The sequence below is a fragment of the Meriones unguiculatus genome, chromosome 9 (assembly GCF_030254825.1).
Source record: "Meriones unguiculatus strain TT.TT164.6M chromosome 9, Bangor_MerUng_6.1, whole genome shotgun sequence".
NCBI classification, from domain to species: Eukaryota; Metazoa; Chordata; class Mammalia; order Rodentia; family Muridae; genus Meriones; species Meriones unguiculatus.
The window spans coordinates 33427-177605 of record NC_083357.1 but is presented as its reverse complement, the minus strand read 5'-3'; the positions used below and the strand labels follow the sequence as shown (position 1 = coordinate 177605).

The 144179-nt window shown below is 43.0% G+C and overlaps 2 protein-coding genes, 1 long non-coding RNA gene and 2 pseudogenes across 4 annotated transcripts; 1 reads left to right on the top strand and 4 right to left on the bottom strand.

Annotated features, from left to right (window-relative positions):
* Positions 1-53236: 53236 nt before the first annotated feature.
* On the bottom strand, positions 53237-54115 carry LOC132656548 (small ribosomal subunit protein uS2-like; annotated as a pseudogene).
* A 22614-nt stretch (positions 54116-76729) lies between these two features.
* Ptger2 (prostaglandin E receptor 2) lies at positions 76730-90186 on the bottom strand. 2 transcript variants are annotated; one of them, XM_021661217.2, is made up of 2 exons: positions 89344-90186; positions 76730-77867 (listed from the first exon to the last, which is right to left on the bottom strand). In XM_021661217.2, the coding sequence occupies exons 1-2, from the start codon at positions 90184-90186 to the stop codon at positions 77622-77624; spliced, it is 1089 nt and encodes a 362-aa protein (XP_021516892.1). In that variant the 3' UTR covers positions 76730-77621. The 2 variants fall into 2 exon arrangements, with proteins under 2 accessions (XP_021516892.1, XP_060246647.1); XM_060390664.1 differs by having other exon boundaries at positions 76730-77754.
* Positions 90066-105372, top strand: LOC132656398 (uncharacterized). The gene is made up of 3 exons (XR_009594129.1): positions 90066-90202; positions 90841-95984; positions 105319-105372. It is a non-coding gene; the product is annotated as an uncharacterized LOC132656398 (long non-coding RNA).
* Positions 104991-114342, bottom strand: Ptgdr (prostaglandin D2 receptor). Its single transcript, XM_021661222.2, has 2 exons — positions 113330-114342; positions 104991-107161 (listed from the first exon to the last, which is right to left on the bottom strand). Exons 1-2 carry the CDS (start codon positions 114167-114169, stop codon positions 106931-106933), a joined length of 1071 nt encoding a protein of 356 aa, XP_021516897.1. The 5' UTR covers positions 114170-114342; the 3' UTR covers positions 104991-106930.
* Positions 114343-138984: 24642 nt separating this feature from the next.
* LOC110563961 (large ribosomal subunit protein eL31-like) lies at positions 138985-139397 on the bottom strand (annotated as a pseudogene).
* Positions 139398-144179: the final 4782 nt, after the last annotated feature.

Below are 144179 nucleotides of genomic sequence, written 5' to 3'. Positions count from 1 at the left end.
CAGAGTCTTCCCTGATCAGAGCTCTGCAAAACCAAAAAGCCTTGAAGACCTCAGCACTGGCCATTCATCTTATGCATTCAGCCCAGATGATCGCATCAGCGATGCCATCTCTAAGACAGATCATGGGGGCAGCAGCCTCCTTGCCAGTGGGGTAGTGCCTGGGCAATAGTCATCAGCAGCATCTTGCTTCCTTCTGGGGAAGAGCTGGTGCTAAGTGCCTGTGAGAGCTTCATCAAAGACCACGGTTCTTACTCTGTAGCACTGCCCTGGACACGTGCTCGCCAGTGCCCGTCTCATCAAAGAAGGTGCTGAAAAGTCCTCTATTCCCAGCGGCCTTTGACATCTGGCCATTCAGCTAAATAGCATGTCCTAGGCTATAGCAGTCCCAGAAGGCATTGCCAGTCTGGGCAACAGCCTGGCCAATGTGAGTGGAGATGTGTGCACACATGGTAGCTACAGGATAGGAGGTGAAGCTTGACACAAGGTCCCACATACTGAGAATCAGGGCGACTAATGCACTGGTTCTAATGCTTTTCAACTAATACTTTTCCTTCCATCTCTATTCTTACAGTCACCTAAACCTTACAAGAGATGAAAGTAATCTTTTTTTAAAAGATTTATTATTTATTGTGTATATAATGTGTATTTGCATGTACACCTGCATGCCAGAAGAAGGCACCAGATTTCATTTTAGATGGTTGTAAGCCACCATGTGGGTGCTGGGAATTGAACTCAGGACCTCTGGAAGAACAGCCAGTGCTCTTAGCCTCTGAGCCATCTCTCCAGCCAGACAAAAGTAATCTTAACAATATTTATTTAAGAGACAGGATCTTACCATGTTTTCCAGGCTAGTCTCAAAATCCTCTGTTTGAGCTGTACTTGTGCCTCACCCTCCCAGATAGCTGGGGCCATAAGCTCCTAACAGCTGCATTACTGACCTGTGCCTCACCCAGTGCAGGCTCTCTGTAGGTGCTGGCTCCTCACGGCCCTGTGAGGAAATGTTAGGGTGCCAGCAGAGGAGAGACCAAATCTCAAGGCTAATGCAGCACCACAGAAGTACTACAGTTTGTCAAGATGCAGAACCAGTATTTGGGGTGATCTCATTCCCTGAAAAAAATGTGTTTTGAGTTAGAAGCACATGCCTCATTGTGTATCCCAGGCCTGAACTGAGTTCTGTGGCCTCAGTGTGTGGCGCCATAGCCAGTAGTCGCATTTCTGTCAGCCATGCACTGCCCTGTCAGTTCCTTACCCTAGTATGTTGCTTAATTTTAACGCATCTCACCTTGCCTCTCCTGCCAGCTGGTAACCTGTGTGAAATCAGGTATTGTGATTCATTCCTCATGACATTTTCTAAACACACAGTAGACTGTAGCCTCAAAATAAAAATCCACTTGAATTTAAATTTTTCTTCAAACTCACATATCTTTTATTTGCCCTCTTTTGGGGGTTGGGGACATGCTACTTTAACAAAGGACTGAGGAAGAATGGTTGGTTCCTTATTTCTTAGAGTTTTCAAAAAAGCAGCCTTCTTTCTGCCTAGAATGACCTAAATATACATTTATTCGATACTAAACACATGAATACCATTGTATCATGTGCCTGCTACTAATTACTAATCATTTACTTGCTCATCTCCAAATATCTATCTGAACATTGATCATTTGCTATGTGTAATTTAAATAATTTATATCTTGTTTTATTTCTCATTGGAGAGTTCTAAAAACCATATCTAGCCCTTAATCTTCTTCTTGTTTTGGGTTTTGGCTTCAGAAGAAAAGTGCACGATGCCATAGGTTAGTTTGGTGTGTTCCTTTCTCTGACTGCATCATGTGGTTTTATCACATGTCTAAACCAAAGGTCAAAAGACGTTAACTGGTACAAAGTGGCCTGGAATAAAAAAAAAAAAAGGTAAATATGTTATTACTTGACATTTTAAATGTAGTTGATTTAATGAATAGGTAAGTGGCCAATGAAGTAATAAAGTATATTATAAAATGCATATACAACTAGTACTGACTGCTTATTAAATTAAAATTTATTATTAAAATAGTATAGCCTTCTTAGACAGTGACAAAATAGCAATATTTATGACACTGTGAGATATTAAGAGGGTAAAAAATTAATCCATCTGTGGTATTTAGAGATGATGGTAATAATGTGTTTTATGCTTAAAATTCTAAGAAAGCAGGTCTTAAATGTTCTTACCATCTCCTCCTGTGGGAGGTGACTGGAATTAGAGGAGGCCATCAGATTGAAGTCTCCATGATTTAATCCTGATGGCTTTATATGAAGAAGAGACCATACAATACATGTGTACAAGCTTGCTCCCAGTCTCTCACTACACACTCTGCTCTGTCAGCAAGTTCCCAGTGATTAATCGCCAGCATGGCCCTTGATCATGGACTTCTAGAATCCTGAACCAAAATTAACTTCTTTTTTAACAACAATAAAAACTAGCAAGTCTGTAGTATAATTTCAAGAAGCAGAAAATTGACCTGAAAACTGAAGACTGGATGGGGGCCAGGCAATAGGTGTGTATGTACATCTGCCGAAGGGAAGGAAGCTGGGAACATAAGGGTAATAAAGTTAATAAAGAATCTGGGAGGTTAAAGTAGTGGGAGAAATTCAGCATAACTGCAAGGTCAGTGATTTAGAGACATGGTAGGAGGTGAGGCTGGCAAAATGGGCAGGATGGGGATGGCAGAGGCCAGTTCGTCACTGAAAATGCCTTTGGGTTTTATAGTAAATTGCATGGAAAGCCATCAAGGGTGTCAAGGGCTAATGTGGCAAGACCTGGTTTGCTGAGTAAGGACAGTCTCATCATAGTGAGGAAAACAATTCCATCGAGGAACAGAGAGAGAAGCCGGGAGATGTGGGAATCTGGGAACCCGCAGCGGTTTTCCAGGTAAAGAACAAGAGCAGTTTGGACCAGGCTGATGGGAAGACAAAAAGAAAAGTACTCCCGATCCCACCCTCCCTCCCCTTTCTGCATACATGCCACTCCCCAAGTCCAGGGGAGGAGGGAGGGGCTTATGGGGGGGGATACAAAATGAATAAAGTGTAATTAATAAAAAATTAAAAAAAAGAAAATATAGATCTAAAGATGTACATCTTCAAAAAAAAAAAAAAGAAAAGTACTAGTAGAACTGACGTGTAAGTTGAAAAAGGAGAAGAATGAAGGTTAACTCAGCTTTTTAAAAAATGTTTTTCTTTTAAATTATGTGCTTGTATGTCTGTCTGTGTGTGTGTGTGTGTGTGTGTGTGTGTGTGTGTGTGTGTGTTGCACATTTGCATGCAGTGTCAGTGGAGGCCAAAAGAGAGTCTGTTCCCTGGGAGCTGGAGTTAGAGGCAGTTGTGAGCTGTCCAATATGGGAGTTGGGAAGCAAGAAGGCCATCTCTCAGTCCCAACCTCGGCTCTGTGTGTGTGTGTGTGTGTGTGTGTAACATTCGAAATGTAGAATAAGGTATAAATGACTAATTATTAGATATTGATTTATTTAGTGATTTACTTAAAACTCGTACTGCCCATTTGCCAAGCATGACTTCACTTGCCACCTGGAGCAGAGTGACCCGGAGAAACAGCTGAAGCAGTGGGCTGTTGCCCCTAACAACCTGCTGACTGCCACATAGGCTTCTCGAAAGTCCAGCTTGCCCACCCACCTTGTGGTTTTAGAGTATGGAATGAGAATACACACTAACCCCCACGTCAAAGCCTTTTGGGAGCTATCCTGTCTTCAGTCTTCTGATGATATTTCCTGTTTTCACCCTTATAGGTGTCAGAGTGCTTATTCCAGAAATATTCCTGCAACATATATGTGTGCTTGTATGTACGTGGCTGTGCATTTGTGAAGTCCAGAGGCCAATGTCAGTGTCTTTTTCAACTGTTCTCCTACCTATTTTATTAATTTATGTAATTATTTATTTTTGTATGTATGGGAGTTGGTTTTGTATATAAGTCTGTGTACCACATATGTGCCCTGTGCCCGTGGAGGCCAGAAGACAGTGTCAGGTTCTCTGGGTGTTGTGTGACAGACATTTCCTGGAGCGAAGTAACACACACATCGACTCCACCAGATAGGGAGCCCATGACAGACCAAAGTACGGACACCAGTAAAGTTCAACGTGGTGAACCAATGAGTTTTATTGGGGTTATTTACTGGAATGTGGGGAAAGAGTTACCCAACTCAAAGACAGCTGCATCACCAAACCATGGGTGACAGCTGGAGCATATTGCCCAGCCTGCATCCTGTCAGAGAGCATCCTTTCCAGGGGCCTTAGTTGGTGTAAACCTCTTCCAGGCAGCTCAGCTGTTTCTGTTTGTCTGGTGTCAGGGTCCTTTTGCAGTGTGGCTTTCTTGAGAGTGACTCTCAGCAATCTACAGTTTTCACTTCAGCATGAATCTGATCAGTTTCAGGGACTTCCTGAAGGTATTTTGAGTTGTTAACTTTCTGTCTTATGGAGCTTCCCTTTTAGATGGAATGTTTCAGTCTTAGAGGAAACTGCTTCACAACATGAATGGAGTTTCAAACATCTGTGAGCATCATGTCAGTGCTGTGAATCAAACCTAAGTCCTCTAGAAGAGCAGCCAGTGCTCTTAATCCCTGAGCCATTTTCTCCAGTTTCAAGTTCTCCACCTTAGTTTTTAGTTAGGATCTCTCTTTGAACTGGAAGGTCACTGATTCATGTAGGCTCAACAGCCAGAGAATTCTAGAGGGCTGCCTCTGCCTCCCTGATGCTGGTTTTCCAGATGGGCACCTCTGCACTCAGCTTATGTCTAGCTCAGCTATTAGTTCATTTCTCTGACAAGTCTTTATGTACATTATTGTGGCATAAATGTTCACTATTTGCTGAATGAGTAAATGGATTAGAGAATGCGCAAGAATGTTTAGTGAAGAAATGATCTAACATATACTTCATCAGAGCTCTGGAAATATCATATTGATTTCATCAACTCACCTCTTTCTGTCAAACCTCCAAACCAGTTGCCTTTCTTGACTTCTCTATCTAAGCTCTTGGTTCTACCATGTACCCATGCGTAAAACCTGAGAATTATTTATTTATGGTTTAATTGATTCATTTGTATTTGATCCATTCTACTTTCTCATCTATCTTGGGCTCTTTTTGACATTTTGTTTTCTCCTTCACTCAGTCAGCAAATGTGATTGTCCTGGTTAGTATTTTGTCAACTTGACATAAGCTTGAGTCATTTGACAAGATAGAACCTTAATTGAGAAAATTCACCTATGAGATTGCTTGAGAGCAAGCCTGTGGATAATTTTCTTGATTAATGATTGATACGTGAGGGCACAGCTCACTGACGGTGGTGCCACTCCTCAGCAGTTTTGGGAACTGTAAGAAGGCAAGATAAGCAAACCACAGAGAACAAGGCAGCAAGCATACCTCTGTTTCAATCCCTACCTCCAGGTTCTTGCCCTGGATTCCTTGGATAGTGGGCTGTCATTTTTGAAGTAGCAGAGAAAGAAAACCTTTCCTTCCCTGTTGCTTTGGTTAGGGTGTGTTTTCTCTAGAAACCTAAGACAACCTGAGTGTTTGCCATGTGCCACATATGGGGCCAGATATCCCAAACACAGGTTTTCATTAGTATTATACAGTATCAGAGTTCTTGGCATTCTTCCTTAATGATGCCTTGTAAGTTTCTCTCCTATCTTCTCTTCTTCCATCAGCCTTATGATTTCTCAAGGCTTCTGCAGAGTCTGTGTCCACTCACTTGGCCACACTTCTTTACTAAAGCACGATGGTAAGAATAAACAAATACATCTACAATTTGCTTTTGTTCACATTTGTTTCCTCTACCTACAATGTCTTCTTTCCCTCTGTGAAATCCTGAAGCTTTGTTTATTTTGGCCACATTTTTAATAGGACTCTTTCCAGGAACCTTTGACCCCTGCCTTTCTCCCTCCTGGCTCTCCCTGATCACAACCGTCTTCTATTTCCACTAGATGAGCTTTGTGTCATAATCAACAGTTCTTCACCACTAGATCTTGAGCCAAGACAATGACTGCACATTATCACAGATTCATAAGCTTCAGATTCTGTGTTTGAATCTTGGGTTTAGAGTCCTGGGGTTTTATACAAGTGGTTTAATCTTACAATATCCTTATCTGGAAAATGGGGTTCATGATATTAACTACTCAATAGGGTTATGAGGTTATGGTGGGGGCTTAGTGAGTGAAACACAGGGGCTAGCATGCAGGAAGTACTTGATAGTATTGGTTGAACTTTTGCACATACAGACGGCTGACAAATTGCTAGCACTTCCACTCCATTTCCCAAGTAATTCATCAGTTAGAAGGAATGTGGTTGTCTTAAGAGTGTTTTTTAGTAGAAGTTTAGGATCAGGTTACCTAATGTGTTGTATTTTGGCTTTACCATGTGGGACATTATGGGAGCAAAATTGCAACCTGCAGAACTTCTCACTTCTGCATCATATGTGGGCAAGCCCCACACCTCAATGATAAACTCCTTGACCCTAAGCTTACAAGGTACTTGGAGGGTAGGCCAGTAGTTTCTTTCTATTACAGGAAATTTCTGTAGTAATCAGCAGGACCTTCGCCATTCCAGGACAATCTGTGACCTGATCCCCAGTCACCTGCTCTACTGCTTTGACCTAAATCTTGGTATGTAAATCTCCAAAGTGGCAGAGGAGATAGAAATGTGTTATAAGATTTAAACAAGGACATCACCACAGGGCTGGCTAGGAGTTGTCAGAAGAAAAAGAATTCACATCCTGTCAACCGTCATTATCTTAGGAGCAGAAATGGAAACATAGTGGTTTGAATTCTTCGCTTCAGGAAAACCGCAAATGGCAGATGTAAATTCTGTGTGGTTTTGCTTGCGGAGGGAGCAGAGAAGTCCTGGAACTCAAGAAGAGGTGGGATGCTTACAAACCCTGTTTGACCTCTGTACTCTACTTTTCTTTAAAATTTTTAGTGTGTGTGTGTGTGTGTGTGTGTGTGTGTGTGTACTCACGCACTCATGGAGGCCAGAGATCAGCCTCAGGTGCCTAACCCTGTATTGCTCTCCACCTTATTGTTTGAGTCTATTTTCCACTGACCCTGGAGCTTGCTGTGTTGGCTAAATTGACTGGCCGGTAAGCCTCAGGGATATTCCTGTCTCTGCCTGCCGTGTGCCGTGAATACATGCCACCTTGCTAAGCTTTTACGTGGTGCTGGGGATGCAAACTCAGTTCCTCCTGCTTCCACAGCAAGTAGTTTGTACCCTGAGCCATCTCCTTAGCCCTGCACTCTTCTTTAAAACAGAGAAATGACCATGTTATTCTCCTATTAAAAAATGCGAAAGGTTCTCCACAGCATTAGCTTAGAAATGTTTGTTCCCTCCCCCCACCTTTGAGTCACATCACAAGCTGCACTTCTGAGTTTATACACCACACACTTAATTATTTTAATCTAAATAAGTACCCATATTCCTTAAGTCTTGCCTTAGCCATGCTAAGATACAATCTTCATGAGTACAATCATAATACTCTACTTCTCAATTCATGGAGTGGATGGGTCCTACCTCAGATAGATAGATAGATAGATAGATAGATAGATAGATAGATAGATAGACATGATATAGATAGATATGATATAGATATATATGATATATATACATGACATAGATAGATACATATATATCTATCTATATCATGTATATAGATATATACATGAGCTCATTTTAACATTCGTAGCCTCATCATCAGCACCACTACCAATTTTAACAGTGTAGAAATTCATCAGGGATATTGTCTAAGATCCTACGGTTTAACTGTAACGGGCTGACTTTGTAGCCAGTATAATACACTTAAAAGGCTTGCTGTCTACAGAGGGATTGCTTGGCTGACATTTCAGTTCCAGAAACGATTGCCACTTCCTCTGGCTTCTGCCAGCTTTACAGGGTGTAGCTAATAAAAGTTGAGGCTTCTGAGAAGAGATTGGACAGTCTTCCTTTAAGCAGGTATACTCTGAAACTTCATACTCTCTCCACTTTCCTTACATGGACCAAGGGGGGTGGCAGTGTTCCCTGTATCATCTCCTTTGCCGAGAGGCCCTACTGAGTTCCAAGGCTGTAGAGTGATGTTTATGTGAGCTGTATAATTTAACTCGGCTTTCCACGTGGTTGCACGGAAGCTTTGTGTTAATGGGTAACAGCTGGAGCAGTATCATAGCTAGGCGGCATACCAGGAGTGCCTTCCTCCTCTGCGGGGGTAGGGGATGGAGGGGGGGCAGGGGGATGGGGAGGGCTGCCCTGCAGTGCTTTCCCTCGGCTGCTGCTTCTCAGGGTCCCAGAGTTTCTGAGGTTTGCATGGTAACCCTCCCTAAAGCAGTTAAGATTTTGATTTGTATGGAAGTGGGGAGTGGGCAGGCACTGGCAATTAAAAAAACAAAACAAAACAAAACAAAACAAAACAAAACAAAAAAAAAAAACATGATTAGGGATTTTAGCGCTCCGTGAGACTTAAGAAACCATACAGTGGAAAAAAGATAGCATCTTCACAAAGTGGTGCTGGTCCAACTGGATGTCTACATGTAGAAAAATGAAAATAGATTCATACTTACCACCCTGCACAAAACTGAAGTCCAAGTGGATCAAAGACCTCAACATAAAACTAAACACATTAAATCGGCTAGAAAAAAAGTGGGGAATACCCTAGAACTCATTGGCACAGGGGACAACTTCCTGAACAGAACACCAACAGCACAGGCTCTAAGAGCAACAATCAATAAATGGGACCTCATAAAACTGAAAAGCTTCTGTAAATCAAAGGACACCGTCATCAAAACAAAACGACTGCCTACAGATTGGGAAAGAATCTTCACTAACCCTTTATCTGACAGAGGGCTAATATCCAGCATATATAAAGAACTAAAGAAGCTGAAAAGTAGCAAACCAAGTAACCCACTTAAAAAATGGGGAACAGAGCTAAACAGAGAATTCTCCATAGAGGAATTTAGAATGGCAGAGAAACACTTGAAGAAATGCTCAACCTCATTAGCCATTAGGGAAATGCAAATCAAAACAACCCTGAGATTTCACCTTACACCCATCAGAATGGCCAAGATGAAAAACTCAAGTGACAATACATGTTGGAGAGATTGTGGAGAAAGGGGAACCCTTCTCCACTGCTGGTGGGAATGTAAACTTGTACAACCACTCTGGAAATCAATCTGGCGCTTTCTCAGACAACTAGGAATAGTGCTTCCTCAAGATCCAGCTATACCACTCCTAGGCATATATCCAAAAGAGGCTCAAGTACACAATAAGGACATTTGCTCAACCATGTTTGGTTTGTAGCAGCCTTATTTGTAATAGCCAGAAGCTGGAAACAGCCCAGATGCCCCTCAACTGAAGAATGGATGAAGAAATTGTGGTACATCTACACAATGGAGACTTACTCTGCAATGAAAAATAAGGAAATCATGAAATTTGCAGGTAAATGGTGGGAACTGAGTGAGTTGTCCCAGAAGCAGAAAGACACACACGGTATATACTCACTCATATAGACTTATAGGATAAACCTAAAATCTGTCCATCTAAAGAAACTAATCGAGAGAGAGGACTCTGACTAAAACGCTCAATCCCCATCCCGAAAGGCAAAGAGGATGGACATCAGAAGAAGAACAAGAAAGCAGGAAACAACCTAGGAACCTGTCACAGAGGGCCTCTGAAAGGCTCTGCCCTGCAGACTATCAAAGCAGACACTGAGACTTTATGGCCAACTGTTGGGCAGAGTGCATGGAATCTTATGTAAGAAGTGGGAAATAGTAGGTTATGGAGAGGACAGGAACCCACAAGGAGAGCAACAGAACTAGAAGATTTGAACACAGGGGTCTTCCCAGAGACCCATACTCCAACCAAGTACCAGGCATGGGGATAACCTAGAACCCCTGTGCAGATGTAATCCATGGCAGTTTAGTGTCTAAGTGGGTTACATAGTAATGGGAAGAGGGACTGCCTCCAACACAATCTGATAGGCCTGCTCTTTGATCACCTCCCCCTGAGGGGAGAGCAGTCTTACCAGGCCACAGAAGATGACAATGCAGCCACTCCAGATGTGATCTGATAGACTAAGATAGGAAGGAAGGAGAGGAGGACCTCCCCTATCAGTGGACTTGGGGAGGGGCATGCATGAAGAAGGGGGAGGGAGGGTAGGATTGGGAGGGGAGGAGGGAGGGGCTTATGGGGGATACAAAGTGAATAAAGTGAAAAAAAATAATAATAAAAAAAGAAAAAAATATGAATGAGAGTAAGTTCAAAAAAAAAAAAAAAAAAAAAAAAGAAGAAGCTCTGGGCTAGAGCAAAGCCATCCGTGCTCACATGTTTATGGTGATCCACCCTCACTAGCAGTGACTCCAGGCCCAGGGAACTTCAGTCTTGAACAGTGTTAGCTTTCTGTCACGCTGAGAAAATCAAAGGAGAGGATTCAGCTGGCAGTGTTGAGCCTGGTTGCTTTAAGGCTTGAGGTAAAGTAGAACATCACGGCCAAGGTGCTTGCTGCTCGCCTCACAGCAGCCACAGAGCAAAGGGAGAGAGGAGAGAAGAGGGAGGAGAAAGGAAGGATCCTAACAAACTCTTCAATGGCATGTCCCTACTTCTTAATACTTTGAATCCCATAAAATGGAAATTTCTTCTTTGAACTGTATGGATGAATGCAAGTCTTGGATAACACATATTTGGTTTCCACATAAATTTTTAACAGGCCACTTCTTTTTGATCTGAAGAAATGCATAGCCTGTATCTCTCCCTGCCTGAAATGATCTCACTTGTAGGACTGACTTAGATTGTGGACTTGATAAAGCCATCTCTTTGTGATTTAACTACTAAAGCAGAGATCAGGTTGGAGTCCCGCCACAGGTGAGTGCTGACTTGAATCCAGAAGTCCCTATTGCCTTCCTGTTGGTGATGTCTTTCTTTTTGGTGGGACTTCCTGTCGCATAATGACACGTTATTTCTGCCCCATCAGTTGTGCTGAGTGCCTTGCCCTGCACTAGGGCATTTAAAAATAATTTCTGGAAACTTTAAAAGTGCTTCTATCAATTCCCCGGTCTTATAACTGAGTAAGGGTCTCCCGAAGTGTGCAGAAGCTCAGTGTTGAATAGTCTCCCTCTCACTGGCTGGCATCACTGTATCCTGGAAACAGTGCACAAAGAAAGTTCTAGATGTTGCTCGGAGGGTGGAGGAAAAATATAGTTAGAAGCCAAAACACCACCCTGCAAACTCTTTTCTTGTTAAATATACATTTATTTTAGATCCAGCATGCTCTTCAATTTCTACTTATAGGAGGCAGAATATTCAATTATATAAACATTTCTGGAATTCTCTGTACAAAAATAGAAAAGCTTCCTACAGCCCATGACCCATTATCATTACTTACCATTAATTACCACAATTAGCTGTGGCCAGTTACCACAAACTTGTGGCTAAAACAGCACAAAGCTCCGAATCCAGTCCTGCTGGGCTAACCTAGAAGTGCAGACCCGTGTTCTTTCAGGAGAATCTGGAGGAGACTCGGTTCCCTTGCCTCTTATAGAGTCAAGGCATTGCCTCCATCCCCTACCTTGCGGTCCCTCCTCCCTCTTCAAAAGGAGCAAAGTGATGCCTCCCTTCCCTCTGCTTTCATCTTGGTGGCTCCTCTCTCTTTGACTCTACTTACCTGTCTGTCTCTCTTAAGAACCTAGTCCACCCAAAAGATTCAGGCTTATCCTATATCATGGTCTTCAACTCAATCCCATCTACAAGACACTTTTCACCCTGTGGGGTTTGTGAGGGTGTGAGCACGTTGGTGGGACAAGATGGAGCTATGATAAAGGGTTGTAAAATTTTCCGAGATAACAATTTATGTTTTCCCTCAAAAACCTTTTTTTGTCTCTCATTTAGGCAGAGAACCACACTCTGCCCTTGCTTCAGAGGGACAGAAAGCAGAAGTTTCTGGTAGACCACTTCCCCCTGTGTGTTATGAGCGCATAAGGAGGTTGCACATGGATGGACATGGGAGATGAAGATGGTGGGCTCCCCTAGCCTTGGGGTATGGGGAGGGGTGCTCCTGGTGGGGCTTAGAACAGAGAAAGCATCACCCCACTTTACCACCACCCCAGAGCCCCCAGGCACCAATAACACCAAACCATACGGACCTCCCAAGGGAAACTGAAATACCCTGTGAGGTGGAGTTCAAAGTAAAAATGAATTGGTAGAAGGAAAAAAAAAAAAGCATCAGTATTTCTTACACATCTACTCAAGCTTAAACATAAAAAAGACTAAAGTCTAACCTAACTACAGGTCAGAACACTTGATGTGGGAACTGCTGAAAAGACTGAGTGACTGAGAAAATAGCGAGAGGAAGGGAGGTTTGGGTGAAGAACTTCCGCTTAGGAATGACAGCTCTAGCTTGAAATTCAGCCTGTGTTCTGGCAGAGCTGAGAACCCTGACCTGTGATGCTCCTTCCAGTCCCCTACAGAAAGGCTGGTCACCTGTCATGTGCTGAGGTGTGAGTGTTTCCCTCACCCCACAAAGAGCCATGTGTTAAAGGCTTGGCTTCAAGGTGTCACTATTGGGCAGTGGAAGAACCTTTAAGAGACGGAGCTGCTGCATTGATAGTCTGCAGGGCAGAGCCTTTCAGAGGTCCTCTGTGTCAGGCTCCTGACTTGTTCCCTCTTTTCTCCTTCTTCTGATGTCCATCCTCTTTGCCTTTCTGGATAGGAATTGAGCATTTTAGCAAGAGTCCTCCCTCTTGATTAGTTTCTTTAGGTGTACAGATTTTAGTAGGTTTATCCTATATTATATGTCTATATGAGTGAGTATATACCATGTGCATCTTTCTGCTTCTGGGATAGCTCACTCAGGATGATCTTTTCCAGATTCCACCATTTACCTGCAAATTGCATGATTTCCTTGTTTTTTATTGCTGGGTAATATTCCATTGTGTAAATGTACCACAATTTCTGTATCCATTCCTCCACTGAGGGGCATCTGGGCTGTTTCCAGCTTCTGGCTATTACAAATAAGGCTGCTACAAACATGGTTGAGCAAATGTCCTTATTGTGTACTTGAGCCTCTTTTGGGTATATGCCTAAGAGTGATATAGCTGAATCTTGAGGAAGCACTATTCCTAGTTGTCTGAGAAAGCACCAGATTGCTTTCCAGAGTGGTTGTACAAGTTTACATTTCCACCAGCAGTGGAGGAGAGTTCCCCTTTCTCCACAACCTCTCCAGCATGTGTTGTCTCTTGAGTTTTTGATCTTAGCCATTCTGATGGGTGTAAGGTGAAATCTTAGGATCGTTTTGATTTGCATTTCCCTTATGACTAAGGACACTGAACATTTCTTTAAGTGTTTTTCTGCCATTTGGTATTCCTTTATCGAGAATTCTGTTTAGCTCTGTACTCCATTTTTTAAATTAATTAGTTTATTATTTATATAGTATTATGCCTGCTTCTATGCCTGAACCCCAGAAGAGGGCACCAGATCTCATTATAGATGGTTGTGAGCCACCATGTGGTTGCTGGAATTGAACTCAGGACCTCTGGAAGAGCAGCCAGTGCTCTTAACCTCTGAGCCATCTCTCCAGCCCCCTGTACTCCATTTTTAAATTGGATTACTTGATTTGTTGCTGTTTAACTTCTTGAGTTCTTTATATATACTGGATATTAGTCCTCTGTCAGATATAGGGTTGGTGAAGACCCTTTCCCAATCTGTAAGCAGTCATTTTGTTCTGACTACAGTGAATGCAGATGCTGAGACTTATGGGCAACCTTTGGGCAGAGTGCAGGGAATCTTAGGAAAGAAGTAGGAAACAGTAAGATCTGGAGAGGACAGGAACTCTACAAGGAGAGCAACAGAACCAAAAAATCTGAGCACAGGGGTCTTTCCTGAGATTGATACTCCAACCTAGGACTATGCATCGAGATAACCTAAGACCCCTGCACAGATGTAGCCCATAGCAGTTCAGTATCCAAGTGGGTTCCATTGTAATGGGAACAGGGACTGTCTCTGACATGAACTGATTGGCTGCTCTTTGATCACCTCCCCCTGAGGGGGAAGCAGCCTTACCAGGCCACAGAGGAAGACAATGCAGCCACTCCTGATGAGACCTAATTGACTAGGATCAGAAGGAAGGAAAGGAAGACCTCCCCTATCGTGGACTTGGGGAGGGACATGCGTGCAGAAGGTGGAAGAAGGGAGGGATTGGGACAGGAGGAGGGAGGCAACCACAGGGGGGATACAAAGTGAATAAAGTGTAATTAATAAAGAATTTTTAAAAAAGAAAAAAAAACATAGTATATATAAAAAAAAAGAGGCGGAGCCTCGTGGGAGGTCTGTAGTTCAATAAAGGGGGTTGCAGAGCATTAGCCCCTTCTTTTTCCCTGGCTTGTAAGGTGATTGACAGGTTCCCTGGCCATAGGTCCAAGTAAGCAGGGCCAACCAATCAGACTAGGTGAGCCAAAATAAAACTCTTTGCCCTGGTCCTGGGCTGGTATGAAGGGAGATGCAGATCCCATGGGCAACTTAACTTGTTGAGGTGGGAAACCTAGACTACACTTGCTGAGATGCACTACACCTTGGTGTGTGTGTGTGTGTGTGTGTGTGTGTGTGTGTAACTCAGAGCTGATGTCCCACTAGGTGTAGTTTTGCATTATGTGCATAGAGGTTTGAGTTATAGTAAATTAACTTGTGGTGGTTTGAATGAGAATGTCCCTTTGGGCTCGTAAATTTGAATGCTTAATCCCAAGTTGGTGGAGCTGTTTGAAAGGAGTAGATGTGGCTGTTAGAGGAGGTGTGTCACTGGCAGCAGTTCTGAGGTTTCAGACGTCCATGCCATTTGCATTTAGCTCTTGCGCTCTGCGTTGTGGGTGTAGCTCTCAGGTCAGCTCTCAGCTCCTGCTCCAGTTCCTGCCTGCCTGCTGTCATGCTCCCCTTGCCATGGACTCACTCTCTGGAACATAAGGCTCCAACAAACTCTTTCCTCTACAAGTTGCCTTGGTCATGGTGTCTTCACAGCCATAGAAGAGCAACCAAGACAGGCTCAAGGAGAACAAGCAGAGAGGAGCGAGAAGGAGGTGGAGACCTTGGGTTTGACTGTAGGTTAGAAATCAGTTGTGCTCTCACACAGCAAATGTTTCTTCTTCCTCTTCTTTTTCTTCTTCTTTTTTTTTTTGTTATTTTTTTAGTTTTTTGAGACAGAGTTTCTCTGTGTAGCCTTGGCTGTCCTGCACTTGCTTTGTAGACCAGGCTGGCCCTGAACACACAGAGGTCCACCTGCCTCTGGCAAGTGTTTCTTCTAATCAAGAGTTGTTTTCATTTTCTAGACCAATCTTCAGTGTCTTTTAATATGTCCAAACCATAAAATTGTGCCAAAGCCTGAGAGAAATCAATCACTCCCCACTATTTTCTATTTGTTCCAGATGCCAAGTGGATACTCCAAATACTTATTTTCTTACAATCTCAGGAACAAAATTGTTCCTCCTACCTTCCTCTCACTCCTAGCCCCTCGCTTACACTGGCCTGACATTCCCGCATCCTCTGGTGAAAATGGCAGGATGGAGCATGGGGCTTCCTAGTAGGGGTTGGGCAGGAAGAGAGGGAGGTAAGGGGATGGGAGCAGGGGCCAGGGACTCCAGGAAGCATCTGTGGAACTGATGGGAAGGAAGAGAGAGCAGAGCTCTGGTGGCCTCAGGTCAGCACAGGGGAGGACACTGACAAGTGTTTCTTGAGGACAGGCCGGTGCAGGGCATAGAAGAGAGAGACTAGAAGAGAGAGGAGGCAGGGAACATGTAGCCAGGTGGCTGGCACATTAAGGTGTGCAATGAATAGTACTGGGGAATGGAGAATCCTAGGGCACTCTGGGTGGGGGATTAGTGAGAGTACCAGCTGCTGCATGTGAGCTGTCTTAGAAATCACTGTGTGATGGCTAAAGAAACTCCATTTTCTGCTAGGCATCTACCTTGGTGGACCCACTAGTCATTTTTCCCTGACTCTAGTCCGTGAAAGATAAGCTCCTAGTAACTCTGATTCACTCTGACCCCCACCTAGAAATGCACAGCTGGGACCATCTACAACTAACTGCCTTTTGGCTTCTGTAACCTGCTTATGACATTCAGGGACTATTTTGAGGTTGCCTTGACTATGTAATTTTGACAGAAAGAACAGCCTTGACTGGCTTGCAGAGATACTTAAGGTCTTTTCCTGGTCTTTAAAAATCCTTCCCTCAGCCCCCTACCTAAGGCAGTCTCAAGTGTGGCTCAGAGATTGCTGTTCTGATAGCAGTAGCAATAAATTTAACTAATTCTAATCTGGATTTTGTTTGTGGTCTTTCCCCAGGGGTCATGAAGTTCATAACAACTGTCCATGTTATTAAGAGCAAGAGATGGTAGCAGACAGCGTGGAAGTACTGCTCTGTGTGTAAGCTCCTGCACTTAATCTTCATATCTTCCCTAATCTTCATATCATACCTGTGGGAAAGTCTCTGAAGGTATTTTCAGAGAGGTTTAACTGAGGAGGAAAGACTGAAAGTGGTTGGCTAAAGTAACAGATTGGATGGGGGGCTTCATTTCTTTCTTCTTCCTAGCTGATGACACAGTGTGAGCAGCAGCTTCCCGCTCAGCTGCTGTGCCTTCCCTGAAACAAGCTATAGCCCCTTAAACTCCCTTAAACTATGAGCCAAAATGAACCCTCCTTTCCTGGTATTGCTTTTGTCGGGTTTTTTTTGAAATATTTTTTTCTACACAATATATTCTGATCACAGTTCACCTCCCTCATCTCCTCCTAGATCCTCCCAGCCTCCCCACCCCTCTGATTCCACACCTTCTTCCTCTCTCTCTTTAGAAACAAACAGGTGAATGAAAAATTTAAGAAAAAACACAATATACACACAAAGAAAAGATAAAACCTGAACAAACGAACCAAAAAAACCAAGCAGAAACTATAATATAGAAGTAAAAGACTGGTAAAGTAAGAAATACCCCCCCAAAGTAACTTCTCTCTCTCTCTCTCTCTCTCTCTCTCTCTCTCTCACACACACACACACACACACACACACACACACACAGGGAGAGAGAGGGGAGAAAGAGAAAGAGAATTTCCAAAAAAAGCATTTTGTGTTGACCATCTACTCCTGGGTATGGGGCCTGTCCTTACGTGCCATTTGTAAACTCAGTGAGACTTTGTTTAAGAAAACTGTCTTTTTCCTTTGTAAGCCAGTGTCTATTAGAGATTTGTCAGCTCTTAGAAACAACAAGAAAAATAACTATGACAGGTGCCCACACCTTTGCTGTAAGGGTTCTCTATGGAATGTCTACCTAGCATTGGTTCAAGGAGGAAAGACATCCAGGATAAGACTGGATTTTATTCTGTGAATTATCCTTTTTAGTCTATCATTTATGGCATATATATTTAAAAATAAAATATAATAAAAGATGATAACAGCCTCTGACTGCAAAATTCTAAAACAAACATTTGAAATGTTTGATAGAAGTTATTTAAATATCTGTTGACTTGATCATCAATTACATTTGCTGAGTTATTGTTTCAAAGTACTAGGAGAAAGTGTCATAAAACACACAAAGAAATAGAAAATGTTTTATTTTTTGCTTATAGCTTAAAACCAAGTTGTAAGACAGAATTCAAATTCATATACAAAAGCTGGATAATTTTACAAAATTGTACTATGAGAATTCATCAACATTAAGAAACTCTATGATCAGTGTTTCAAAGATCTGGGATACCAGCGCACTCTTGTCGTGTATGGAATTCTGGGAGTCATGTGCTATGAATTCTAAGGTGATTCTGGCCTGAAAGTCTTCAGATTGCCTTGTAAAAACTGACATTTGCCTGTCAATGCTCATATCAAACACTGAATAGTAACACAGAAAATAGGCCTTATTATTATCCAATTGCAGCTGGAAACTGTTTCATTTGCCCTGGGCTCATGCATCAGGAGCACATTTGGGAAGCCAGGCTTACTGCTTACAGAACGTAATGCAGTAAAATGAACACAGACGTTGGCCTTTCACCTAGACTTTTTCTTCTAATATGTGGCTGTTTCCACTTCAGATGAAGATTTAGCTGCCAGTCGTAGGAAGTCACATGAGAGTAAAGTTGGCCCCAAAGGATGCTTGGAGAATAGGAATCTGTGATCAAAGTTCAGCTGAAATATGTCATCGTGAGTTGCCAATAATAATGTTATAATGAATGTTTTCTGGAAGAAAATGATTGCTTTTTTTTTGTTTGATTGTTTTTGCTTTTGTTTTTGGTCTGCATGAAATAACTCAAACCATACTTAGTAAACAGAAAGTCTACAAACAGTCTCAAACAGTGCCTCTCCCGAGAATGCCACCTGCAAATATACAATTAAAGATTAAGGCCTCACTCATGCAAGGGCCTCTTAGAAGTTTCCCTGCAATGATGGGATTTGAGTCAACAGGTGCTCAGTGAATGCCCAAGATATGGTTAACTTCCTGAGGGACCATTGCAGACAGAAAGTGGAACTATTGAAGCACCCCTAACACATGGCCCCGGGCCACTGGAAATCTCTGTGGTGGAGGGACAGGCAGGAAGCACACCGAATATCTGAGAGTCTAGGTAACAATCTCAAGCAGTGTGAGGTTAAGCAGGTCAGTGAGTAGTGGGGTGGTGGGCTGTGGGTAGCCAGGGAAAGTAAACCCGTTGAGGACTGGAAGGGACTTCCTGGGCAGACAAAGTGGACAGAGGGAAAATAGAAAGGGCATTCCAGGACATGGTTGGGCAGAAGCAGGAAGGAAGCATGTTGGAGGGGGAGGAGGGGAGCAGGACTACTTTCTAGCGAAGAGAAAGCATCTTCATTTCCTAGCCTTTTACCTACTTTGCTGTCCTTCCCTCCTGTTTCAGTCATATCTGTTCCGCTTCAGAACACTTCGCATTTTCTTTGCATTGGTATTTTTTTTCTCTCACTTAGTCTTAGCCAAAGGATTGAGAAGAGATTGTGCCCCTCTTGTCATCCCCATGGAGTGGGGAACTGTGTCTTCAGTTCACACTAGGCACCTCTGAGATACACTCGCAAATACACCCTGACTTTTTATAAAATACAGGGAGAGCTTGACAGCCTGGGTTGAATTCTGGCTCGTTCACTTAGCTTTCTCATCTTTAAGGAGCAATCATGCCTATGAGGACCTAAAGGCAGTGATTTCATAGCAACGTGTTAAGAAATGCTGACCTTGACCAGTGTTGATGCTCTAGATTAAAAAATCATTCTGAGGACCCATGGTGACATCTAAGAGGCACTAATAATAATCCAGTGTTTGGAAAAGAGAGTCAGAGGGTAAACCATGGACAAGGCAGCCGAGCTGCAATGTCATTCCTTACCCAGTCTGTGACAGCACAGCCGCCCATTTAGGGCCTGGCCTCATTCTGGTCCTCAACAACCTCTAGGAAGAACCCTTGAGCTTATGTGACAGCTGAAGTGGGGGCCCAGGAGGTTGGCTTTGTTTCTGGGCAAAGACGGTGTATGAATGAGGACATCACCTGAAATAGCTTAAGCAACTGATTCTTTAGATAGAAGTGATGAGGTTGGGAACCAGGCAGGCAAATCCATGAGTATGGAGCTTAATGTGCCACATACGCATGGACCCAAATGCTCATGTGTACACTTGGCTTAGAGGACAGCTTTGTAGAGTCAGTTTTCTCCTTCCACCTTTACATGGGTTCTTGGGACTGGACTTAGGTTTCTGGGCTTGCCCAGCAAACACCTTTACCTACTGAGCCATCTTGCTGGCACAAATCCTATTTCAATGGATAGTCATCCCATTGATTCTGTTTCTCTAGAGCAGTGGTTCTCAACCTGTGGGTCATGACTGCATTGGGGGTTGCATACCAGGTATCTTGCATATCAGGTATTTATATTATGATTTGTATCAGTAGCAAAATTACAGTCATGAAGTAGCAAAGATAATAACTTTATGGTTGGATGTCACCACAACATAAAGAACTGTATTAAAGGGCTGCAGCTTTAGGAGAGTTGATGACCACTCATTGCTCTAAAGAATCCTGATGGGAAATTACTATGGGAATTCAGTGGTGTTGGGGCCTTTATATGGAGACATAGAGCTTATTACCAAAAGGAAACTAGAATCACAGTTGGGAAGCAGTCTGGAACCCCAGCAATTCTCCTTCTGCAGCCTCCTCCTTCATTCTCTCTGCAACGTGAATTACCTGTTTTACACTCATAAACACAGAGAGTATGTCTACTCCCAACTCCTCAACTGAAGGGCAACAGGGAAATCTGTGTGTTCCATGCAATCTTAATGTTGTGACCTATAGTCAGGAGAGTAAAGTCTCAAATAGCTTACAAGAGGAAAGTGCAGAAGTTCCCAGGTAAAGTCCCATGGCTTGAAAGCTGCCTGGTGCTCCCTAAAGGCTGTACAAGAAAAGCAGTAGAACATGCTATGTGGTTTTGGAAGGGCAGTTAAGGAAGAACAATGAAACCCCTTGGGGAACACGCTACTAATCTTCACTGTCAACACACTGGGCCTAGTTTACCTAAGGGATAGACACACCTCTGATGTGTCTACAAGCATTCCAGAAAGAACTAACTGAGGGGAACCTGAATGCAGGTGGCTGGGGGCTTGGATGGAGACACTGACTACTGACAGTGTCTTTCCCTGTTCCCAGGCCTTCTATGAAGTGAACTGAACTACTCTGCTGTGTCCAAAATGGACCAAACCCTTAAAATCAAGAGCCAAAATAAACTCTTCCTCCTTTAAGGAGGAAAGTGTTTTTGTTAGAACAGAGATAAAAGTAGCTAATACTGGGAATCATTGAGAAACATAGAGATAGAAATACTGTCTGGACTGACAATATCGGGTATGATAAAGTACAAAATTCCTTTTACTCTCAGGTTTGAACTGAACATGCAATTTAGGAGGCAGAAAGAATCAAAGATCAGGAAAGCAAAGTTCCTACCTGCTACAGGGCATGGCTGCCACACCCTGCCCTCTACCTAGGGGCAGGGCTACTCTCCCAGAGGTCCTTCACTATGTAACCAGACATCTTCTCTGCCCTTTCTCCCCTTCCTGCCCCCTCCTCCCAGTGTGAGCTCCCTTTCCCCCTCCCTTGCTGTTCCAAATAAACATGCCCTTTTTATACTTTTAATCTGGCTTGGATTGGCTTATTTTGTTGGTGGAGACAACCCATCACAAAGGTGGAGGAGGCAAACTGGGTTCAATGTGTTTAGGGAAGAACAAGAAGGAAAGTATTAAGTAAGAGGGATTTTCATTTGTTGATTTTTCTGAACCTGAGTCTCCCCCAATATTTTTTTCTCAAACCCTTCAGTTTGTGTTACTCTGTCAGAGGAGGTTTTGTGGCTCTAATCAGGGTTATTAGCCACTCTCCTGCCCATTCACCACCTCTCAGAATGGAGACCTGCTGGGTGATCCTCAGCCCCAGTTCAGAAAGTGTTCACCACTTCCCATTCTTTAGGCCACTCCTCTGTTCTCTTCTGCTCTCTGCAGAAAGGGCAGTTTTGTGTGCAGCCATGAGGGTCTGAGGTTGTATCTATATATTTTAAGTTCTTTGCATTTTAAAATAGTATGTCTTGAGTTTAGTTGGTAGGATTTGTTTCCTTTCTTCAGCCTTCGTTTCCATTTCAAATGTAGTAGGATGATGTGTATCTGAATCATGATAGTGCCCCAAGCAAGTTACTTGACCCTCTGTTCCAAGCTTTTCATCCAGGAAATTGCCAATTAATTTTTAATAACATATCTCAGAATTATTCTGCAAAACAAACTACCCTGAGCACTTCTAAATCTATTTAATACTCTCTGTCTTCCCTGATGCATCATCATTCTCTCTCTAACTCTTCTGTGTTTCCTCAAAGCAGCCACACCCCAGGCAGGGCTCAAGCAGTGCCTCTCTGCAATCTCCTCTGGTTTGTGTTCTCTAGTGTCCTCCACCCAAGTTCATATGCTGAAGTCTAGCATACAGACAGGAAGGAACAGGTGATGGGGTTAGATGAGGTCATGGCAGGGGTCCTCAAGGTGGGCTTCCTACCACCATGAGAAGAGACAGTTTCTCCCAGGAGCACAGAGAAGAGGCCAGCTGAACATACAGTGGGATGGCAGCCATCTGCCAGCCAGGAGGGGGCAGGGTCCTCTCCAAGCGAACATCTTAACATTTGACGATAGACTTTGAAGCATCCACAGCTGGGAGAAATCTATGTTTGTTCAAACTTTTAATTATTAATCTCCTCTCAAGATTTTTCTTCTCTGTTCAGGTTTCATCTGACCTTCATTCTAGATCCTTCATTGCTTCCATTCAGGTTTTGTACTATCAGCTGAAGTTGGACATGTCCAGATTCAACATGCCTACGCTGCCAGTCACAGAGACTCTTGGACTTTCTATGTTTCTTCATTGTCATGTACGTTAATGAAACCACCCATGATTCTACCCACTTCTAATGGTAGCTGTCATTTTTCTGTCTCTTACACAGTCCTTTTTAGAGTATTAGCTATAAGTTTACTTTTTGTTTCTTTTTTTAAGACAGGGTCTGACTGTGTAGACCCAATTGGGCTAGAATTTGTGATGTATCACATGACCTGCCTGTCTCTGCTCCTGGGTTCTGGGAGCAAAAGTGTTTGCCCTCAGGCCTAGCTGGTTGCAAGCTTTAGGAGATATGTTGTTTCTTGTCTTTAGAACTTTTAAATTCTGTATCTTTATAAAAATAGCAGATATACAATAAATATTTGAGTTTTTCACTTGAGTTTCAAAGTGCATGTTCCACACTCTGAAAATATATAGAACCTTGAATTAATGTTATCTGGAATTCCTTATTTCTTAAAAGAGCGTTAATTATTATTACTAATCCTTAAAATATGCATTTTAAAATGCAAGTCTATCCAGACTTACTCAGGCTGAGGGTGTATGGTTCAAAGCTTCACTTTGCATCTTCCTAAAAAAACGTCCATGAAACAAAACCTGAAAGATGTTATGTTATTCACCCATGAAAATACAGAAATAAAATAAACATGGATAAAACTGCTACCTGTAAAACACACATTCATACACATATGTATTTACATATATAGACAATTATTTAAAAGCTGTAAGAAAATAAAGGTGAACATTTTTTTCATTAATGTGGGGGAACTTTATAAGAATTCTAGGCAGTGAAAAGATCATAAAATTTTGGCATATTTGATTATAGATGTTTAACAGTGTTAAGTATTTTAATAGAGCACAAAAAAATCATAAAATTAATTCAAACACAAAAAGCTAGAAATCAGTGAGGAAAATATTTGTCATGTATATATATGACAGATAAAGAATTAATATCTCACTTCATAAAGAGCTAAACAGAAGCTGACCAACCAAAACTGAAAGGGTCAGGAGATACGAGTGAGTCACGACCAGAGAGATACCAATGCTCCATAAAACCCAGGGAAAACTCAAGCCATTTCATTTAGTGAAATGCAAATTAATATGAAGGATTTGAGGAGAGGGTGGAGGTAATAGGCACTCTGAAGCTGTGTGGAAGGGGTGTCAAATCCAGGTCACCCTACTCTTGAAGGAATTTGTAAGAAAACATTTAGAGAAGTATGCAAAAGTAAATGCCTAAGACTATTTACTGTGATGTTGTTTATAATAGTAAAGCCACAGAAAGAACTGGGCATCAGCCGGGTTAACTCTTTGCCCTTTGTTTTTCCATATTCTAAACTCAGCATGTTTTTATTTTATTAGAAATAAGTGACTTTGATGCAATTGTTTTCAAAGGCAGTCACTTTGTATATTCTGTAACATGCAAGCTTCTGAATGAGCAAAAGGAGTTTCCGGTTATATGTTATTGATTTTGCATCTTAGTTTTCCTTTTAATTTGCATTTTCTTCCCTTTCTCCTTTTATCTCTTCCTTCCTCTTTTCCACTTTTCTTCTGTGTGTTTGTGGTTGTACATGTACATGTTCATGTGTGTGGACTGGTGCATGCTGCTGGTGGACAGTCTCCTGTGTGCATGTGGGTGTCAGAGGTTGATGTTGGGGGTCTTCAGTCATGCTCCACCTTATTTTTGAGGCAGGGTCTCTTACTTAACCTGGTGCTCACTGACTGGCTAGACTGGCTGGCCAATAAGCCAGGCATCCCTATTTCTGCCTCCCCAGAATTGGGTTTGCAGGTGTGTGTTGTTCTTGGTGTTTTTATGGATGCTGGGGATCCAAACCCAGGTCTTCACACTTGCATGGAAGCACTTTGCCAACCGAGCCATCTCTCCAGCCCCCACATCCTTATCTAGCACCACTGTCCTCTCCCCAGCTCAGCCCTGTGTCCAGGCACTGAGCACTCAGGCACTGAGTCTTGGCCACTTGACTCCTCCTCCTTCAAATACTTTGCTGACCCTTGCTAGAACATCTTCCTTAGGTGCTACTTGGATCAAGCCATGAATTACTTAGAGGTCTAAGACAGGTCCTGGCAAGTCCAGAGCTTCTAGCCTAATGTTCAAGTTTGTCTCATCTGGCTCTCATCTACCTTTCAACCTCTATATCCTATTTTGTCACATATTTATAATTTGGTGATATTTGGCTATTTTACAGCCCCATCTACAGCCATTCTAGCTTGCTGTCTCTCTACTTTGGCAAAGCCTCCTTCTTCTGTCTTTCTTTTTCTGGGCCCAAGTGCTATCTCCTTTGGTTGCTATAGCCCAGTTCTCAGTGAGGAGTTTGGGCTCCTCATACAGATTTACCTTTTAATGTTTTGCTCATGCCCAATCTCTCCAAAGGGTTAAATAATTTGCCTCATAAAATCTTATAGACTCCACACCTCCCAGCACATAGATACCTAAGATATACTTGCTTGATGAGGGGATGAATAAAGGCTTAGATCAAGTAGCAAGCTTATTGCTCAACCTTCCCATTCAGCGCAGGAATTGCTTAGGGGTGGCCAACTGGCTGTACCATCAAAGTAACCCTGTTTTGGCAAAGAGATTCCCACATATTGTTAACATTATTCATGTAGCCTTTTTTTGTCTAATAAAAGAAGCACACTCTTTTTCTCTTTTATCCCAGAGAACTTGAAAGAAAACATACTTTCAATTTATCATTTGAGAATTTCACACATGTGCACAATATATTTTTATTATACCCACCCTCACGCCCCCTCCCAACTCCTCCAAGATTTTCCCTACATCTCTCTTCCACCTCCATGGCCTCCTTTTTATCCCTACTGAGTCCAATTGGAGCCGCTCATATGTGCATGGTGGAGAGCAATCACTGAAGGAATATGGACAACCAATATGGGACATATCCCTGAAGAAAACCAACTCTCCGACCCACAAACCCTAGCAGCCATTGACTGCCACTGGTGCTCAGCTTGAGGTGGGGCCTCCTGATCTTCTCCCCCATCCATGCCAGAAGTTTAACTGGCTTAATCATGTGCAGGCAGTTTTAACTTGAGGGGAAAATTGTCATGGGGCAACAACAGGCCAAGTTTCCTCTTGGTGCTGGTTATTCCCATTGTTTGCGCGGCACACCCACCCACATTCTCCCGGTAATAGACTTGCATGACTTGTCAGGCTTTCTCTGTCCCTCCAGCCCTGATCCACCAGAATGTGCGCCACAGGTTTGGCTCAGACTTGAGAGTCCATGTGCGACACAAAGACCCCAATGCTGGGTAGGGGCCCAAGTCTAACAACTGGGTCCTTCCTGAAGGTCTCTGTTTGGGTTGATAGGGAAGTGGCTCCAGAATGACTGTGGAACATTCAGCCGGTGCGTGTAACTTCCTCCTCCTACCAAACAAAACGGCCCATAGTATTTAGTGATCCATCCTGGGCATCTGCAGCATTATACATCCCAAATGGAACTCTTCGTCCTTCTGATCTAGTTCTCCATTCCTCCACAGCAAAATAAATAGCCTCATTTCCCACCGCTGTGTACTCATCAGACATCTTTGGTTCCTTTTTCCCTCCTTGGTGTATGTATGTGTGTTTATGTTTTTGAGTGTGTGAGGGCTTGCTGGTGCAACATCATGCCAGCCTCAGGTGCCCTCCGCCTTATTTGAGACAAGGTCTCTTTGTGCAGGGCACCTCCCATGTTGCACTAGGGGCTCCTGTGTCTGGCTTCACCTGGGTTGTAAGGACTGAGCCCAAGTCCTCATGCTTCTGCATGGAGTACTTTTCCCACTGAGAGATCTCCCTAGCATAGCTTCATACACTAATACACATAGTATCTTCATAGATAATACACATCAGCAAATTCTACTGCTTCTAATTCAGAGCTGACTCCTTCCTTACCTCTCTTGTTACCAACCATATCAATGACATGTCGCCTTTCTTCATGCAGAGATAATACACAGGGGATCAACTTATAACAATCTGTTCTCTTAGCACCTGATCTAGTTCCATGAGAGAGAGCACTCCCTTATCAACCAGAGATGCTAATAATCTGTGAGGATGACTCAAACTCCTCCCATCTCCCAACACTGCTACACTGAGGAACTGAGTGTTAGCAGGAATTTTGGTGAGACATAGCACACCCAGGCCACAGCACCTGTTCTCGCTTGTTCTTTCAACTTGGAACTCTCCCCGAGTGGAAATAGTGATGATGGCTTACTATATTCAGGTCTCAATGCCCTCACTTAAGAAGTCGCAGCTGGTAGGTTCACCTAAGTCCTCTCCCCTTCCTTTGCTTCCTTTATTGTATGACAAATTGTTCTAGAAAAACAACTTAAAAGAAGAAAGATATATTTTGGCTCATGGCTTCAGAAAGATACCAGTCTATGACCAGGGCTTTGTCTCTGGGCTATGGTGAAGCAGAACATCATGGCAAAGACTATACAGTAGAGCAGAGCTCCCTTCTTCATGACAGATGGGAGACAGCAGGATAGGTTGGCATGCTCTCAGTGCCCTACTCCTCCTCCTGGGCCTCCCCTCCTAGTTTCAACAACTTTTAGGAGTATCATTAGAACTTGAGTTCATCATTGGATTAATCCATCATTGATTGGGCCAGAGCCTTCAGGGTTCAGTAATTTCTCCAAAGCCCTACATCTGAATACTGGGGACCAGGACTTCGGCACCTGAGCTATGGAGGATGTTTCATATCCAAAGACAGCATTGTCATTGCTCCGTTCTATTTGTTTATACATGATACTTGTGACAATTGGTAATTGCTTCTGTCTTAGTCAGTGTTCTATTGCTGTGAAGAGGCACCATGACCATGGCAATTTTTATGAAAGAAAGCATTCAGTTGGAGTCTTGCATACAGTTTCAGAGGTTTAGTCCATTTTCATTGTGGCAGGAAGCATGGTGTCATGCAGGCAGAGATGATGCTAGAAAGGTAGCTGAGAGTGCTACACCTGGATCCACAGCCAGCAGGAGTGAGCCACTGGGCCTGATTTGGGCTTTTGAAACCTCAAATTCCACCCCCAGTGACACACTTCCTCCAACAAGGCCATATCTCCCAAACCTTCTAAATAGTACCATTCCCTGATGATAAAGCATTCAAACATAGGAGCCTATTGGGGCCATTATTCAAACCACCACAATTTCTTTGTTGACCTTTGCTTCCCTTTACTGGAATAAGTGCTCTGTCCAGGTTGACTTACTTTCTGGCACTCAGCTGATTCTTCATGCTTAGCAGGTTCAAGGCATGCATGCTTATGGAGTAATTATAACATACTGAACTCCTCTGCCATGCAGCATTCTCTGTTGAAATGTCTTCTTTCTTCCCCTGGGTTGTCTTGCACTGTCCCCCTTTTATCCTTTAAGAGTCTGTTCTCCAAAGTTCTTTGTTCTACGATCTAGAAAACAAATTGCACGCAGGCAGTGCTGCTGTCACCATTGCATCTTGGTGCCTGAACAGAACTGGCTCAATGGCATTCATCGACACATTGTTATTTCCCCTGGTCTGCTCAAGGTTTTCTCCATGCTGTGCCATGCTCATTTTTTTACTCAGTCATGACTATTTTTTTCTTCCCATTTTTGCCCACTTCTTGGTAGATGCTTGCTCCTGGATGCCAAAGTTGACATACTCAACATGGAACTCATGAGGTTTCACCCTCCTCATGCTTCGTCCCTTTCAGAGTTCCATGTTCACTTTTACTGGTAATACATACTATCATCTTTCTAGTCACCCATTTAAACGTGTTTATTCCTCATTGCTTATTTTTCCCGTTTGTTCTCTACATTTATGTTTGCCAAACCTAGTTGCACCCTTCTCCCCACTCCAGTCCCTTCTCCCTATCCTCTTTCCTTCTCCCCACCTTCTATCTTCCTCTCTACCTTCTTCCTGGTTCAATGGTTCACCTCCTTCAAAGCTCTTAGCTCCCTTTGCTTCCAGGCCCTCTGCTCACACTGCCTGTTCTACACTTACCCTCTTCAAAGCATCCTCTGCTAAAGCACCTGCTGCCTTCAAATGAATGCAGTTAAATTCAGACTGGATGTTCACAATCCTCCATCACAACTGCCCCCTCCCTGCCTTTTTAGAGTCATCCTCTCCAGCAGTCCTGAATCACTACCCCTGCGGCACTTACATTAACATTGCTTGCTTGGTTTTCAACTGCACTAGACATTTTAATTGACTGTAGCACTTAACTCTGCCTTGTATTACAACTATTTGACTGGATCCAAATCATTTATTAAGTAAAAATTCCTTAAGCATAGAGACAATGTCCAATTCATGTTTTTTTTTTTTACATTTATATGATATGTATCACTTTCTTTTTTTAATTTTAATTTTATTTTTTGGGGAGTGTTACATTTATTTTTAAAAATTTATTCACTTTACATTCTGATCATAGCACCCTTCCATATCTTATCCCTGTCCCACCCTCCCTTCTTTCCCTTCCATTCCCCTCCCCTAGGTTTCAGAAAAGAGGAGCCCTCCTCTACTACCAACTGACCCCAGTCTATCAAGTCTCATCAGGACTTGCTGCATCCTTTTCCTCTGCAGCCTGGCAAAGCTGCCCGGCAGGGAGAAGTGATCCAAGGACAGGCAACAGAGTCCATGTCAGAGACGGCCCCTGCTACCCTTACTAGGGAACCCACAAGGAGACTGAGCTGCCTATGGGCTACTGAGCAGGGGGCATATGTCCTCTCCATGCATGGTCTTCAGTCTGCAGAGGACCCCTGGGCCCAGATTTGTTGGCTCTGTTGTTTTTCTTGTGGAGTTACTGCTGGAATCTTTCAAAGGACACCTATGGTAGGCTGACTTCCTGTTCCCTCTCTCCAACCACTTCCAGTGTCTATTCTGTTGGTCCTTCTGATTGAGAATTAAGCATCCTCCCTAGGGTGCTCCTCTGTTACTTAGCTTTTTTATGCCTGTGATTTGGACTATGGTTGTCCTGTATTATATTGCTAATGTCCGCTTATAAGTGAGTATATTCCATGCTTTTCTTTCTGGGTCTGGGTTGCCTCATTCAGGATGATCTTTTCCTAATCCATCCGTTTGCCTGCAAACCTCATGATGTCCTGTTTTTAAGAGCTGAATAGTATTCCATTTGTGTAGATGTACCACAGTTTCTTTATCCATTATTTGGTTGAGGGTCATCTGGGCTGTTTCCAGTTTCTGACTATTACAAATAAAGCCACTATGAACGTAGTTGAGTACATGTCCTTATTGTAAGGTGGAGCATCTTTTGGGTATATGCCCAGGAATGGTATAGCTGGACCTTTTATTCAACAGATAATTTTATATATTTATTTATGTTTTTTATTTTTAATTAATTTTTTCTGGAACATCTGACTCTACTGTTGAGTATGTTGCTTATGTCAACTCTCTTCTTGATTTTTTATTTTAACTTTTTGTTGTTGTTGTTTTGTTTTTTTTTAATTTTTTCTATTAATTACACTTTATTCACTTTGTATCCCCCATAAGTCCCTCCCTCCTCCCCTCCAAACCTACCCTCTCTCCCCCTTCTTCATGCATACCCCTCCCAAGTCTGCTGATAGGGGAGGTCCTCCTCTCCTTCCTTCTGATCATAGTCTATCAGATCTCATCAGGAGTGGCTGCATTGTCATCTTCTGTGGCCTGGTAAGGCTGCTCCCCACTCAGGAGGAGGTGATCAAAGAGCAGGCCAATCAGATTATGTCAGAGGCAGTCTCTCTTTGCATTACTATGTCCCAAAATGGACACTAAACTGCCATGGGCTACATCTGTGCAGGGGTTCTAGGTTATCTCCATGTATGGTACTTGGTTGGATTATGAGTCTCTGGGAAGACCCCTGTGTTCAAATTTCTGGTTCTGTTGCTCTCCTTGTGGAATTCCTGTCCTCTCCAGATCTTACTATTTCCCACTTCTTACATAAGATTCCATGCACACTGCCCAACAGTTGGCCATGGGTCTCAGAGTCTGCTTTGATAGTCTGCAGGGCAGAGCCTTTCAGAGGCCCTCTGTGACAGGTTCCTAGGTTGTTTCCCGCTTTCTTCTTCTTCTGATATCTATCCTCTTTGCCTTTCGGGATGGGGACTGAGTGTTTTAGTCAGAGTCCTCTCTCTTGATTAGTTTCTTTAGATGGACAGATTTTAGGTTTATCCTGTAAGTCTATATGAGTGAGTATATACCGTGTGTGTCTTTCTGCTTCTGGGACAGCTCACTCAGGATGATCCTTTCCAGGTCCCACCATTTACCTGCAAATTGCATGATTTCCTTATTTTTCATTGCAGAGTAATACTTCATTGTGTAGACGTACCACAATTTCTGCATCCACTCTTCAGTTGAGGGGCATCTGGGCTGTTTCCAGAGTGGTTGTACAAGTTTACATTCCCACCAGCAGTGGAGGAGGGTTCCCCTTTCTCCACAGCCTCTCCAGCATGTGTTGTCACTTGAGTTTTTCATCTTGGCCATTCTGATGGGTGTAAGGTGAAATCTCAGGGTTGTTTTAATTTGCATTTCCCTAATGGCTAATGAGGTTGAGCATTTCTTTAAGTGTTTCTGTCCCATTTGATATTCCTCTACAGAGAATTCTCTGTTTAGCTCTGTTCCCCATTTTTTAAAATTTTTTTTAAATTTTATTTTATTATTTTATTATTAGTTACATTTTATTAACCTGTATCCCACTCCCTTATTCCCTCCCAATCCCACCCTCCCTCCCTCATCTCCTCCCTGCCCCTTTTCAAGTCCACTGATTGGGGAGGACCTCCTTCCCTTTCATCTGACCCTGTTTTATCAGGTATCTTCAGGACTGGCTGCAAAGTCCTCCTCTGTAGCCTAGCAGGACTGCCCCTCCCTTGGGGGGTGGGGCGGTCAAAGAGGCTGCCATTGAGTTCCTGTCAGAAATAGTCCCTGTTCCACTTACTATGGGAAACCAATTGGTTACTGAGCTACTACAGGCTACATCAAAGCAGAGGTTCTAGGTTATATCCATACATGGTCCTTGGTGGAGTGTCAGTCTCGGAAAAGACCCCTGTCCCCAGATATATTTGGTCCTTGTGGAGCTCCTATCCTTTCACATCATATTAACTCCCCTTCTTTCATATGATTCCCTGCACTCTGCCGAAGGTTTGGTTATGAGTCTTAGTATCTGCTTTGAAACACAGATGCCCTCTTCAGTAGACTCCTGTCATACATCCAATGCACATCCCATTTGTCTTTCTAAGTGAGGATTGATCATCTTACCCCATGTCCAATTTCTTGTTTATCTTCTTTAGGTAGATAGATTTCATTATGTTTATCATATCTTCTAGGTCTATATAAGCGAGTATATACCATGTTTATCTTTCTACTGAGATACTTCACTCAGAATGATCCTTTCCAGGTCCCACCATTTACCTGCAAATTGCATGATTTCCTTATTTTTCATTGCAGAGTAATACTTCATTGTGTAGACGTACCACAATTTCTGTATCCATTCCTCTGTTGATAGACATCTGGGTTGTTTCCAGGTTCTGGTTATTACAAACAAAGCTGCTACAAACATGGTTGAGCAAATGTCCTTGTTGTGTTCTTGAGCAAATTTTGGGTATACCTAGCAGTGGTATAGCTGGGTCTGGAGGAAGCACTATTCCTATTTGTCTGAGAAAACGCCAGATTGACTTCCAAAGTGGTTGCACCAGTTCACATTCCCACCAGCAATGGAAGAGGGTTCCCCTTTCTCCACAACCTCTCCAGCATGTGTTATCACTTGGGTTTTTGATCTTGGCCATTCTGATGGATGTAAAGTGAAATCTCAGGGCCTTTTTGATTTGTATTTCCCTGATGGCTAATGACATTGAGCATTTCTTTAAGTGTTTCTCTGCCATTCAATATTCCTCTATCGAGAATTCTCTGTTTAGCTCTCTTCCCCATTTTTTAATTGGATTACTTGGTTTGTTGCTTTTCAGCTTCTTTAGTTCTTCATATATACTGGATATTAGCCCTCTGTCAGATAAAGGGTTGGTGAAGATTCTTTCCCAGTCTGTACACATTCGTTTTGTTTTGATGATGGTGTTCTTTGCTTTACAGAAGCTTTTCAGTTTCACAAGGTCCCATTTATTGATTGTTGCTCTTAGAGCCTGTGCTGTTGGTGTTCTGTTCAGGGAGTTTTCTCCTGTACCAATGAGTTCTAGGCTGTTCCCATCTTTTTCTTCTAACCGATTTAGAGTATCTGGTTTTATGTTGAGGTCTTTGATCCACTTGGACTTTAGTTTTGTGCAGGGTGATAAGTATGGATCTATTTGCATTTTTCTACATGTAAACATCCAGTTAGACCAGCACCATTTGTTGAAGATGCTATCTTTTTTCCATTGTATGGTTTTGGCATCTTTGTCAAAGATCAGGTGTCCATAAGTGTGTGGGTTTGTTTCTGGGTCTTCTGTTCGGTCCATTGATCCACCGTTCTGTTTCTATGCCAGTACTATGCAGTTTTTATAACTGCTGCTCTATAGTACAGCTTGAGATCAGGGATGGAGATACCTCCAGAAGATCTTTTATTGTAGAGGATTGTTTTAGCGATTCTGGTTTTCTTGTTATTCCATATGAGAATTTTTCTTTCCAGGTCTGTAAAGAATTGTGTTGGTAATTTGAATCTGTAGATTGCTTTTGGTAAGATGGCCATTTTTACTATGTTAATCCTGCCAAGCCATGAGCATGGGAGATCTTTCCGTCTTCTGATATCTTCTTCTAATTCTTTCTTCAGAGACTTGAAATTTTTTTCATATAAGTCTTTGACTTGCTTGGTTAGGGTTACACCAAGGTACTTTATGTCATTTGTGGCTATTGTGAAGGGTGTTGTTTCCCTAATTTCTTTCTCAGCCCTTTTGTCTTTTGTATACAGGAGTGCTACTGATTTTTTTTTTTGAGTTAATTTTTTATCCAGCCACTTTGATGAAGGTGTTTATCAGCTGTAGGAGTTCCCTGGTAGAATTTTTGAGGTCACTCAGGTATACTATCATATCATCTGCAAATAGTGATACTTTGACTTCTTCCTTTCAGATTTGTAGCCCCTTGATCTCGTTTAGTTGTCTTATTACTCTAGTAAGGACTTCCAGCACTATGTTGAAGAGATATGGAGAGAGTGGGCAGCCTTGCCTTGTCCCTGATTTCAGTGGGATTGCTTTAAGTTTCTCTCCGTTCAGTTTGATGTTGGCTATAGGCTTGCTGTATATTGCCTTTACTATGTTTAGATATGTGCCTTGTATCCCTGATTTCCAATACTTTAAACGTGAATGGATGTTGGATTTTGTCAAATGCTTTTCAGCATCTAAGGATATTATGTGGGTTTTTTTTCTTTCAGTTTGTTAATATGGTGGATCACATTGATGGATTTCTGTATATTGAACCACCCCTGCATACCTGGGATGAAGCCTACTTGGTCATAGTGGATGATATCTTTGATGTGTTCTTGTATTCTGTTTGCAAGTATTTTGTTGAGTATTTTTGCATCAATGTTCATAAGGGAGATTAGCCTGAAATTCTCTTTTTTTGTTGGGTCTTTGTGAGGTTTAGGTACTAAGGTGACTGTGGCTTCATAGAATGAGTTTGGTAATGTTCCTTCTGTTTCTATTTTGTGGAATAGTTTGAAGAGAGTTGGAGTTAGCTCTTCTTTGAAGGTCTGGTAGAATTCTGCGCTGAAGCCATCTGGTCCTGGGCTTTTTTTGGATGGGAGACTTTTGATGACCACTTTTATTTCCTTAGGGGATATAAGACTATTTAATTGATTTACCTTGTCTTGATTCAGGTTTAGTAAGTGGAATCAATCCAGAAAATTGTCCATTTCATTTAGATTTCCAAATTTTGTGGCATATAGACTTTTTTTAAAAAATATAATTTATTTTATTTATTGGTGTTTTGAGTGCATGTATACCTGTTTGAGAATGCCAGATTCCCTAGAACTGGAGTTGCAGACAGTTGTGAGCGGCCATGTGGGAATTGAACTCAGGTCCTCTGGAAGAGCAGTTAATACTCTTAACCACTGAGCCATCTCTCCAGCTCCTGCATATAGACTTTTGAAATAAGTCCTAATGATTGTTTGGATTTCCTCAGTGTCTGTTGTTATGTTCCCCTTTTCATTTCAATTTTGTTGATTTGGATAGTGTCTCTTTGCCGTTCAGTTACTTTGGCTAAGGGTTTGTCTATCTTGTTGATTTTCTTAAAGAACCAGCTCTTGGTTTTATTGATTTTTTGAATAGTTTTGTTTCTAGTTGATTGATTTCAGCCCAGAGTTTGATTATTTCCAGCCGTCTACTCCTCTTTGGTGTGTCTGCTTCTTTTTTTTCTAGGGCTTTTAGGTGAGCCATTCAGTTGCCGGCATGAGATTTTTTGAATTTCTTCTTGTAGGCACTTAGTGCTATGAACTTTCCTCTTAGCACTGCTTTTATTGTGTCCCATAAGTTTGGGTATGTTGTGCCTTCATTTTCATTGAATTCTATGAATACTTTGATTTCTTTCTTTATTTCTTCCCTGACCCAACTGTCATTGAGTAACAAGTTGTTCGGTTTCCATGTATGTGTAGGCTTTTTATTTCTGTTGTCATTGAGATCCAGCTTTAGTCCATGGTGGTCAGACAGGATACATGGGATTTTTTCAATCTTCTTGTATCTGTTGAGGCTTGCTTTGTGACCAACTATATGGTCTATTTTGGAGAAGGTTCCATGAGGTGCTGAGAAGAAGGTAAATTCTTTTGTGTTTGGGTGAAAGGTTCTGTAGACATCTTGTTAGGTCCATTTGATTCATGACCTCTGTTAGAGTCATTGTTTCTTTGTTTAATTTTTGGTTTGTTGACCTGTTCTTTGTTGAGAGTGGGGTGTTGAAGTCTCCCACTATTAATGTGTGGGGATCTATGTGTGGTTTCAGTTTTATTAATGTTTCTTTTACAAATGTGGGTGCTCTTGTGTTTGGGGCATAGATGTTCAGGATTGTGGTGTCTTCCTGGTGGAATTTTCCTTTGAAGAGTATGAAATGACCTTCCCCATCTCTTTTGATTAATTTTAGTTGAAAGTCTATTTTATTATATATTAGCATGGCTATTCTTGCTTGCTTCTTGGGTCCATTTGCTTGGAAAACTGTCTTCCAGCCCTTTACTCTCAGGTAATGTCTATCTTTGTGACTTAAGTGTGTTTCTTGTATGCAACAGATTGTTGGGTCTTGTTTACGTATCTATTCTGTTAGTCTGTGTCTTTTTATCGGAGAGTTGAGTCCATTGATGTTAAGGGAGATTAATGACTAGTGGCCTTTAGATGCTTTGATTTTGCTGTTGACTATAGTAGTGTGTTTGCTTGCTTGACTACTTTTGGTTTTGCTGTAGTGAGGTTATTTATGTCCTGTTTTTCCTGAATGTAGTTAGTTTTCCTGGGTTCTATTTTTCCTTCTAGTATCTTCTGTAATGTTGGATTTGTGGGTAGGTATTGTTTGAATTTGTTTTTGTCATTGAATATCTTGTTTTCTCCATCTATGATGACTGAGAGTTTTGCTGGATATATTAGCCTGGGCTGACATCTGTGCTCTCTTAGGGTCTGCACTATATCAGTCCAGGCCCCTCTTGCTTTCATAGTCTCTGTTGAGATGTCTGGTGTGATTCTGATGGGTTTGCCATTATATGTTACTTGGCCTTTTTCCCTTGCAGATTTCAGTATTTTTTGTTTGTTCTGTATACTTACTGTTTTGATTATTATGTGGCGGGAGGATTTTCTTTTCTGGTCTAATTTATTAGGTGTTCTATAGGCCTCTTGTAATCTTATAGGCCTCTCCTTTAAGTTGGAGAAATTTTCTTCTATGATTTTGTTGAAGATATTTTCTGGGCCTTGGAGGAGGAAATCTTCTTTTTCCTCTATGCCTATTATTCTTAGGTTTTGTCTTTTCACATTGTCTTGGATTTCTTGGATGGTTTGTGTCAGGAATTTTTTTGGATTTAACATTTTTTTTGACAGATACATCGATTTCTTCCGTTGTATCTTCTACACCTGAGATTCTTTCTTCCATCTCTTGTAGTCTATTGGTTATGCTTACCTCTGTAGTTCTTGTTTTCTTCCCTAAATTCTTCCTCTCCATGATTTCCATTTGTGTTTTTTTTAATTTTTTCAATTCTATCTTCAGATCTTGTGTTGTTTTGTTTATTTCCTTCACCTGTCTGATTGTATTTTCCTGTTTTTCTTTTAGTTCCTTCCACTGTTTGTTTGAACATTCCTCTGTTTCTTTTATTTCTTTCAGTGATTTAATTATTTCTTCTCTGAAGGCCACAAACTGTTTGGCTGCATCTTCCCGTATTTCTTCACGGATGGCCATAATCTGTTTGATTTTATCTTCCTCTAATTCTTCACGTATTTTGTTTGTTTCCTCTATTATCCTTTTCATCAGCATAGATGTAAGGTCATCTTCTTGAATTTCATTTATGCTGGGGTGTCCTGGGCTGCTCGCCCCTGGATGGCTAGGTTCTGAAGATACCATATTTCTCTGTCTTTTGTTGGTTGAGCTTTTAGGCTGACCTCTACCCATTGGGCTGTTTTAGGTGTTGGCTGTTAGTTTCTGGTGCTTCCTGGAATCCTGGGGTAGGGAGAGTCCCCTTGGCAGGAAGATGATTTTTCCTGAAGGAGGCCTCCTCCGCTTTTTGAGTATGGTCACTGTGTGGCCAGTGTTTCTCAGGAATTGCCACTGCTCACCTCAGGCATATAAACCTGAGTAGTAGCTGTGGTCTTTGTTAGTAAGGGGGGCTCTCCTCTCACCCATAGAAGTCTTGAGACAGCTGCCCTGTTGCTGGGTTTCTTGTTCTGAATTTAGTGAGCTGCTGCTGTTGTTACACTGTTTTCCAGGTACAGCCCTCTTGAAGAACCTGCTGATTCCCTAGCTGTGGGGTTTTCTTCCAACAAGGAAACTCAGTCTGGTACCCTGGGGCACACCATTCTGTCTGGGAAGGTGAGAGGAGCGCCCAGCAAGTCTCTGGGCCAAAGGCTGAGCGCTCTGCTCTAGGCCGGGAGACTGTGCACCCAAGTTTGAGATGGTGGCTGTGGGCGCCAATCTGGTCCAGAGGCTGTGCACTTCTCTCTAGACTGGCAACTGAGGGCTCTGCTCTGGTCTGGTGGCTGGGCGCCTCACTCTGGGCCAGAAGCTATGTGTCTTGGTCTGGGATGGAGGCTGGGGGCACTGCTCTGGTCCGGAGGCTGTGCACCTCAGTCTGGGACAGCAGCTGGAGGCGCCGCTCTGGTCTGGAGGCTGTGCACCCCGGTCTGGGATGGTGGCTGGGGGTGCCACTCTGGTCCGGAGGCTCTGCGCTCCGATCTGGGCTGGCAGTGTGTGTCCCCTTCTGGGCCAGAGGCTGTGCACGTCTCTCTGGGCTGGCAACTAAGGGCTCTGCTCTGGGTTGGAGGCTTGGCGCCTCACTCTGGGCTAGAGGCTGTGCCCTCTGGTCTGAGATGGTGGCTGGGGTCGCCGATGTGGGCTGGCAGCTGTGCACCCAGCTTTGGGCCAGAGGCTGTGCACTCTGCTCTGGGCCGGCAATTGAGGTCTCTGCTCTGGTCCAGAGGCTGAGTGCCTCACTCTGGGCCAGAGGCTGTGTGTCCCTGGATGGCGGCTGGGGGTGCTGCAGGAGGCTGTGTGCTCCAATCTGGGGCGGCAGATGCGCTGGCCAGTCCCCAGGACCCTTTCCAGGTATTGACTGGGTGACCTGAGGTCGGTCCCAATTAATTTCCACACCATAGGCTTTCCTCTCACCTGGCAATCACAAACGCTGCTGTTTTAGTTCCTAGAATTCAGTCTCCTGGTCGCTGTGCCAACACTGCTGTCCTGCTCCTCAGACACAGTGTCCTCCCGGCACCGCCATCTTGTCGACTCCAATTCATGTTTTTAAACTGTGTTTGTATGTATGTGTCCCAAGTGGTACTTTTCCCATAGTAGGTCCTCAGCACCTGGCTGAAAAAAGCAGAGGTATACTGTGAGGGATTGTTTCTGAGGAAGAAGACTCGGATCCAAATTCCAGCTAGTTTGAGCTAATAGTGCCCTTCTCTAAGCGTTGGTTTCCTACAAAGCTGCAATCTGGGGGCATGTGCCTTGTAAGGGTTGTGGGCACCCGGTGCCTGAGAACTCCTAGCAAGTGTTACTGTACCATGAAGATCAGCTTACTTCATGAAAGTGGGGTCACCTGGAAGAATAAAATGTGAAATACCCACTAAGCCTGAGAAGGTGCCCTCTGATCCCCTACATGTTCTCCACACGGCAAGGAGGGATCACCGTCATTATCCTTTCCTTACACCTGATTGCCATCTCATCTTCAGATCACAGACGTGTGTAAGTTGCCAGTGTTTGTTGTATGTGCACCATTGATGTCTAACATTTATGGAGCCTGGAAACAGCTGAATGGGGCTATGCTGCAGGCTGCTGCTATGGCTCTTTCACACCCTTGCTGCTTTCGTGTGCAGAACTAAATGGGAAGAGAACATCAGCTGTCAGTCCGTTCCTGCCCTTGCTAGTTGTATGTCAACTTGACACAAGCTGGAGTAATTTGAAAGGAGGGAAAAGCAATTGAGAAAATACCTCCATAAGATTAAGATGTGGGGCACTTTCTTAACTGGTGATCGATCAGGGAAGGCCCAGCCCATTGTAGGTGATGCCATCCCTGGGCTGGTGGGCATGAGAGAGTAAGCTGAGCAAGCCAGGGGGTAGACACCCCTCCATGGCCTCTGCGGTAGCTCCTGCCTCAAGGATCCTGCCCTGCTGAGTTCCTGTCCTGACTTCCTTCAGTGATTAACAGCAAAATAAACCCCTTCCTCTCCAACTTGCTTTTTGTTCATGGTTTCTTCTTGCAGCAATAGTAACCCTAACTAAGACAGTTCCTGACTCCCAGATTTTGCTTGAGGTGCCTTTGCCTGCTGAACCAGTTAATGTTATGAATCCATAAGCCAGTTATTAATGACTTCATTTTCTTGACAGCAGCCTAGATTTTCCCCATGCCTGTAGTACAGGAAATTCCAGCCTTCAAACTCTAGAGAATGAATCCCAAGCCAAACCCACAGGAATAGGAAACCACTATGGCTGGGTCAGCCCAACTCTTTACAGCAGTTCCTTTAATGGAATTGTTGGTGCCCCTTGAGACATGCATAAAAGCATAAGAGAGAAGCAGAAGTTTAATTTCACAGTGTTCCCCACATTATCTCAAGATCAAAAAGAGCAAAGACCAAAAAGGAGGCCAATTGGGTTAGAAATTAGGAGTTAATGGATGTGATGGAAAACAGTAGTGGAGTTCTCTGTCACATTATAAGAGCTGAGACAAGCTTCTTTTCATGTCAGCTGGCCAGAAAATATTCACTGAACAGCACCGCTAGGCTATCCATATACTAGGGCTGGAGGGTGGTAGAGGGCAAGCTAATTTCAATATTAGACCTCTTGAGCACTGGCCCCAAAGGCATGAGAGCAGGAGAGCCATCCCTGCCTCTCAATGGCTGCAGCCCTTGGGATAGCAGTTAGTACCTGGCCTGGGAAGCACAGTAGAGCTGGCCCTGGTGGTGGGTGTAAGCACAGGAGAGCTGGTCTTGCTCCCCACCTGGGCAGTGCTGGAGAACTGGCCTTGATGGAGTGAGCATGGGGATCTAGTGTGCTGACCAACTCAGCTACCACCCAGGCCCAGATCCCCGACATCTACCCCATCTATGAACTGTTGGAGAACATGAAGGGGCCATCTCTGTAGCTCCAAAGCTGCACGGTATCCAATGACACAGGGCAACAACAGGATATTCAAGAGGGGCATTGGTGAGGATCCAGTGTTGATAATGTAGCAGAAGCCAGAACCTTGAACCAGACCCATGACTCACTGCAATGAATGTGTGGGCAAAGGGGTTTATTGTGTGACACTCTGCAGCTTCAATAGCAAGGTGGTGGTGTTCTTTGTTTTCTTTTTGAGAAAAGGTGACACGGGCAGAGAGCAGATATGGAGGGATGGGAAGATGTGTAGAATCGGGGAGCATGCTGTGAAATTAAAAAAGAATCAATAAAAAGTAAAAAAACAAAAAACCTCCCCCTCCCCACAAGAGATACAGGAACTGGCAGTTACAGGCCCTTAAAAACTTGTTATTTCTTTGAGGAATTAGGCTAAATACATGTTAAAAGCACAATATGAATTATGCAACTCTACATAGTTGCTTGTCTGTGTGTGCGTGTGTGTGTGTGTGTGTGTTGCTGGGAATTGAACCTAGCCCCCCCCCCCCCAATGTTGAGTGAGCTCTTCACTCCTGGGCTATATTCCCAGACTTCAGTTCCAATTTTATATTAGTCTATTGCATATTTGTAAACTTTTGTAACTTAAAAAAAGGTTATGAGGTCAGGCACTTTTAATGCCAGCACCCAGAAGACAAAGACAGATGGATCTCTGTGAGTTCCAGGCCAGCCTGGTGGTCTACATAACAAGTTCCTAGCCAGTGAAAGTTTAGTAGTAAGAATCTGTCTCAAAACAAAACAAAATAACAAACAACAAAAAGAAGTTTATAACACTTTTAAAAATCTCCTTATTCGTAGAAGCTAAAGACTTAGAAATGAAGAGAGCCGCTGAGTTTACATAAGCACCCCTGTTTACAGCATACCCATTTCACTTGGGTAGCAGCAATGGATCCCTGCCATTATAATCTAGGGTGTAGTTTTCATGTATGTATTGTGAAAACCACAACTTAGACACATAGTTCTCTTCACTATCCTTGTGGGTATCACACCAACTGGCAACAACTATAAAATTGTCCCAATTCTCACTTTTTCCCAATACTGGAAAAGGAAATAATGCCTCCAAGCAAGTGCCCTCTCCTAGGGAATGTTTTGCTTTAATTAAGGTGGATGTCTTTTTTAAATTAATTAATTAATTTTTAATTAATTACACTTTATTCAGATGTCTTTTTAAATTTTTTTTTTCTTCACAGTTTATTCATTATAAATCCTGATTGAAGCCCCCTCCCTCAACTACCCTGGTCCCACCCACCCTCCTTCTTCCCCTCATCCCCTTCCCCCCATCCCCTCTCCCTAGTCCACTGAAAGGGGGACTTCTCTACTATTGCCATCTGCCCATAGCTTGTTAAAGTCTCATCAGGACTGCCTGGATCCTCTTCTTCCATCGCCTGGCAAGGCTGCATCATCAGGAGTGAGTGATCAAAGAGCAGGCAACCGAGATGATGATGGAGGCAGCCCCTGCTCAGCTCACTCAGAGATCCACGTGGAGACTGAGCTGCCAATCGGCCACATCTGAGCAGGGGGTCTAGGTCCTCTCCATGCATGGTCCTCCGTTGGTGCATCAGTCTCTGCAGGACCCCCTGGACTCAGATCTTTTAATTTTGTTGGTCTCCTTGTGGGGCTCCTGTCCCTTCCATGTCCCTCTAATCTCACCCCTGTCTTCCTCCATAAGACTCCCTGTGTTCTGCCCAAAGTTTGGCTCTGAGACTGAGCATCTGCTTCAATCCCCCACCGTTCAATAAGGACATTTGCTCAACTATGTTCATAGCAGCTCTATTTGTAATAGCCAGAATCTGGAAACAACTTGATGTTCCTCAATGGAGGAATGGATACAGAAATCTACACAATGGAATACTACTCAGCTATTAAAAACAAGGAAATCATGAAATCTGCAGGCAAATGGATGGAACTAGAAGAGATCATCCTGAGTGAGGTAACCCAGAAACAAAAAGACAGGCATGATATACACTCACTAATAAGCAGACATTAACCATATAATATAGGACAGCCGTCTACAGACCTGGTGCAGACAACCTCAGGTGCCATGAATTCATGAGTGCAGCAAACCTGTCAGCACGGAAGACACAGTTTTTGCTCTGATACTCTCCAACCTCTGGCTCTTGCCGTTTTTTCTGAGATAGCCCCTGAGCCTTAGGGTGTGTGTGCATGTGTGATATAGAGGTCCCGTTATGGCTGGTGGCTCCACTGACACTTCCTCTTTCCATTTGACCAGTTGTGCATTTCTGTGTGAGTCATGTTTACTGCACACACACACACTTCTCTGATGAGGTGTGTGAGCCGCGCTAACCTATGGTAGAAAGAGACATTTGAAGCGCAATTCAAACTATGCCCATTTAGCAGAATAATAGCGAGTAACAGGCTCACCCCCAGGGCCTATGAGCTTCCCAACCATGGGTTTTTGGCCAGATTGCAGTACTAGGTTTGCATTTCTTCTTGCAGAGTAGACCTTAAATCCAAATGGAAAGTAGGTGGTTACTCTTATACCATCCTCTCCACCAGTGCAGATAGGTATATCTTGCTCTGCTGATCATTACCTGTAGTTCATGGGGCTGGCAGAAGGATATGGCTGTCGATGACTTTATTCCTCCAGCACCCTGTACGGCACTATAAAATGTAGCACTGGGAGGGGGATCACTAGTTAGTACCATTTTTATTTCTCCATGTCCCACGACCAATTTGTGTGATGTCTTTAGCAAAAGGGTTTTACTATCAAGCTCTGGTGGGCAACTAAGAGCAAGGTAGGAGCTTGAATTGTTTTGGTGGTCTCCATGAACCCTTTGGCCCACAACTTTAAGGGGCAGTACCCACACTTGGCTTCAGGCATTTAATGTAGGGAATATATATACCACAGACCTGTACAATATTATATGTATTTATACGAAGCTTATAAAACAGTAGGTTTCCATGTGACTTCTCCAAGCATCCCTAGTATCATCCCTCTCCCATTCCCCTCCTGTTTCTCACCCTCTCATCACCCCTCTTAGTTAAGACTCTCTTTTTGGGGGAGGTGGGAAGGGTTAGGGCTGCCTCAGAGAAGGGTGAGCCCCACTCCTGATATTCTTTATATTGTTCTTTGTATTTTGACTCTGACATCATGGCGCCAATCCTGAAGTAGCCGAAGAAGAGATACAGTCTCCTTGAGCTAACACATGGGTAGCTGGCTCAGGAGTGACATGAAGTGCAGGCTCAGATCTAGTGCACACTAGCGGATCTTACAGACCTTCACTGTAATTCCGCTTTCCTCACCTGTGAAGTGAAGGCTAATGACAGATTTGCCATTGTGAAGTTGTAGGGCATAGCTGACCGGGCACATGGAATAGCACACTGTAGTCCCTGGCACCCAATAAGTTCTAAAAGCCCCCGCCTGAACCTGAGTCCAGACCTTCATCTCTAAGGCTTCCCCATAAACAGAATTCACCCAAGTCAGTGGCTTTTAACTGAAAGATTCAGCTGAAATACAAATTAGCAATACAATTTTATTCTATCTATAATTTTGATCCTGAAAAACCCATGACACATAAATATCTTTAGAGAATCTGTGAAAAAGATACATTGTGGGATCTTCCCAGAAAAGAAACAATGAATTTTGATTGAGATTGACAACATAAACACCCAGTTTATAGATGTTTCAGGAGCTGAATCTTTGTGTCTTTAAAACACCCAGGAAATACACATCATCTGTACAGAAACTAAAATTATCTAGGTAATGGATGAGCAATTTTGATGTCATCCCACTCTGCCCGCAGAACGTGGTTATTCAGTTTGTAGTTACTGGCCAGAATACACAAATGGTGGGTTGCTAGCTTTGGATGTAGCTTACGCAGAACACCTTCAAGTGGCAGCAAGAGGTTGGAAATGCAGGTTTTCTGGCATGTTCAGGATGATGCCAGGTCATTTAGGGCTGCTTGTGGGGTCAGAGATGGAAAACAGACTCCACTTATTCAGGCTGCCTTTTTTGGGGAGATAATATAATCCAGTGGCGGTCTCAGTCAAGATAACCTGATTTGTCTTGACTAACTGAATTAGATCAATTCAATAAAACTGACATTTTAATGAGTTGACTAAAGCAACATTCCAGCTTTCTCATCTGCCCCATGAAGAAGATGGAAAGAATCTGCTACTACTGCAATTGCATCCTTTGTGCATGGAAAATAAGACAGTGACAAATGGGAGAAGGGCCATCACTGGAGAGTGTCATGAATTCATAATTTGCTCTGGTCTTCAATTTCTTTTTGTTCCTTGCATTTTATTCTTTCCTGTCATGTCTTTCTAGGTGATAATTTGCATGTATGCATGTTAGGACCAACGCACCAATGTTAGGAAACGTAGGAATGTTGGGAAACGTGCGTCTGTGGAGGTTACACGCGGGTTCACAAATCACACCACGAGATCAGTTCCACGTGGGAGGCTTATTAAGGGAAGAGGAAAAGGGAAAGGGGGGGCGCCCTAGAGAGAGAGAGAGAGAGAGAGAGAGAGAGAGAGAGAAAGTAAGGGAGTAAAAGAGAGAGAGGACAAGAGAGTAAGAGAGGGACCTTAAGGGTGGGCCCTTTAAGTTGGAAGGTAACCATGCCTTCCAGGTGTGGTCACCTGACTGGCTGAGGACACATGATAGGTTGCTGGGCAACCCAGAAGCAGCTTGTATTCCAAAATACTAACAATGCATACTTGAAATGAAACATTTGAATATGCTAACAGTGAAAATCATGTTTGTTAATTTTGAGGTTTACATTTTACAGGTGAGCTCAGCTGTACTCTGGACTAAAGACACCCTTGGAATGACTGCCATGGAGAAACTACAGAACAGCTTACGTACTACGCTACAGCTGACATTATGTGAGCCACATGGTAACTCTGGCTACCTCGTGAAGATCCAAAACATGGAATGAGCACTTCTTATTATAAAGTGAGAAAATTCATTCATGTATATACAGCTTGATAGAGAAGTGAAAAATTGGAGAAGTTGCAGTTCTAGGAGTTTTCAAGAAGACCTGAACGTTATCTAACTAGATATACAAGGATGATGGGAGAACATTCTAGCAAAATAAAAACTTGTAAACTTACATGTTGTTGGTTACTAATATTTACTATTGGCTTCTCTTTTAGTTAAGCAGCGGTTATTCCTAAACAACTGTATAACCAAATCACCACACAGAGACTAGGATTTATTTAATTAACCTAGAGCACAACGCTGGGCAATGATTACTCCATCCTAACCCTCCAAGCCGGCATAGTTTCCTACCATTCAGATTTTACCCATTATACTTGCCTTTAGTCATATCTTAGGTCCAGTTCATTTCTCCACGTGGTTTCAAGACCTCTCCTGCAGATTCCCGCTTCTCCTCCATCCTTCCTTCTTCTTCCTCTCTAGATCAGGATGTCCTACCATATCCTCTCCATAGCTCAGTTTTGGGTTGGTTGTTTTACTGACAACACAGAGAACAAATGGCGGCATGTTTACACAAACTTGAGACAGGTGATGCTTAGAATAAGCATCACAATACAATGTCCAGATTGAAAGCAGATAATGGGGGAGAGAAATCACCATTTGAATGAACAAGGGTAAATCGTATACATTCCAAAAGAACATTATACCAACACTTACACATGCTGTAAATTCAGGTAGGTAATTTATAGCTCAAAACTTAAGTTAGTAGTCACTAACTGATGGGCAAAATTATAAGATGAAAGGACACATAAATTAATGAATTATTCAATCCACAAAGCATTGCTTCCCATAACTGATTTGCTGTTTTTGTCTGTCACATCCAAGATCAGAGCATTTGAAGACAGGCCGTGCTTCAGGATGATGGAGCAGTAGGTGGATGCAAAGGTTGATATGTAGACCTTCCACTTCACATACATCTTGAGAAAGTCTTGCTCACATTCAGAGTTCTCACTGCAGCAGCAAAGGGGGCAATGCCTGCATGTTAACATTTGAAATAGCTGCTAGGAGGAGAAATAAATAAACGGTGGTTCTTCTCAATATAGTCAATACTTAAAATGAATAAATTAGATCTGCATTTATGGACCTTGAAAAATACTTATGAAGTAACAGACACTTTGAAAGTTGATACTTGGAAGATGGTGATATGTGGGTACTTTATTGTAAAAATAGTTTAAAAGTTCATACAACCATTCTTTCTTTTTATGCACCATATTCACATACAAAAGAGACTAAAACCTACTGCTATGTTTTATTGTTAAATAAGCATATCAATCATGTCCAAATGTTTATATGTTAGGTTCTGTATTGCTCAATGTCCTTAAGGCCCTTCAAGGTTTAAGTAATAGTACAGTGTCTTGTACTCTTAACCACACTTGTTCCATCTATAAAGGGTAAAATGTAAAAAGCCAGGTTGTGCCTTGACTATTCCAAGGACGATAAGGGACAACGTACTATCTCCTCTTAAATAGAAAGAGAGGAGGATGTCTTAGCGGTGCTCCTGGAGAGGCCATGTTGCTCGAGGACTCATGGTTAAAACTTCCTATCCCTTCCCCTTAGCATTGCTTTGGGGAATTCAAGCAATGTACTATTGTTTGTAAACAGACTTCAGCCTGACCTTTCCTCCAAGTTTGTGTGTGCTTGGGTGAGCCCTGCCTAACTCCTCCAGGCCTCATGTTCCCCAGCTTTTCCCAGCTGGCTCTTCAGCTTTCTCTGTCCCCCCTGTAGGAGCACCGCAGAGATCAAGGGATCAGCCCCACTGGGAGCATTGCAGTATCTTCCCAATTTGTCCTTTGCCTTTTGCCATCTGAAAATGTTTTTCTTTTGTTGTTCCTGGATATTAAGTCAGAGAAAGGAAGGTACTTCCCAGACTTTTAGGTTTTAAATGACTTTACCCATCTATCAATATGTATACTTGCACATATATATTAAAGCTAATATGGGTACATTCTGAACATTTAGAATCCTGATTACTTTGGGATGTATCTGGGATTGTATTATGAAATATGAACCCATTTTTATTTTTCCTTATTTGGCTACCTATTTTTAAAATTCTAAGTTAATATTTTTTTTAGCCACAAAAATGAAGCTTTATTTTTTTTTTCCAAATGAAATGAATTACAGAGGCTGGAGAGATGGCTCAGCAGTTAAGAGCACTGGCTGCTCTTCCAGAGGACCTGAGTTCAATTCCTAGCACCCACATGGCAGCTTACAACTGTCTGTAATGCCTGTTTCAGGGTATCTTACATCCTCTCAAAGACATACATGCAGTCAAAATACCAATGCGCATAAAATAAAAATAAATAAAATTAAAAAAAGAAATGAGTTACAAAGAGTTTCTTAAAATCTATTCCTTGGCCAGAGACACAGTTCTTAAGAGCACCGGCCCCTCTTCCAGAAGACCCAGGTGGTGGCTCACAACTGTCTGTAACTCTAATCCTGGGGGAATCTCACATCTTCTCCTGACTTCTAGGGGCACAAGGCACACACATGGTTTCCCATACCTACATTAAGAAAAACCAACAACAAAACCTGTTCTATGATTTGATAGTATCTATACCATTTACATTTCTGCTTGGTCCATCTGTTTTGTTCTATTGTTCCATCAACCTATTCTTAGTTATCTTGCCCATCTCCTGAGACCCAGCACCACACTGCTAAACTTCAGAAATTCCATCATGTCTTCTAACAAAGCAGAAGTACATAACCTGTTCTAATTACTGAATGTATGTTAATAATTTTGGTTATATTTTTCCCCTAATGAATATTTCAGATATGAAAATTACGTGAGTGAAAGTTGGCAATCCTGGGTCTTAAGCAGCATGCAGTTTGGCCTGGATTTGGCCTGAGATTTCAGTCCCCCAGGGCTAGGTTCCCATACCCCTTTGCTCCTTACACAGTCAGCCCTGTAGTTCCAAGGCTAGAGATGTTGCTCAGTGGTAGAGTGCCTGCCTTGAGTTCTCGGGGTTTAACCCCAAATACCGTTAGAGAACACAAACGTCCATGGCTGACAAGACTTTGCAGGTGTGTAGATCGCTTGTTCCTGCAGTCTTGTGGCCTCTACACATGTCAGCTGCCATAAACGGTGTACTCAGGAAGGCCTGGACTGCCCAAGTCCACTCAGTTTCAAGCTTTCCAAGACCAGTGGTGCTTAGCAGGACAAGTTACTGTGTGGACACAGCAGCCATTGTGGAGTTCGGGGATATCAGATGCATGAGTTAGTTCTTATTGAGCTGTCTGAACTGAGGCTCTTTCCAAAGATAGAAGGAACCTGTTACTAAAGGTGGAGAGAAGTAGTTCATTATTCAAAAGCTGCTGTGATTCTGTAAATAACATGAATTCCTTGAATAGAAACCTAGGCTTAAAGGGAGAAGTTGGAAGCAAGGGAAAGTTGAAGAATGAAGGAGGTGTCAAATTTGGTGTCTGTATGCCATTTAGTGTCTAGGATTGGTTCTGATGGGTCTAGGTTTTAAGAATTGTTGACCAACTTGAGAAATGAAGAGAAGCAGAGGCTGTGGGAGCTGCACAAGGTGATTACATATAACCTATTGGGCTCCAGGGAAATTATTTTAGAATCCCAAATATGTGCTTTGGAAATGTGCCTGCTTCTAGAGTTTAGATGTCTTGTAATTATTTTTTATATTCTCTCTTATTTAGTTAACATTTTAAAGGTCAGCGAGAAGCTACAAAAAATCAAAAAGAACATAAAGTTATTAACAAAACGTCTATAAAAGAAAATATTAAGTTTATTTCAACTGGGTCAAAGGGAACTAGGGAATGGGGTGGTGGACATGGTGTGGATGTGTGTCTGTTTGTGTGTCATAGTGCAGTGGGAATCAGCATGAAGAAAATCTACATGGACTTCCAGAGCAAATTTCTGGGGACTCTACTTTCTGCTGAGGGCTTGGCAGATCTGAGTTTTTATAGAGGAAATTTGTTTCCTGTTGCATTGTTCTTTGTTTTTGCTTACCTATATAGTTCTAAAACTGTCTTTCTAACTTGCTTAGAATAATAAAAAAACTGGACACTTTAAAACATTTGATATTATCAAAGAAGCACTTTGTAGATTACTTTAATATAAATCCACGTTTGGACAAATTCAGTTCGCTAAAGGAGGGAGAAGGTGAATTGTTCCTGGGTGGCTTGTTGCCTGGGCATCTAGTGGGAGATTTCATATTGTTTCCACTGTGTTTTTTCTCCTTCCTGGAAGGATCTTGGCTTGCCTCATTTACTGGGAGAAACTCTGGTCTGTGTAAGTACTCATCAGGTAATGAAATGAGCAGAGCCATGGCAGGGAAACAGCTTGATAATAATGCTAATGTAGTAAAAACATTGCCTAGAGAATGTCTGAATTAAAGAGTAGTTTATAAACAAAGCAAATCTACTACATGCAGCCTTTTTAGAATGTTAATAGTGACCTGTACCGAAAATCTCATCACTCAAAAGGCTGAAGCAAGTTCAAGGCTAGCTTGGGCTACAAAAATAAATATGCAACAATATTTCCAAATGGTTTTCTCTAGTAATTATTTTGAAAGAGATATCTTCAGTCTTTCTACTTTACTCCAACCCCCAAAATCTCAAGTAGGAGCTTCACTGAAAGAAGGTTTATAGCAATGGTTATCATTTAGATGAAGCTTTTCAAAAAGTACCCAGACTGATTCATTTTAAAAATAGCACCAAATATGAGGGCCTGAGTTCATATTCCTAGAACCAACACACACAGACACACACACAGACATATACACAGACACATATACAGACACACACAGACATACACAGACACACACACAGACATACACACAGACACACATACTGACACACACAGACACACATGTAGACACATACAGACACACACACAGACACACACACTGACATACATATAGACACACACAGACACACACACTGACATACATATAGACACACACAGACACACACAGACACACACACACTGACATACACATAGACACACACAGACACACACACACAGACACACACACAGTGACATACACATAGACACACAGACACACACAGACACACACACAGACACACACTCACACACAGACACACACACAGACACACACACACACACACACACACACAAGGGGGACAGGGAGCAGACACATCGGCGGGTGAATGTCTCTCTCAGCTCTGGGTACTTTTTGAAAACCCAAGGTTTCTGGAGCTTGCCGACCAGCCAGTCTAAGATGAAATGGAGATCTTCAGATTCAGCCAGAGACTGTCTCAAAAGAAGCAAAGAAACAAATAAAGAAGGTGGAGAACGGTTTACAAAGACACTAGATGTCAGCCTCTGGTTGATGGACACATGCATACAAATGTACGCTCCCCAGCCTAATACATACATACACAGACACGAACCCTGCCACCACCACACACACACAAACGCTAAATAAGGAGAAGTGCGTACAGGGTTTGCATTTGCTTTTGTAGCAGAGGGATAGAAGAGGAAAAGAAAGGGCCCTTGGCGCTTGGATCCTCGTTCTTGTGTTTGTCTAGACTCCTAAGGGATGGCAGTCATGTCTGACTAATGCTTTTATGTACCTCCTTTCCAGGAATATGGGATCCAAATGGAAAGTACAATCGGAACACAAATAACCATAGTTCTAAACAAATGGGTACTTGAGTAACTTAAAAACTTTTACGAGCTATTTTTAAAAGAAATACAGCCGTGCTATTATCAAGTACATAGAGTAAATTGAATTAGCTGCCAACAAGAATTATCAAATTTTATTTGCTGATGACGTGAGTTTTTGCTGAAATTTTAGGCGTGTCCTGACCTTTCAATCACGTAAAAAGTTCTACCCAGTTTAAGTTATTTTTATCTAAATTACTTTTAGCATTCTGATGATTATTTGATCTGGAGTGCACGTCGCAGGGTAAGGAAGAACAGAGACAAGAGCTTCTGCCCAGAATCAGGTTCTTCTTTTTCCTGGACTGATGTGTATTCAGGAACATATAGATGGTTAAGGGTAAAATAATTTATTTATTTATCTGCCTGCTTAATTATTTTGTGTACATGCTTGTGTGTGTTCTCATGCAGATGTGTATGTATTTGTGTGTGAGTGTCTGTCTACACACACACACACACACACACACACACACACACACACACACGTTCTTTTGGAGGCCAGAGGTTCATGTTTTCATGTTGGGTTTTTTTTAAATCAGTTTCATTTTATTTCTCTCTCTCTATCTCTCTCCCTCTTTCTGAACTCTTTGGAAAATTTATTTTTGATCATATTCTCCCCAATTGGCTTCACTGCATTTTTTTTTGAGACAGAATCTTACTGGACCTAGAGAAGCAGGTAGAAATGCACCACTGCTCAGCTACACTGTCTGCCCACAGACTCCAGGGGATCGTCCCTGTCATCTCCTCCACCCCTAAGCACACAATCTTGAAAGCTCCCCAGGGCCCCAAGTGCAGCCCAAGTTGATTCAGTGACTGTAAACCTCAGAAATCTCCGGCTAGCCAATCATCCATCATCTATCAGCTCTCAGTTTACTGGCATTTTTATCCCACTGAGAGAGCTGAAGAAAATCAGATCAAGTCTTAAAGTAGTGAAAAGAATGACACAACTAACACTGAACATCTTTCTTAAAAACTGGTCATTACTGGAAGGAAAAACAGCAGATCGCTGAGGGGGGAAAGCCTTAGGGCCAGTGATGACAGCCCTGTGGCCCCGTGTGTGTGAAGCTGTATAGAGTTGGCTGTGAGCATCCATCCCACAGGCCCTCTGAACCAGGCTACCTCAGGGAGGAAGTCCATTCAGGGAAGACAGATATTTTGTAATAAGTGAGAGCAGCTGGCTGAATGGAAAGATTACTTTTATCTTTGCTACTGAGCCTCTGCGTTCTGCCAAGTGTATTTATGTTCCTTGGCAAATATCAGATTTTAATTTCTTGGCAAAACATGCATACAGACTTTCTACAGTACCTAGTAAAAGATTCAATTTTGTACACATTCATTTCACTGGGTCTTAAAAGATACCGTGGGGATTTAAAGATATACTTCCTAAATCTCCAGAGAGGAGAGTTCTTCACAGAAGACGAGGGTGGGCAGTTAACAGGAAGAGGCCTCTTCTGCGGAGAGGCTCAGCCTGGGACTGCTCCTAGCATTCTTCTTGATTCAGAGACACAGACTGAGTCATGATTCCACATAAAACTGTGTGATACTCTCTACCCTGCCTTTTGGTTCTTCATAAATTTGGGCTCATGATGGGCTCCTCTTATCTTTGTTTCTGTCTGGGGCAAAGGTGGCAGTGTCATTTCAGCCCCGTGAAGTCCCAGAGAACACACGGGTGAGTGATTAGGGGTGTTGTTAAGAGTCACTCAGGCAGAATTCCCTACAAAATCCAGGCCAGAAACCCAGGCATAAGTGCGCCCCTGGCACACAGCACCAAACAAAACAGACAGAAATAAAATTCTGGTTCCTGAAACCGCTGGCTTTCTCTCCTGAGAATGTGCTGCAACATGGAAAAACGTTTCACACTGTCAAACATGTCCCCTCAGACTACTTAGGAAGGGGCAGGCACTGTGACGTCCAGACCGTAAATCTGCTGTCAGAGGCTCTGGACACAACTGTTCTGTTTGTGAAGGGAGAGGGGAGAAGGGAGAAGCAGGTAGAAATGCACCACCCTAAGACCTGTTACATGTGACAGGCCTACTCCCAAGGGCATAAACATCCCATCAGTAAGATTCTGCTGTTGTTAACATGGGTTTAAGTTCTCACTTTCATGGGATAAAAAGATTCTGGCCAGACTAATTGTGCTCCCCTGAAGTAGAACAAGAGTAGTAAATTTGTGACACATGCTACTCTCCTGCCTAGTTCCCAGGGAAGATTTGGTTTATTGGCTTTGTCTTTCCTATAAGCTCTCAGGGTCCTAGAGAGATGGCTCAGCAGTTGAGAACACCTGGTGCTCTCGAAGAGGCTCTGAGCTCAGTTCCCAGCACTCACTTCAGGCAGCTTGTAGCTGCTTGTAACTGCTGCTCCAGAAGGTTGCCATGCCCTCTTCTGGCCTTCACAGGCATCCCTCTCCACATGTGCGCACACAAACGATAACGGTGAAGGTGATGATGATACTGATAATAAATTCTATAAGCTTTTAGAATTCTTTTTTTCCCCAGCTTTTAGGAACTTATTTTCTGTCCACCTTTTTTCTCTTTGCTCAGGTGTCTGCAGAGCTCAGGGCCACTCAGTGGTGGCTCCAACCCACTTGGTGGCACTGTAGGAGCTGCTGACCAGTCCTCAGGGGCTGGCTGGGCGCTCCAGTCTTCAGTAGGGAACTGCTGGACGGGCACAGAGGGCCCCTGCACACCCTCAGACCAGTCTGCCACCTCTGCTGAGCGGCCGTGCACTCAGGAGCTGGTGCGGTCCATTCACCCTGGAATTCCTCCTTGGTCAAGGCCTTCTCAGCAGCAGCCTGCTCCTCTTTCTCAATCTCCTCTGGGTTTCTGTAGAAGTAAAGATGAGACATACCTTCCCAAAGGTGCTCACAGGAGATAGCACCACACATGTGGAGTACTCGCCAGGCCAGCACCCACCAATCAGACCTACTGAGTGAGCTCCCTTGTTGCATGGTATGGCAATGTCCACATAGCGCAGAGGGGAATCTGTGTAGCACAGAGCGATGGTGGGTAGGCTGATGTAAGAGGCCTCTGTGAGGGGCTGATGGTCAGCCCTGGGATCAGTCACCACTAGAAGCCGTGGCTCCCTGAAAGCTGCTTGGATCTGATTAGTGAAGGTCCCAGGTGTGAAGCGGCCAGCAATTGGAGTGGCTCCAGTGGCAACGACAAACTTCAGCACAGCTCGCTGGCCAGTGTTCCTGGAGGAGATGAAGTTGACATCAGCAGGGTTCTCAATGGCAACAATAGCCCAGGCTGCACGCAACAGCTTCTCCCAGGTCCTCTTCAGATTTATGATGTAGACACCATCACTCTTCCTTTTGTAGATGTGCTGCTCCATCTGAAAGTCAAGGTTGGTGCCACCTAAGTGGGTTCCTGTGGCAAGGACTTTGAGGACATCCTCCTCCTTCATCTGCAGGACATCAAGGGCTCTGGACATTATGTAAGCTTCCCTTTAAGTTACTATGGGAATCAAGAACAATGCTGTATGGTCCTGTCCTTGGGCAGCACAGAAAGGTTAGAATTCTTAATAGAGTATTCTAGGTAGCTGTTGACCAGAAGGCGTCATAAAGACATGAAGGTGTACCCTGACACCGAAGAGTTCAAATGCAGGAAGCAAAGGGCTTGTAGGAACCTTTCCTTCACCTTTGTACCTCCTTGGATATTTTCATAGGCAGAAGCAACACCCCTTACCCCCATTGATGTCCCATTGCCTGGAATTTGTGAAAAAAAAAATCTGTCATTTTAGGTGGCAAATCAGATGTTGTAGATGTGATTAAATTAAACATTTACTGGAGAGGCTCTCCTGAATCATCAAGTGGGTCCAGTGTGACTGCAAGAGTCTGTAGGAGCCGGAGACTGGAGAGAGGCAACAGGGGTGAACGGGTGATGTGTCTGTGATTCCAGGGTTCAGGCAGCCTCTAGGTGGAGGAAGCAAGGCAGTGCTCCCCTGCAGCATGCAGGAGCACTCTCCTGCCAGCCCATGTTAGACTTCTGCCTTACCGCTCTAGACAATCTACTTGGCTATTTTAAGCTTCTAAGCTTGTGGTAATTTTTTTTTTTCACAGCAGTAACAGGAAACTGATATAATATTTACCTCATTGCTCTCTCTATCACCACTGGCTGGCAAGTTTTTTGCTCTTCAGTTTTCAGGGGGAAATATAACCTCCACAGAGCACCTAGCGTGACTTGTTGCTAGTAAATTTGAAGTCAGCTCCATAGGCTCCGGCTCAAAATTTCAGATAACTATTCTGACCAGGTCATCTTAGGTCAGGGTTTTCCCCATGTGCAGGAAAAGAGGAAAAGAAAAAAACCAAACAGGATGCCAGGTCTCATGACAGCATGTTTCCTGGCTTGCGTGTGTGTGTGTGTGTGTGTGTGTGTATGTGTGTGTGTGTGTGTGTGTGTGTGTGTGTATCTACATATCAACATTAGAATCTTTTTTGGTCCTTGTCCTTCAGTATAAAGAGTAGCTCCCTGGAAGTTAGTGGGTGATTGACCGTGTGCTTGTAGTCATTACAAACGTTAGTGTGAGATCTGTGCCTTTTTCTAGAATAAGGACAACTGAGCTGCAGTTTGTCATCTTGAGCCGCCTGTTAAAGGCTTGACCTCTCACTGCAGCTGCTGAGACGATGGAGCCCGATGGGAGGAAGTTGGAACACTGCAGGTGTGCTCCTCGAGTGGTCATTGGGATGCCAGCTCTTTTCTGTCTCTTCCACCACTGTGCCATCAGAGGTCGAAGTGACCACGGACAAGGTCTCCATGGACGAGGTCTCCGACATCTTTCCTCATTTGAAGTCGTTTAGTCCTGGTGACAGGTCACTGGGTCACACTGTACTTGTGATTTCTTCATATTTAAAGATGTTTTCCTGCCTCAGAATGATCAGAATGCTAATATTTTTATTTTGTTTCTGATTAACCCTTCTAAGAGCAGTAAGTAGGGCATGCATCTTGTTTGTTGATGAGCCAGTGCAATCCAGGACCTGTGGAGTTAGCTGGAGTTTGCCCCGTTTATAACAGGTCCCACCCAGGTGCCAGGCCCTATGCTAACAAAGTGGGACAGAGTCCCTGCCCACAAGAAATTTGTATTTTAACAAAAGAAGCTATGCCCTGAAAATTCCAGGTAATGAGAATTTGGTACTAACTTTTTCCGTGTTTTCTGCCTAAGAGGCAATTGTTCTCTCTAGTCAAAAACAGCAGTTCCCAGAGAGATTCTTAAAGCCACATTTACTGTTGTGCAGTATTTATAAACTCACAGTGGTTCTTAGGAACAGACATCTCTGCTTTATCTCCTGGGTAAGGTTCAAGAGACCTAAGAGCACCAGCCCAGGGCTTCTTCCAGCAAGCCTGCATTAGGAAAAAATGTTTACTAATTGGGGAAAGTAGTCTGTAAATGGCACATTCCTATGTGCTGAGCAGGCAGGCGTTTTCCACACATCACACTTCGGAAGAGATCTGGACTGTGGGGCTGCAGAGCCTTGTAGCCAGTTTTGTCAGTTAATTCTCCTTTTTGTATAGCAGCTTGGTTATTAGAACTTAAAGCCTAGGAAATCGATAGGAATTCACTTGTAAAATCAGCAAGTGGTAAGTTTCCATTTGTTATCCTTCAGGAGACACAGATGGTACCAGAAAAGGGCCTCTGCTTAGAGGTGATTTTTCTCCACCAGCTGCTAGTGTAATAGCAGAGATAATCTGAAAAACTGTATTTAATACAATCTGCAGCACTGTGGCTTGCATCTGATTTAAGTCGACAAGCAAATGAGTGAACTTTAGGTCAAGGGAAAATATGGAACTAGTTAGGGGTGGGTAGCAGATTCTGCTCTTAACTCTGATGTCTGGCTGGCTTCTTCAGAACAGGAAGTGTCTTTTTTCAGTTGCAGCACATGCTGTCCTGGCAAACATAAGAGGCTCTGCGCTGCCCAGGATCTCCGATTAAGGGTCTTGCAGAAGCCGTTACTGTGTGACCTCTTCTTCAGGGATGCTCAGCTGAGCAGTGTTGAACAACACCTGGAACTTTTCTGTTTGTCTGTCTCTCTGCCTCCTCTCTCTCTCACACATACACAGTCAATTTTCTCACCATAACAAAATGTATGTAGTCTTTGCATGTATCTTGTTTACTAATAAGAAACCACTAATAAACTATTGGCTATTTAATTCTGAAAGTGCCACTCAGATAAAAGCCCAAAAGATATATAACAAAGACATTGGCACCAACTGCTCAGAACTGACAAACAGCAATAATTGTGCTTTGTTGGCCTCAGGTTTCTTCTAAGAAATGAAAATGATAGATAATGTTCCTCGTTATCGGCATCAAGAAGTTGCTGTGCTCATTTCCTTACATGTTTCTGCCTTCTATGATGTCTCTCACAGTTAATGTGCTAAGAATGTACACGAGTGTCAGCTTATTCTATAAATCCATCTGGAACTTGCCTTTTCTATCCAACACTCTTGGGGGATATTTCCATAGTAAGGAACTATATTTACTTCATCATTTTCACTGGTGTTAGATCAGTGTCTGATAGAATACAAAATGTGTATCACAATAAGGCTGAGCCTGACTTTGGACTTCTTCCTTTTGGCTTGGTTGTTTGGTGTCACACTCTTCTGCAGAGTCTCTGGTTGGTCCTCAGACTGTTTTCCCTTTGTGTCATTTGTATTTTCACACAGATTTAAGGATATTCTTTTTATGATTTTTGGTACTCGGCTTTCTTTGGCTACATGGATGACAAGCATCTTTTTTTTTTAAATGTATCTTAACATTTTTAATTGAATCTTTAGGTATTTTATATCATGTAACCCAATCTCACTCATTGGCTAGTCCTTATATATCTGCCCTCTATCCTTGTAACCTCCCCACAAAAGATAATAAAAATATAATGACAAAATAAAAATTAGAAAAGAAAACAGAAAACAAACAAAGAAAAAATCTTGCTGACCCCTTTGGGCAATGACCTGCTTCTCTATCAAAGCAGCATTCTGAGCATGTTCTATTGCTCTTTCATCATTTCTGTCTCTCCATCACTCAAGATGTCCTTTTGCCTTTTGCCCAAACAGCTTTATTTGTAAATGCTCACTCTAATGAGTCATTAGGGATGACAAGCATCTTAAAAATAATTAATAGTTTATTTTTTAATGGTTCTTATGGTGCTGTCTACTGTGTAGAAGCGTGGCATTTTGACGCAGGCAGCATATGACTCATTTTATGTAGTAAAGTGTACATATCATAACGTTCACCACTGTGACTCATTTCATGTAGTAAAGTGTACATATCATAACGTTCACCACTAGTGAAATCCAGTTTTCACAATGTTGTGCAACTACCCTTTGTCTAGTCACACAACATTTCATCACTCGGAAAAGGAACACATAAGCATTAAGCAAATTTTCCCTCTCTTCCCCGCCAGGCAAAACACGGATCCTCTTAATTTGCTGGTTCTCAGTGTTTTATACAAATGGAATCACGTGACATTCAACTTTCTTGGTGTTTCACATAAATGGAATCATGTGGCATGTGACGTTTTGTGTCCAATTCCTTTCCTTTGACATGTTTACTGTGTTCATTAAATGGTACCATTCATTAGACTTCATTTCCTTTATGTTTTCTTTGTTAAAGGGGAAGGGTTTATTTATTATAGTTTCTGACGTTTCTCTCGACTGTCAGAGGTCTTCTTGCTTAGGGACTGTGGTAAGGCATGGTGTGGCAAAGCTACTCACTTCACAAAAGCTGGGAAGCAGAGACACAGCATGAAGATGCCAGAGCCTGGATGTTACCTCTGAGGGCATGTCTCCATTGGTCTGCTTTTTTCAACCAGGTTCCACCTCCTAAAGTTTTTCAAACCTCCCAAAATGTCACTACCAGATCGGGACCAACATAAGTTTATGGGGAATGTTTCATCCTCCCGTCGTAGTCTCCACCCTGGTCCCCAGAAGCTTCTGTCTGCTTCACAAAGCAAAAGAACTTAGTATACCTCTAAGAACACCCCCCCCACACACACACACACCACCACCACCACAGTCTTAACAGTTATGGCAGTGTTCAAAAGTGACAGGCTATGGAGTATTAAGGAAAGAGTGATTTCTTTTTTAATTTTTATTCATGTATGCAAATAATTATGCACAGTTTGTGTGTGTGGTTTAACACTGCCACTATCCTTAAATCCTTTCTGCGTAACTATTGGGTCTGAAATCTAAAACCAAAGGACCACTTGATTTTCATAGGAAGTTCCTCAGGAACCCTCAGGAAGCATCCATTTAACCGCACGTGCATTTCTGGAGGTGAGATCCCTGAGTCGACAGGCTCAGTTGCTCATGTTTAAGGTACACAGTCAACAGTCAAAATGGCCTCTTCACTCTCAGGGTATGTGCTGACTTGTTTACTTTTACGTTTAACTTCTAGCCAAAGCTAGATGCCCATGTTGGTCCTGATTCTTTGTTAAGGATTCCTCACTCCAGGCTATAGCTCAGAGGTCTAGCCTTTGTCTACTGTGTGCAAGGCTCTGGGTTTGCATCAAAATAACTAAGATTCATCACTTGAAATAGTCTGAATAAAAAATAAGATTTCTGGTTGGGAGGTGGTGGATCACACATTTAATCCCAGCACTCTGGAGGCAGAGGCAGGAGGATCTCTGAGTTTGAGGCCATCCCAGTCTCCAGAGAGAATTCTAGGACAGCCAGGAATACACAAAGAAACTGTCTTGGGAAAAAAAAAGGAAGAAAAATAAGATTTCTGGATGAAGATTTACGTTGGAAGTCTATTAAAGGGGTTTGGTATACAGTTTCTGGCCTGGATTTTTATTTATGTCACTGCTTTGACATTTTTATCTGAATTCTTTGGAAACTAAAGCTTCAGATTCTAACTCTAACTCCCAATGCATTGCTATTTGGCAGAAAAAATAAAATGCTTATCAGATAAAGTTTTATTTTGCTTGGAGAAAAGTTCACGGAAAATGATGGATTTAAGTATAATGCCATTATTTCCAAGATATAATTTACACTCTGAAAAAAAGTTACTGAGACACAGAATTTGTGACTGACAAAGCTAAGCTTCTTTGTGCCATGCTCTTCTGAATTAAAAAAACAATAGAATAAGTTTAGGGATGAGCAAGCACTGACTAAATCAATGTTTTGCTTTGTTTCCTGCTTTTACTTAAAACTTGGATGCTGTTTGTGATATTATCTATTGGAGAAAAGAAACTAGTCTGAAGTTATTTTTCTGTCTATATTAAATTTCATTTTCATACACTGCAGCCATAGTACAATCTTACACTGATGAGATGCACATTTTGTTAGCACAATTAGCACTTTAGGATCTAGAGTTTGGTACAGAATGGGTGAGTTTTTTTCAGAAAATTTAAAAAATATGTATTTTAAAGACATGCCTTCACAGCAACACATGGGGATGGCTGCTTTTTAGGACTTCTAGCCAGTTGCAGTGAAGTGTTACAAACACAATTGGTCAGAGCATTAAGTTGGTTTTATTTTCATTGTGGTCATAGTAAAAAGTCTGGCCCTCAAAGACTTGTAAATGGATCCCATACACTGGAACAGGGAAACTGAGGCGTTGGAGGCTTCCAGGCAGTGGAAGCCACAGTTAGCACAGTGGAAGGAGAGTTTCTTAGGGCCAGGGTGGCAGGTTTCTAATTTGAAATTTCTTGTTGTGATAATACAGTCTTGGGGAAGGAAAGGGTTTATTTGGCCTACAAATCCAGACCACAGTTCATTACTGAGCAGAGTCAGGAAAGGAATCCAAGCCTCACTTACAGGCTCATGCCCATATGTACAACTAAGGACCAGCTGCCCAGGCAATGGTGCTTCCCACAAAGAGTTGTATCCTCTTACATCAAATAATAATCAAAATGACCCTCCCCCCGAAACATATTCACAGATCAATCTGCTCTGGGCAATATTTCGCTTGAGACTTCCTTCTCAGATAACTTTTGGCTGGGTCAAGTTGGCAGTTAAAGTTAGCTAAGATGGCAAGGTTTCGTGAACCTTGGTGAGTGGCTGGACAGGGCTGTCATATGCTGCCTTGTCCACTGAGGAGATGGGGCCTTTCCTGGGGGTGACGGCTATTGATGGTGTAGGGAGCTGATAAGTTAGGAAGGAACTGGTTCCAGGGCAGCAGAAAGGCCCTGATCCCCCAGGTGCAATAGAGTGAGGTATTGCTTCTAGAAACCTATGTCATAAGGAGGGGAAAACTCCACAAAATTAAAAATACAGACCTACACTCTGTAATTAATGTGTTTCAAGAGCTTCATGGCAAAGACTGTTTTGGGGGCCTTTTTTTCTTCGTGTTAACCACACTGAAGCCTTTTCACTCCTCCTCGTCTTCTCCCTCCTCTTCTTCTTCTCCCCTTAGCAAATGTGGCAAAACTGCATTTTCCCATGGACCTTTGGCCTTGATTAAAATTTAGGTTTATTTGTGTCTAAACTTAGCTGAATATTAAATCTGCTCACTTGTTTACTCAATAAATATTTATTGAAAATCTACTTTTTGAAATAGTGTTTTAATTGCAAACAAAAAGGTCTGCCATTAGGGAGTCTTTTATTTACTGGGAAAGAAAGATGATAAGCACGCACACACAGAGACATGCACATAATGCCAGGTCCTGAGAGGAATGATTAGGACCATAAAAAGTAAACAGAATGGGGATGGGAGACAGTAATGGAATATTTTATAGGGATATTTTCTACTTTATGTAAGCCAAAAAAAACAAAAAACAAAAAAAAAAACAAAAACAACAACAACAACAAAAACGCTGTTGAGCCAAGGCTTGAATGAAATAAGAGTGAAGAAATGAGCGTGGAGAAGATGTTGTTTGTGGATGGCGTGGTGATGGGCAAGAAGTTGGTGTAGTCACTACTCGTGTGGGCGTCTCTTATTGTGAACACAGACACATTTTCAATGAGCTACAATCACCCGTGACTTCAGAACCCTAGGGCTTTGGTCAACCTGCTAATAATATCTGTCAAAGCAATTGGGTACATACAATGATGATAATGATGGTGCTGATGGGAATGGTGGTTGAAGTGGAAGTTTCTGGTTTCTTTGAAGACTCAGTTGGGTCATATGGTGTTTTGCTAAAAGCTGTCTTGTGAGAGGGCATGTGATGTTTTGCTCTGAGCTCTCTCATGCTAGGGGTGTGATTTTGGCCAGCTGAGAACATAGGGGGTGGACTCTGAGGAGAAGGGATATGTAGAAGCCCAGGTGCAGTGATACATTGCTTTTTGGATCTACATCGCTGCGCTGATCTTTGTGCTTTGACACTTGGACCTCAGAGAGAACTATTCCAGAGAATTTCTCGGGGTCAATCCAACTGAGTCTTGTGGCTTTCCCTGACTTGTTTCAATCTTCTGAATCATGCTGATTCGAGTTACTGCTTGGTGCTCGCCTTTGGGCTGGACTTCTGGTATCCTCACAACTGAGTTTAGTAATCCCCTAAGAACCATCAGCTCTACTCATCAGGAAGTAGATAAAAAAGGTCTGCAGCCCTTTTCTTACTAATCTCCTACCTAAAGTCAAGGGATTGGAAGGGAGATAAAGGTGTTTAAGAACCCTAAATAAAGTAGGTTTGATGAAAAAAATTCTAAGTTTACCAGTAGTGTTATTGTTGTTGGTTCTGATGTTGTATTGAGGGATCAATATTGATGTTCATGATAGTTGGTATAAAGTTGTTGTTGGTATAAATGATGATGTGCATGTGTCTCTAATTAAAAAAACAAAACATTACTTTTTCACCATTTCTGCCATTTCAGATGAGATCTGATAGACTAAGATCAGAAGGAAGGAGAGGGGGACCTCCCTTATCAGTAGACTTGGGGAGGGGCATGTGTGAAGAAGGGGGAGGGGAGGGTGGGTTCAGGAGGGGAGGAGGAAGGGGCTTATGGGCAGATACAAAATACAGTAGAAGACTGGAAGTTAACACACTGTCAACACAGGCTCCTAAAAACATGAACAGAATTTTATTTAAAATTACTATACAGACATTGTAGAAACAAAACATTGTGTGTGTGTATGTGATTGTTTTAGAAACTCTGTGGGAGGGCCTCTGAAAGGCTCTGCCCTGAGACTATCAAAGCAGACGCTGAGACCCATTGCCAACCCTTGGGCAGTGTGCATGGAATCTTATGTAAGAAGTAGGAAATAGTAAGATCTGGAGAGGACAGGAACCCCACAAGGAGAGCAACAGAACCAGAAAATTTGAACACAGGGGTCTTCCCAGAGACTCATAATCCAACCAAGTACCAGGCATGGAAATAGCCTAGAACCCCTGCACAGATGTAGCCCATGGCAGTTTAGTGTCCAAGAGGGTTACATAGTGATGGGAAGAGGGACTGCCTCTGACATAATCTGATTAACCTGTTCTTTGATCACCTCCCCCTGAGGGGAGAGCAGCCTTACCAGGCCACAGAAGATGACAATGCAGCCACTCCTGATGAGATCTGATAAACTAAGATCAGAAGGAAGGAGAGGAGGACCTCCCCTATCAGTGGACTTGGGGAGGGGCATGTGTGAAGAAGGAGGAGGGGAGGGTGGGTTCAGGAGGGGAGGAGGAAGGGGCTTATGGGCGGATACAAAATGAATAAAGTGTAATTAATAAAATAAAATTAAATTAAAAAATAAATTAAAAAAAAGAAAACAGTTATGTACAGCGGGGATAAAAATCTATTTCAGGAGAGAGTGAGTCTTGAAAAGACAGTGACATCTGAAATGCAGGGCACAGCAATCAGGACAGAAGGGTAACCAGGAAAGTGGGATGGACAAGGAAAGAGGACAGAGCAGAGGACAGTGAAAAAGCCCAAGAGAAAATAATTCAAAACTCCAACTTTCTAGGAAGAGCTGTAGTCTTCATGAAGTGTAGCAGCACTTTAGGTGCTAAAGTGCTTTTCCGCCATTTCAGATCAGCTTTATTAAACGACTGGAAAATAAGAGAATCTGAGGTCATCTAGTTCCGGAAGTTGGCAATGTAGCACCAAAAGCAGAGGGGTAGCCATGTTTATACAAATACAGGGCTGGTAGCTGCCTCAAGAGAAATTAGAGCACCTTGCCCCCATCACTTTAAAGAACCGAAGAACACACAGCCAGAAAGGAAACACAGTTTCCAAAAAGCTTCAAGCATAAAGGCTACGACACATTTTCCTGAACTCAAAAATAAAAATACAGACGCACAGCTGCTGTTCTGGCTTGCCATGCGCCAGGCACAGGACTAAGCACTGTCTCTGAGAGCCTTATTTTATCTCATAAAGACACACAAAGCAAAGAAGATGAGTCAGAGTTTACAGAGAACTCTAGACAGTTGTTATTGCTCAATCACAATATCAGAAATGGAAGGTCTTGGATTTGAATCAAAGATTAAAATAATGGGTTCTTTAGGATATTGCAGATCAATGAAGGAGGCTCCAAGCCTAGATCAAAACAGCCCTCAAAGAGGATTCAAAACCAGACAGACCCTGCTAAAAGGTGAACTAGAGTCAAAAGGGATTATTTTGGTGGTGGGGAGTGGGGGAGAAGTAGCCTTTAAGGTCATGCTAAGTTCAGTTTTTACCATAGAGCATGGATTTAGTGACTTTAATGATCTTAGTGACCAGGTTGCCATTGCCTTTATTATCATTCCCACGCTCTGAGCTTAGTACCAGAGGGAAGGCCAAACAGATCTAGTCTTTGCCCTTCTGTCATCATCAATGGGATAAATGGGGGAAGGGTGTTAAACAAAGAGTTCCATAAATAAATATATATATTTCCTAAAAAAAAAAAAATAGAAAGAAAGAAAGTCTGTGGGATGAACCACAATTACCCTTAGGAAAGGCCTAAGTGATACAAACTTGCATAGTAATGGCAGGAGCAAGATTTGAGATGAAGCCTAAACTTTATATCAATAACTGTGTTATTCTTTCTCCAAGGTGAAAACCTCTATCAGCATGGGAAGGCACTCTGGGAGGACATCAGTACCAAAAAGAATGAAGCCATCCTTTAGACTACTGTCCAGAACTCTATCCCCTGGGTGAGCTAATACTCTCTAGAGAAAACATAGCCCTATATGCTCCCCAGCATAGATTTATGGTTGATGGGGAAAGTCAACAAAGAGATTTACTTGCTGGTCATATGGAAACTGTGGAAAGCTTAATGAAAGTCACATTTTAGAAATTCACTTTCAAGAATAATAAGTCTCAGATGGGCAGGGTGGCTCAGTGGGTAAAGGTGCTTGCCACCATGCCTGGTGACTTAGGTTTGATCTCCAGGACCTATATGATCAAAAGAGAAAACCACCTCCCAAAAGTGGTCGTCTCATCTCCACATGCACACAGCCACACCCTGCGACATGCACAGGAGACAGTTTAAAAGGGTAATGAATCTTGACTTGGCAGATAGCGTGCCTTGTGTCGGTGGAAGCTGAGCAGCAAATACTGTTAAGAACAGCTGTTCTGTGGTTAAGGAAGAAATGGCCCGAGAAAGCTGTGAAACCCCAAAGCTCAAGCACTTACATAAAGATCTGGGCCTCTGGTGGACATGGCCCCAGTTTTCTTTGGGACAGAATCATTCTTTCATGTGGGACTTAGAATTTTCAGTAAGTTTACACTGGGGAAAAAAAGGCACTTTAATTTCAAAACACTGCATGTGCATTTAAGTTTGTGTTGTAAGTGTATTCGCCTTACTGATCTCTGCTGAAACAGGGCGGTCAGGGGTGCCAGTCCTTGGAGCCAACCCTGAATGCCGTGTTAGTGCTTAGCCCAACTTCCTGGCAAGCAAGTAAGCTAGACATGCTAACAGTCCTAGAAAGCAGCTCCATGGACCTCTCCATGGTTTTGCTTGTTATTTCATACATATTCACTCCTTTATAACTCAAAAGCCAAATATCTGATGGAAACTAACCCTGGACCTGGGGAGATGGCTCAGTGACTAAAGTGATTGCCACATAAGAATGAGGACTGGGGTTTGTGTGCCCAGGACCCATGCAAAATGCCAGGTAGCAAGGAAGCTGCCTGCTCCCAGCACTCAGGAGACAGAGGCAGAGAACTCTGTCTCCCTGAAGCAAGCTGGCTGGCTAGATGGGCCAAAATGGGGGAGCTCCAGGTTCATCGACAGACCCAGTCTCAGTAAGGAAAGTGGGAAGTGATTGCTGAGGACACCTATGGCAACTTTAGGTCATATGTGTACATAATGTGTACACACTTACACACATACATACATGCACACATACACTTAAACATACATACATGCACATACAGCACAAACATAAATACATACACATGTGAACATACATATATGCACACACACATTATACATACACAACCGCTACCTAACCTGAATGATAGAAATTACAGTGCAATTGTAGCTTAGACTAATCTTTCTGTAAGTACAAAAAACTATGAGCCTTTTATCTTGTTTGCTTTCCCCTGCAGGAAGTAAGCCTCCAAATTCATCTTCAAATATTATGAGCTCTCAAAAGCATCAAGAGCACAGGATATAACCTTTCCTTCTAAATTACTTGAGATTGGGCTCTGGACCTGATACATCATCACCATGAAGTCTTAAGTGTTTTTCCGAGGATATTATCCTACATTAGCATGATCCAATAACCAAAGTCAGGAAGTTAAGATGAGCACATTACCCTTTAGCCCTCAGTAAACACCTACATTTTGCTCATTGTCCCATTGATGTCCTTCCTAGTAACAAGACCTAATTCAGAACCACTCATGTCCACTCATTCTGACCTTAGGAAAAGTTCTGTCTGGAAGAGTTACTCACTTCTCCTTGGCTTTCATGGCTTTTGGATCTTGAATATCAAAGGACAGGCCATTTCGGTTTTTCTTCATGATTGTGTGATGAACCTTTGACAGACAGAAACCCTCACAGAAATGATGCCAGGGCTTATTATACTAACCTTCTGGCTCATGATTTCAGTTGTGTTCATCACTGATGCTGTTTAATTTGGTCTTCTGATTCAGTCAGAGCCTGTCTGCATAATTTATGGCCAAGTTTCTCCTTTTCTTTGCCATTAGAAGTTATTTTATTGGCAGGCATTTTCACTTCAAACTTTATCTTTGTCTGAGTGGAGTTACAGTTGTCTGCTTTACTCACATTCATAACTCACTAGCATCCTAACATCTTGAAGTTTGATTGTGCGCCACTTTGGTTGGTGGGGATCCCCTTTGAATCCAGCTTCAGCATTCTTGTGATGTGATCATTTCATTCTTTGAACTCCTCTAAATTTTCTTGAAGAACAGAACATTAAAATTTGTTTGACCTTTTCCCTGGAATCAGCTACCTACATGGAACTTTCTGTCTCCTTTAGGAAAAAAAAAAACAACACCCAATATGTAAATAGCAAGGCTGGTGCTTGAGGAATGCTTGTTACTGTTTGGGCTGGGGAAAAGCTTGCAAATTTTATGTTTTCTTGGTAGATGAAGCCAGATAACACACACACACACACACACACACACACACACACACACTTATTTCTGTATTTTGAAAAATATGAGCTACAACCAAGCCCTTCTTCCTATTCGGCCCCATGGAGTTCATCCTTCCCCTTTTCACCAGTGCTGTCTGCTCTCTGTTCTCCTTTACATGCTGGCAATCATTTGTTAAAGCCGTCTACATGGCCAATCTCTCATCTCTACTCTCATTCCTGCCCATGCCTCCTCCTTCCTGCTCAAGCTGCTGGCCCAGATCTGAGCTCTTCACTGCCCTCCAGACATTGTCATGCCAGATGGGTTTTGATGGCCTATGGCCGCCATCATACAGGGGCATCTTTCATTTTGCTCAGGCTTACAAGCTCCGTCTGGGAGCTATCTCCTTGTATAAATGCCTTATCCTCACATAGGTACTGAGTTTTTACGCTGTTTCACCCCTGTGTGGACCTTTTCCCTATTATCCTGAAGCTAGCCTTATCTCTGTCTAAGGGGCTTTTCCCCTTCAGGCTTCTACATGAATGTCATTCCACCTACCCCATTTAGGTCTGGCTTCTTACCATGGGTAGTTATGTGGGTAACTTCCTCACTCTTTGAGTTCTGATACCCCACACTCACCTTCTCTGTGAGCGCACGCATACTGCTTCCATTGTGGCCTCCATCTCCACACAGCACCCCTATGTCTAGACATAGCTTTACCCTGTATAAAACAGTGCCCACACTGCTCCAGGCTCCTCTCATGGGCTTCTCCCCACATGAGCTCTGACACCCCCCAGAGGCAGGCTTGGTCTGTTTTCCTCTCCACACACAGAGGGACTAAATTGTTTGAGGAGAAAGAAAAGAGACAGAGAAAGAATTACAACGAGTCTGTAAGAGATATATCATTAATTCATTTATTCACTCAAAACATTCAAGACAATCCAAAACACAGTGAACCCTATGCTATGTACAATATAAAATAGCATCCTAGGTGCTATTTTGATAGAGATAGACCAGGTTCCTTTCTAGAATGCTTCCATTCCAGAAGTACAGCAGGAAAGAGAGGGCCATTGGGAGTTCTCTGCCCTGTGGAGTCCCTAGAACATCCCTTCACCCTAGAATCAGAAACTAGCTTTTAATGCTTTGGGATTAAAGGTGTGAGTTCCTAAGCTAGTTGCTTGACTGAATCTCTCTCTCTCTCTCTCTCTCTCTCTCTTGCCATCTGTAAAATGGAGAAAGTATGAATATCCCAGTGCTGTTGTTCTGAGGGTTGAGATTGAGTATACACTTAAAGCGTGGTATCAAGTCCTTTTCACAATATGCTTAGAGGAACTTCCTGACTTGTTTCTTGTTTTAAAGGGGGAGCATATCAGGATGTGGCTATTGCTTTTACCTGCATACACACGACCCAGGCTCTATCTCCAGCACTGCATAATTCTGGGTGCAGTGGCCCACATCTGTAATCCCAATATTTGGGAAGTACTGATGGTAGCATCAGAAGTCCAGGGTCATCTCTGGACACATAGAGAGTTTGAGGCCATCTTGGGTACAGTTTTAGAAAGGGTATCCAGAGAAGGTCTCTGTGGGACACAAATGTTGAAGAGGATGAGAAAGTTTGGAAACATGTAAACCATTATCCAGAGGAAAAGCAGCTATTCCCGAACAGAAAACAGCCAGGGCATTGACCTTGATCCAGGGGTGTGTTACACAGAGGTAATGGTGGCCAGTGACCTCTGGCAGGAGTCAGAGCAGCAAGGGAGGTGAGAGGGGAAGGAGGTGAGAAAGAGAGAAGTCTGATGTAGGGAAAGGCACCTGAGCCTCCTCCATCTGCAGTCCAGCCCCAGCTCAGCTTTCTGGATTAACTTTCAGCATGTTGTGCATAGAATGCTGCAATGTCTCCCTGAGTGGTTGGTCTTAAGATTTCCTACTTTAAAATATTTTATTTAGTATTATCTCAACATGTTCAATAGATAAACTAAAGACACGGCTTTATCGTTTGATGATGCCGTTAATACTGATAATGGAATAATCATGGTTCCTACTGTGTCATTGCAACCAAGAAAAAAATAAAGGTTATTTTTTTTCCAGAAGAGATTTTTAGTAGTGGCCTGGGATGTATCTCAGTGGGCTACTGCTTGCCTAGACCATGAGGCTCTGCTGTTGTTGATTTCTAGTACTGAAAACAAAACTGTGAAACATAAGCAGTGTCTATTTGTTCACCTTCCTAAGTGTTTCAAACTGATGTGTCATGGAAAAATGTGAACATCCAAGCTGGTGTTTCCTGTCAGACTGGGAGTTTGACTCTCCCATCTCCATAATAGGTAGTAAAGAGAATAAAGGTTTCTCGTTTATACTTAGACTCGCTCTTCTTTCATCGGGCTGCCTACTTATACAAGGAGATTTACTTTTACAGGTCGGAGAGTAGCACACCACGGTGCGCAGCCCATAGCATTTTACTTATCAAGTCTTTCATTCTCAAATAACACCAGGGCATTTATTTTTAAGAACACAGGAAAGTGAACGTGTGTTTTCATAAGTCGGGGCCTTTTTGGCTTGTTTCTCTAAACTTTCCACAGTGTGGAAATGCTGAGACACTCTCTGAGAGCTGAAAGATAGTTTCAACTGTATCTTCAAAGGCTTCACCGTGCAGTTGTTGTAGTTTTAAATGCTGGATTCATCATGCACACCCTAAAGGCTGAGATGAATATCTGCTAGTTACTTCTGGCAAAGATGTTGTTTGATAACTAAAAGTTAAGGAGTCCCTTTCCAAGTGAGAGTCCATTTATGGGTTATAGCACTGATATCAGCAAAAACTAAGTCACTGACATGAAAAACCAGGTTCTATTAGCAATCCAACGTCCACTGCCTTCCACTCTACTAGTGTACAGGGCCAAATGGAACAAACAAACAACAATGACAAGACAGGTGGTCACATGGTTGCAGACTAGATTTTGATCAGAACTATAATCATGGTGGCAACTTGAAAGATGCCCTCTGTGCTGGCTAGTTTTATGTCAACTTGACACAAGCTAAAGTCAGCTGAGAGGAAGGAATCCCAAGAAATGCCTCCTTAATATCAGGTTGTAGGCAAACCTGTAGGGCATCTTCTTAGTTAGTTATCGATGGGGGAGGTTCCTGCCCTTTGTGTGTGGTGCCATATCTGGGCTGGCAGTCCTCAATCGCAGGCTGAGCAAGCTATGAGGAGCAAGCTAGTAACAGCACCCTCCATGGCTTTCACATCAGCTCCTGCCTCCAGGTTCCTGCCCTGTTTGAGTTCCCATCCTGACTTTCCCTGATGATAAACAGTGATATGGAAGTGTGAGCCAGATGGACCCTGTCCTCCTCAGTTTGCTTTTGGTTGTGGTGTTTCCTCGCAGCAATAGTAACCCTAACTAGGACACCCTTGATCCCTCCTCACTTAACACTGCATGCCTAGCTTCCCACTGTGCAACTGAGGTGCTCATATTTCTTTTACTTGTTGAAGGATCTAAGGTAAGAACTTGTTTCCAAGAAAACTCAGGTGGCGTCAGTACAAACATAATGTTAAGATTAAGTCAGAACTCTTGCCTGATGCGTCTAAAACAAAAAGGGGGAACTGTAGAGAGCTGCGGAATGCTATGCCTTAAAGATGGAGCTGGTTTCCGCCTTCCACCTTCCCGATGGTGAGTGCTCTCTGTCATGAACAATTCCACATTTGGCTAAGGCTGAGGATCTGGCTTGCTTCCATGTATGTGGACCTATCTGCATTGCCCCCGTGGCATGCCTGGGTTGGCTACCCAGAGGCTATTTAAGCTGTGGGCTGGCTTTCCCCGGGGTCCGAGGATTGTTCAATGTTCCTGAATAAACTGCATTGAAAAAAAAAAAAAAAGATTAAGTCAGAAGTCCATGCATTAGCACTTACACTGGTAGGAACTAGAGTTGTTTGTTTGTTTGTTTTTGCTTTTTTGTTTTTTCCCCTGGAGTTTGGCTCTGGCCTAGCATACTAGCTGGGCCAGATCTGGAAGAAGTCACTCGGAGGGGAGGTGTTGTGTTTCCAGTTGTCCTTCTGTCTCTCTTGCTCCTTTCTCTCTTACACTTACAAATCTCTCTGTGTTGCACATGTGGATCAATCAGTGTTTAGCTCTCTGAAATACCATTGCCATGGTTCTTGATTGTTAGCGGACAGAGGAACAAGCAGAGAAATCCTCCAACCACCACCACTTCTATAGGTCAGAAAGAAGAGTGAAGGGAGAAGGGCCTCTAAACTAGGCATCTAGGAAAACACTGGTGCTAACCATTTTAGTATTTGCCTTGTCCAGGTATACTGCTAAGTGTCCCAGATACTCAGAAAGATTGGCAGGTAGATCGTGTTATTCTCATTTTGGAGGCGAGGAAACTGAACCTCTCTCTCAGCAATGAAATAACTTGTCTGGGGAAACTTTGGAAATCTGAAAGAAATCTACAGCTCTACTAGAGTTTGCATACTGAGTGTGTGCATCAAAGAAAACAAATTGTGTGTGTTTGGGGAGTTTTAGAATACAGTCCATACCAGGAAAAATGCACTGAAGGAGGCAGAGTGTGGTGGCGTATGCCTGTGACCTCAGCGTTCTAAAAGGTAGGACAGAAGGGCTTCAAGGTAAAGGCCAGCCTGGCCTATATAGTGTAACTGTGTCACAAGAGTGGAGAGAAAAGGGGGGTGAGGAAAGGAATGAAGATGATCCCTGTGTAGTGGGATCAGCCATGCTGGCAGATGCTCTTGGAAGCTGTACTTTGTTGATCTTTTTTTGTATTGTTAAAATCTCCTTCCTGCCTCACCACTCCCTGACTCCATTCTTCACTTTTTCTTTGGAGGTAAATCCTCACGTGGCCCAGTCTGACTTCAGATCACATTCTTTGGACGTCAGCCTCTCTGGTGTTGGGCTTACAGGTGTGCCCCTTCATGCCAGTCTCCTTGTGATTCTTATTAGTGTTTATACATTGCCGAATTGCTTCAAAAGCTTTTTATATGGCAGTGTGGACCTATCCTACTTGTGATTTGGGTGATATGGCCTGCCCACAGTTGTTTTTTCTTATCCCAGTGGTCCTTCTAAATATATATATATAAATTCTAAACCAGTATACAGATTCCAGGAAAAGTACTTTGGAAAGGAGATCTATGGCATTTTATCCCTTTCCATTTAAATGGGACAGATCCCTATCTCCCATACTTGCTAAGGAATAGCTATTTGTAGTAGAAGGCAAGAAGCAGAAGTACCCAAGACAAACTGTTGCTCTATTCGTGCTAGCTAGTTTTCACTTGCCCCTCTAGAGCTAGAGTTTGGTGTTTCGTGGATGCACAGCACAGGTCCTTTCATGTTGTAGACTACACCTAGGTTTGCCTGAGAGAATGGAGGGCAGAAGACCTCCTTCCCACCCTGTGGCTTGGCAGTAGCTGTTTCTCCTTTCTAAGCAACAGTTCCTGTTGGGTGGCATCTTCTACATCTCTCACTGGGTTCCAGTAACTGCTCCCTCCCTTGTTACTCCAGGCGTCGGAGGAGGAGCAGCTTCCAAGGCCTCCTCCACCATCCCTTCACCCTGCATCCTCTCTGTAAATATTCCTTTCATTAAACATTCCTCCTCTATCCATGAATTGTCATTATTTCCTATCTGAATCATCACTGTAATCCTTGACTCTAAATTTTCTACATGTGACATATATGGATTGCAGTCAGATTACTAAAACTGACCTTTAAAGTCATGCATTTCATGGTAAATAAAAATCACAGTTCAAAGAAGTATTTACATTTTTTTTTAAATAACATAAGTTACCACAACAAGAAAAGGAATTTGTGAAAACATGTCTGACACATGGCCTTTAGCTATATGTAAATTGGGTCATAATTTTCATGAGTTGCTAAAACAATACTGCTTTCCATAACCTTTCAGGTGATCAAATGCCTTGACTTTCACTTTGTTTTGTTTGTTTTTGAGACAGGGTCTCACTGTGTAGCTCTGGCTGGCTAGAATTTGATATCTAGACCCAGTTGACCTTAAATCAAAGAGATTCTCCTACCTCTGCCTTGTGAGTGCTGGGATGAAAGGGTTGTGACACCACAGCCCACTGATGAAACACTTTTTAAGTCTATTATAATGCTGTCACAAGTGCACTCAGAGAAGTCATACAGTGGAGTGGCATGAATTTGCTAAACCCTCCAACTGAGAAGCACAGGTCATGACCCTTCGTAGAGAGAAATGTTGATTTGCAGAGGGGAATGCATCTCTGTGCATGGCCCAACTAGGAGCCTTGCCCAAGTCTGGAAAACCATTAAGTTTGGCTTAAGCTAAGTGAAATAAACAACCTTCTCCCCAAGTAAAAACTAATTGTTCCCCTCTGCCTTTCAAAGTTATCAAACTCTAAGCCAGAGTGTGTTGTTTTTCTTAATCCAAGTCTGAATCAGAGCTGTCTTGACTCTAACATTAGGAGACCCCTCCCCCTGCGAAGTGCACTGACAATGGGAGAATGTTGAAATTCAACAAGTGACATTGGGTATGGGGTGAGATGGATTGCTCTCCTTGCTTGAAGCTTATGCCAGCCTGAGTGGTTTGGGAATGGTAGTTTCCCAAATGGGGCTGTCTGTACGTTATCTTGGTTCTTGGTTCTTGGTTCTGTGATAGTTTCTGGAGCTGCAGGTTGCTTTGGGTCTATGGTTTGGGAATGGTAGTTACTGGAGAATGGGTCTGGTTGTAGGTTGTCTTGGTTCTAAAGATCTTGACATTCAAGTCTTCTATGGACTACAGCAAACTTGATTCTCTATCGGATCTCTAGAGAGCCACTTTCCAGATCTTTCTTGGAAAAGTGACTGGGGTTGCACTGAATCATTTAGAAACAGCCTAGCATAGAACAGACAACTTGGTTTCATTCCAGGACATCTTAACTTAGGACTGGCATTCTTAGGTGAATATTCATTTGCCATTTTTCTTCCTTTCACACCAGTGACAGTTGGTAGCATAGAACAAAATCAGGGTTTCTTTTTTCAAACTCAATCCTGTAATACGTAATGTAATACGGAAATACATCTAGCTGGAAAATGAGTCAGTAATGAAACAAGCATGGCTGATGGGACAGGGTCTATGAAGAGAAAATCAGTACATGCCTTCTAGGCACTCTTTTCTAAGTCGCCTTTGAAATATCATGAACAATAGGTGATTGTTAGACGGTTTTGGCATTCAGTTTCTTCTATGTATAAATTGGTGCAAATGAAGCAACAGAATTTGGTCACCAATACATAAAGAACAGAAACAGAGGAAAATGGAGTCCTAGGGACTAGTTAGTTCTTAACTAAATGGCTTAACTGGGAAAATTGATCGGTGGTTACAGTTGATCTGCGCAAACATGAGAACCAGAATTTGGATACCCAGAACCCTTGTAATTGCTGAGGGAACAGAGACAAAAACCTCCCAAGTAAGCTGACTAGCTAGACTCGCCAGATAGCTGAGCTCTTCATTTGATTGAAAGATCTTGCCTCAGTGAATAAAGTAGAAGGCCATGAAAAATGATTCCCAACCTGTGGGCTTTTATGCATGCATATGCTAGCAAGCATGTGCACACACACACACACACACACACACACACACACACAAACACACACAGGCATGCATGGACACATGAAAAATAATAAAAAAGTGCATACCATGCTTAAAGTTAGCCATAATATAGGACAGCCATCTACAGACCTAAAGAAGCTAAACACTAAGGAGGACCCTAGGGAGGATGCTTAAATCTCCTTCAGAATGGCAAACAGGATAGGCACCAGAAGCGGTGGAAGAGAGGAAACAGGATGGGACGCTACTATAGAGGGTCCTCTGAAAGGATTTGCCCAACAGGGGATCAAAGCAGATGCTGAGACTCAGGGCCAAACTTTGGGCACAACGCAGGGAGTCTTATGGAGGAAGAGAGGGGTGGGATTAGAGGGACATGGAGGGGACAGGAGCCCCACAAGGAAACCAACAAAGCTAAAGGATCTGAGCCCGGGGGTCCTGCAGAGACTGATGCACCAAGGGAAGACCATGGATGGAGAGGACCTAGACTCCCTGCTCAGATGTGGCTGATTGGCAACTCAGTCTCCATGTGGATCTCTGAGTGAGAGGATCAGGGGCTGCCTCTATCATGAACTCAGTTGACTGCTCTTTGTTTTTTTTGTTTGTTTGTTTTATTTTTATTATTAGTTACATTTTATTAACTCTGTATCCCAGCTGTATCCCATTCCCTCATTCCCTCCCAATCCTACCCTCCCTCCCTCATCTCCTCCCTGCCCCTTTCCAAGTCCACTGATTGGGGAGGACCTCCTCCCCTTTCACCTGACCCTGTTATCTTTGATCACTCACTCCTGATGATGCAGCCTTGCCAGGCCACCAAGGAAGAGGATCCAGGCAGTCCTGATGAGACTTTAGCAAGCTATGGGCATATGGCAATAGTGGAGAACTCCCCCTTTCAGTGGACTAGGGGATGGAGGGAAAAGGGAGGGTAGGTAGGACTGGGTGAAGTTGAGGGAGAGGGCTTCGATTGGGATATATAATGAATAAATTGTGAAGAAAACAAAAATTTTTAAAGCAGGAAAGAAAGTTGGCCATAATAAAGGTAATAAATAAATATGTAAATAAATTAATAATTTAAGTGGTTTAAGTTCTGATGTTGTGAGCTCCCAAAAGTATCATTTTGTTCCCATCAATATTATGTCCATTAAAAATTCTCAGGCATTGTTCTGTAATGGATGCAGGGGCACAGTGTGGTAGACTGAGAGACGGTAGTTAATATATATATATTTTTTTTATTCCAAGATTTTACACAGACATCTGATAAAAGGAATCAAAATTCCAGATTCAGAGTAACCAAAATTTCTGCCTGAGGATCACATCACAGTCCTCACTATTCCCCTGGGTATAATTTCTTGGCATTAAACACTGGGTAAAGTGGGGTTACTTATTAATACCTGTCTAGATTTTAGTTAAGCTAAACTTTGTCCGCTGTGTTTAAATTTATACAACGTGAACCATTTATTTTTTAAAAAATGAGAGTAATTTGATTCAGATAATTTGTATCAGAGATGCTTAGGCATTTGGAGTCTTTCTAAATGATCACTGAGTTTGATAACTAATTATAGAAAACACCACTCAGTCAACAATGAAACTTGAGAAACAACTAAATTTAAAAACTAACAGCCACCCTACAATCTTATCTGCCCTCAAATAAGGTCTTCACATTATGCTAATGACCATGTTAGAAGACTGAAAACTCATAGCAAAACTCTCTTTGAATATCAAGAACTCCACTGGATATCTTAAAACTTTAATTTACCACAAATGCACATTTTAAAAACTTGTCAAGAATTAATTTGATTATTATTATTTTTTTACTTTCATTTCACTTAAAAGATGCCATGTCTACACTAATTGCCAACTGTTCCTGGGGAGTCAGTATGCTTCAGACTTCCACTTTCCCAATGTTTTGTTTTATAGTTTGTTTTGTAGCATTTTAGATATGTTTACCCCATAACTGACTAAATGTACATGCTCACTGAAATACTTTAATGCTGAGTTTATACCATGCCGAACATTTGGAAATATATTAAGATATGACTCAGTTACAGGATTTCTTCTGTAGTATGAGTCAAATTATGTTTCTTAAATAAAAATACAGACAGAAGAATTTGCTGTGACACATTTATTTTGTAAAGTAAATGTGTATGTAAGTTATGTCCCTAGTATCAATGCCCGAAGGATTCTGGAGTACCTGAAGAAGGGGCTTGATTTCTCAGATTTTGATCCTGAAACCTGGCCTTAGATACAACTGTGAAAAATCTCCTACCAAAAAACAAAACAAAACAAAACCAAGAGTATTAATTAGAATTAATTTTTTTAGATTATTTCTTTTTGAGGCAAAACTTTTGAAGTTTTCTTCAGTAGCATCATCACAATAGACAACACAGAATAAATAACCCGACAACATGACGAGGGTCCTGACGGATGGGTAGACCGAACTGGCGTTAACGAAATTGGTGCACCCTTTAAGGGTTGCACAGCAGTGGCTGGAGAGGACTGCCACACGCACCGGCATTCCAGTAAAAGGGGCCAATGACTTTCAACTTCATGGTCCAAATGAAGAGTCCATTAAGCAATCAAAAGACAACTTGTCTTCCTTGGTTGCTTCATCATTTGCATGAATCGGCTTCCTAGAGAATGAGTTCATTTCGTCTGATTGCGTTTATAACAGCAGTGGCATCAAAATTAAAACAGGAGACAGTAGTCATGTAGAATTTTAAACCAATTACAAAACCACATGCTTTGTCATTCAACAGGAAAGCTTAAATCAGCTGGGTCTTACACACAGCTGGTTGTCCTTCATAGGCCACATAAGGTGAGCTTTATTCACCTTATATACATGGAGGGACTTGTCATCACTTCTGCAGCCAAAGCCACCTCATAAAGGTCTGTTTCATCTGCTTTGTCAGGACACTTCCATTTTGCCTATACACCAGCTTATGTTTCTCCGAGGAGCCCATTTAAAGGCTTTTCCAGAGGCTCCCTCATGAAGTGCATCTTCACAGCTGTCCACAAAGGTCAGTCTGTTTACTGGCACTGGACTGGGTAGAACAGGAAGTTTGTGGAGCTTCTTGTGTCCTCAGTGAAGGCCGGCAACAAAGGACTGAGCGCATTAGTCTCAGGACTGGTGGCCTAAGGATGGCAAAGACCCAAGGGTCGATTATAGAGTTAATTGATAAAAACCTAAGGGCTTGGAGGTCCCATTTTTCCTTTCGGGAAGAGGTTTCATTCATATAAGCAAAGATCTGAAAGAGGCAGAGAAGAAAACGGTGTTAGTTCTACATTGTAAGCAAGCCAGTTTAGATCCTGTGTTATTTCTTGAGATTAAGCCTTGCTTTGTGTGATAGTGGTGGTGAAAGGGTGGGTGGCAAACATCTCCTACACAAAGCATAACATAACCATTTATCTAAGAACTTAATGAAAACATGTACTCCAAGGGCTATAGCTAGCAGTGGCACCACACTAGTCTTGTCATCAGGAATGCAGGGACATGAATAAACTTTTCTTGGCAGCTAGGATAGAATCTGTTTTCCCCTCAGACAGTCTCATTATATAACCCAAATTGACCTCAAACACATCATCCTACACAACCTCCCAGGTAGGATTACAGGTGTGAGCCACTGTGTTTTGCCAAATAGAATAGTTTACTAACATCAGCAGTAATAATGATACTATTAGCAGCTCCTGTTTACCAGTAGCTTAATATGTGTGTAAGGTCCTAAATGTACCAGGTCCTAAATCTGCTTTCTTCCTAGTCCTTACGGAAACTGTAACAGATGACGAACTAAGTTCTGGGAATGTTAGGAATAATACGTTACATTTCCCAAAATCTGACCTGATGTTAACCATCACGATTCACCAAGAGAGAGCAACTGAGCTCATCAGTTGGAGTACTGATTCTGAGTATTGTACTGTTAGTGCTTGAATTTAACTCTGTATGTATTTGTTATCACGGAAAGTTTTAAGTCCCTAAAAAAGGCAAAAGCACCTCTACTTCACATGGTCAGGGTGAGCACCACTTGAGCTGCTTCAACAGTGTGGGTATAATACAAGCTCTACCAAGTGAGTGAGCTGTGATTTCACTTCACCAGTGCCATTATCAGGCACCAAGGAATTGGGGAACTTGCCATGGACCTAAGGCTGTAGTGGCCTAGAAGGGCACAAGTCCAAGGCTTCTGATGCTGGTACAGTGCTCAATACGTGTTGCATCCAGGTCAGCATCATGGCAGAAGCTTTCAGAATGATGTCCTAAACTCTGGGAAGGGAACTGACGTATACATGGATCAGCGTTTTCATATCAGCATTGGTGCTGTCATTTGACCCAATGTAGCAGTTTGGTAGACTGACAGGGGACAGTACGTACTTGGTATTCTTCACTCCAGTCTTCATAGAGGAGGAGATCCGAATGTGGATTACACCTCATCATCTAACTAGCACACTAATTCTTAACGCTCCAGAGACCCTATGGCCTAGTCTGTGATTTAGGGAAGTCATCCACCTCTTCCTCCGACATGTTTTTCCCAAAATAACTCGTTCCTTCCCTTTCCCCTGGTACTCACTCCACAGCATCTGAGAACTGGATGTACTAAACAAATGTAGGGGGAGAGAGAAGCAGCCATCTTTGGGTTGCTTATGTTAGGACAATAGTGGGAAAGTTTGGCAGCCAGGGGTGTTTATGCCAGAGAATCTTGGCATAAGGAATGGAGAAAAGAGTTGGCAGATGAGTAAGGAAAAAGAAGAATTGATGGTTGGTTTTCCAGACCTCAGAGAGAAGAGTTAGGTGGGGCTATGCAGTGCAATGGGGCAATAGTTTTCTAGTCTGTTACACTACTTTGGATGCAAAATAGTATGATGTGAGCTGAGCTTGGAGGGAGAAATTCAGTAACAGTGTACATAAGTCTGATAGATTAAAATACATCACACATACTGCATGCACAAATAATAGCGTTCTGTGGTAGAACTCATAGTTGTCTCTGATCTAGTAGTTTAGCAGGGCATGGAAGGCAAGCAGTGTAGATGGGGCTCAGCATCCTCATCGACCAGCTCTGATCATGAACATGAGTCAGGTTTTCAGCACAGAATACCCTACATCACAGTTTCTGATCTGGAGGAGTGTGACCAGATAGTGACCAGTGAGAACTGGTCTAATGATGGAGAAATTCTATGCTGTTTCTCTTCCTTTTCATTCACTATGAATGAATTGAGAATTGCTTAAAACATGCATTTCAGAAGGTAGCCAATACTTTGTAGACATGATTCACCATTTAGAAAAGAGGCCATTTCAGGCTCTGTTGACGATCATGGCTCTTGATGCAGGCTTTGCCTTCTGCCTCCTTTTCAGTTCTTAATCTTCTGACTGGAATTTACCACCTTTGCTCTTGTGCATTCTGGAGTCAATGTTTTTGTTTTTTAGGTTGTGGTGAAATCCACATAACATAAAACACACCATTTAAGCACTTTTAAGTGCACAATTTAGTACTAAGTTCATTCAGCACTGTCATGTAACTATATTATAGTTGTAATTTTTATTTAATTATTTTTATTAATTACAGTTTATTCACTTTGTTATCCCCGCTGTAGCTCCCTCCCTCCTCCCCTCCCAATCTCACCCTCCCTCTTCCCCACCCATGTACCTCTCCTAGTCCACTGAAAAGAGAGGTCCTCCTCCCCTTCCCTCTGATCCTAGTCTATCAGTCTCATCTGGAGTGGCTTATTTGTCTTCCTCTGTAGCCTGGCAAGGCTGCTCCCCCATCAGGGGGAGGTGATCAAAGAGCAGGCCAATCAGTTCATGTCAGAGACAGTCCCTGTCCCCATTACTATGGAACTCACTTGGACACTGAACTGCCATGGACTACCTCAGTGCAGGGGTTCTAGGTTATTTCCATGAGTGGTCCTTGGTTGGAGTATCAGTTTTAGAAAAGACCCCTGTGCTCAGACATTTTGGATCTGTTGCTGTCCTTGTGGAGCTCCTGTCTTCTCCAGGTCTTACTACCTCCCACTTCTTTCATAAGTTTCCCTGTATTTGCCCAAAGTTTGGCTATGAGTCTCAGCATCTGCCTTGATACCCTGCAGGGTAGAGCCTTTCAGAGGCCCTCTGTGGTGGGCTCCTGTCCTGTTTCCTGTTTTCTCCCTCCTCCAATGTCCATCCTCTTTGCCTTTCTGAATGGGGATTGAGCATCTTAGCTAGAGTCCTCCTTCTTGATTATATTCCTTAGGTGTGTATCCTATATTATATGTCTAGTACCCACTTGTTAGTGAGTATATACCCTGTGTGTCTTTCTGCTTCTGGGATACCTCACTCTGGATGATCTTTTCCATTTCCCACCATTTACCTGCAAATTTCATGATTTCCTTGTTTTTTATTGCTGAGTAATATTCCATTGTGTAAATGTACCACAATTTCTGTATCCATTCCTCAACTGAGGGACATCTGGGCTGTTTCTAGCTTCTGACTATTACAAATAAAGCTGCTACAAATATGGTTGAGCAAATGTCCTTGTTGTATACTTGAGCATCTTTTGGATATATGCCTAGGAGTGGTATAGCTGGATCTTGAGGAAGCACTATTCCTAATTGTCTGAGAAAGCGCCAGCTTGATTTCCAAAGTGGTTGTACAATTTTACATTCCCACTAGCAGTGGAGGAGGGTTCCCCTTTCTCCACATCCTGTCCAGCATGTGTTGTCACTTGAGTTTTTGATCTTGGCCATTCTGATGGGTGTAAGGTGAAATCTCAGGGTCGTTTTGATTTGCATCTCCCTGATGACTAAGGACGTCGAACATTTCTTTAAGTGTTTCTCTGCCATTCGATATTCCTCTATTGGTAATTCTCTGTTTAGCTCTGTACTCCATTTTTTAATTGGATTACTTGATTTGTTGCTGTTTAACTTCTTTAGTTCTTTATATATACGGGATATTAGTCCTCTGTCAAATATAGAGTTGGTGAAGATTCTTTCCCAATTTGTAGGCAGTTGTTATATTTTACAATGTAAGTGCTTTCCTTTGAGAAGCTGGGGATTGAACTCAGAGCCTCACATATGGCATCCTACCCCTGAGCTACACTCCCAACCTATTAAAGGTTTAGACTGAAAGTCTCTGTCTGGGGAGAGACTTCCCCTCCTTGGAAAGACTAATAATTGCAACCAAGAAAGGGCTCAACTGGGAATATGTTTTTGCTAACCAGTCCTGAGATCTACCTCATCTACATACCTCATAACCCATAGTAACGTTCTCCTCCTTAATGATCCAGGGTCCTGTTACCAGACAATTAAGAACCATCCTGTAGCTGACAGCCACCATAACCATCAAAGTTTGCCAATTCCACCTTGACATTCTTTTCCTGCAGAAATGCGAATAAAGACCATTGCCCAGACCTGGCCATGCCCCTGCCTTGGTTGCTCATGCATCTTCTCTTGGAAATGCTCTTGGCTGACCTTAATATAAAAAAGTACTCATCCCCATCAGCTGTCTGCAAACTGAAAGCATGAACCACCGTGCAGGTGCACTGCCTCCCTTCCCAGAGCTAATCCTCAGCTCTTCATGAACAGTTTACACACGGGAGACACAGGAGTTAATGAGTGATATATTGGTGATGTTCTGAAATTCAAATTCGGAGGTTGGTGGGAATGTATGTGCCTTCTTGCATCTACTACTAATATACTTTCTGTGAGAAAAATACCAGGTGTTAATCTAATGCATCAGTGAGTAAACTGCTTGAGCCTGTGAGGATTACAGAGTTGTAGTCTCAAGTGGCACAGGTGGGATCTGCTGTTTCAGCCATGTCTAGGGCTGCCACCGAGAGAAAGCATCATCCTGGCAGTGGCCAGGGCTTCTATTTAAAGTAATTCCCCATCTTTTACCTGGTACAAAGTGGGTAAAAGAATCTTAGAGTGATTGAGCACTTTATTTGGTTCATCAGTGAAATCCTCAGGGGAGATTTAATACATTCAGTTGCCATGCTTCTTTGACTTACTCAGTCTTGGCTAAGACATAGGCTCTAGGAGGCTTAATAATCTCCCCCAAAGGAGCGCAGACTCATTTTAGAGAGGAGGAAACCAAGACTTAAAATACTGGCTCCTTTGTCTGCAGTCAAACTGCAGTGGGGGAGGGGGGGCTGCAATATCGTGTCAGCCCCTACACAGTATCCTGACACCTGTGTGCAAAGCTTTTGACACAAAGCTTTCTGTGAGGTTCACAAGTGACAACCTGAACGAGGTATGGAGACACTTCTGTTCAAGAGTGTCATGAGGCCTGAGGCTCTCACCCTTGTTTGGGGATGGTGACACTGTGGCTTTTATGTTATCTAGCTGTTTGGCCCTCCCTGGAGGAGCTCTCTTTTCCTCCCCATCAGTATTTTCCAGTAGCTAACTTGCAGGCAGCACTTACTGAGATCTGAAAGACATTGTGTGGTATATCTTAGCTACAGATTTTGCACAATTGACTACAAAATTGTTTTTGGTCATGAGGTGGGATGGAGGGATGCTCTGAGGATATCCTTTTTTCCATAAAGTGTCTGTGGCACATGGAAACCAAAGCCTACTTGACATCATAAGACAAAAGCGGGGGTGGCAATAGGGCTCCAGAATGAGCATGGTCATGGCATTGTGTGTCTCGGAACTGCAGTGAGGACTGGGCACCAGTGCCTAGAGCTCTGGGTTGCTACAGCCCAGGACCGTGTGGCTCTGAGGAAATGGTGGACAGTATGACTCGCCCAGGAGTCCTCTAAACATATTTCATAGGTGGCTTTTTAAGTGAAAGGCTAGGAAGGGTTAGACAGATTTCTGATAGGTAGACAGATAGGAAGGGGATGCCTTTTTCTCCCACCAGTCAGTCTCTCATCCTCTCTCTCTCTGTCTCTCTCTATATCTGTCTGTCTCTCTCCCTGCCCACACACACCCTAAAATAGATCAGCCAGACAAGTTCAAGGTTGAATCAAGACTTGTGGACCTATCAGCTTCCTGTCTTTGTCCAAACTGACCAACCCTAAATTAGGCAAGGAAGACTCTTCATAGACCCTTAAACCCAGCCCTCAGAAAGAGGTGGGGCTTCAGCTTCCTCAGTTCCTCTCTGCTTTGCAGAGGGGCTTTCTCTGTGTATATCGGCTGTGTGTGTGTGTGTTTTCTCACCCCTAACAAAAACCTTTCCTTACCTGTTGATTCTGTCTACTGTGTCTGAGACTTTCCTGCTGGAGATTTTTCCTGTCTCTAGTTTCCAACTTGACAGAAAACAAGCTCAGTCAAGGCCCCAGACAATAACAAATATATTATCAGTGGAGCGAAATCAGCACCACTTGTCCACAGGAAGTTTCAGCCTTCCGTAAATGCTCTTTCCCCTTTTCTGGCCCTTTTCATCACACATATGTCCTAATTTCAGAGTACTTAACTCTGCTTTTAATTTATGGAACAATTTTAGGGGGCAAAATGCTGTCAGAAAAATGTCGCTTAGTGAACCTCACTCAGTGATGTGAGTTGAGGTGCAGTAGACTTAGGTTCAAGATCTGGAAGAGGACTGGTGGTCAGAAATTCAAATCAGGGACAGGAGAGGCCAAGCGAGTAGAGTAAGTTGTAGATTAACTGAGAGTTAAGCCTCTATCTGGAAAAAAAAAGTCTGTTGCCTGCGTCCCTGAATCGTGGTATCTATTTGTTTTTAAGCTCCTACTATTGATATGCTACAAAAGAAAGAAGCGATCTCAAAAAGCTGTGGCACACACACACACACACACACACACACACACACACACACTAAGTTGAAGTCCTGGCCTGAAACAACAGTGAAGATCCACTTAAGTGAAGGTGTAGATATAACACTTAAATCTCTGCTGGGAAAAAGATGAGAAGCTTTCTGCAGGCTACATTTTTAAAACCATCAAAGCTGTGTCTATACCTACAGTCAAAGTCAAACAGCAAATTGAAATAAAAGATATGAAACGAAAACACCCACACAAGGGAACCTTCTCTTAAAAGGAAATGTATATGTAAATGGTCCCAACAGTTGTCAAATGCATCACTAATGATATCTCAATGATGAAGGGCATCCCAGCTGTTCACAAGCATTCCCTCACATATCATCATGCTAAGCTCTGGTTCTCCGTGAGAACCCAGAGATTTCTAGGTTTCTCTTTCATCACTACCTGAAATTTTATAGTTTATATCCTTGAGATTGGCTAATTTCAAATCAGATTTTTATCACCCATTTACGCGATATTTTACACAAGGAATAGCAGGAATGAAGGGGAAACTCCAGGATTGCTTACTTCAATGTTTTCTATAGTGGTAAGATCAGATTTCCACTAATCAGATTTACCTAGAAATCCTAACCCTGGAGAATTTGTACAGATGAAGACATATTTAGAGTAAGCCAATGGCAGGCTCTTGAAATTTCAGGACTGAATAAAATGCATAAGCACGTTATCCCAACAGCATGTGGAAAACAGTTTAAAATGACCAGAAGCTAGCCACAATTAGCAAAGTGCTGAGAAAGTGACTGGGTGTGGCCTGGAAACTGGGACCCAAACAGTATCTGAGACAAGAATGGAGGGCTCATTATTTCCTGTGTTCTGTTCCATTTCGGGAAGAAAAACAGTTTCTATTTATCACTGTGAAATGATGACAACAGCTGATTAACATAAGGAAGAATTTATTAATTTATACAATACTCATTTAGTGAGTAAACAGTTTGGACTATGTTGTTGGTCTCATGCATGATTTTATATTGGACAGCCAAACTAATGTCATTTCCTAAATACCACATGCTTTTTTTAAATCACTAACGCAATGTTTTATGGGCATCAAAGGAAGGTTCTATGTGATGGGTAATCTGATTATTTCTTAATTTAGACTAGCATTTACACTAGCCAATCCCCTAAAATCTCAGTCCCAAGCTCGCATTTCACATGACTATGAAGAGGGAAAATGGAACAACACAACTGAGCATTCATGGAGAAAAAAAAAAGTCTCTGCTATTTTATCTTTAAAGCTAATAAGTTGGAATAAAGAGACAAGGTGGTCTAAATATTTATAATACTGTCATAATTCTCTTGTGAAACCATGGTTGGATCTTCTCCCACGTTACCCTTGAAATAAGGACTTTTCTTCTAGACATTATTCCTACTAGTACATAATGGTCTCAAGCTCCAGGACTTCCCATCCCAGGCCTCCTACTCCCTCGACGTAGGCCCAGGAGGAAGTGACTTGACCATCTTCACAATAGGAATCACATTACCCATCCTGGATAATGAACTGATGTAAAAATTAACACACAGGCTTTTGGGTGTAACAATACTGATGCATGAGGCTGAACTTGACTTCCTTTCAGTGTGCTAGGCATTTTTTTTCCATTTTGAAAGCTTTGTTTCCTGGATTTGGGGGGGGGGGCTTAGACTTGATATCCTAGAAGGAAGAAGTCATTCCACTCTTCATAACCTGGGAAGATGGCTGACATTAGCAGTTCGTTACTAATTCTGGATTTCCTGATTCCCATCTCCCTCCACTGCCAGAGAGCTGCAGCACTGACTGCCAGCTGTGGCTGTGAGCAGTTCCCCTTGCTGACTAGGGCTCTGATGCACTTTGGGGAAACAGTAGAAAACAGTTTTTGCTATTCTGAGTAAAAAAAATGGCAAGAGAAACAGTGGGTTGCTGCTGTGTTTAAGAATATGATAAAAACAATTAGAACATCTTGGGTGAGTATTTTCACCTGAATAACTTTTATTTTAATTGATATTATTCTGGTAGAATGGGTTAAATAAATATGTAATTAAAATAAGTGTCATTGGTTTCTTTTTTTTTTTTTTTTCTATGTATGGCTTCCAAAAAAAAATCTAAAATCCATGTGTCTCATATTTGTAGCACTCATTGTACTTCGATTGTGTTGGCGAAAACAAGTAACCGAAGGCACATGCAAGCCTCACCCTGCTTCTGGTTAGGACCTGTGCAAATGACTCTTACTCAAATGGAAGATCTGCATAGGTTGCAGCTCACTGCCCAAGTACGGTCAAAGGACTTGGGAGGTCCTTTGGGGCACATGTCAATCATTTGGAAACAGAATGTTGTGAACATTAGCCATGAGTTTTTAACTGTCATATCAGCCCTGAAGAAATACATCAGAATAGCATAGTATTCATGAAGCTTAACATGCTATGGGATCAAAAGATAACATACTAAACAAAATAAAAGTTCTCAATGGGCAAAGCTGATTTTCTTATGGAGAGATGGTGTGATACTGTGATTTGATACCATTCCTCCTGGATTATCTGTAGTTTGTGTGCTGTGATGTCTTGGTGATCCCAAGGCAAGTCAGGGTATCGACCTATCATGCTCATATTGGGATTTTTCTCTGCTTATTGGGAATCTTTGTCATGGGCATTTGCAGAAACAAATCTAGTGCATGGCTTTCTGGTAGTGTCAATTCTAAGAGCTGATTTGGTGTAGAAACCCTTCATTACTTTTTCTGTGTGTCCCCTCTCCCCACCAGCCACAAGCAGACAAACAAGAGCAGAGCTTCAAAACAAAGCCCTACTTCCTCATCCTCTCTAAGAGACTTTTGGTGCTAAGTCTTTTCTTTTGCCAATTCTGGGCCACTTCTGAACTTACATTAAAAAGGAAAGAATAACAATGACGACAACAACAACAACAACAACACAACCCACAGAATCAACTAACTTCAAAGGCGCTCACAGAGACTGAACCAGGAGCCTGCCTGGGACTGACCTAGGCCCTCTGCATATAGTAGCTTGACCTTCTTGTGAGCCTCCTCACAGAAAGACGAAGGTCTCTCTCTGACTCTTTTACCTGCTTTTGGACCCCTTTCTTCCTTCTGTGTTGCCTAGTCCAGCCTTAATACAAGGGGAGATGCCTAGTCTTACTGTAACTTGATATGCACACCGTGTTTGGTTGATAGCCATGGTGTAGGCCTGCCCTTTTCTGAAGAGAAACAGAGGGAGCATGAATGGGGGAGCAGAGGTGAGGTGGGAGGAGGAACTTGGAAGAGAGGAGGGAGGGGAAACTGTGGTCCAGATGTTAAAAGGAGAGAGGGATATATAACAACAATTGATCCTTCATGATTAGCGGCAACTCTTACATGAACACAGGGGAACCTGTTGGAAATTACTGCTCGTGTTTTTTAAAATATAGTTTTTACCAAGTTTGCCAGTCAAAGAGAGGAGATTTTTTTTCTCCCTGCTTGCCTACTTTCAGTGGATCAGGATGGGAGTAACAATCCTTTTTTATAAGTGTTTGGGGTACCCTGGAGCTCATTCTTGGACTACTTAAGTAGCTAGGGATATTTTTATACATTTACTCATAAATAAAAGATAAAATTCTTAGGCCATCCCAATTCCCACCAGTCTAAGACAGACACTGCCCATTCCAGAATGGTTGAAGTCTGTTGCTTAGTGAGACTAGAAGCGCTTTCTTTCATAGATACTGGTCAGCATTTTATTCCAACCTCCAAAGGCTAACTTGACCTCAAACATAAAACACTCTACCCATAAAAAAAAAAAAAAGCATGGGAGCCACGTTCGTTTCTAAATCACAACACAAACTGTCCTGCTGGGGTGTCTAGGGAGATGCCACCTTCCATAGACCAAATCATTCTCTAACAGGGCACCTTGAGCAGTTCTATCTCATGCTCCATGAGTATAACTTACCAAATCCCACCGTCTACTCCCGTGACAGAAAGCACAGCAGAGAGGGCGAGTTCCTTGGGGGTGTGGTTTGTATTTGCATCCCTTTCTCCCTGAGGATGAGCAGTTGACACTGATGGAAGCACCAGTGCAGTTAGGAGACCAGAAAGAGCTATTTCAACAGCTTCTACAAGTCAGAGCTTTGGTTAGCTACCCTCTCTGCCGTCCCTTTCTGAATGTCCAGTTTGTAACTCACAGGAGGCCAGATGGCTCTGACTTCGGCTCTGCGTTCACCTTAGACGTGAGGAGCTCAGGGTTTATTTTAGAGCTAACTGTTAATGCTGCCTTTAACTGGGCAGAGGCCATGCTTCTACCCTGGCTCTGCCTCTGTTTCCCAGGCAGCATTTTCCCCTCTTCCCTGAGATGTACCTGCTGTTACTACACTTATCTTTGTGCTCTTGAAGTGCACAGCAACAGAATGAAGAGCATCTACGTGTATCCCTGATGGTGACAAGAACATATTCTGTAAGAGGTCACAGGCGTCCCCTGTGAGGAATGACAACAACCCTGTGTGGCAGTGAGCCTTTTCCTCTCATCTTCACGACCACACAGATTTGTCCTCTAATATGTAAACTTACGTAAGTCTCTAAACTAGATTTTTGAACTTAAAATCCCTGAAGTCAAATGAAAAAGTCTGTAAACTTCTACACCAAGGACCCCTCTGAATGCTTGGGTTAGCAACTACATTTGGCCCAGAAGAAAGGAAAGTAGCAAGGAATGGGGCTACAATGCCAACAAACTGGTCTCTAGTGGTCAGATCATACAGTGACAACAGTCCTAACTTGGAAAGGACTGTCTCTTCGGTTACCAACCCAGGGGAGGGACCATGCAGAAGGTTCCTGCAGGGTGTAGAAGAAGGGCCAACTTAGCAACTTTCATGCGCAAAGACTGGAGGAGGAAGGAAGTGGGTAATGGTGAAAAGGAAAAAGTGAATGCAACAGGCCTTTATAAGTTAGAGCATTTCCCCCCAAGTTGTCAGTGTGTGAGCAGAAGTGGATAGGGTGGGGTGAGAGGCTGCATGCCTCCGGGCTGGGCTGTGACTTACTGTGAAAGGCAAGGAACAAACGGCGAAGGTGATGGTCATAATGGCCAGGAGAATGAGGTGGTCTGTCTCCTCCGCCATCGAAGTCCTTTCTCCTCTCCTGCGCGATCCAGGGCCGCCCAGACCACTGCCTGAAGATCCGCAGCGGCTTCGTCTGCCCCGACGGTGCATGCGAATGAGGTTGAGGATGACGCTGATGTTGCAGCCCAGCACCGCCACGATCAGCAGCAGCAGCACGGTGGCGTACAGCTGCAGGTATGCGGTCCTCCCGTGGCGGATAAAGCACCACGTCCCTGGACAGTACTGGACGTACTCCCCGTAGCTGAGCAGCGGCAGGGAGCAGAAGAGCAAGGAGACCGCGTAGATGGCGGGCAGCACAGCCAGGCCCCCGCGACGCGAGAAGCGGCGTCGGTAGAAATAAGGGTGGCCAATGGAGAGGTAGCGTTCCAGGGCCATGGCGAAGAGCATGAGCATCGTGGCCAGACTGAAGAAGGTCATAGCGAAGGCGAAATAGGTGCACGCGCCGCTTTCGGGAGCCAGGGCCACCAGGGTCTGGTTCCGCGAATACGAAGCCAGCACCACCGGACTGATGAGGCAGGTCCCCAGCAGGTCGGTGAGCACCAGCTCTGTCACGAGCACGTGGAACAAGGAGATAGAGGTCCTGCTGCCCGCACTGCAGCCCGTGTCCCCGCGCCAGCGGCGTGCCAGCAACGCCAGCGCGATGAGGTTCCCCAGCACTCCGGCTGAGAACATCGCCGAGCTGATGGCTGGGCTTTCGTCTGCGTGGAGCCACTGACGACTCTCGCAGTCCTCCACTCGCCCGGAGTCATTGGAAGGATTGCCCATGGTGGAGAAAGCAGAGGTGAGTTGCGCTCTCCTCCAGGCTGCTACCTGACAGCAGGAGGATCTGAGCGCCCCGGTACTCCCAGACACAGCAGGGAAAAGGGGAGGGACCGAAATCTAGAGCTCCCTTCCGGCCCCAAGCTCCCGCCAAGAGTAAACTCGCTGGGGCCTCCAGACTGCTCACAAAGTCGCTACTTCCCTGCAGCATCCGGTCGCCCTTGAGGTTCGTGCGCCTCACGGGCACTAGCCCAAGCTGCCTACCAGGCTCTGAAAAGCTGCCAGGGCCCCATTCGACGCTGTCCGGGGCGGGTCCAGTAGTGGCATCTAGGCTAGCAACTTCAATTGCCTGCAGGCTGCTGGCTGGGCTCTAGAAGGGGTCCCAGCACTCTTCCTTCTTGAGGGGTACCTGGGCTAGAAGTTTCAGGCCCAGGGTCAGGGCCCTCTGAATTCAGCCCAGAAGTCTTTAGTCCAAGAAGATGGCTGGGAACCAAAGCAGGGTAGTAAGGCTGGGATAACAGAAAGGTAAACCAACTCAGCAAACTGAAGCTAGGAGGGCCCGCCAGGTGAGATGCGAAGAACAGAGGGACTAAGATAACAAGACTGCAAGTAAGAACAATATGAGAGAAGTTATTGTTTTGCTTTGTATTTTTTTCCTAGGAAGATCCCCACAAAGGTGGGACAAAAAACTGAAGGAAGTGAAAACAGCCTGTCTGCCCGAGGAATGGAACCATGTACACCACCAGGCGGCCTACTGTACAGCTGCTTTGATTCAGTTACCAGTCTTTTCCCAAGTCAACACTGTAACAAACAGCAACTTGTTTAAGCAACCTTAACAATGCAAAACAGAAACGGTTCTTGTAGTCTAGAGTCATGCTTGTGGCCATGGATGGAAAATAGCTGCATTTTAGTGTTCTCTACTGAAGCTCAATCTTGAAGAAACTGTTGATAGGTTGTTTACATTCATCTTTGCAGTCAGTTAACTGTAAAGGACCCATTGGAAAGACTCATTCCTGGGAGTATGTTGGTGTAATTGACCAGTTTCACAATGAAGCTGACCCAAATAGTTGCTTGTCATCTGTTGTCATAGTTCCAGAGTAGTGAAAAGGCACCAGTGTTTTGAATTTTTCTAAGTCCAGCTTGGCAAACAATGTAGGTAATTATATGCTACTAGAAAAAACAACACACACACACACACACACAAACATATTCCATGTGGGAAAAGAGAGTACACCTTGCATTCCATGACTTAGCTCACCATGCTTCTGCCCTGGGGGACTGTAGTACAGAGGGGTTTTCTAGCAAATGAAGGCAAGCAGAACCTATTTGTGAAGTCTTTGGGCTCATTTTGCACAGTAGCAGCTTTTCACTCCCTTGCTAAACTCTGTAGGGCAAGGATGGAGTGGGTGTCAAAACTCCTCTAGTTCTCTTTCAGGCTGTAAACGGCAGGCCAGTAGCATCCCCAACCCAGCCATCCAAAGCGGACTATTCCCTACCTCACTTTTGTCCCATCTTATCCCAAGAGACTGGGGAGAATGGAAAGAATCAGCACGATCCTGCTGCTACAATTTTTCCACTGTGTTTAATTCCCAAGTGCTTCATAATGCACCTACAACAAAAGCCCCTTGTTCCACTATGTCTCTATGTGTGTCACTAGCTTTTTACCAGATGAGTACATGGTGGCAGGTCTCTACTGACTGTAATGAATACCAGAGACCAATTTGAATCCCAAACCCCTCTGCCTTTATCTTGTTAGTCTCCACTGTGAGAAGATTCTCACAGAGGTGTGAATCCAGTTGCTGATGACCAAGCTGTATCCACACCCCTTCCTCAAAGACAACCCCTCAGACCCTTGGATAGGCACTTCAGGGACATGAGACAGCCCTGGGTAAATCTGGGGAAGGAAGCCAGTATCAAGTCCTGGCAATGAGCCGAGGGCAAACATTTAGGCAGGGATTCCCTGATAGCAGGTGCAGGAAGTTTGTCTCTAGTGGAGGTGGCAGTGGGTCTTCGTGGGTAATCCCTACGTATGGGTGGAGCTGTTGCCAGAAAAAGACTAGAGCTGAGTCTAATTCTTGGGAACTTATATCTTACTGATTATTCTACTGGGCTGCACACTTTCAGTTGCCACCTATCCAAGTTACCATTTTTGTTTGCAGTTGTTGGGCAGAGAAAGGTAGCAGCTCTACTCTGTTCCACCCTTCAGAAGTCTGACTGGACAGTTAGTTTACGTCCCTACTTCCTCAGGGAGACCTCAAATGGGTTCCAGTAAATTGAAGTCTCATCTTGCAGTTTGAAAGTTACTTCTTCCCATTTCTAATTGTACTGTCAGCGTCTCAATGCAATTTCAGTTTATCCGGAATCTAGAATTTCTTAACAGAAAACACATTATCACCCTCAGTTCTAAAACTGAGCCATAAAGCTTTGTTAATTTTCAGTTCCTGTTTGTGAGGCCATTGTATTTGGGGAACACCATGTGCTTAGTAATTGTGTGTCAACTTGAGCAGGCATGGAATGCCCAGAAACTGACTAAGCAATATGTCTGACTATATCCCGGAGAGTGCTCTAAAGAGCTTAGCATCCACACGGGTGGACTGACTGAAGCAGATATCTGTACCAATGTGGGTGGGCCCCATCTGGTCTGTTGGTGGCTGAATAGAACTAGAAAGGTAGAGAGGAAGGGTGATTCAAAGCTTGAGCTGGGGCGTGGATCTGTCCGCGGCATTCCTAATCCTCAAGCCTTCAGGCTGACTAGGTTCTGAAACGTCAGCTCTTCGGTTTTGAGACCCCTTCCAACCGCAACTTCAGCTCTACAAGTGGATACACATAGAGAGACACATGTAAGTCAATGGCTAGGACACAGTGTGAGAAAGCTGTTGCTAGGCAGTTTTAGAGTTTAAGTGCGAAGTATAGTATTGACAAAACATTGTGAAGCATGTGAATGTATACACAGAATACACGCAGACACACAGATAGACACATATACGATTGGTTCTTTTTCTTTGAAGAACTCTGACTATTACATATTAGCTGAAACCTGAAATTCATAATTTTCCTTTATAAATCTGTAATTGAAGGGCAAGCTACCTACTGTGGGTCATTCAGAAGAAGAAGGCATAGATAAACATGAAGGAAAGAGAACTACAGGAGGAAGCGAACATCAATGCTTACATGGTTCTACTTACATTATTTATGCCTTTCAAAACACTAAATCTTTGTGATTTCTTTGCATGTCTAAATTTTTTTTTCTCAAGACAAGTTTTCTCTGTGTAGCCTTGGTTGTCTTGGAACTCACTCTGTAGACTAGGCTGGCCTTGAACTCACAGAGATCTGCCTGCCTTTGCCTCCTGAGTGCTGGGATTAAAGGAGTATGCTACCATTGCCTGGCCTAAATAATTTTTTTTTCAGAGAGTTCTAAGAACACCATCTGTGCCCCATAGTAAGCCAGACAAGGGTCACATCACTTCACTATAGCAAACAGAAGTAACTGCAAGATAGAGAGCTGGGATCTAGTGAACCATTTTTGGTTTCTGTACACAAAAGACCTGTGAAATTTCTAGGCTACTAGGTTGCCTGCTGGTGGTTGTTTCCTGTTCTCCAGCTCTGTCATTCCCCATAAATACTTTGGCTTTGTGTAGCCAGGGTCTTTCCCTTGAAGGTGCCAGTTGCTCCCTATGCTAGTCAAGATTCAGCCAGAGAAACAGGTCCACTGTTAGTGATAAATGATGCAGAATTTATTATTCAGCGTAGGGGCTGCTTTGCTCCATAAGCTAGCCAGCAGCCACGTGACAGTTTAAGTTTAAATTAATTAAAGGTAAAAATGCAGTTTCTCTAGGTACATTTCCAGCCATACATGACTCCCCTACTGAGAAGGTTATGTGTGAAATGCTTCTCTCATTTCAGAAGTTAGAGTTAGACAGGGCTGCCTCAGGCCCTCCAGCACTGCTTCTCAACCGTCTGCATCGATGTAATACAGTCCCTCATGTTGTGGTGACCCCCAACCATAGAATCCTCTCAATACTACTCATGACTGTAATTTTGCTACTGCTATGAATCTTAATGTAAATATCTGGAGTGCAGGATATCTGATATATGACCCCCAAAGCAGCTGCGACCACAGGTTGAAAACTGCTGTCTACATGATGTAGGTGTTGTTGGAGGAGACCACAGTGTTTGTCTCTAACTTTGGTTTTTGTTTTGAGGCTGAACCTCATTAAGGACCAGCTAGAACGGCAGTCAGAGTAGAACTCTGGTCAGAGGAGAGCAAGAACAGATCAGAACCATACAGATAAACTAGAAACTCATAAAGGTCTGAAGCCTTTGAGGGTAAACTGTATCTGTTTTACTCCCTCCAGCTTCAGTGGCATCAGTAGCCTGTGAAAGCTTGATGATATTAATAATCTAAAACTGCACTTGGCTTTAGAGTTGAAGGAAACATTGGTGGAGACTGAGGAGCTTCAAGTCTGGGTGAAGTCTTATGCAGCAGGGGTGTGTGAAAGCCACTGGCATGCCCAGAGCCTTGCACAGTTATCAGGGACACTGATGCTGCTTCTCTGCAGCTTTTCAGGGAGCATGCAACATGTCACTTGTGATCAGCACTAGCCTGGGACTGTGTAAAGATCTGAATGGCCTTTTCCGTTTGCTTGGATGACTCATGCTAGCTTCCATAACAGCTCTGCCACGGGCTCAGGCCTATGCAGTGGAGGCAGGGTGATGGGAGAGACAGAGCTAGTGCGTGCTCCCCTCTGCCCTCCTCTGCTTTCTCATTAGAAGAGGAAAACGCTCTCCAGGAATACCAAAACAGGCAAAGAAGGAGCTAGAAACAGCTTTTGAATCACTTGAAAGCGTTTTTAAAAAATCTATTGAGAGATCTCATTTGAAGTGGGTAGTACGTTCATTCACTTTCTAGTTTGAAAACTGGTAATCCAGGAAAGAACTAAACATTATCCAAACTTCCTATAAGAAATATGTCTCAAGGTAACCAAATAAGTCCAAGTGATGAAAGTTTTACTGTTACCTAAGAATATAGACAGCAAGACAGAATTAGAAAAATCTACGTTCTCTAATTCTTATCAAAATTAGTGATTTAGTTTAAGTATGTTGAATTATTCTTAGAATATTTAAGTACTTGGTTGTTGAGACCTAGAAAGTCACGTAAGACCAAAAGTCACACTATCAAAATTGCATTCTTGTGGTGGGAAGCAAAGAAGGACTAATGGTTCAATGAAAAGCTCAAACTGGGCCAACAGGCACCTCAGGTAAAAGTGCTTGCACCAAGTCTGATGACTTGAGTTTGATTCCCTAGAATGGTCAAAGGAGAGAAATGATTCCTAAAAGTTTTCCAAAGGAATTCCAAAATTCATGTGCATACATGTGTGCAAAAGTATGTGCACATGCATGCGAGAATACACACTCACACACACCAATGAATAAATGTAATATATTTTGCAAAAGCTCAAACTGTCATTGCCTAAGACTGAATCTTTGCATGCAATCTATGCTTATTTTCTCAGATGGGAACAAAAAGCAATGGGAAGTAACACTTATGCTACATTCTAGATGTAAGACATAATTGGTTCTTTTGCATCAGAGCCAACCGAGATCAAATGGCGCAGGCTAGAAGGCCGAAGCTTTTGTTGCTCTGATTGCTGCCTGTGAAAATGGAAGACAAAATAAAAACTTCTCAAGAAGCTTTAGCTTTTTGCTTGGCTTCTGGTTCTAAACAGCTTAGCTGCAAAACTGGCTAACAGAAAAGAGATTATGCACCTGAATTTGGGATTTTATAATTCAAACCTAGTAAACAGGTAAGACTGGGCTCAGGGTTGGAAAGTGGCTGAGCCAAATGGAACTTGAGGATTGTGCAAAGCTAAACCCCATTTCCTTCTGTAACTGCAAGAACAGGAGAGGCCAATTTCAGAGTTGTGCTATGTTTTGTGCTGTGCTGTGCTGTGCTGTGTTTTGTTTCGAGACAGCACAGTGCTTCCTCACCTCACCTCACCCTCCTGTCTCAGTCTCCCAAGTATGAGAATGGCTCACGTGTGCTACCACAACCTTAGCAGGAATGTGAAGATTTCTGCATAAGGTTATCTTCTTCATGTGGCTGAGCCTGAGCCTAGGAGTCTCCTTGGGAGTGGGGGAGTAGCATCTTCTACTATAGCTGCCTCCTCTGCAGCTTTACAATCTCGACCTCTGGGGAGATGCCCCAGAAGGCTCACTTTCAGTATATTCAAGCACTTGGGTTCCCTCTAGAGGAACAATGTCAAAACTGTCAAAACTTCATTTGGAAATAACAAGAAAAATCTGATTTTACCTAGCTATAAAAATTTAAAGCATAGAGGTACCACTTGAACATTTCTAGTCGGAAACATCCTTTGAAGGTGTCTTGTGCTAAAGCACACATGAAACGGGCACAGCCACTGTCTTTGCCACTGTTCAAGTCCTTTCTGTGTAGTAACACAGGAACAATCACTTCCACTTTCTGAACTATAAGCAGTGAACTATAAGCATCCCTCCCAGTGTGGGACAGCTAGATTGCATCCAGTTCTTATGAACAACCATTCTTAACATTTGTATGCCTGTAGCATTGCTCATGTTTGGCCCTCCCTTCTTCTTTCCTTCATTTCCTTTCATTTGTGTGTGCCAGTCAAGCTGCCATCAGCTGTCACCCCACATTTGAGTTCTGGTCATAGGATTAAATCTGAGCTGTGAAATTACCAAATCATAGCATGTGGAATCCTCTGAGATGTCTGCTCATTTGGATACCACTTTCTTGTAGCGATTCATTTGAGATAGGCTCTCAGGACATAGTCCAGGCTGACCTCAAAGTAGAGATCCTCCTGCTGCTGCTCCTAGTCGACATCACTTTCATCTGAAGTGGGATTAAAAGCACAAATTTCAAACATCTACTTAGCACTGGGTACTGCTGTCTTGAAGATGCTTTGATAATTTAGTGGGCCAACACTTTTGGAATTAACTTGATTTTGGGTGGGTGCAATTTTTTTTTTCTGAGTTTATGGATTTTATTTCCTTTCTTTGAGAGTTTCTGGAAACCCGGTTCTCATTTTGTTCTTCATGGCCCACAAGCTCAGAGATTAGCACTCTACCAAAGGTGAGAATTCTAATAAGAAACCTTGCTCTATAAACTTAGGCCTTAAAGGGAAGGCTAAGGATGAGTCAGAAGTAAAGCTAAGCTATTTTCACTGAGAAACACATGGGGAAAATAGAATTCAGTTGAACAGACAGAGAGGGGACACTAAAGAAAAGAAGAGCCTTGCCCATGAGATGTTATAAGCATGTGCTGGCTGTGGTTCTCTGTGAGCTTGTAACACCAACTTCATTTCACCTGGATGATCCAAAAGCCTCATGCCTGCTTAAGGTTTGGAGTTGTTCAAGATCAGACCTTAGTCAGTGTTCTATTGCTGTAAAGAGACACCATGGCCTCAGCAACTTTCATAAAGGAAAGCATTTATTTGGGGCTGGCTTATATTTTCAGAGGTTCAGTCCATTATCGTCTTGGGGAGAAGCATGGTGGCCTGTAGGCAGAGCTGGAGCTAGAGAGGTAGCTGAGAGTGCTATATCCAGACGAGCAGGCAGATGAAAGAGGGCAGAGATACTGGGCCTAGGTTGAGCCTTTGAACCTTCAAAGTCCACCCTAAGTATCACAGTTTCTCCAACAAGGCTACATCTCTGAAGAGTGCCATTTCCTGGTGACCAAGCATTCAAATCCCTGAGCCTTGGGGGCCATTCCTATTCAAACCACCACACCCAGGAATGTAAATGCCCATGGGAGGAAGGCTCAGACAGAGAATCTCATGAATATTGCTTTTCATCAGATTAAGCACCCCAGGAATGAAGGTACCATTAACCACAATTGGCAGGGAGAGACCTAAATGATATCAGAGATCCATCATTATCTGACTTTTCTTTTGGTCACTGGGAAACAAATAGACTTAGGTTTGTGAACATTTCCTCATGCAGGCAAATATGGCAGTGTGACGCAGTAATTCTAGTACCTTGGAGATGGAGGATCACCCATGATGGAGCCCAACCTCACTCAGCTCATACTGAGTCCTAGTCTCAAAAAACAATACAAGAGCATGAAGAGATGTACCTCTAGGCCATCAGGCACACCTTGGTTATGTTTGCTCCTGGGCATGCCTTGAGGGATTATTGGGGCTAGGTTAGTTGAAATGGAAAGATAAACCTTAACTGTGGGCAACACTGATCTGTAGGCCTTGACTGAATATACAGGAGAGATGGGGCTGCACATAAGCATTCATCACTCTCTGCTTTTTCATTGTGGATGCAATACAGACAGCTGCCTCAAGCTATTGCCACCATGACTTCCCACCATGACGGGCTGTGCCCTTCAACTGCTAGCAGCCAGACCACCCCCTTCTTCATTCAGTTGATTCTTGTGCTTTTGTCATAGAAACGGGAAAGGTAATCGATATGGCAGGACATCTATAGATCAGTATGAAAAGGTGTGTTAAAAACAGGGAAAGGCTCGAGAGGAAGCTTCATAAAGAATTTCCAAACCTCAGTCTTTACAAACACCATGTGTACAACACCACTGTTAACAAGGAAAACACATCAGAATCTCAGGGAGGGTTAGGCATGGGCGGCACATGTGTGTAATCTCAGCACTTGAGAAGATGAAGTAGGAGAATCTCTGTGAATTGGGGGTGAGCCTGAGTTACATAGTAGCCCCCATATAGTGACAGGCTGGACTGTATCAGTTACTTTCAGGAAGTGCAGAGTGTGGCTGCAGTGGAGCTCAGAGTGGAAGCCAGAGGCCCCGGACAGCCCCAGAGTGGAGTGTGGAGGGGCAGCAGCAGCAGGGGCTGGGACTCTGAAATGAGAACTGAAGCTGCTCAAGTCTATCACAGCTATGGGTGTTTCTGCGTTGCCGGAGCCTGCCTGGAGGAGCTGAGCTTTGAGCTCCTGTTGATCGGAGCTGAAGGGGCCAGAGCCAGGGCAGTGCCTGAACCACATCTCTCCTCATGAGGGTTGGTTCAGGGTCCACCCACTACTGGGTCCCTTATCTGGTTGGTGAAATCTGATGGCCTTAAGTTGGCTGCTGTCTTAGAGAGGCTCTTTTGGGTTATCATCTAGCATCAGGCTGTCAGGGCTAATAGCTGAAGTGTTATAAAATCAGATATACAGCTGGCCCAGGAGATGTGCCTGATAAGGCATTATTTGTGCATTACCCACCCACCTCACTGGGGTTCCCCTCAGGATGTCCATTTTAGAGTGTGAGGTGGTTAGTAACAATTCCTAGCCCAAGGTCAGTTTGTTTACTGCATGATTGTGGTGGCAACTGTCCACAAACAGGCCAAACAGGATCAAGGCTTTTGACAGACATGCCTTTGGTCTCTTCCAGGGTCCCATGCCTGGTCAAAATCCCCTTTGTCATAACTTGTGTAGGATGGGTCATTCTTTTCTTCTTTCTTTCCTGATGTTTCTGGCTTCCCCCTCTAGAATCTCTTTTATCTTTGTTATGTTTTGGGGTCTTTACAGGGTCATGGTTGTTGTAAAACTTTTGATAAATTTAAATAATTGGGACCTAGTCATATTGCCAAATCCTTCTAACTTCTGATTTTTTTTTCTAATATTTGGGGCCAACTGCATGATAAAAGCAACATTTTCTGGCAGCTGCCTTCAATCTTAAAAGGGGCTCATGAATATTGTCAGAACCTCCTTATCTTAGTCAGTGTTGGGGTATAGATCACTGATTGATAAAGGACATAAGCCATGAAAGAGGAAGAAGTAGAACTACTTCCCTCTTTCCTGGGTGCAGCTAGTTGCTTAGATCAGGTGGTCAAGGGAGTTGAGGGACAGCACAAGCTTGGAGCAAGTGACCAAGTAGTCAGAGCCCCAATATAGTGCTCTAGTAGCAGAAGGGGGCAGGAAATTTCCTCCAGGAAGATTGAGAGAACAGACAGAAGTTTGGGATTTCTCTGGGTGATGTGGACAACCCAACAAGAGGGTACAGGTCTCTTGTACCAGAGAAAGCCACTAGTCAATACAGAAAACTGTTTGGGGTTCTGGGGTTTCCCAGTCACCATATTCCAGATAGTCTAAACTGTCTGTCACGGGGCTACCAGACTCTAGAATACCGCCAATCAATTTTAGAAAAGGTCCAGAGTTTTCCATTCAAGAAACAGACATCATATCTATCTTCTTTCCACAAAACTCTCTCTGGGCCTGTGGTCACCACCCACCACTCAGGAGCCCCTCCTGCTAGCATCACCATAGCAACAGCAGCAACTTCCTTCTGCCATGGTTTCTGCCGGAAGGGGGTGCAGCATGGGTGATCCAAGAAGGCCCACAAACATGCATGGCCAGCAGCAGCTGCTGTCCCAGGAGGCCCACTCCCTTTCCATTGTAGATTTTTTTCTCTAGTCAACAGAACTGACAGAAACATGCCGAGAGAGACACAGTAAAGGCAACCAGGGGTTGCCACCACACATCTCACGCACCTCGACAGACCAGGGGAGTCTGGTGACGTCTCACCTGGTCACAGACACAGATCTCCACTACTAGCCTCTCCTTTGTGTCCTAAACAGAAGGTGCCTTAACCAGACTTACCTCTAGAGGTGACAGACCAGGAGACTTTCAATTTTGTTCCCCTTTCGGGGTGGAGGTGTCAGAGTCCTCAGAAGTGTTAAGCAGTGATCCATCAGAGGGAATCCTGAGGCCCTGATACATCTCAGATGTGCCCACCCCAAGAGTTCCTTAACCACCACACTCTTTCCGGCTCCAAGAGGCTCCCAGACCCCCAGTGTCTCAAGGTCTCTGGAGATCTCACTGGAGCCTCCTTAAATGCTGAGAGGCATTCACCAGAGAAGACTCTGTGGATACTGGTTTAAGCCGATAAAATGTCAGCCAGCCAGCGACTACACTGGATATTTAGGATCTCAGTCCAGCACCAAGACTTCCTCAGGGCAAACATTTTAAGCACAGAAATCACATCCTGGGTCGACATACCTCAGTTAGCAAGAATGGTTTACGAGAAGCAGAACTACAGAAGATCAAAAGCAAGGTTAGTTGATGAAATAGGTCTTTTTTTTTTTTTTTTTCTCATATTGACAGGTATTGCTGCCTGCTTACTTGCTTTTGAGGCCTGAATGATTCTTCCATCATGGTGTCAGTTGTGCCAAGGTCTGGAGGCTTGTTACACTGTTATTAAATTGATGTAGGCAAGCTACTGGTTTCATTGTTTGCCCAGATGTCTGTTCTGTACAGTACTAGCTTAATCACAAGTATGGTTATCTATGATTCAGGGCTTTGTTGTTTCAAAACTGTTCCCTTGTGGTGGTTTAAATGAGAATGGCTGCCATAGGCTCACATGTTTGAATACTAGGTCCCCAGTTGATGGAACTATTTGGGAAGGGTTAGGAGGTGTAACCTCATGAAGGAGGTATGTCACTCACTGGTGGCGATTTGTGAGATTTCAAAGCCCCCGTCCCCCAACATACTTCTTGATCAAGATGGGAGCTCTCAGCTGTCCCAGGTTCCTGCTCTAAAATTCTGAAACTGTAAGTCCCAAATTAAGTATTTTGTTTCATAAGCTGCCTTGGTCACCTGTCTTATTATAGCAACAGAAAAGTAAGCAAGACAGCTCAAAATGGCAGCACTTGGTAACAGATGTACTGGGTTGTACAGCTGTTAACTTTGTCTTATATTTCCAATTAGGGCATCCTAAGTATGAAGTCATCAAGATACTTTATAAGCTTAACTGAAAAAATACTTTTTGGTTTTCTTGATGGTGCTTGATTATTGTCCTTAGTTTTGGCATTTCAGAAATAGAAATGACAATAAAAATCAAGTCTTTTGATTTGCAGATTCTTTGCCAGGACACGGTAAACTCTAGACACCATCATGGTGATGCCTTTAAAGACTAGACTGATTTTTGAATCCTCAGTTGTCTCAAAGACTGGAATGTTCCCCTTGTTAATAACAATGAGACCTGCTGATCCTTTAACTAAGTTGGGCCATTGTGAAAGGCAGGGAGAGGAAGCCCAACCTCTTAGCTGTGAATTTAGGGTTGTTCCACCTGGCGGCCATTCTGGGAAGAGAAAGCCATCCACTCAAGGCAGTCAGAGAAAGTGGTTAGCCTCATCTGAAGATAAGAATCAGTTGATCCTCTTTGGGGAGGAGATGATGGAGGGGGCTACAACCAGGTTGTAAAGTGAATAGATTATATATATATATATATATATATATATATATATATATATATATATAAAAGAATTAGTAGATCTAAAATTTGTGTTTCTGCTAATTTCCAGGTAAAGAAGCTACTGTTGCTTGTCCAGGCCACACTTTAAGAACTGTTGGCCTAGTGTGCCTGGCTGTTAAGTGTGGGGACTGTTCAGGTTTGATGTTTATCGAATTTCTACTTTCCTGAAGTTCTAGGAATACCCGGCAAGTAGGCTTGAAACTAAAAAAAAAATATATAGTTAACATGGTGCTTAGTGTTTGCTTATTGTCAACTTGACGGCACCTGGAATCATGTAGGAGACACACCTCTGGCACACCTATGAAAGATTATTAGCTTATTAGCTCTATTACATAAGGCATTAGCTCTATTACATAAGATTAGGTTAGCCTCTGGGCATGCCTGTGAGGGACTAATTTGATTTGGCTAATTAAATTGGGAAGACCATTATGGGTGACTGGACACTGGACTGGATATGAGGGAGGAAGTGACTCTACACCACCCCTGCTCCTTGACTGCACTCACAGTGCAAGCAACTCCGGCTTTCTAGACCTTCCATGGTGGAGTACCTTGCAACTATAAAACAAAGTAAACTTCTCTCCCTTAAATGTTGCTTTTGTAAGCATATTTAACCACAGCAACAGAAAAGTAACAAAGAAAATTAGCTTTTTCTTAACCTGGCTAAGTGGTGTATGTTAAAACTCACAGTCACATAGTGACTTTCAACCATTAAAACGTCATGACTTGAGTCCTGCTGTGCCTAACATTAGTTTTAGTTCACATTTGAAGGACAGGCCCTTTGAATCATTTTTATTTTTTGAGGGGAGTCTTGGAGCAGGGCTTCTCTGGGCCTGCGTATACAGTTTCTGTGTTCCTTTTCAAGTACAAAAGTCATAAATACCCGTCCTCTGGTTGGCGGGTTGCACAGCAGGGAAACCCAAGGCTGTTTCTAAACTGATCACTCCCTTTGCTGGTCCATACAAAGACTGTAGAACTGTACCAGGCTTGGCACACCATTCTCATGCTCTGTGGTGCTCCTGCCTGCTCCGTTCACAGTCCAGGGTGAGCCTCTGGCTGTATCCTTCAGACTGCCCTCGTTTCAAAGCCTCCAGTTCCCGGCAGGCCTCCAGAACCCAGCTCCTACTGGTGACCACCACACTCTATGGTGTGAAAAGAGCCTTCTTTCCACTTCTTCTCCAGCAGGTTTGGGTTGTGAGTCCCACACTTCAGTAGAGTGAATCTGCTAAGCTTGCGGCCCTTCCTGCCTGCATGCCTCTGACCATTCTGATCCTTTGGACCCCAAGCTCACCCTTGCTGCCTTTTCCTCTCATTCTCTCAGTTCAATTCTAGACATCCTTTCAAAAATACTTCCATGTAAAGAAACACTTATCTCAAATCTTGGAAAACACAGAGAATGGTGGGAAAATGTCCATGGACAAGAACAACTGTGATTCGTGCTTCCTTGGATTTATTTTTGCAAGATATGTTCTTCATGTACATGTATTTATTTATTATTTTTTATTTTAATTACAGGTCTTCATGTACATTTTTATTGGCCACACCTTAAAGTAGTTTGCGTCCTGCTTTTATCACTTAGTGTTACAGAAAAACTTAAGAGTTTTCTTAGAGTTTATGTTATTAAAAAAATCTTTTTAAATAGCTGTGGGCTTTGTGGATATGCTATATATACATAAAGGTATATTTTAAGTTTTGTTTAGTCCTTATCTTTGTTAGTTTCACTTTTTTGCTATTTAAAGATGGATTTTTTTAAAAATGTTTTTAAAATTTTTTTAAAATGTAATTTTGGCATTATTTCTAGTTCTTCTTTTGGGTCAAAATTCCAGATTGGAAATACTAGTATCCTAGATCTTTTTAGGCTCTTGTTGTGTACTTGGTAAGTCTGCTACAAAGAAAGGGTTTAGAAATTTACAAGCTTACCAGAAGATTGTGAATATTTACATTTCAATAACCTCTCTGAATTTCATAAGTCATAGTGTTTTGCTTGGCTCTCCATCATTTAATTCACCTTTTGTATTTCTTTGATTTGGCTAAATGTGTTTCTACGTTTCTTAACTATGTATGTTCCTTCTTCAGTGGCCTGATTTTTAATGCCCCTTTCCATTTTCAGTTGGCATGTTTACCCATTTTCAGTGTTTTAAGGAAACTTCTACTTCCCGTGAGGTTCCTTAGACAAGCCTGTATGCCACTCTGCTGGGGTCATGTTACAATTTTTACAGTGTCTTGTCTCCCTCCAGTGGACAGCGAGCAACTAGCAACTAGCGCCTAACCGATTGTCTGTGTCAATGATTTAATAGGATAATGATAAACCAGAGAGGGTTCCTGCACAGTAGACTGTAACTAGACATGCATTTCATCAGAGCGTTTTGTCAACATTTCATGTAAAAACAAACAGGGGCACTAAGCGCTGGATAGGCCTAGGCAATTTTGTTTACTGTGATATAAGTCCTACTTAGGAAGCTTCACACTTACATGGCTAGAGATTGAAATACTGCTGGCAATTATTTGTTCATTAAAAAGCCACTGATGTTTGTCTTTTATCTCAAAAAAAGCAATTTCCTCCACAAAATATTATAAAATTAAGTTTATTGATTCATCTGGAGCCTTATTGAATTAGCTGGACAATTACCATAGCATACCTTATAAAAGTAGGCCACAATAAAGATGCACTTCCTCAGACCAAAATGAAAAAAAGTACATCGTTCACATTAAACGGAAACAAAAGCTAAACCAAAACCAACTGCATTTTTTTTTTCATCACGTCATACTCTTTTCTATTTTTGGTTGTGAGCCTAGCCTTTAACAGCTAAGCCATCTCTTCAGCCCCATACTCTCAATTTATACTTCCTATAGTCTTGATTTGGCTTTTTTTTTTTTTTTTTTTTTTTTTTTTACAGTTTGGCTATACAAATACATAAATTAATACCATCTCTGAGAGCTCAGAAAAGCCGAAGGTGAGAAAACGGGTTTTCTGCCGTGGTGGAGAGCAGAGAGCTCCTCCTGCGTTTGGAAGGGACTGCCAGCTGGAGGCCTCGGGACCATCTCAGAGTCTGAGTGACCAGCTCAGGGACTGGACAACTCTCTCAGTCCCCCATCTCTTTACTACAAATGCTGAAAGCTCTTGCTGTGAGCTTCAGCTAGGACCACAGGTCCTGCAGCAGGGGTGCCCCTCCCCCACTTTCTCTTTTGGCCATAGTGTTGTTGACCCATGTGAACTCTACCTTCTGTAATTAAAGCACTCCACTAGGTCTTTCTGACTCACCTTTGCTCTGGTTCTGCAAGCACTGCTGGGTGCGGGGGGAGGGGGGCAGGCTTGGTAACATCTCATTGTATCTAAAAAGAGCAGAAAGTAGCAGAAATCGGCAGGTGTGAAGGTCACTGCCATCACCCACAGAGGCTGAGTCCTGGGTGGGCCTGTTACTGTGTAAGTTCCCTGTGAGTTCACACAGCTAAAACTGGTAAATAATACAGCTCTCTGGTAAGTCACAGACCCATGCTTTCCCAAGAAACCTAAGTCCTTTCCCACAAAGAATCCATCAGTGTGATAAACGAAGGTTTCATGAACTGAAAATTTTAGGCTCAACATCCATTCCCACTGACATCCCTGCCTCCATCACAAGAGACCAGACTTCAAAAGATAACAGTTTCCCCTTTTCCATTTGAGTTGTTGGTGGTGGTTGCATCTTGCCTCATTTAGACTACACGGAAGTTGCACATCTTCACCTGAGGGAGTGAGCACCTTGAAATTGTCTCCCCAAATGCCTGACCTGATCTGGTTTCCCAACTCACTCCTCTAAATAGTGTCTATAATTCAGATTATTCTTAGGCCATTTGAAAAACAAACAAAAAAGGCAGCAATTATGATACAAAATAAATTAGGTTTTACTGGAAAAAAATAGTATGAGCCATTGCTAACATTGTTCAATAATGTCCACCACATAATTATAAACAAACAGTGATGTTGCTACCATATTTAAATAAAAACCCATAGGTCTTCAGACTGATCTAAAAATTTAGGGCCACCAGGTACAAATGTTGGGACAATTATAGTCATTGTTATAACATTGTTAACACTGTTTACAATATACACATTTTAGTTTCTGTTAATAGCACAAACTTTTTAAATGGAGCAAAATGGCTTACCGATATAGAGAAACAACACATTGTTAAATCACATACCTTTGAAAATAAATGTTCTAATTATGGGAGATAGTTCGAATATATTTTTCTTATTATTAAGTGTGTGTGTGTGTGTGCACATGAGTGTAGGTGCCCATGGAAGCCAGAGGTTCCAGATCCCCTAAAGCCAGAGTTGCAGATGGCTGTGAGCCCCCTAATGTGGGTGCTGGGACTCAAATTTCTCTGGAAGAGAAGTTCATGCTCTTAAGCCATCTCTCCAGCTCCCCACAGGAGATCATTTTTAGGGATTTAAATTGTAAGGTTTTTCCAATCATGGTTCTTTGTCTGACTATGTGGAATCTTTTCAGCTTACCAGAGCATGCAAAGCCCTCATAAAGTGGATTCCCTGTTAGTTTGGCAGGAATGGCTGTGCCAGTTTCTGTAGATCAGAGGTCTTATGAAAATCTTGTGGAATAACATCCGGAATACTGAAGTCCTGAAAATGATGAAAATCCAGGGGTCTACGATTGAAATCACAGACAGAAAACGCAAGGCTTGGAGGTCTTCTGAATCTCCTTCAGCTGTGCTGACAAGTTGAAAGGCTCCATAGTAAGCACGATACTGTTGGGGAGGGGAAAAATAGTTACACAGATAAAGAGATAGAAGGCTGATGGAAGGAAGGAATCTCATTATTCTGTTCATCTTAGCCTGGAATCACCCCATGGCTGAGGCATGTGGGTGAGGACCCTGAACAGTGGGAAAACTGAGGTACATCCTTGACTGTTCTACATTCCAGGGTGTTGCCAGATTACAAAGGGGCCAGACTCCCACACACAGATATTTTAGCTGGTGCCCTTACACACATACTTACTTCAGTCCTGCCTACGTCTGTCCACTCTTATTAGTTTACTTAGAAGTAGCTACCACACATATAGACACACCAGTGAGATGGGGCTTTGAATAGAAGTGAAAATACAGGAAATATGACCAGTAAAAGCCATGAGGTAACCAGACGAAAGGACTGGCTAGCTCATGTAAGTTGTTCCTTTGGTTAAGATAGATTCTATATAAGATGGGGTAAGGGGTACCCAAAGATAGATGCATACTTACCTGTGTCCAGTCGCCTTCAATGCCTTGATCTTACCTTGGGTCCTTGTTTTCTCAGAACTCTTGAAGTGTCTCAAATCATGAGTCTCCCTGCCATTCAGGTCACATTGCTGCCTAGATCAGCACAATCCCAGACCACCATTCTGAGGATTGATACCTTTTCTTTTGACATTACACTTTCCATGCCTACTGAGATTCTAAATCTACAATGAAACAAATAGGCCCTAATGGAACAGAAACTACAGAAACCCAATATTAGTAGGGGAAACTGTAGTTACGAGCACTCAAGGCCATCCACGATCATCTCTCAGAAAAGATGCAGGTTCCTAGAATCAATATCCAAGCTTTTGACTCCCTTCTCTACAGCATTTCAGCGGTCTTGGCTATTTCAGTCCAGTGCTTGTGAAAGCCGCCTTACATTAGACTCATTTGTTCCTGGTATATGGACCCCTTCTCTCTTTGTTCTTGCTTCATTTTACCAATAGCAACAATAATGGTTAGTGACCCCCTAGAACCTTCAGTTCCCTGGCATTGGTCTAAGTCTTTTAGGTTTTTCATTTTCTCCTCACAAAAGTCTTGTGAATAAAGACAGTCATTATTTCCATTTTTACAAACCTGGAAATGATTATTAAATAGCTGAACAGTATTGTTCTTCAAATCAATTTCAAATAATTACCCTCTTAGGAGCCTCTTAGAGATGGTGGCTAAAGGTCTTAGCATCCATGTTAGAATCCTCTCTTCAGAAATGTGGCTTTCAGGGAAGATGTGCTTTTTCTGTTTTTACAGAGAAGGCCACTGTGCCTGCTTTCCAAGATTCTCATGAAGTTGGAATGAGATAGTATGAAGACAGCTTCAAGAACAGGTTCTGGTATGTTATAAACATTTGATAATTAGCTGTATATTAATTTCTTAACTAGGAGGTGCCCCTTTAATCTGCTAAACTCTCCTTTAGCCTTAATCCTTACTACTCCCTTGCAGTTTGTGCAGGCTCATATGATATTTTTCCTCATTTTGTATCTTCCTGGGTTACAGTGAGTTAGATGAGGTAGGTAACTAGATGTAGACTGAATGGATACGACTCAGACCACAACCTCAAGTTGATATTAGAGGCAAATATTTCGAAGGTGTATTATGTATTTGTTAGTTTCCTCCTCAGAGACGAGTATGATAAAATGTAATTCCAACCATGCAAGAATGTTTGATAAAGGAATGATACTTATATAATTAAAACACACCATTTTATCCATATATATATGTGGATATAGTGTGTGTGTGTGTGTGTGTGTGTGTGTGTGTGTGTGTGTGTGTGTGTGTTTAGGTTTAGGGGCACCATAGAACACATGTGAGAGTTGGAGGTTAACTTATGGAAGTTGGTTCTCTCTTTCCATCATGTGCTGGGAATAGAACGCAGATCATCAGGCTTGGCAGCCAGCACCTTTACCTGCCGGGCCTTCTTGCCAGACCCATTACTTATCCATTACTATCCATTATTTATCCATATCTACTCTATTAGGCTATTTTTTCTTTTATTTATTTATTTTTCTGCAATGCTGGGGTTTGAAGCTAGGATACAAATGATTCCTAGGCAAGTTCTCTGCCATTGAGATAAGGTTCTGTCTAGTGTATTTATCTGTGTTTTCAAGCCACTGAAGTTTTTATTAGAAGTAAATTAAGCTGCAATTTTCAATTGGCTCACTTACATGAAGAGCAGTATGGAGGCTGGGGAGGTGGCTCGGTGGCTAGAATATTTACTGCTCTTTCAGAGGATCCGAGTTCAGTTCCAGCATCCATGTGGGATGGCTCACAACTGCCAGTAATTCCAGCGTCAAGAGTTCCAACGACCTCTTCTGGCTTCTGCAGGCAACACACACACACACACACACACACACACACACAACTAGAAAAACAAATGTTCTGAAATACAAAATGAGCATTCATTTGAAAGAGTGTCCTCAGGTGAGTTTAGGAGTCATTGAGAAAATGTTTCTTTTGCCAAGTTGGTGACTTTTTACATGGGAGTTGGGGATTCAAACTCAGGTCCTCACATTTGCATCACCACTCCCAATGCCCTACAACTACATTTTATGAGCTTCTTAGGGTTATTATATAGTATAACAGATTCAGACTTGGAGTTGTATGGGTCCTTAATAATTTTAACTGTATTAAGAGGTCTTGGGAGATAGAGGCAGATGGATCTCTGAATTCAAGGCCAGCCAAGGTCTATGTAGTAAGTTCCATGACAGCCAGGGCAAACACAGAGAAACCCTGTCTTCAAAAAACAAAACAAAAAAACCAAAAGCAAAACAAAACCAACCAACCAACCAACCAACCAACAAAACAGAGGTCCTTATAAAAATTTCTCAAACTTCTGCCTTAGATGAGCATGCTGTCTTCTGAGGAGATCATATTTCCTGAAAATCTGCTATAGTCACTAGGCAATAGTAATAAATGAGAGCCACAATATTGATGTTAATTAGTAAGGCTAGGCACCCTGTTCTGTAACACACACACACACACACACACACACACACACACACCTACCTATTCCAAATTGTTTGAAACTAGAAAAGTTTTTGTTTTTCTCCAGAATGTGGAATATGTGCATACGAACAAGACACTGTTGTAAAACAGAACCCTCCAAGTATAACAGCCACCATTTTAATGAGATCTCCGTCTTATACACCTATGATCTGAAGGTGTCATTTTATACATTTTGACACAGGCACACTGTTTTCATTCCAGTTGTGGAATTTCCCACTTGTAACAGGACGTTAATGTTCAAAAGGTGTTTAGATTGTGAATCATATTGGATATTCTGCTCAAGAATGCTCAGTGTGGGCTGGCGAAATGGCTCACTGGGTAAAACTCCTGCTATGAAAGCTTAGGTATCCTAGTTCAACTCTCCAGAGTATAAAGCTAATGGTGAGGCACACCTGTAATCCAAGTGCTCCTACGGTGCCCTGGTTGGGTTTTTTGTTAACCAGGAAGCTAGAATAGTGGTTCTCAACTTTCCTGATACTGCCACCCTTTAATATAGTTTCTCATGTTGTGCTGATCCCCAACCATAGAATTATTTCATTACTGTAATTCTGCTACTGTTGTGAATCATAGTGTAAATATCTGATATGGAGGATATCATATGTGATCCCCCAATGGGGTAATGACCCACAGGTTGAGAACCATTGAACCATAGTCATCTGTGAAGAAGGAACCTCAATTGAGAAAATGCTGTAGGCAAACTTGTGGAGTATTTCTTAATTAGTGATGGATGGGGAAGGGTACAGCCCATTGTGGGTGGTGCCAGCCCTGGGCAAGTGATTCTGAGATGTATAAGAAAGCAGGTTGAGCAAGCCACAGGGTGCAAGCCAGTAAGCAGCAATCCTCCACGGTCTCTGCTTCAGTGCCTATCTCTAGGTTCCTGCCTTGAGGCCCCAACTTTCTTCAGTAGACTGTGATGTGGAACTACAAGCTGAAGTAAATCCTTTCCTCCCTTTTGGCCATGGTGTTTTATCACAGCAACACAACTATGGCAACATAGGAGGCTGATGGTCAGTTAGTCTGGCACACCAACAAACAAAGAGACCACGTGCCAATCAAAATGGCAGGTGAGGATGAGCATCTGAGGTTGCCACCTGGTCTCAACATGTGCACCATGAAATGCACATGCCCGTGCTCATACACATGTGCGCACACACATACATGCACTTATGTCATACGCAGAGCAAGGAAAGCTGTGTGTGTGTGTGTGTGTGTGTGTGTGTGTGTTAAACCTTTGTTAATCCTATAGGACTAGTACAGTTATCCCTCAACAGATGATGTCAGCCAGCAAATAAGCCACTACTACAGCTAGTGAGTGCTGAAACTTGATCCAGACCAACAATCACTGCTGTTGGCTAATGGCTCCTGAGAGCAATTCTGTCTGGGTTACAATTATCCCCAACTTTACAAGTTGTTTTATAAAATAACTTTCAAATATATTAGTTCCTTTAATTCTCACAGTTCCATAAGTGATACAGCTCCCCTTAGAGATGTGTCCAAAGGCTGTGTTTCTTTTCATTGTTCTTTACACTGTTTTTTGTTTTGTTTTGTTTTTAGTTATTCTCATTAAAGCACCCAAATGCTGCTCAACATTTTCATAGCTATTATTTGCTTTTGTCACAGAGTAAGTATACTCCAACTAGTCTGGAGCTATTTTTTGCAAAGGGTTAGAGAATAAATGCTTCAGGTCTTATAGGCCAAGGCATCAAATAATGAATGTTCCATAGATACTAACATAATCAGATAGAAAACATATCCCCACAATCTTTATTTATTATTTTATGTCTGTGGGTGTTTTGTCTGCATGCTTGTCTGTGTACCCTTTGTGTGCCCAGTTCCTGTGGAGCCAGAAGAGGGAGTCAGATCCCTAGAACTGGAGTTACAGATGGTGGTGAGCTGTCATCTGAGTGCTGGGAAACCTACCTTGGTCCTCTGGAAGAGCAGCTAATGATAGTTTCTGAGCCATGTCTCTAGCCCCTCCCACAACTTTTATTGATGAAATTAAAGCTGCAATAACAATAAATGGGTATACCTTTTTAAGTAAATACCCAATAAAAAGAATTTAATTATTATTATTATTTTTTGAGACAGGGTTTCTCTGTGTAGTCCTGGCTGTCCTGGAATTCACTGTGTAGACTAGGCTGGCCTTAAACTCACAGAGATCCACCTGCCTCTGCCTCCAGAGTGCTGGGATTACAGGCGTGCGCTACCTTTAATCCCAGCTGAATTTGATTCTTTTAAATAATTTGAATAGCGCTTAGCTTATTTGGAGCTCCAAGTTTTTGGTGTCTATCATCAAACTGATTACAATATTCATTTATAAAATTATTCTTAATCCTGGGTTGCATCAAGAACAGCAAGAAGGGCAGGATTGGCTGTGGCTGCGATTACGGCGCTGCTGATGCAGGGTATTTGTTCAAACCTGATACCCAAAGCAGCAGTTTCTTCATCATTCCTTCTCTGCCCACCATTTGTACATTGGAGCCCCAGTTAATGGAATTCTTTACCATATCATTGGCCAAGACAGAAACAAAACCCATCAGGACAGGTAAGGAAACAACTGGCACCTGAAACCTCTGAGCCTCTGCTGCCAACACCCTCCTTCTCTCCCGTCCCCAGCAGCAGCAGCAGCCACGAACCAAGTTTTCAGAACTAAATCTGTGATCTGTGTTTATCACTCACCTCTGTAAGCCGCTAGGGATGAACTAGCCCTTTTTCTTCGGGAGGAACTCCTGGACAACTGTTTCCAGTATCACTAAACTAAAGGGCATATCTGACAAAATAAAATACTACATAGCCAGCGCGGGGGTGGGGGGTTAGGGGATGGGAGAGAAGAGGACTAAGGTCCTCCACACACAGATGACAAGAGACTTCGGGAATCTAAGCTTCTGCTCAGGAGGGTTGTCTGCCTCTTGGAAAATTTTTGCTGAGTTCAGGAGACATTTGTCTGACATTCCCTCCTCCACAAATGGGGCTACACCTTAGGGCTGTGGAAGGAATCTACACTCCTGGGGTGTTGAGCACAGAATCACCCCCCCTCCAGCTCCTAGCACGAGAGCAACATCCCTCCCAGCCCCCCTCCCCTTTCCCACAGGTCTGCCTGAAGTGCCCCAGTTTTCCGAATTTTGGTGCCCAGCAACTCACAATTAAAGGCAGGGAACACATGGTGAAGAGCACGGTCATGAGAGCCAGCAGCACGAGGTGGTCCAGCTCCTCCAGGGGATGCAGGGACCCGTGCCTATAACCGGAGGCCGGCTGGGCGCGGTCCCTGGGGCAGCAGCGAGGGTAGTGCCACAGGCGCCGGTGCATGGCATAGAGGTTGTGCATGGCACCTAGGTTGCACAGCACGGTCGCGAGGACCAGCAGCGCCATGAGGCTGGCGTAGAGCACAGAGAAGCCAACTACCGAAAGCGAGCGCTTCTTGTGGACCATCTGGATGAAGCACCAGGTGCCAGGACAGTACTGCACAAACTTCCCAAAGCCAGCGAAGGGGAGCGAGCAGAGAGCCAAGCAGAAGGCGCCCACGACCGGCGCCACCAGCGCTCCCCGGCGCAGGGTGATGTGCCTTTGGTAGAAGAACGGGTGTCCCAGAGACAGCCAGCACTCCAGAGCCATAGCCAGCAGCTGTAACGTCGAGGCTAGCCCAAAGAAGGACATGATGAAGGCGAAGCCTTGACATAACTGATTGCCCCGGAACGGCAGCAGTTCCTGTAGGCTCCGGTTTTGCGCGTAGGAAGCCAGGACCACGGGGCTGATCAGGCACTTGCCCAGCAAGTCGGTGACAGTCAAGCCACACACGAGCACGTAGAAGACCGAGGGCGGGCGCAGTGGTCTCTGCCGGCCGGACCCCAGCCCGGAGCGTGCCAGCAGCACGAGCGCCAGCAGGTTGCCCAGCAGCCCGGCGCCGAAGAGCACACCGCCCATCGTCGGCGAGGAGCCCATTTCCACCCATGTGAAAGCGTGGCAGCGATAGGACTCATTCATGGCCCCTGCTGCGTCCAGCCGCGCCAGATGTGAAGAAGCCCGGGGCCGCTCCTGGCGCTGCTGGGACACAGAGGTAGCAAGGTTGAGAAAGCTCTCCTCCTAGCTCCTAGTCACACCCCTCCGGAGGGCGGGACGCCGCCTGGCTGTGAGTATCTGGCGCTGCAGAGCTAGAAGCAGCTCTGTTAAGAGCTCTGCCCTGGTGCACAGCATGAGACAGACCCTAAGTTGGAAGGAGAGGGACAAGTACCACAGAATCTGAGTACCCGAACGCTCCTTCAGAGGAAGCAAGAAAACTGCAGATTTGGAGTAGGAACTGACTAGGAGCCCATGGGAAACCTTGGTGCTGCTGGTGGCCCACCTCTACAGATGAACCAAGCCTGGGGCCGAGAAAGGGCCATGGTCCATTTTTCACAAACTAGATAACTAACATTTGCAGCACTCTTGGGGCTTGGTCCCAAATCTCTTTTAGATCTCTGCAATGTGGAAATTAACCATGAGGCAAGGAAACAGGAGCCTTTTCAAGTTAGGCATCTGCTTAGGGTGGCAGAGGTCAGAAGCGACAGAGTCAACCAGGAAATCAGGTATCTATTTAGTCCACCTGTCCTTCCATGGCTCCTCTTCCTCAGAGGCTCACCAAATTTCAAGCTAGCTTTATCTGTACTTGGAAAACGAAGAGGTGATATTGATGTGGGTACCAGAAACCACAGTGACTGAGTAGCCAGAGTGGCAGGGATATGGTTAACAGCGCTGAGGCTCTCACGAAGCCCTGGATGTGTTGTTACCGTTTGTGTGATTTGCTTCCCAAACAGTAGCATCTGTTCCAGTCGTGTGGACGCGTGACAACCCCTCGGTGCAAGTGGTTGTCACAATTTTATTTAGGGGAAAGCATTTTTCTGGTTGTTCGTTTTGGATGATAAGTAGCTGCAAATTTAACATGGATTTTGAAACCAGAACTTACTAGTCTTGTTTTAGAGCATTCCCACTGTTCTGGTCTGTAACTACTGGAAAATATGCCTTCCTTTCTAGCAGTGAGTTGCCGTCATAAAAAGGGAGGCAGGGTTAACTGGGATGTTTTATTTAACACTCCATATCCTGAGACAGAAACTGGCTTGCAGCGTGGAATTTTAGAGGGATAATTTGGGCCAAATTACATAAATAAGTAGATTATGTCTTCATTTGGGGTGCTCCCTGCCCATTCTGCTGGACAGAGTCAGGGGGAGGTCAGCACCCTGAGCTTCATATATGGAATCCTGAAGGGAGGGCAGAGAAGCTGACTGCAGATGAAAGCCTGGCCAGCAATTCAGGCCATAGGACAGGAAGAGTTCAAGTTTTGGAATTACACAAGACCTTTAGGATGCTGGCTTAGTGCTTCAACTTCAGTTGTTGAAGTGTCCTTATCTGTAGGGCATGGGACTTCTTTGACTTCAGAGGATTGATTTAAGGCTGAGGGGAAAAAAAAAATGAAGTGCTTGGCACAGAGTAATGACAACAAAAGCTAACTTTGAGGGCCTTGTCTATGCTGAACAACCTCCAAGACTTTTTCATTTTGTTTACGAAGGTTCTGCATAGTGTTTGCTCCATGTCTTGTGCCTTCTCTTTCACTCCTGTCTTCCAGCAAATAATCATGAACTTAGACAAGTCCCATGTGAGTATGACAGAGTGGCAGGGGAAGGAGGTCCTATAGCTGGCGATAGGAGACTGATGAAGGCTGGGGTCTCTTCTCTAGACAGACACACAGTTTATATCAATGTCAGAAATTCACCATCCCCTGAGGCCCTGCTGTGGTATCTGGGGGTGGGAGGACCTCACAAACTCAGTTGAAGAATCCTGCCACTGAGGGCATTGCTTGGGCCTTCTTCTGCAGAACACCCACTTAGATTCTTGGCAGCTTTCTCTCCTTATTCATATGTAGTGGTCTGTACTCCAAAGGTGCAGGGCAGAGGGAGAGAGGAGCCCAATCATGTGAATGACTTTTTGAAAACAACCCCAAATATGAGCTGTGACTCCCTGGTGTGCTTTACACATGTTGTGCTTCAAAGATTGAAGGTTTGAACGGGTACAATTAGGGAAACCACACATTTCCTCCTGGCTAATTCAGCTGGCCTTTACCACGGGTTTCCGGCAGCCTTTCCTGCCTTCTTTGCCACTGTCCACCCAGCCCTCAGCTTAACAGCAGAGTTGTCAGTCTCTGTTCCTAGATCCTATCCAACGACTTTACTGTAGAGCAATTAAACTACCATTTCTTCATGCATCCACCTTTTTGCTCTCCTACTCCTGCCAGGCAAAGGAGAGGACTGGGTGGGTCCCTAGACTCTTATAACTAGAAAAAGAAGGCAAACATATCATGTGACTTTTACAGTCTTACATGATTTCATATCCGCTTTTGGAGTAAGCAAGCCCAGCTTCTGTTTGTCTTAGAAACTTCTCATGAATATGTCTTAGGCTCTTGTCATGCTGTGCATCACATGATGTCGGTGATCGGGAGGGTATGGGAGGTTTCCTGGAGTCTCCTCTTTGGGACTCATGAAGCCTACCATCTCTAGATCTCAGTTTCCATGGGAAATTATTTGTCTTGAGCATGCTTCATAAACACCTGAAAAGGTGGCTCAGCAGAAAAAGGCGCTTGCTATACAAGCCGGACAGCATGGGTTTAATCCATGGAACCCATATAAAGGTGGGAAGAGAGAACTGACTCCACAAAGTTCTCCTCTGACCTCCACATGGCCACTGTGGTATGCTCTCTAATGTCATATGCACACAATAATAAAGTTTTTTTAGTTTAATTTTTTATTAGAAATACTTAGAAAGATATAAACACATCTGTGGCTGATGCACCAGACCAAGTACAGCAAACATTCTGAGAGTACTTTCTGAGCTTCGGAAGTGTTTTTGTTTGTTTGTTTATTTTTTGTTTTTGTATATTCCTCCAGCTAACTGCTCTGCACCGAGAATGTTAAGCACATGCTCTGTAAAGCCCTGAAGTCATGTTAGTCAATTTTTCTTACAACCCACACCACGGAAGCTTCAATTACTTGTTTTCAGGTAAGAAAAATGAGACCCAGAAAAGTCATATAACCAACACATCATGAGTGCAGGATGGGATCACAGTCCTTTCTGATTTCTTCGCTTTGAAAAGGATGTTGAGAAGTGAGAAAGAAAGTGGGAACCTGTGATTTCCATGACCCAATCAGAAATCAGAGCCACAAGCCCCACCAGTCAGAAACATGCCACCCTGTATTTCTGTGGTCAGTTAGTATCTTGAGCTCTGGTCGGCCCCGATGTCATTTTGGCATCTTTGGCAAATTTGTTAGCATTTTAATAGTATCTTCATCTCCTCTATTCCAATCCTATACAACCAGCCAATCCTTTTGCTTGGCAAGAATCTACACCCACCACACACATACACACACACATTCAAATTGAGAAAATAAATAAAACTTCCAGAAATTTTGAGACATGAGTTAGGTCTTGGCCAACCTTTCTAACCTTCTCTGTCCTTGTGTGAATCAAGATAGGTTTCTCTGTGTTCTAGGGACTGAACTTGAAGAAAACATAATTTAATCTTCTTGTGGATGTAGCTTAAGCCCTAAGGATCAGGGTGAAGTCTGAACTTGCCGCTGGGCGATGGGGCAAGAGTAAATAAACAGTTGAACCATGGCTTGTTATCTCAGTTACAGGCTGTGGAGCCCCACTGACTACTGAGTCTCTTCAGTAGGTTGATGCTGGCTCTAAAGAAGCTGTTGGCAGATGCAGTTGGTAGGGTTGCCGGCAGAGCCAACCCCACATTGGAGATTAGGATAGGACTGTATAGGGTGTTTAATTTGAGATTAACACCTGGAGAAGGGAAGGGGCAGAAGCTGGACTGACAAAGAAACAGGACTTTGATCCCTCTGACAAAAGCCCTTCACTGGACAACTGGACACTTCACCTTGTGGCTACACACTAACAGCTTTGATTTAGCTGTCTGTCGTCTGGTCTCAGAATCTTAGCTCTTCCCTTCGATGGTGCAGTGGTCTTCAGATTCTTCTCAGAAGTTCTTTGGTCTTGTACCAAATATAAGTTATGCACTCTCAGGCTCTGTCAAAAGCCCACACACAGTGTTTACTGTATGGTGTATTTGTTTGTATATTAGGTGATATATTTCTAGGGCCATCTGTGTCCCAGCTAGGCACACAAAGAAGGTCTTAGTGAATATTTACTGAATGAATAAAAACTTCATGATCCCCTCTCCTATTTTTCTATACCTTAAAAGAAAGGTTCTATATCTGAGTCTTAAACAATATGAGGCTGTTATTCTTTTTTTTCTTCACAATTTATTCATTATATATCCCAATTGACACCACCTGCCTCAGCTCCCCCCAGTCCCACCCTCCCTCCCTCTTCCCTCATTCCCTCCCCCTAGTCCACTGAAAGGGGGAGTTCTCCACTACTGCCTTCTGCCCATAGCTTGCTAAGTCTCATCAGGACTGCCAGGATCCTCTTCCTCTGTGGCCTGGCAAGGCTGCATCACCAGGTGCAAGTGATCAAAGAGCAGTCAACTGAGTTCATGATAGAGGCAGCCCCTGCTCCCCTCACTCAGAGATTCACATGGAGACTGAGCTCCCAGTCGGCCATATCTGAGCAGGGGGTTTAGGTTTGAGGCTCTTATTCTAAGAAGCAAGGTTCTGTGCAACTATTAGGCAGAGTCTAGGTGAAATAAATACAAATTGTATGAAGATTAGAACCCAACATTATTTTAAATGCCTGGAGGGAGCTGTAGAAGAAGATCCAAATAACTGGTTGTTTTCTGTATCTGTGCTATTAGCTGGTGCTAATTCATGAATTATTCAAAATGACATGCTTTAGTTTCATCAGGGAATAAATACTCAAAAGTTGTAAACACCCAATTTTAAGAATGAATGGTTATCACTAGGGTGGAGAAGAAGGGAGGAGAAATTACCCATTTCTCTGAACATCTTGAATACAAACAAATACATAACTCCCTATGCAATCAATATGAACAGGATGCAAGATAATCTGTTGACAGGACACTCTTAACCGATGGTTCAACAACAAACAGTACACCTTAGCCAAGTCTGTATACTCGGTAAGAGGGTGGTGGCAGTAAGAGAAAGGGTTTGACATGGAGTCTCAGAGTGAATTAAACTGATAGGAAAGCTGTTGTTCTACACAGCAAAACACTGTGATCTTTGTCTTGTAAACCTCATCTGATCCTTGTTAAAAATTTTTGGAAAAGCATTGTTATGAACGGCAATTAACATCACTAAAATTTTGTAATTTTGTCCATCGTTGGGGACTTGAAAATACAGCTGAGCTTACTTGTTCTTTTATCTCAGTCTATAGTTCTCAGACTTCACTTCCGCAGCTGCAGAAGCTAATGGGTGGTGGTGATTGGGAAATCGCTCCAGATTATGGCCCAGTGCAAATTAACTTGTGGGTTAAGACAACAATAGGAAGAAAAGGGAAGTGTTGACTCATATGTCTGTTATGGCAGCGAGTGAGGAAGGAACGCTGATCTGTAGGGTAAGGGACAGGTCTGGTGAGATTTAGTGCCCTGGAGTACACTCAGCTGGGAAGCAATGTCTATGGTGTGTTTCAGTCATGCCTGCTGCACCAGAGCTGGGTAGCTGCGTGGCTTAGCCTATGTCAGAGACTGTCTTGTCATTTACCAGACCAATTTCCTCATTAGGCAATCACATAACCTACCTTTTCTGGTCTCCTGTGTTGTTATGTGCTGTTGTAGAGCGGAGTTCTAGCCTCCCCGTGCTATGGTGTCTGTTCCTTTTCTCTTCCCTGGCTGAACAGAGGCTATCTGAGGTCCTAGAAAAGAATCAACCTGGAAAGAACATGGGCCTCAGAGTATGTGAGATGCTTACTGCTGGCTGGTCATATGTAATCAAATACAAATGACCCTAATATGTCACACTGATGAGAATTTAAAATTTATCTTACAGCATTTATCTGTTAGGGTGGTTGGGGTTAGCCTAATGTGTGTGACCATGGCAACTTGCATTTCTTCTGCAAGGGAGGATGTGAAAGGTGAGCTGCTAATTAGACATATGCCACTTGGACTGAAATTATGGTCGTGCTGGGAAGAAGGAAGGGGCAGTTCTATTTGGTGGAGAATTAGCAGGGTCAAACACAGTACAAATGACTTGGGCCTTGTGGAGTGATCAGGAGAAATGAGGACTGAGGAAAGTTCATGGAAGTTGTCATTAGAAAGTCACTGATGGTTTTTAAGAGCCCAGCGTAAGGTAATTATTAGATTACAGGAGATGTAGGAATGCAGGAACCCTGAGTCACCACAGGCAGAAGGGTAATTTTGGGTGTGAAAGGAAGGAAAAAAAAGTGCTTTTTTCAAACCCAGCAAGAACTGTATTCTGAGGTTGGCAAAAGAAAATCTGGATATGGGGGAGTACAGGGAGGCATTAAGGAAGGAGGGCTCCATGTTAAGATATCTCAAGGCTTTAGTGCTAGTAGTCTGCATCAGACAAGAATCCATGTCAAAATCTCCAGAGTAACTGATAAATAATTGTAAAAGGAATATATAACTAATAAGGAAGAAATGTGGTAATGTCAAGTACATAGCAAATTCAAAATAAGAAAAAATATAAAATAGGTTGGACCAATAAAATTAGTAAGGTAATAGGTATAGATTATCTTTTATGGTATATATATATAAATATAACAAGAATACCATTAAATATAAATGAACTACAGTTAATGTAGATTTTGGATTTGAAAAAGAAAGAAATAAAAAACATTAAGTTGTTTTTCACTGCCTAGAAGCACACAATGTGCAGTATGTACAAACAAACAAATGTAATTTTAAAAGGAAAGAAAAGCTACTTGGCTAGTCAGTTGCTTTACCACACAGCACCTAGTGATGTAACTCACATGATGCCAGAGGTTCTTCAAAACAATCATTCATTCCATGATCATATTTTTAGTACATATCTTCAGAAGCTCTTATATCTGTAAATATAAGCTTTGCAAAGTTCATAAGCAGTAACAACTCAATGAAGTGAAAATCAAAACCAAACACTAAAAACCCAAAAAAGAATCATTAAATTTTGTGCTGCGGAGTACACAAGGGGATTGAGACATCAGACTAATGGGTCTATGGTTTTGAATTAGCTCATTGTAAATAGGAAAGAAAATGATAAGGTTGATGGTGGCTCATTATGTGAGAAATAGATGTTGCTTTCTTCCTCTGGCTAGATCAGGTATTGCCTAAAATAGTACGATTTCCTGAGTGATGAAGTGCACAGAGTATCTTTTTTTTTTGGGGGGGGGGGGCAGTTTATGACATGAGCATCTAAGATCTTTGGGATCTCTAAACAATAGGATTATATTTTTTTGTATACTAATAAGATGACTGGTGGCAGGTGTCAAAGGCACAAATTAGAGAAGAGAGATTAAGTATGAAAACAGTTTTCCCCTCCAATCACCCTCTGAGTTGTAGACAGCTATAGCTGACCTCTCTTCCTTGTGATCCAAATGATGACTTGTAGTTCACTAGAGAGCCCAATGCAAGCAGCCACTAGCAGCCATGCCTGGGATCTCTCAGCCTAGGCAGGAGACCTTTGAGAGAAGAGTAATGTCAGCTGTTGGGAGTATGCCGAGACTTGGTTCTTAGGAAATGAGGAACAGAGAGACCTCGTGCTAACCCTGGAGAACAAGAGAAAACCAGGGGACAGAGAAGTTTCCTCCTGGAAGCCTCTGGGTATAAAACTATGGCAGACTGCTTTGATCTGTAAGCCTCTGCAAACAGACATGAGAGAATTAACAGAAAGCCCAAGGGACAGAGCATCTCCAGAGAGAAAGGAGAGAAAACCAGCTCAGGCACACCTGCGCTGATGAGCAAATAGAAAGCCACTCAACGGCAGCCACTGGCACTTAAAGAGACCTAAGTGCAGTTTAAGAAGATCCTCTGAAATAAAAGCATGAGTTTCAAACAACCAGGATTTATAACTGAACTAAAGGAGAAGCAGGTCACCCCTGAGGCCCCAATGTTTTCTTTGCTTATCTGGTTGTTTATCCAAAGGATCAGTTCCTTCTGGATATTATGGTTGGAAATTTTCCTGGTATCTTCCTTCATCGTGGGCTAATGAATTTGGTTTTGCATTCTTTATTTAACTCTGTGTACACCAAAGTATGTTTTTGCAAGCCCCTTTCCCAGTCCCAGAGTTTTAGAAAGTTGGCCAAGCTCTGCAAACTCTCCGCAGGCAGTGCTTTGAATGGCTGTGTGTAGAGCTCAGCTGCCCTATGGGTCAGAAAAATCTGGCATACCAGGGATTTGGGGCCTTAGGCTCTTTATTTTCCTGAGCTTTAGTTAAATGCCTCTACTCATGCTCTCTCAGCACGACTCTCCTTTTCTTGTTGTAACTGCTGCAGATTATTTGTGTTGATAAGTTGGTATATATAATCATATACACATCTATCCCAAATATATATTCATACATATATGAATATATATATTCCAAATATGTATGTATGTATGTATGTATGTATGTATGTATGTATGTATGAATGCATTCCAAAATGTTAAGGGTTCTAGAATTGTGTTTGTAGTTTTTGGGGGAGCAAGTATGTTTGTGTGAATGTATGCACATGTATGTGTGGGTGATGTGGAGGCCAGAGCTTGATGTTAGGTGTCTTCTCTACCACTCTCCACCTTATATTTTTTGAGATATTTTTTAAATTTATTAAAATTTATTCACTTTGTATCCCAGCTATAGACCCCTCCCTTGTCCGATCCCTCGTTCCCTCCCAATTCTACCCTCCTTCCCTCTTCTCTTCCCATGCCCCTCTCCAAGTCCACTGATAGGGGAGGTCCTCCTCCCCTTCCCTCTGACCCTAGCCTATCAGGTCTCATCAGGACTGGCTGCATTGTCTTCCACTGTTGCCTGGTAAGGCTGTTCCCCCCTCAGGGGGAGGTGTTCAAAGAGCAGGCCACTGAGTTCTTGTCAGAGACAGTCCCTGTTCCTATTACTATGGAACCCACTTGGAGACTGAGCTGCCATGGGCTACATCCTGGAGTGGTGGTTTGCAGGCTGGTGCCTAGCTCCTTATGTGGATGACAAATATTTCCTAGTGCCCCCTTTACTGAGTGGAAATGAAACTCATAAATAACCTAACCTGTGTGCACATATGCTTTTAAGCAAATGAAAAAAAAAAAACCAAAACAATGTAATATCCTAACTGAAGTATCCCAGAAGCAGAAAGACACACATGGTATATACTCACTTATAAGTGGATATTAGACATATAATATAGGATAAACATACTAAAATCTATACATCTAAGAAGCTAAGCAAGAAGGACGACCCTGGGTAAGATGATCAATCCTCACTCAGAAAGGCAAATGGGACGTACATTGGAAGAAGGAGAAAACAGGGAACAGGACAGGAGCCTATCACAGAGGGTCTCTGAAAGACTCTACCCAGCAGTGTATCAAAGCAGATGCTGAGACTCATAGCCAAACTTTGGGCAGAGTAAGGAAATCTTATGAAAGAAGGGGGAGATAGAAAGACCTGACATGAACTCAATGGCTGGCTCTTTGACCTCCCTCCCCCCCTCCTCCCCACCCAAGGGAGGAACAGCTTTGCTAGGCCACAGAGGAAGACTTTGCAGCCAGGCCTAAAGATACCTGATAAGCTAGGGTCAGATGAAAGGGGAGGAAGTCTTCTATCTGTGGACTTGGAAAGGGGTAGGGAGAAGATAAAGGAGGGAGGGTGAGAATGGGAGGGAATGAGGGAGCGGGGATACAGCTGGGATACAAAGTTAATAAACTGTAACTAATATTTAAAAAAAATTAAAAAAAAAAAGAAAAACCTGGAGGGGGCAGGAGCACTACAAGGAGAGCAACAGAACCAAAAAATCTGGGCCCAGGGGTCTTTTCTGAGACTGATACTCTAAAAAAAGGACCATTCATGGAAATAACCACCCTTTTGAGACAGGGTTTGTTTTTGAACCTGGAGCTTGCTGATTTGCCTGAACTTGCTGGCCAGCAAGCCTCTGGGATCCCCTTGCTTCTGGCTCTCCTATGCTGAGACTGCAAGTGCACGCTCCTTACCTGGCTTTTTAGCATGGGTTCTGGAGGATGAAATGTTGGTCCTCATGTTTACACAGCAGGCCCTTTACTGACTGAGCAGTGTGTGTGTGCATTTACATACATGTATATGTATGTGTGTATGGATATGTGTATCCCTGTCCTATGAAAATCTCCACTCTTACATGTATTTTATTGAACATTTTGGTCACAGCTACTCTTAAGGTCTATGACAAGTCTCTCTGAGTCATGAGGAAGTATGTTTCAGTCTGCTGCATTTCTGTCATGTCTGATAAAACTTTATTAAATATTGGATGCTATATACAAAGAAATTCTGAAGCTTTGGTGAACTGAATGACCAAGGAGTGGGATGATATCTCCTTGATCGTTCAAGCCCTGTGGCTGGGCTTCAGTCTGTATGAAGCTACCCCACTTGAGGGAGAGAGTGGAAGCTAGGATCACCTCACAGCTCTGCTGCTTAAGGCCTTGTCTCCTTAATGTGCTGCACCTTTCAAGAGAGGCAGAAGGTTTGGTCAGATCTTTTTTTCTTTTCAGACATGTGCATGTGAGCCAGCAGCTGCTCTGTTTTCATCTCTTCCCATTGCTGCTGTTGATGGGGGGAAATGGTATCGGACAACTCTTATACCATAGCACTAGGCTGGCCTGGAACTCACTGATGTGTAGCCCAAGATGGATTGAGACTTGTAACAGTCTTCCTTCCTCAGCCTGCTGAGTATTGGAGTTACAGGTGTTAGCCACTGTACCTGGCTACCCAGGCTGTAGTTTTGGAATCCCAGGCTCATATGGCCCAGCAACTGCAGAGCTCAGTAGCATCCCTCAAGAGGACTGGAAGAGGAGTAGTGGTACAGCAAGCTGGCAGATACTGATCAAGCAGCAGCACCACACCCTGACGTGTTAGTATGGTCATGCCAAATCTCACACGTAGAAGGCTTGCTCTCCAGCGTCACAGCTCTGAGTGGGGCCTCAAGGCTGTGATTGGATTGTGCAAGCCTGATTCATAGAACAATCGACTGGTAAATCTGTAGTAGATGGGCTTTTTGATATGGTAGAAGGTTCAGGAAAGGGAGGGCCTTCAGGGCCTTTCCTTTCTTTGTTTTCTGACCTGCAGCAGTGAATATCTTTGTTTTGACCTGACCCAAGGCCCAATGCCCTGGAGCCATTTTGGATGGAAACCTCTGAAGGTATCACCCAAACTTTTCTTTTTACATTGATTTCCCTCATGCATTTTGTCATAGCAATGAAACCTGACTAGTATAAATGGTCAGATATTGAGGTGACTCAAGGCAGGACAGGAAATATGCTACTCAAGTGTGACAGGAACATTCTCCAAAATTATACACGTGTGGACACAGAATTTCTTGATTTTAAGATAGTGGGGGAAAAGGGCACAGAAGATCTAGAAATGACCAAAAGCTCTGTCAGTGTTGGAGCCCAGGTGGCTCATCAGTAAGTTCCTTTGGGCCTGACTCACTGTGGACATAACATAACCTGTTATAATCAGGTCTTTGCTTCAGTCACTTTCTTGGTAGATACTAGAGACTAAAATATCATCAGAAAAACAAACAAACAAACAAAACAAAACAAACAAACAAAAAAACAAGTTTTAAGATCTTCATTGGCCTTCTTTTGAGTTCTAGAATCAAGGACTTCAGCTTAAAGCAGAGTAAATGTGTTCCAGTGAGCTGACAGGAGGGGTAAAAATGGCCTGGAGAAAGCAGAAACAAAACCCCAAAGGCAGATTGGTCATTTCAAAGGTACTTTCCTTTGATTGTGGGGATGCTGGGGAAGACAACAGAAAATTAGGTAATGACATCAGGCTACTTTTAGAATGTAAGAATTAAGGCAGGAGGAACTTCAGTGTCATGCTAACTGACACTGGCTTGTTTGGGAAATGTGGGTGTTTTACTTCTAGGAGACCATTGGGTTCTATGCTGCTGTTTGCTTCTCTGTTTATTGAGATAGGGCCTCTCTCTTAGCACAGGCAGGCATGAAACTTACTAGGTAGCATATATTGTCTTTAAATGCTGTGTAGTCCCTTCAGAAATCTTTTGTAGATAGCTTCTAGCATGTGTCCTAGCACTAAATCTCACCCTTTCAATAGTAGTTTGTGAATTTCCAGTTAGAGGTACTTAAGTAATAAAGACAGAAATCAAACTGGGGGAGCAGCTTTCTGTAAGTTCTTCCTCCAGTGTGTGGCTGTGCTCCAGGTGCCTGCCCTCTGCCTTGGCTCGGTTCGTCTGGGTGCTGATGTACTGGTTACTGGACACTCATGTCACCGCTTGCTGCAAAGCACACATTCTTGCTCATCAAATAGTCCCTATTTTGGTCTCTTGACTCTCAGCTATGGCCTGTAGCTCTGGCATCTGGAATAGACAGGGAAATCTCCAAGGTCAGGAACCTGGGTCCCTGCTTGCCCTGTCTAGAGTAGAGATCATGGCAGACGGAGTTCTGTAGGACTCGAGTTCAGGACACCTGAAAGCTCTTTCCTTAGTGCTTGCATGCAGGATCTTACACGAATTTTAACTGTCACTGAGACACTAAAAGGCCCGTCCTTGTTTTGCTTTTTGCTGACTAAGACAAGAGGCAGAAGACCCTATCTGTCCTGCAGACAGCCACCAAAATGCCCTGCACTTCAGAAGAATGTCCCATGTTGCCTCAACACTCAGGAATATTCTTCAGAAACTAATCATACTTTTTTTTCAGAAACCAGTCATACATTTGTTTTCTTCTTTCCATGCTTAATCTCTCATTTCTCCATCACTTCCACCCTGGCATGCCTGTCTACTCACCATTTGTCCAGTGCTCCAGCTGCCCAGGACAGCTTTTCATATTCCACTATCTTTGCTTAGATTGCTCTTCCACTCTATTGCTCCCCCTACTGAGGAATGCGTCCTTTTCTTTAAGACTGGGCTCAAACATGATTTACATAGAAAAGCCTTCCTCTGTGCGTTTTCATATGAAGTTACTACTGATTCCTTAAAAAGATACAGATTACATAGCTTTTTGTCAGCTAGGAGACTCTTCCTACTTGGAATGTGCATATAGGGAGATGGAACATTGCTCCAGGCATCTTTGAATGACTAACACAGCTCCGGACATGTAGGAAATAGTCTACATATAGTGAATACTTAAAAGAAGAAGCTATGGGATAGCGGAAGTGCTTACAGAGACCAATAAGGCAAACAAAACCAGTTTTTAGGGTATTACATATTTGGGGATAGCAGGAAGACATTCAGAGAAAGATTTCCAGTCCTTGTCATCACTGGCACTCCTAACTTTCAAATTCTGTGGACATCACCCGTGTCATGACCTGATCCTACGTGGATATATTCTGTATTAGGGCTGAATCAGTCAGCTTGTGGCAGGAAAAAGATGCCACATCCGAGCGGGGAGATGAAGGAAGGGTTATATAATGCTTTGAGCGACGTGAAAGGAAAACACAGAGACAACGCAGCACTCAGGCGCTAGCAACAGGGTTCTTGATGCTGAACAACACATGGTGGTTAGCGGAAATTTCAAGGGTAGAGCTGGAGCTGTTGCTGCAGATGTAGGAGAAGCTTCCAGAAAGAAGTAGACACCTTCCGGGGCTGCTGCCCACCTGGAGCCACACAGGAGGGAGCTAAAGGGAGAAGTACCCTGACTTTTGCCCTACCCAACTCACAACCATCTCTACTAGCCTAAACCAGTTTGGAATATGTGGGCAAGGGAGCCTATTCTATAGCATCCAGGAGGTCAGCCTTCAGGAGTGTAGGACAGGTAAGAAAGAGCAAAGATCAGTTTTACAGAAAACACACTCTAGCACAAACTGCCTAATTCCTGCTGTCATGGCTGTTTGTAGCCCTCTTATGCTTGCTTCAATGCAGTGTAACTGTGTGTATGTGTTCATGTATGCATATTCACATTTACATGGATGTTGGGGGACAACTGGTGTTCCTTTAACAACACACACACACCGATCTCTCACTGGTTTACAACTCATCAGGCCGACTAGAGAGCACTGCAGACCTGCTTTTCTCTTCAGCACTGGCATTATACGTGTGCACCACCACACCCGCCTTTTTGCATTTTTAAACACTGGTTTTGAGGATCAAACTCATGTCCTCAACACATTGCTGATGGAGCCAGCTTTGCAGCATGGCTCTTGAGTCAGTGTTACGAAGAATTCCAGGGCTTAAACTGGTGCTTGCTTAGTCATAATAAAACATTAACTCCAGGACTGAAGAGTCACTCGGAGTCAGAGCTGGCTGGAGAAGCAATGCCAAGCACCAGTCTAGGGAAGGAAGTTTTGATGGTGGGTCAGGAAGATAGGAAGAATAAAGGGAAAGAACATGCTGGGAGAGAGCTGGAGGGGAAGAGGCGGCTGATTCAAAACAAGTGGTGTGAATGAAGGCGGCACACTGCAAATGAGAAGGGTACTACTGTGCTCCTACAAGGTACTGCTTAGCGGGTGGATGTGATTCACGACACTCCAGACTCAGCATGCTTGTTATCTTTCCCCAGAATGGTTTCAGTCATCCCCACCTGTAGCCAAACCTACCTCTCCTGGCACAGAAACTGCTGCCTGCCAGGCACGGTGGCTGAGGTCATCAGAAATAGATTTTGCTAGCCTCTACCTCTCCTCAGAATGCTTGCTCCTGTGCCTCCTACCTCTCTTCTGCTCTCTGGGCCTTTCCCTTCTGACTCCATTCCTTCACTTCTCTTTTCTATCCAACACTTTCTATCACCCTATGTGGATAAGCACAATTATAATTATCTCTGAAAGGTCATAAACATGGCACTCATTTCCTTGACCCAAGCATCAAAGTGCTTTACGGTTGTGGCTGCCCATTCTCCCAAATGTGTCCTTCCTGCTTAATGATGTGAGTCTGGGTTTCTTCTACCTCACTGCAAGTGCAGTGAGCTTGGTCTCTAGGGACAACTAAGCACTTCCTCTAAGGCTTTTTCTGTCTCTACCAAGGATTCCTGGAGAGATGTAACTGTAAACCCTGCCTTTCTTTCCTCTCTTTATACTGGGATCTTGGATCTCACTGCTTCCACAGGGACTCTGCAACAGTGTGTCACACCCTCTCTGACCTGGACTCTCCGGCTTCAGACCCTGGCAGACACTTCTTATGTGTACAATGCTGGGCTGTCACTTGATCCTAAGGGGCCTGTTGTGTGGAAATGGAAACAGTTTCTGTCCCTTCAGGTTGCATCATGTGGCATCAAATGCATCATGACTGCCAAGTGCCTTGTGGGCTGCCTGGCTCATAAGAAGTGCCAAGAGATAGCTGACAATATTTTTATCTCTCTCCTCTTGCTGGTGATACATTTTCTTCCACCTACGCATCATTTCCTAGATGTTATAATTTGAATCTGAAACAATCTCCCACAGGCTCTTTGTTTGCCGCTAAATGTGTCCACATGACCAAAACTGTCCTTCTCAGCCATATAATAAACTGTGGGAGTCTTTAAGAGGCAAACTCTCATTCCAAAAGTCTGTCATCATGAGGGCAGGCTAGTGACCAGGCCCTGGTTCTCAGTGTGCTTTCTGCTTCTTACATATGAGCAGCCTCTGCCTTATGCTTCCACCACTAAGCTCAGATGGTTCTTCCCTGCCATCCCCACTTTGATGAATTGAAACCTTTTCTTCCCCAAGTGGCATATTTTTGCCACAGCAACACAAAAAACCTAATAAACTAGACATTGTCCATGCTTTCTGCTTTGGTGATTTTAATCACACCATCACCTCCTCCCAAACTCCCTTCACCTCTTCATTCCTTAAAATACCCCTTCTTAGGGGCCTCTTTCACTCTCTCCCTTTTCCCTGAGGCCTCACAAAGTCCCTCAAGCCAAAGGTGTTTCTCCGCAGTGAAGTCTCATAATCTTTTGCTTTTTCTCCTCGAGTAATGTGTTCTTTATTATATTATTTCATTATATGGTTTTTTTCTTCCTTACAAGATGTTGAATAGCTGCTTATGTAGCTTCAGGACCATACATTCTAATGCCTTTTTATTAGAATCAGCGTGAATATCATTTCAAATTCTGCAGATGCTCTTTAGAGAATACGAAGCACGGGTTGACTTTAAGAACCCTGAAATAAAATAACATGGGAAAAACAAAAGAACGAGTGCATAGATTCTTTGCATGTTTCAATGACAACAAAAAACTGGGGAAATACGTAGGAATCTGAGTGTAATGTGAGCTATAGTACAATGTCTATGGTTATGGAAGTCCAGTACTGAAGCATCTTAGAAGGCTAATGCAGAGGAAACACACTGAGTACAGCTTGATGTTGGGAGGTCAATAAACAATCCAGAGATCATTGGCTCAGTAGGAAAGGAGAAGGGAGGAGAGGTATTGGGACATTGAAGTCAGTCTTTGCTAGCCAAAGACCAAAGGAATGACTTTGTCATCATGAAAGCAATCTTACAGGGATGAAGAAGATGGCTCAGTCAGTAAAGGCCCCAAGATCACACACTGATTAAACTCTATTATTTAACAGAAACAAACAGCACTTGGTGAAGTTGCTTACATGGCTTTTTCACTCAGCATTTCTCACTCTGCCACTGTTCGGCATGGTGGCAGATTTTCTCAGTGTTTTCTCTCCTGAGCTGTCAAGACAAGATTATGCTTTTCTTCCTATCTGCTATGATCTCACTATAGTTTCCCCTCACCTCCCACAAAACCACTTGTTGAAATTTAAGCCCCCCTCTGAGGTAGCAAGAGAATGGAAACCTATGATATTTACAGATGAGACATTTGGAAGGCAATGCAGGTTAGGTGAGGTTGTCAGAGTATTTTCTTTGGAGCCTCTTGCCTTCTGCACTGGCCATCTAAACAAGTGGGTCCACAGACGTTTCCAAAACCAGAGAATGAGACAGCATATTGCTTATTTATTCGCAATCTGGTGGTGAGGGTGGAGGTTCAAGTAGCCTGGGTTGTCCCACGTGGTCAAGGATCACCCTGGATCCTAAAAGCCATCCTAATTTTAAAATTTTATTTTATTTTTATTTTTTGCCATCCCAATTTTTTAAATCATTAACTCAGATCCACTTCTTAATTTCTAAAATTAGTGAGCTTCTTATCTCTCAAATAGTTTATCTATAGATTCTCTTAAATTGGTATGCAAAGAATGATATGGATGTGTAATGACAATTTTCCTTCCTCCCACCCATTGCGTGTTGATTTCTTTTCCTAGGACCTGAATTGTTAAATGAAAACAGTGCTGGCAATAGTCTATAACAGTTCCTTTTCTATAGCAATTGTTCTGATTTGTCACTATGGAATAAATTCTGGCTTGTGTTTCTGGTGATGTGTGTTTCCCCCTTATCAGGTTAAGGAAGCCCCCAGACATTTTTTTTAAAAAAGAAAACCATAAATGTGTATCATCTTCTATCAAATTCTTTTTCTAAGTATGTTGAGATCCTGTAGTTTTCACACAGATGTTATCAAGACCAATGGGCCTGTGTGCACAAAGGAGATGCTGTTTTTCCTTACAGTACCCTTGACTCAATTTATTTTCTTTTTTTTTTTTTAAATTTTTTTTTATTTTATTTTATGTGCATTAGCATGAAGTTGTCAAATCCCTTGGAACTGGAGTTACAGACAGTTGTGAGCTGCCATATGGGTGCTGGGGATTGAACCCCAGTCTTTAGGAAGAACAGACGTTGCTCTTAACCACTGAGCCATCTCTCCAGCGACTCAATTTATTTTCAAGTGATGTGTTATCTTTGTATAATTGAAGAGAGAACACCTTCTATGTTTTCTTCATTGGGATAGTCTACAGGTGACTGAGATCATAAATTTCTTTTTGTTCCTTCCTTTTTTTTTTTTTTTTTTTTTTTTTTTGGAGTGGGGGAAGTTATTTTGAGACAGAGTTTCTCTGCATAGCCCTGGCTGGCCTGAAACTTACTCCATAGAGCAGCAAACACTCTCCCTTTTCCTTTCTTTCTCTCTCTCTTTCTTTCTTTCTTTTTTGAGACAGGGTCTTACTGTCTATATAGCTCAGGTTGGCCAGAAACTCATAGTATTGTTCAAATCTACACACATATTTTTGTTTTCTACTGTCTTCTCTAATTTTGTTAAGACGCATCTTCTTGCCTCCGAAGACTCAGTTAAAGGCCTGTGTCACCACCACTCTGCATCTGAGTTTAAGAAATCATATATTTCTTTTCTTTTCTTTTTTTAAGACATGTTTTTACTATGTAGATCTAGGTGTGACAGAACTCACTATATAGACCAGGCTGGCCTTGAGCCTACAAATCTGCCTACCTCTGCCTTCCCATTGCTGGGATGAAATCATATAGTTCTTAAAGGTTTTCTACGGTTCCTTATAAAAGTGATGGGACCTGTTTCTTTATTGTAGATTGGGAGAGTAGATTTTAATTTATTTTGTGGCTCCAGACTTTAAAAGATACTCTCTTGTCTCTTTCTTTCTTTCTTTCTTTCTTTCTTTCTTTCTTTCTTTCTTTCTTTCTTTCTTTCTTTTTTCTTCCCTCCCTCTCCTTTCCCTCCTATTTCCATTCTCTTTCCTTCTCTCTTCTCTTCTCTTCTCTCTTTCTTTCTTTCTTTCTTTCTTTCTTTCCTTCCTTCTTTCTTTCCTTCCTTCTTTCTTTCTTTCTTTTTTGAGACAGGGTCTTACTCTCTATATAGCTCAGGTTGGCCAGAACCTCATAGTAACTGTTCAAATCTATGCACATATTTCTGTTTCCTACTGTCTTCTCTAATTTTATTAAGACACAGACAATTTAATGGTTTTTTTTTTTTGTGTTGATTCTGTATCCTGCTACTTTGCTGAAATTGTTTATTATATGAGCTATTGGTGACTTTTAAGTATATCATCATATTATCTATGGCTATGGATAACTTAACTTCTTCCTATGTAGAAGGGCACAAGGTCCATAAGCACTAGAGAAACCAGAATTGTTGAACACACAGTTATCGAACACAGCTGTTTACCTGGAAGGGTGGAGTGGATGTTGTTTGATAACCTGGTGATCTTTGCTAGTCTGTGGAGCCAGCCCTCACCTGATTTCCCCAGAATCCTGAACATTAACTCTAAGTCAAAAGAATCCACCCTCATGAAAAATGTTTGCAAAAGAGTTTGCTATTATGCTTGTTACAAACCCTTCCTGCCTAGGCCCTTACACTGAGCACTGTTTCTCAATAGAATACATTCTGTGGGAAAGGTCACGGGTGCTTTGCTAAAGAGATATACTTCGAAGAGGAGGTTGGGGTTTTTGTTGTTGTTGTTGTTGTTTACTTTCTTTTTATTTATTTTCAATATTGAGAATTAAGCCTAGGATCTCACATATCTAAGTCATGAAAGCATTCTATTAATGATCTACAGCTTTATTCCTTGGATTTGTTTTTTTTAATTTGTATTTTATTTTTATTAATTACAGTTTATTCACTTTGTATCCCAGCTGTAGCCCCCTCCCTAATCCCCTCCCAATCCCACTCTCCCTCCCTCTTCTTCTCCTATGCCCTCTTCCAGTCCAATGATAAGGGAAGGCCTCCTCCCCTTCCTTCTGACCCTAGTCAATCAGGTCTCATCAGGACTGGCTTCATTGTCTTCTGTGGACTGGTAAAGCTGCTGCCCCCTCAGATAGAGGTGATCAAAGAGCCAGCCCATGAGTTCATGTCAGAGACAGGCCCTGTTCCTATTACTGGGGAACCCTCTTGGACACTGAGCTGCCATGGGCCACATTTGTGCAGGGGTTCTAGGTTATATCCATGCATTGTCCTTGTTTGGAATATCAGTCTCACAAAAGACCCCTGTGCCCAGATTTCTGTATTCTGTTGCTCTCCTTGTGGAGCTCCTGTCCCCTCTAGTTCTTTCTATCTCCCCTTCTTTCGTAAGATTCCCTGCACTCTGCCCAAAGTTTGACTATGAGTCTCAGCGTATGTTTTGATACCCTGCAGGGTAGTCTTTCAGAGGACCTCTGTGGTAGGCTCCTGTCCTGTTCCCTGTTTTCTCCCTCTTCTGATGTCCGTCCCATTTGCCTTTCTGAATGAAGACTGAGCATCTTACCCAGGGTTCTCCTTCTTCCTTAGCTTTCTTAGGTGTACAGATTTTAGTATGATTATCCTATATTATATGACTAATATCCACTTATAAGTGAGAATATACCATGTGTGTCTTTCTGCTTCTGGGATACTTTGGATGATCTTTTCTAGATCCCACCATTTGCCTGCAAATTTCATGATTTCCTTGTTTTTAATTGCTGAGTAGTATTCCATTGTGTAAATGTACCACAATTTCTGTATCCATTCCTCAACTGAGGGGCATCTAGGCTGTTTCCAGTTTCTGGCTATTACAAATAAAGCTGCTACAAACATGGTTCAGCAAATGTCCTTGTTGTATACTTGAGCATATTTTGGATATATGCCTAGGAGTGGTATAGCTGGATTTTGAGGTAGCACTATTCCTAATTGTCTGAGAAAGTGCCAGATTGATTTCCAAAGTGATTGTACAAGTTTACATTCCTACCAGCAATGAAGTAGGGTTCCTTTTTCTCCACATCCTGTCCAGCATGTGTTATCACTTGAGTTTTTGATCTTAGCCATTTTGATGGGTGTGAAGTAAAATCTCAGGGCTGTTTTGATTTGCATCTCCCTGATGACTAAGGATGTTGAGCATTTCTTTAAGTGTTTCTCTGCCATTTGATGTTCCTCTATTGAGAATTCTGAAGAGAAGTTTTGATATAGTCATGCCTAAAACATTGTTGTAATAATTGTCATGAGGAAACTTTCCCCAAAATTTTACTGTGTTTAAATGTTTAAAAAGTAAACCACTTGACATTAGACTCTAGAAATTTGAACCAGTCTGCCTCACTAAGTTGAGCTGTCCCGGCTTTTCCTCTTACCTCACCAGGATCATTTCCCTGCTGACAGTAGAGCTTTTAAAGACCCCCACATTCCTTTCCTATTTCTGTTTTATTTCCTTAAGTTTCCTTATTGCTGCAAAGACTCAAGTAGCATGCTGAAGAAAGTAGAGAGAATGGATATCCTGATCTTGTTTCTTATTTTATAGAAAGTTCTTTCTCTCCTCCATTAACATAATGTTGTCTATGTTTGTTGAATAGAACTTTTATTATGCTGAGGCATGTTTCTTCTATTCCTCATTTCTTCAGGACTTTTATCATGAAGTGATGATGGACTGGTCAAATGCCTTTTTCTGCAGCTATTGAGATGATATTGCAATTTCTGTCTTTGAGCATAGTTTTGTGCTGAATTATATTTATTGGTTTACATATATTATATTGTCATTGCATAATCACATCAGGTTAATCATGGTGTGTACAATATTTTTTATTTTTATTTTTTGAGACAAGCTCTTTTTATGTGGCTCTGGCTGCTTTGTAACTCACTATTTAGACCAGGCTGGCCTCAGACCCGCAGAGATCTGCCTGCTTCTGCATCTCAAATGGTGGGAATAAAGGCTTGTTATGCTACCATGCTTGGCTTGCAGTCTTTGTAATTTGTTGTCAAATGTAATTTTCAAGCACTTGGTTAAGCTTATGTGACTGTCAGGGAGCTCAGTCTACCATTTTGTTTCTGCTACTAGTGGTGATAGTGGTGGTGCACCATTATCTAACTTTTATATGGGGCCAGTGTTGGCTTTGTGAAATTTTGCTAATGTTCCTTCCCTTTCTGCTTTATAGAACCATTTGTTCTTCTTAAAAGTTCTGTGGTAGACTATGACCACAGTGAATCCATTTGGTCTTAAGCTTTTATTGCTTTGAAGACTTTATCATGGCTTACCATTCTTTTTTTTATTATTATTCAATATATGTCTTCTTAGTGGGTAATTTCCCCCCAGTTTATTTATTTATTTACCCCCCCTCATTTTTAAGAGTCTCATGACCATTTACAGGGGAGAAAAGAGACAGAGTAATAGAAGCACCCGGGTACTTTACCTCCACCCTCAATTGGATTAGGAAGAGGGGCGCTGGGATCCTGGTGGGATGGCAACCATTAAAGCTGGAGTTGGGCTGCCACTCAGGGCAGGGTTTATACTGTGCATGGCTTTTCTCCTCTTACCTGACTGCTGGATGTCATTTCCCTGAGCACTTCTGCCTGCTGACTTTCCTCTACTGCACAGTCTGTGGCCTGATTTCTCGGCACAAATGGGTTTATATTTAAGAGCCTACATCTATGTCACCCATGTCCTGTGCCTGCAGTGATTCAAGCAATGTGGGAGGTCACTTGCTTAGTCAGAGTCAGGTGGTGATCTTTGGGGTTTGGAGATGCAAAAACCTCTGGGACCCCTAATGCTCCTAAAGAGAGGCAAATCCTATTGCCACCTAGAATAGGTGTGAGCCCCTCCTCCAGCATTCACTTGTGCCCGCTAGGGCATCAGTGGAGCATCCAGAGCAGCTGTTCTCAACCTTTTCATGTCACATACTTCTATTATGATTCATAACAGTAGCAAAACTACAGTTATGAAGCAGCAACGAAAATAATTTTATGGTTGGAGGTCGGCAGAACATGAAGAATGTGTTAAAGGGTTGCACTGGAGGGCTAGAGGCTGTCCTTTCCTCTTTTGCTTGTGGACCCACTTAAGGTGGGGTAGGACTTTTCCTTCTCTCCACCATGGGTTAGGGTCTGTGGTTTGCTTTACAAATGTGAAGTTCTGGTGTGTAGCCTCCTCCTGTTTTTTGTTGCTTCCACCTGCTCTCTTTTGCATCTCAACTCTCCCTGAAGCCATGGAGTCAAGGTTCTGTTTAGAGTCCTGGAGATGCCGGAAGGTGCTGCGTGTGTAGTCTGCCATCTTCAGAGCTGTGCTTATTCCCTTTTAAATCAGTTCATCTTCCTAAAGTTTTATTTTTAATCATTTTGAATAACGAACTTAAAAAAACCTTTTTTTTCTGTTTACTATTGAGTTCATTGATGCCTTTTTGTTTCTTTAACAAATATTTGTTGAGCTCCTGTCATCCAAACCACCAAGAGAGATAAACCTGCTGTTAGCAAGAAGGAACTGGTATAATTTGGAGCAAGTCCAACAGAACCAAGGGCCTGAGTCAACTGTATAAGCAGGCAATCCCATGCCATCCCACAGAAGCCAGTGTCCCTACTTTAGCTCGTGCTTCTGGCCATATTAGGGGGCCATTATCCCAAGTTTTGGTTACAGTGGGTTGGACTGATATAGTTTGCAAGCTCCAAGTGCAATGTAGTCATAAGCACAGCTGGTCATAGTCATGGTTTTCAGAGACAATGGAGAATGGTGAATGTAGCTCAGTTGTGGAGCTTCTGCTTAACACCACAACATCTTGCGGTGAGAAAACATGTGGAGTCCTGGGCAGCACCCAGTGGCCTAGCTTCCTGGATGGGGTCTGGAAAAAAGTCCTGTCAGGGGATTGAGAGATAAGGAGGTCTGGTTGGTGCTGAGTGGATGGACCTTGTGGGACTGAGCAAGAATATTATAAATCTAATCTTCTCAAGATGACACCTGTTTTAATTTTCTCATCGCTGAGACAAAAATATCTTATAGAAGCAATGTATAGGAAAGAGGGTTTATTTTAATTTGCAGTTTCAGAGTACATGGTGCCCTGGCATGAGAGGCACCCTGGCATGAGAGGTACCTGGCATGAGATGCACCCTGGCAGGGATGGCTTGCTCTGTGTCAGTGGGAGCCTGTCTACATCTTAGTGGATCAGGAAACAGAGGAGGGGCAGGAGGCAGAGCTGGAGTCTTATTCTCTGGAGTCTTACGTCTACCAAGTAGGTCTTACAAAATTTTTCATAACTTTCAAAACAGTACTACCAGTGGGGAATAAGTGTTCAAATACTCGGTCTATGGGCAACAATTCATATTCTAATTACAAAAAGCACATAAAACATGTATTTTTTATTAATTTATTATTTACTTTACATCCTGATCAGAGTTTCCTCTTCCTCCTCTCCTCCCATCCCTCCCTCTGGCTTACACTTACCCCACCCTCCCATCCACATCGCCTTCCTTTCTCCCCAGAAAAAGGGAGGACTCCTGTGAATATCAACCTGCCTTGGCATATTAAGTTGCAGTAAGACGGGGGGAGGGGGAGGTGGGAGGGAGGGGGAGGGGAGGGGGGGCATAGCCAAGATGGAGACTAGCACACACAGCTTCTGAGCTGTGGAAGAGCTGAATGTCTGAGTTGGTGAGTGGAAGGACCTCTGAACCCAGGAAAACAACGGTGAGGCTTTCTAAACAACAGAGAACATCACATGAGGTGAGAACTTTGGTCACCCAGGGACTTGTTTGAGAGAAACAATCCTTTGATCTCCCAGCACTCCCCTCTCCCAGACCTCCCTCCTCCTCAGCACAGCAAACTCACCGAGATTCTCAGTGCAGACCTAACTGCAACTTGAGCATTAAGACTGTTTTTCGGCCCACTGTCCAAATCAGTTGGTTCTGCTAAGAAACAAGAGCATTTTCTGACTTTGGAGAAAGCACTAAGAACAGCTTTAAAGTCAAGTCTACTGTTTAATGGGGGTGTCGTTCCACTCTGAATACTTTCCTCTCCTAGAAGAAGCCTGCACAGACCTAATGAACACTGGCCTCTTCCTTACCAATGGAGAAAGGCATTATGGAAATGGAAATGACTCACAATTTACTCCCTCTGGGAAATAGTTTCACAGATTCAAAGGCCTTAGCTTGGTGTTTGCTTCTGTGGACTAATGACAATGCTAATACTTTCAGATGCTTTTGTAGACTCAACAGTCCCACAGTGGGCATGGTGTGGACTTCATAGTTGAATATTTTATGCACATTTTTTTTTGGCAGTTCTGCAACTTTATTTGACATTCAGTTTAGTTCTCATCCACATTGACCGTCTGTAGATTTTTGAAGTGGTCACCGGCACATAAGTTACCAATGTGTAGAGGTTGTTTGGTGAATCCTCATCTTCATTACGTTTTCTGGACAAACGTACTCGGATGCGATACGGAACATTCCTTATTCCTTTGGCCCAGACAGCTTTATTGAGCCTTGTATCTATGCACACATCTGGAGTCCCCATCTCTTTCATGGCAAACTTCCAAATTTCTTTGAGTGCCCCGGGAGCACGCTTCTTGAAGCCCACGCCATGGATGCGCTTGTGGATGTTGATGGTGTACTCCCATTGTACACCTCGTTGATGGCAGAACGGCCCTTCTTCTTCTCGCCACCCTTCTTGGCGGGAGCCATTCTGCCGGGCCAAACTGGAAAGTTTTATGCACATTTTATATTTTGCTTCCTAGAGCTCAGATGCTGAGCTTACATAGCTTTCTCTCTGTGGAATGAAGCTATGGTTTGGGTGTTTCCAGCAGCCTTGGAAATTGCTGTTTTATATTCTTGGCTCTTTTTCTTCACAAACAGAAGCTCCCTTAATACTAAATAAATGTATGTGCTGGCCCAGTCACACATAGACAAGCCAGTTGCAAGACTGAGGAAGTGACATTGGCTTTGAGAGGGCCTTCTTTTTGCCATCTGCATCTCTCAGCCAGACTGTCCCAGTCTCTTTCTCCATCTTGAAGCCACAGAGGCTGGTCTGAGACTCTGGCACAGTGTCACCTCCTACAGGACCTTGCTAAGGGACAGAAATTTCTCAATCTATCTCCATGGGCTTCTCTGATACAAGTGTAGCTGTGCTTATGCCACGGAAGCTGTGTCTGGTGGCAGGCCATAATAGGCACCTTCTTTGGACATGTCTTTTCTTCTGAAGCAATAAGTTGAGCAGCTGACCTAAAATTAATTTTTATTTGAGGATATTATGCACAGGAGCACTGGGCTTTGTGGAGAGCTTTCACAGTAGGGCAGACAGAGGTGATGTTGAGAGTGAGATAGTTTGGAGCTAGGCTGACTCCCTCTCTATGGGCAGGTAGCCTATAGAGGCTCAAGTGCCCATCCTGATGAGTGAGAATGAGTATATTCTCACTATTGCAAAGAAGAGAAGATGTGTGAAATCACTTGGCCAGCTGTGGACATTGAAACACATGTAAGGTGGTAATAGCAGTCCCCAGCAAATAATGATGTATGATTGTAGTCATTAGCCTTTCCTCCCTGTTAGACTCTCCTAAGCTGTGTTATAAAAGAAGGATGCACTGGCTTTGAAAACTCTCCTCTCTGGTCTTGACAACGGAGGGTAACAGAGGCAACATCTGAAATCCAGCACAGGATTAACGCAAAGCCTTGGATTCCAGGACTATGCCCACATGGTGGTAAGAGATACCAGGACCTCGGGGAAAATGCAGGCTTCCTGATTGTGGCTTGAGAACACTGCAAATTTAATGAAGCTTTCCTAGCGCTGGGGCAGTCTCAGCCTCCCCTCCTGCCTCCCTCTCCTTCAGAGCCTTGGATTCTTAAATATTTGAACAGTGTGGACCTCGAACTCAGGTTCCCCTGTGTCCCTCAACATCTAGAATTGTCAGCAATGAACATCCGTGGAGCTCTGGAAGCCTGCTCAGCTTGTGTTTCCTCAACTAGGTCAGTTCTCCAGTTAAACTTAGTTCTCAGCCATGTGGACACTTTCCTTGCAAGGATCCTACTCTTGGCCCTAGCACTATGTGGCCATTCACTACCCATGGGATCACTGGCAGTGACAGTGCCCAAAGTATCCATGGGCCTTCTGCATGCTAGGGGAAGGCAGAAGAAATCTTTGGACTTCCCTGGACTCTCCCTCAGGGTCATCCCTTCTCTCTTTGCTTCCACAACAAATGCCACTGAGTTCTTTCACACACAGGAGACCTTAATTTTCCTCCACTGAAATGAAGTAGAGTGAGTCTTAAAATATATATATATATTTTTAAGTCTCAGGGACAAACAATAGTGACGGTTAATTCCTGACTCCTTCCCCATGTCACATATGGATGTCAAGTGGGCTCTGCTGTCAGATCACTTAGGGACATAGTCAGGGCCTATGGAGCATCTCACAATCTGTGCCAGCCTGATGGTCGAGAAAGAGAATAGGCTGGACCTAAAATCAGTGTTTCCTCCTGAAGTGACACGCATCTGCACCCATTACATTGTTCTGCCCAGTTCACGAACCCCAAAAAACCAGGAATAAAGAGACTTTGCTATAAATACATGAGGTTCTTTTTATTATAAATTACAAGCTACAGCTTGGGCCCCCCCCCCCCCCACTGCCGAAGCAGTGAGAGCTAATGTTAGCTGGGTGATTTAAAGATTCTGGTCCCTCCCAGCATGCCCAAGGCAGGGGCAATTCCTGCCTGGCAAGCATCTATTGGTCAAAATGCTGCATTTTGAATTGATTGGCTATAAGAAGGTCCCCAGATCATTAATGACCTGGTGTCCCTCCCTAGGGGGATGGGCCAGTTTCCTAGCAACTGTATCTCTAGTGGGTGGAGAAAGAATACAGTAAGGCGGTTTTTTCCCTCAGGGCATTCCTGGACTTCATCCAGCTAGTTCAGGCCTTAAATATTAATAGCTGCTGATTTTTAATCTTTTGGTCTCTTAAAGCAAGAAGAGACAGGGAAGCAAGACGTGTAATGCTTTGTCCTCTGAGAAGGAGGTTTCAGCACAGGTTCTCTGCTGGTCATTTCTAGAAGCCTAGGTGAACTATGTTCCCTAAAAGAGTGAGCAAAAGTCATTTTAACCCCTCTGAAAGATGAGCCAAAAGATTTCCAACACAGTAAATAAAAAATAGTTGAGTTTTTGTTTTTTCACCTAAATTATAGTCGAAACATTAAAAATGTCATCCTGGTTACAAGAATACAACAGTGGACTGAGATTTGTGAAAGGTCTGTTGATGTGTCTGAAGCATGACACCACTGACTCCACAGGACAGCGCACCAGCTCTTTGCCCCCTGCCCTGACTTTGACCTGGGATGGGAACAGGGATTTGAGCAAAGAAACTGGATGAAGGCAACAGTAGCTGAGTAATTTTTTTTCTTGCAAGTTAGTCCTGGCTAAGCAGTCTAATCTTTATTCAGGGCCAGTACTTGCGATGGAATCAATAAACACCAAGCATAAATGGCCTCAGGAGAACCTAACACCATCTTGTGCAATTCTTTTGTAAGCTACACTCTCAGAAATGGGTGTGGAGGGCTCCTTTTCTCTTGCCTTGGGATAAATGACTCTCTCCACAGAGCTTATCTACTTGGTTCTGCTTTTCCTAAGGTGTGGAGAATTTTTTAAAGTGCTTTGGATTTAAAATGCTTCTAAGAGTGTAGATTAAACCTTAGTTCTGTAGCTCTGTTGGATAAAAGGTGTGCTCTTGTGGTTCCTCAAATAGGCAATTTCAATTGAAAACAATTACATCAGTTGTTTTTTCACGCTGCATGAAACGACCAACAAATGAACCAGTGGCCATTTCCGTAAACAAAAGAGCTTCAAACAAACCGAAAAATTCTGTTTGCCTCAAAGACTTGAGATCTCAGGGTGCGCTTTCTTTGAGTTACCATAGCAGTGGGTCATCCGTGTTCCTTAACAGTGGAACATTCCTGGTTTGCTTTAAAAATCTATTTAAAAATATGTAAGGAGCCATCTGGGCACCACAAGTTGACTTTGGTGGGCTTTTGCTTTTTGTTTCTGTTTGTTGTTGTTTTAGGAGGGCACGGAATTGGTGGTAGGTTGAGAGGTCGAATCTGGGAGAAGTTGGGGAAGGAGGAGGGAAGAATGAGATAAAAATACTTAGTATGAAATTCTCAAAGAATTATTTTAAAGTATGTACATGTGCATGCATGTTCATGTCTCTGTGTGCATGTGTTTGTGATGGCTAATTTAACACACCTAGGAAGAGGGAACTTCAACTGAAGAACTGGTGTGATCAGGCTGGCCTGTGACCACCCCTGTCTGTGAGCTATTTTCTTACTTGCTAACTGATGTAGGAGGGTCCATTCCACTGCAGGTGATGCAGATACCAAGGTAGGTATCTGAGAAAGCCAGAAGATACGAGGCAATAAGAAGCATTTCTTCATGGTCTCTGGTCTCTGCTCCAGTTTCTGTCTCCAGAGGGGTATGTGTGTTTGAACACTTACATACATGTATATACACATACATGCATGAAAGAGTAGGGAGATGGCTCAGTAGGTAAAGCACTTGCTATGAAAGCATGAAGACCAGAGTTGAAATCACTAGTACCCATGTAAATGCAAAGTGGACATGGCAGTCTGCCTGTAATCCCAGTATTTGGGAAGCAGAGAAAGGGGATATCCAAAACAAGGTGACTAACTGGACTGGACAAATTAATGATCTCTGGACTCAAATTAAAGATACTACTTTAGTGTATAAGTGCCGAGTGATTGGGGAACACACCTGGCATCAACCTTTGGCTTCCATACACATGCTCACACAAATGCATGCACACCTACAGACAGACAGACACGCAGACAAAGACATATACATACACACACACAGACACACACACACAAACCAGGTACTACTGCTTTGGGCATTGGGAATACAGTCATGAGTATCTTCGGCATTGAGCAAGAATGGCTGGATGCCAGTCTTCTATGTGCACTGGTGCACTTTTTCTGCTCCTACAACAACGACTAAATGTTGACATTGGTCTGTGAATCCAGGACCCAAACAGCTTTTTGTACAAAGCTCAGAATGGCATTTTCTCTAGGAGCTGCCTTGCAGGCACTTTTGCCAAGTTTTATGATGGGATGGTGGTTTTCTCTTAGCCGTCCTCACTCACCCTGGACTTTAAAGAAAGAGACCTGTGTTTGCCCAAGGAGGTACAGACATGATTAATTTCAGTCTATCAACAGTTCATTGACATGGAAGATTGAGAAACTCTTTTAGGTGTTTTTAAGAAGAGCATTAAATCACGAGGCAACACAGCTATTTTTTTTTCTTTCAAATGGAGGTGAGAACCTTCTTGTCCTGCTTTGTTGACAGCTGATTTTGCTAAAGTGCTGATAGAGATTTGCTTGACAATGTGAATTAGAAGGACATGCCTGGTTTTGCTGTCATAAAAATGCACATCTCCAAATTACTATCAATCAAAACTTTTCTCAGTAATTT

What these genes read in the sequence shown, in the direction of transcription:
- Ptgdr (XM_021661222.2), bottom strand. Translation starts at nt 114,169, where the DNA reads ATGAATGAGTCCTATCGCTGCCACGCTTTCACATGGGTGGAAATGGGC. An exon ending in TGTGTTCCCTGCCTTTAATT is followed by an intron (nt 107,162 to 113,329) that starts GTGAGTTGCTGG and finishes CCTCCCCAACAG; the next exon opens with TATCGTGCTTACTATGGAGC.
- Ptger2 (XM_021661217.2), bottom strand. Translation starts at nt 90,186, where the DNA reads ATGGGCAATCCTTCCAATGACTCCGGGCGAGTGGAGGACTGCGAGAGT. An exon ending in TTTGTTCCTTGCCTTTCACA is followed by an intron (nt 77,868 to 89,343) that starts GTAAGTCACAGC and finishes TGCCTCTTTCAG; the next exon opens with ATCTTTGCTTATATGAATGA.